Genomic DNA, 144,179 nt, shown 5'->3' with positions numbered 1-144,179 from the left:
GATGCAGTAAGGTTCAAGAATTCTTGTTTCTTTTTTTTCTTCTTTTTTTTAGTCTCGGCCATGCACGGAAAATCGGTTGTGCAACACTGCCACTGCTGGTCATTCAGTATATTCTGCAAATGGAAAAGTCCACCGTTAGGGCATATATACCATATACAGTACAACAAAAACTGATTTTTATAAAGCATTAACAGATCAGTAGTATGGGGTCTATAATATTGTGAAAATACACAACCCATTACAAATTCAAATCTCAATTTGTGTTTTCAACCTAGCATACTTGTCTAAATCCCACGCCTCATTTACTACCACTCTCTAAGCAACTGTAGCACCAATAACAGGACATAGATAAAAAGCTCCTATTGCCAGCCAAATGGCAGCGTACCCTCCTCCCTGCGTTTGCATTAGGTTATGGTACATCAGTAGCAATACAGTCAGCTGATAAATTGACAGAGGAAGAGCGATGCTACAGCTAGTGAGAATAATTCAGATTATAAATAATACCACATTTAAACATCTTCGTTTTAGCCAATTTCTACCAGTTAAGCAATAGGGACGGCAAGACTATTATGTTCAACCACCACACGTTCATACAAACGTATAAATTTAAAACATAAATTTCGTCTTTTCATCCTAGTTTTCAGGTGGTCCTCCTGTCTACCATGCTACCTAGTTCAATACTCAGGCTAAATGTATCTTATGTCTTGCTAGGCAATTGATTGGCCCTCATGTCAGATGACATCCTGCTGTAGCTTTATGATGTCAGGGCACCAATGGACCAATGGTCCTGGTGAAGATGACACACAGAGGGGTGAGATATCAGCAATTATGCACTCGGTTACTATCTAACTTTGACTACGAGGCAAGTAGGAAGTGGATAAGTAAAGCACTATGAACTATTCAAAGCATTGGGGCTTTTTGAAAGAGGGATGGAGTTACAAAAACACAGTTTATCCTCAACAACAATCAATCTTGAGTATCCGAGTCTCACATACAGAGTGCAGAAGGACAGGTTAAATGCAACTCCTTTCGTGAGAATGAAAGACTATCGCTCTAACGTAGGATAATACATTCTAGCCTCGAAAGGCAGTAAAGTATTCCAATGGAATGTTGCTAGCACCGGTATCTAAGGCAGGCTTCTGTACCCTTGGAGGCAGTCAAGCTCTGTCATTAACTATCATGACCACCACAATGTGATCCTAATTACTTCCACCTTGAGAGAATGTATCTTCACGTGGAGGACCCCAATATAAGGTAGTGAGGACCGTCAGATGATGTGAATGTCTTAATGCCAAATTAAATGATTGTGAGTTTTACTTACCATAGAAATTGGTAAAATGATGCAGTAAGGTTCAAGAATTCTTGTTTCTTTTTTTTCTTCTTTTTTTTAGTCTCGGCCATGCACGGAAAATCGGTTGTGCAACACTGCCACTGCTGGTCATTCAGTATATTCTGCAAATGGAAAAGTCCACCGTTAGGGCATATATACCATATACAGTACAACAAAAACTGATTTTTATAAAGCATTAACAGATCAGTAGTATGGGGTCTATAATATTGTGAAAATACACAACCCATTACAAATTCAAATCTCAATTTGTGTTTTCAACCTAGCATACTTGTCTAAATCCCACGCCTCATTTACTACCACTCTCTAAGCAACTGTAGCACCAATAACAGGACATAGATAAAAAGCTCCTATTGCCAGCCAAATGGCAGCGTACCCTCCTCCCTGCGTTTGCATTAGGTTATGGTACATCAGTAGCAATACAGTCAGCTGATAAATTGACAGAGGAAGAGCGATGCTACAGCTAGTGAGAATAATTCAGATTATAAATAATACCACATTTAAACATCTTCGTTTTAGCCAATTTCTACCAGTTAAGCAATAGGGACGGCAAGACTATTATGTTCAACCACCACACGTTCATACAAACGTATAAATTTAAAACATAAATTTCGTCTTTTCATCCTAGTTTTCAGGTGGTCCTCCTGTCTACCATGCTACCTAGTTCAATACTCAGGCTAAATGTATCTTATGTCTTGCTAGGCAATTGATTGGCCCTCATGTCAGATGACATCCTGCTGTAGCTTTATGATGTCAGGGCACCAATGGACCAATGGTCCTGGTGAAGATGACACACAGAGGGGTGAGATATCAGCAATTATGCACTCGGTTACTATCTAACTTTGACTACGAGGCAAGTAGGAAGTGGATAAGTAAAGCACTATGAACTATTCAAAGCATTGGGGCTTTTTGAAAGAGGGATGGAGTTACAAAAACACAGTTTATCCTCAACAACAATCAATCTTGAGTATCCGAGTCTCACATACAGAGTGCAGAAGGACAGGTTAAATGCAACTCCTTTCGTGAGAATGAAAGACTATCGCTCTAACGTAGGATAATACATTCTAGCCTCGAAAGGCAGTAAAGTATTCCAATGGAATGTTGCTAGCACCGGTATCTAAGGCAGGCTTCTGTACCCTTGGAGGCAGTCAAGCTCTGTCATTAACTATCATGACCACCACAATGTGATCCTAATTACTTCCACCTTGAGAGAATGTATCTTCACGTGGAGGACCCCAATATAAGGTAGTGAGGACCGTCAGATGATGTGAATGTCTTAATGCCAAATTAAATGATTGTGAGTTTTACTTACCATAGAAATTGGTAAAATGATGCAGTAAGGTTCAAGAATTCTTGTTTCTTTTTTTTCTTCTTTTTTTTAGTCTCGGCCATGCACGGAAAATCGGTTGTGCAACACTGCCACTGCTGGTCATTCAGTATATTCTGCAAATGGAAAAGTCCACCGTTAGGGCATATATACCATATACAGTACAACAAAAACTGATTTTTATAAAGCATTAACAGATCAGTAGTATGGGGTCTATAATATTGTGAAAATACACAACCCATTACAAATTCAAATCTCAATTTGTGTTTTCAACCTAGCATACTTGTCTAAATCCCACGCCTCATTTACTACCACTCTCTAAGCAACTGTAGCACCAATAACAGGACATAGATAAAAAGCTCCTATTGCCAGCCAAATGGCAGCGTACCCTCCTCCCTGCGTTTGCATTAGGTTATGGTACATCAGTAGCAATACAGTCAGCTGATAAATTGACAGAGGAAGAGCGATGCTACAGCTAGTGAGAATAATTCAGATTATAAATAATACCACATTTAAACATCTTCGTTTTAGCCAATTTCTACCAGTTAAGCAATAGGGACGGCAAGACTATTATGTTCAACCACCACACGTTCATACAAACGTATAAATTTAAAACATAAATTTCGTCTTTTCATCCTAGTTTTCAGGTGGTCCTCCTGTCTACCATGCTACCTAGTTCAATACTCAGGCTAAATGTATCTTATGTCTTGCTAGGCAATTGATTGGCCCTCATGTCAGATGACATCCTGCTGTAGCTTTATGATGTCAGGGCACCAATGGACCAATGGTCCTGGTGAAGATGACACACAGAGGGGTGAGATATCAGCAATTATGCACTCGGTTACTATCTAACTTTGACTACGAGGCAAGTAGGAAGTGGATAAGTAAAGCACTATGAACTATTCAAAGCATTGGGGCTTTTTGAAAGAGGGATGGAGTTACAAAAACACAGTTTATCCTCAACAACAATCAATCTTGAGTATCCGAGTCTCACATACAGAGTGCAGAAGGACAGGTTAAATGCAACTCCTTTCGTGAGAATGAAAGACTATCGCTCTAACGTAGGATAATACATTCTAGCCTCGAAAGGCAGTAAAGTATTCCAATGGAATGTTGCTAGCACCGGTATCTAAGGCAGGCTTCTGTACCCTTGGAGGCAGTCAAGCTCTGTCATTAACTATCATGACCACCACAATGTGATCCTAATTACTTCCACCTTGAGAGAATGTATCTTCACGTGGAGGACCCCAATATAAGGTAGTGAGGACCGTCAGATGATGTGAATGTCTTAATGCCAAATTAAATGATTGTGAGTTTTACTTACCATAGAAATTGGTAAAATGATGCAGTAAGGTTCAAGAATTCTTGTTTCTTTTTTTTCTTCTTTTTTTTAGTCTCGGCCATGCACGGAAAATCGGTTGTGCAACAATGCCACTGCTGGTCATTCAGTATATTCTGCAAATGGAAAAGTCCACCGTTAGGGCATATATACCATATACAGTACAACAAAAACTGATTTTTATAAAGCATTAACAGATCAGTAGTATGGGGTCTATAATATTGTGAAAATACACAACCCATTACAAATTCAAATCTCAATTTGTGTTTTCAACCTAGCATACTTGTCTAAATCCCACGCCTCATTTACTACCACTCTCTAAGCAACTGTAGCACCAATAACAGGACATAGATAAAAAGCTCCTATTGCCAGCCAAATGGCAGCGTACCCTCCTCCCTGCGTTTGCATTAGGTTATGGTACATCAGTAGCAATACAGTCAGCTGATAAATTGACAGAGGAAGGGCGATGCTACAGCTAGTGAGAATAATTCAGATTATAAATACCACATTTAAACATCTTCGTTTTAGCCAATTTCTACCAGTTAAGCAATAGGGACGGCAAGACTATTATGTTCAACCACCACACGTTCATACAAACGTATAAATTTAAAACATAAATTTCGTCTTTTCATCCTAGTTTTCAGGTGGTCCTCCTGTCTACCACGCTACCTAGTTCAATACTCAGGCTAAATGTATCTTATGTCTTGCTAGGCAATTGATTGGCCCTCATGTCAGATGACATCCTGCTGTAGCTTTATGATGTCAGGGCACCAATGGACCAATGGTCCTGGTGAAGATGACACACAGAGGGGTGAGATATCAGCAATTATGCACTCGGTTACTATCTGTAACTTTGACTACGAGGCAAGTAGGAAGTGGATAAGTAAAGCACTATGAACTATTCAAAGCATTGGGGCTTTTTGAAAGAGGGATGGAGTTACAAAAACACAGTTTATCCTCAACAACAATCAATCTTGAGTATCCGAGTCTCACATACAGAGTGCAGAAGGACAGGTTAAATGCAACTCCTTTCGTGAGAATGAAAGACTATCGCTCTAACGTAGGATAATACATTCTAGCCTCGAAAGGCAGTAAAGTATTCCAATGGAATGTTGCTAGCACCGGTATCTAAGGCAGGCTTCTGTACCCTTGGAGGCAGTCAAGCTCTGTCATTAACTATCATGACCACCACAATGTGATCCTAATTACTTCCACCTTGAGAGAATGTATCTTCACGTGGAGGACCCCAATATAAGGTAGTGAGGACCGTCAGATGATGTGAATGTCTTAATGCCAAATTAAATGATTGTGAGTTTTACTTACCATAGAAATTGGTAAAATGATGCAGTAAGGTTCAAGAATTCTTGTTTCTTTTTTTTCTTCTTTTTTTTAGTCTCGGCCATGCACGGAAAATCGGTTGTGCAACACTGCCACTGCTGGTCATTCAGTATATTCTGCAAATGGAAAAGTCCACCGTTAGGGCATATATACCATATACAGTACAACAAAAACTGATTTTTATAAAGCATTAACAGATCAGTAGTATGGGGTCTATAATATTGTGAAAATACACAACCCATTACAAATTCAAATCTCAATTTGTGTTTTCAACCTAGCATACTTGTCTAAATCCCACGCCTCATTTACTACCACTCTCTAAGCAACTGTAGCACCAATAACAGGACATAGATAAAAAGCTCCTATTGCCAGCCAAATGGCAGCGTACCCTCCTCCCTGCGTTTGCATTAGGTTATGGTACATCAGTAGCAATACAGTCAGCTGATAAATTGACAGAGGAAGAGCGATGCTACAGCTAGTGAGAATAATTCAGATTATAAATAATACCACATTTAAACATCTTCGTTTTAGCCAATTTCTACCAGTTAAGCAATAGGGACGGCAAGACTATTATGTTCAACCACCACACGTTCATACAAACGTATAAATTTAAAACATAAATTTCGTCTTTTCATCCTAGTTTTCAGGTGGTCCTCCTGTCTACCATGCTACCTAGTTCAATACTCAGGCTAAATGTATCTTATGTCTTGCTAGGCAATTGATTGGCCCTCATGTCAGATGACATCCTGCTGTAGCTTTATGATGTCAGGGCACCAATGGACCAATGGTCCTGGTGAAGATGACACACAGAGGGGTGAGATATCAGCAATTATGCACTCGGTTACTATCTAACTTTGACTACGAGGCAAGTAGGAAGTGGATAAGTAAAGCACTATGAACTATTCAAAGCATTGAGGCTTTTTGAAAGAGGGATGGAGTTACAAAAACACAGTTTATCCTCAACAACAATCAATCTTGAGTATCCGAGTCTCACATACAGAGTGCAGAAGGACAGGTTAAATGCAACTCCTTTCGTGAGAATGAAAGACTATCGCTCTAACGTAGGATAATACATTCTAGCCTCGAAAGGCAGTAAAGTATTCCAATGGAATGTTGCTAGCACCGGTATCTAAGGCAGGCTTCTGTACCCTTGGAGGCAGTCAAGCTCTGTCATTAACTATCATGACCACCACAATGTGATCCTAATTACTTCCACCTTGAGAGAATGTATCTTCACGTGGAGGACCCCAATATAAGGTAGTGAGGACCGTCAGATGATGTGAATGTCTTAATGCCAAATTAAATGATTGTGAGTTTTACTTACCATAGAAATTGGTAAAATGATGCAGTAAGGTTCAAGAATTCTTGTTTCTTTTTTTTCTTCTTTTTTTTAGTCTCGGCCATGCACGGAAAATCGGTTGTGCAACACTGCCACTGCTGGTCATTCAGTATATTCTGCAAATGGAAAAGTCCACCGTTAGGGCATATATACCATATACAGTACAACAAAAACTGATTTTTATAAAGCATTAACAGATCAGTAGTATGGGGTCTATAATATTGTGAAAATACAGAACCAATTACAAATTCAAATCTCAATTTGTGTTTTCAACCTAGCATACTTGTCTAAATCCCACGCCTCATTTACTACCACTCTCTAAGCAACTGTAGCACCAATAACAGGACATAGATAAAAAGCTCCTATTGCCAGCCAAATGGCAGCGTACCCTCCTCCCTGCGTTTGCATTAGGTTATGGTACATCAGTAGCAATACAGTCAGCTGATAAATTGACAGAGGAAGGGCGATGCTACAGCTAGTGAGAATAATTCAGATTATAAATACCACATTTAAACATCTTCGTTTTAGCCAATTTCTACCAGTTAAGCAATAGGGACGGCAAGACTATTATGTTCAACCACCACACGTTCATACAAACGTATAAATTTAAAACATAAATTTGGTCTTTTCATCCTAGTTTTCAGGTGGTCCTCCTGTCTACCACGCTACCTAGTTCAATACTCAGGCTAAATGTATCTTATGTCTTGCTAGGCAATTGATTGGCCCTCATGTCAGATGACATCCTGCTGTAGCTTTATGATGTCAGGGCACCAATGGACCAATGGTCCTGGTGAAGATGACACACAGAGGGGTGAGATATCAGCAATTATGCACTCGGTTACTATCTGTAACTTTGACTACGAGGCAAGTAGGAAGTGGATAAGTAAAGCACTATGAACTATTCAAAGCATTGGGGCTTTTTGAAAGAGGGATGGAGTTACAAAAACACAGTTTATCCTCAACAACAATCAATCTTGAGTATCCGAGTCTCACATACAGAGTGCAGAAGGACAGGTTAAATGCAACTCCTTTCGTGAGAATGAAAGACTATCGCTCTAACGTAGGATAATACATTCTAGCCTCGAAAGGCAGTAAAGTATTCCAATGGAATGTTGCTAGCACCGGTATCTAAGGCAGGCTTCTGTACCCTTGGAGGCAGTCAAGCTCTGTCATTAACTATCATGACCACCACAATGTGATCCTAATTCCTTCCACCTTGAGAGAATGTATCTTCACGTGGAGGACCCCAATATAAGGTAGTGAGGACCGTCAGATGATGTGAATGTCTTAATGCCAAATTAAATGATTGTGAGTTTTACTTACCATAGAAATTGGTAAAATGATGCAGTAAGGTTCAAGAATTCTTGTTTCTTTTTTTTCTTCTTTTTTTTTAGTCTCGGCCATGCACGGAAAATCGGTTGTGCAACACTGCCACTGCTGGTCATTCAGTATATTCTGCAAATGGAAAAGTCCACCGTTAGGGCATATATACCATATACAGTACAACAAAAACTGATTTTTATAAAGCATTAACAGATCAGTAGTATGGGGTCTATAATATTGTGAAAATACAGAACCAATTACAAATTCAAATCTCAATTTGTGTTTTCAACCTAGCATACTTGTCTAAATCCCACGCCTCATTTACTACCACTCTCTAAGCAACTGTAGCACCAATAACAGGACATAGATAAAAAGCTCCTATTGCCAGCCAAATGGCAGCGTACCCTCCTCCCTGCGTTTGCATTAGGTTATGGTACATCAGTAGCAATACAGTCAGCTGATAAATTGACAGAGGAAGGGCGATGCTACAGCTAGTGAGAATAATTCAGATTATAAATAATACCACATTTAAACATCTTCGTTTTAGCCAATTTCTACCAGTTAAGCAATAGGGACGGCAAGACTATTATGTTCAACCACCACACGTTCATACAAACGTATAAATTTAAAACATAAATTTCGTCTTTTCATCCTAGTTTTCAGGTGGTCCTCCTGTCTACCACGCTACCTAGTTCAATACTCAGGCTAAATGTATCTTATGTCTTGCTAGGCAATTGATTGGCCCTCATGTCAGATGACATCCTGCTGTAGCTTTATGATGTCAGGGCACCAATGGACCAATGGTCCTGGTGAAGATGACACACAGAGGGGTGAGATATCAGCAATTATGCACTCGGTTACTATCTGTAACTTTGACTACGAGGCAAGTAGGAAGTGGATAAGTAAAGCACTATGAACTATTCAAAGCATTGGGGCTTTTTGAAAGAGGGATGGAGTTACAAAAACACAGTTTATCCTCAACAACAATCAATCTTGAGTATCCGAGTCTCACATACAGAGTGCAGAAGGACAGGTTAAATGCAACTCCTTTCGTGAGAATGAAAGACTATCGCTCTAACGTAGGATAATACATTCTAGCCTCGAAAGGCAGTAAAGTATTCCAATGGAATGTTGCTAGCACCGGTATCTAAGGCAGGCTTCTGTACCCTTGGAGGCAGTCAAGCTCTGTCATTAACTATCATGACCACCACAATGTAATCCTAATTACTTCCACCTTGAGAGAATGTATCTTCACGTGGAGGACCCCAATATAAGGTAGTGAGGACCGTCAGATGATGTGAATGTCTTAATGCCAAATTAAATGATTGTGAGTTTTACTTACCATAGAAATTGGTAAAATGATGCAGTAAGGTTCAAGAATTCTTGTTTCTTTTTTTTCTTCTTTTTTTTTAGTCTCGGCCATGCACGGAAAATCGGTTGTGCAACACTGCCACTGCTGGTCATTCAGTATATTCTGCAAATGGAAAAGTCCACCGTTAGGGCATATATACCATATACAGTACAACAAAAACTGATTTTTATAAAGCATTAACAGATCAGTAGTATGGGGTCTATAATATTGTGAAAATACACAACCCATTACAAATTCAAATCTCAATTTGTGTTTTCAACCTAGCATACTTGTCTAAATCCCACGCCTCATTTACTACCACTCTCTAAGCAACTGTAGCACCAATAACAGGACATAGATAAAAAGCTCCTATTGCCAGCCAAATGGCAGCGTACCCTCCTCCCTGCGTTTGCATTAGGTTATGGTACATCAGTAGCAATACAGTCAGCTGATAAATTGACAGAGGAAGGGCGATGCTACAGCTAGTGAGAATAATTCAGATTATAAATAATACCACATTTAAACATCTTCGTTTTAGCCAATTTCTACCAGTTAAGCAATAGGGACGGCAAGACTATTATGTTCAACCACCACACGTTCATACAAACGTATAAATTTAAAACATAAATTTCGTCTTTTCATCCTAGTTTTCAGGTGGTCCTCCTGTCTACCACGCTACCTAGTTCAATACTCAGGCTAAATGTATCTTATGTCTTGCTAGGCAATTGATTGGCCCTCATGTCAGATGACATCCTGCTGTAGCTTTATGATGTCAGGGCACCAATGGACCAATGGTCCTGGTGAAGATGACACACAGAGGGGTGAGATATCAGCAATTATGCACTCGGTTACTATCTGTAACTTTGACTACGAGGCAAGTAGGAAGTGGATAAGTAAAGCACTATGAACTATTCAAAGCATTGGGGCTTTTTGAAAGAGGGATGGAGTTACAAAAACACAGTTTATCCTCAACAACAATCAATCTTGAGTATCCGAGTCTCACATACAGAGTGCAGAAGGACAGGTTAAATGCAACTCCTTTCGTGAGAATGAAAGACTATCGCTCTAACGTAGGATAATACATTCTAGCCTCGAAAGGCAGTAAAGTATTCCAATGGAATGTTGCTAGCACCGGTATCTAAGGCAGGCTTCTGTACCCTTGGAGGCAGACAAGCTCTGTCATTAACTATCATGACCACCACAATGTAATCCTAATTACTTCCACTTTGAGAGAATGTATCTTCACGTGGAGGACCCCAATATAAGGTAGTGAGGACCGTCAGATGATGTGAATGTCTTAATGCCAAATTAAATGATTGTGAGTTTTACTTACCATAGAAATTGGTAAAATGATGCAGTAAGGTTCAAGAATTCTTGTTTCTTTTTTTTCTTCTTTTTTTTTGTCTCGGCCATGCACGGAAAATCGGTTGTGCAACACTGCCACTGCTGGTCATTCAGTATATTCTGCAAATGGAAAAGTCCACCGTTAGGGCATATATACCATATACAGTACAACAAAAACTGATTTTTATAAAGCATTAACAGATCAGTAGTATGGGGTCTATAATATTGTGAAAATACAGAACCAATTACAAATTCAAATCTCAATTTGTGTTTTCAACCTAGCATACTTGTCTAAATCCCACGCCTCATTTACTACCACTCTCTAAGCAACTGTAGCACCAATAACAGGACATAGATAAAAAGCTCCTATTGCCAGCCAAATGGCAGCGTACCCTCCTCCCTGCGTTTGCATTAGGTTATGGTACATCAGTAGCAATACAGTCAGCTGATAAATTGACAGAGGAAGGGCGATGCTACAGCTAGTGAGAATAATTCAGATTATAAATAATACCACATTTAAACATCTTCGTTTTAGCCAATTTCTACCAGTTAAGCAATAGGGACGGCAAGACTATTATGTTCAACCACCACACGTTCATACAAACGTATAAATTTAAAACATAAATTTCGTCTTTTCATCCTAGTTTTCAGGTGGTCCTCCTGTCTACCACGCTACCTAGTTCAATACTCAGGCTAAATGTATCTTATGTCTTGCTAGGCAATTGATTGGCCCTCATGTCAGATGACATCCTGCTGTAGCTTTATGATGTCAGGGCACCAATGGACCAATGGTCCTGGTGAAGATGACACACAGAGGGGTGAGATATCAGCAATTATGCACTCGGTTACTATCTGTAACTTTGACTACGAGGCAAGTAGGAAGTGGATAAGTAAAGCACTATGAACTATTCAAAGCATTGGGGCTTTTTGAAAGAGGGATGGAGTTACAAAAACACAGTTTATCCTCAACAACAATCAATCTTGAGTATCCGAGTCTCACATACAGAGTGCAGAAGGACAGGTTAAATGCAACTCCTTTCGTGAGAATGAAAGACTATCGCTCTAACGTAGGATAATACATTCTAGCCTCGAAAGGCAGTAAAGTATTCCAATGGAATGTTGCTAGCACCGGTATCTAAGGCAGGCTTCTGTACCCTTGGAGGCAGTCAAGCTCTGTCATTAACTATCATGACCACCACAATGTAATCCTAATTACTTCCACCTTGAGAGAATGTATCTTCACGTGGAGGACCCCAATATAAGGTAGTGAGGACCGTCAGATGATGTGAATGTCTTAATGCCAAATTAAATGATTGTGAGTTTTACTTACCATAGAAATTGGTAAAATGATGCAGTAAGGTTCAAGAATTCTTGTTTCTTTTTTTTCTTCTTTTTTTTAGTCTCGGCCATGCACGGAAAATCGGTTGTGCAACACTGCCACTGCTGGTCATTCAGTATATTCTGCAAATGGAAAAGTCCACCGTTAGGGCATATATACCATATACAGTACAACAAAAACTGATTTTTATAAAGCATTAACAGATCAGTAGTATGGGGTCTATAATATTGTGAAAATACACAACCCATTACAAATTCAAATCTCAATTTGTGTTTTCAACCTAGCATACTTGTCTAAATCCCACGCCTCATTTACTACCACTCTCTAAGCAACTGTAGCACCAATAACAGGACATAGATAAAAAGCTCCTATTGCCAGCCAAATGGCAGCGTACCCTCCTCCCTGCGTTTGCATTAGGTTATGGTACATCAGTAGCAATACAGTCAGCTGATAAATTGACAGAGGAAGAGCGATGCTACAGCTAGTGAGAATAATTCAGATTATAAATAATACCACATTTAAACATCTTCGTTTTAGCCAATTTCTACCAGTTAAGCAATAGGGACGGCAAGACTATTATGTTCAACCACCACACGTTCATACAAACGTATAAATTTAAAACATAAATTTCGTCTTTTCATCCTAGTTTTCAGGTGGTCCTCCTGTCTACCATGCTACCTAGTTCAATACTCAGGCTAAATGTATCTTATGTCTTGCTAGGCAATTGATTGGCCCTCATGTCAGATGACATCCTGCTGTAGCTTTATGATGTCAGGGCACCAATGGACCAATGGTCCTGGTGAAGATGACACACAGAGGGGTGAGATATCAGCAATTATGCACTCGGTTACTATCTAACTTTGACTACGAGGCAAGTAGGAAGTGGATAAGTAAAGCACTATGAACTATTCAAAGCATTGGGGCTTTTTGAAAGAGGGATGGAGTTACAAAAACACAGTTTATCCTCAACAACAATCAATCTTGAGTATCCGAGTCTCACATACAGAGTGCAGAAGGACAGGTTAAATGCAACTCCTTTCGTGAGAATGAAAGACTATCGCTCTAACGTAGGATAATACATTCTAGCCTCGAAAGGCAGTAAAGTATTCCAATGGAATGTTGCTAGCACCGGTATCTAAGGCAGGCTTCTGTACCCTTGGAGGCAGTCAAGCTCTGTCATTAACTATCATGACCACCACAATGTGATCCTAATTACTTCCACCTTGAGAGAATGTATCTTCACGTGGAGGACCCCAATATAAGGTAGTGAGGACCGTCAGATGATGTGAATGTCTTAATGCCAAATTAAATGATTGTGAGTTTTACTTACCATAGAAATTGGTAAAATGATGCAGTAAGGTTCAAGAATTCTTGTTTCTTTTTTTTCTTCTTTTTTTTAGTCTCGGCCATGCACGGAAAATCGGTTGTGCAACACTGCCACTGCTGGTCATTCAGTATATTCTGCAAATGGAAAAGTCCACCGTTAGGGCATATATACCATATACAGTACAACAAAAACTGATTTTTATAAAGCATTAACAGATCAGTAGTATGGGGTCTATAATATTGTGAAAATACAGAACCAATTACAAATTCAAATCTCAATTTGTGTTTTCAACCTAGCATACTTGTCTAAATCCCACGCCTCATTTACTACCACTCTCTAAGCAACTGTAGCACCAATAACAGGACATAGATAAAAAGCTCCTATTGCCAGCCAAATGGCAGCGTACCCTCCTCCCTGCGTTTGCATTAGGTTATGGTACATCAGTAGCAATACAGTCAGCTGATAAATTGACAGAGGAAGGGCGATGCTACAGCTAGTGAGAATAATTCAGATTATAAATACCACATTTAAACATCTTCGTTTTAGCCAATTTCTACCAGTTAAGCAATAGGGACGGCAAGACTATTATGTTCAACCACCACACGTTCATACAAACGTATAAATTTAAAACATAAATTTGGTCTTTTCATCCTAGTTTTCAGGTGGTCCTCCTGTCTACCACGCTACCTAGTTCAATACTCAGGCTAAATGTATCTTATGTCTTGCTAGGCAATTGATTGGCCCTCATGTCAGATGACATCCTGCTGTAGCTTTATGATGTCAGGGCACCAATGGACCAATGGTCCTGGTGAAGATGACACACAGAGGGGTGAGATATCAGCAATTATGCACTCGGTTACTATCTGTAACTTTGACTACGAGGCAAGTAGGAAGTGGATAAGTAAAGCACTATGAACTATTCAAAGCATTGGGGCTTTTTGAAAGAGGGATGGAGTTACAAAAACACAGTTTATCCTCAACAACAATCAATCTTGAGTATCCGAGTCTCACATACAGAGTGCAGAAGGACAGGTTAAATGCAACTCCTTTCGTGAGAATGAAAGACTATCGCTCTAACGTAGGATAATACATTCTAGCCTCGAAAGGCAGTAAAGTATTCCAATGGAATGTTGCTAGCACCGGTATCTAAGGCAGGCTTCTGTACCCTTGGAGGCAGTCAAGCTCTGTCATTAACTATCATGACCACCACAAAGTGATCCTAATTCCTTCCACCTTGAGAGAATGTATCTTCACGTGGAGGACCCCAATATAAGGTAGTGAGGACCGTCAGATGATGTGAATGTCTTAATGCCAAATTAAATGATTGTGAGTTTTACTTACCATAGAAATTGGTAAAATGATGCAGTAAGGTTCAAGAATTCTTGTTTCTTTTTTTTCTTCTTTTTTTTTGTCTCGGCCATGCACGGAAAATCGGTTGTGCAACACTGCCACTGCTGGTCATTCAGTATATTCTGCAAATGGAAAAGTCCACCGTTAGGGCATATATACCATATACAGTACAACAAAAACTGATTTTTATAAAGCATTAACAGATCAGTAGTATGGGGTCTATAATATTGTGAAAATACAGAACCAATTACAAATTCAAATCTCAATTTGTGTTTTCAACCTAGCATACTTGTCTAAATCCCACGCCTCATTTACTACCACTCTCTAAGCAACTGTAGCACCAATAACAGGACATAGATAAAAAGCTCCTATTGCCAGCCAAATGGCAGCGTACCCTCCTCCCTGCGTTTGCATTAGGTTATGGTACATCAGTAGCAATACAGTCAGCTGATAAATTGACAGAGGAAGGGCGATGCTACAGCTAGTGAGAATAATTCAGATTATAAATAATACCACATTTAAACATCTTCGTTTTAGCCAATTTCTACCAGTTAAGCAATAGGGACGGCAAGACTATTATGTTCAACCACCACACGTTCATACAAACGTATAAATTTAAAACATAAATTTCGTCTTTTCATCCTAGTTTTCAGGTGGTCCTCCTGTCTACCACGCTACCTAGTTCAATACTCAGGCTAAATGTATCTTATGTCTTGCTAGGCAATTGATTGGCCCTCATGTCAGATGACATCCTGCTGTAGCTTTATGATGTCAGGGCACCAATGGACCAATGGTCCTGGTGAAGATGACACACAGAGGGGTGAGATATCAGCAATTATGCACTCGGTTACTATCTGTAACTTTGACTACGAGGCAAGTAGGAAGTGGATAAGTAAAGCACTATGAACTATTCAAAGCATTGGGGCTTTTTGAAAGAGGGATGGAGTTACAAAAACACAGTTTATCCTCAACAACAATCAATCTTGAGTATCCGAGTCTCACATACAGAGTGCAGAAGGACAGGTTAAATGCAACTCCTTTCGTGAGAATGAAAGACTATCGCTCTAACGTAGGATAATACATTCTAGCCTCGAAAGGCAGTAAAGTATTCCAATGGAATGTTGCTAGCACCGGTATCTAAGGCAGGCTTCTGTACCCTTGGAGGCAGTCAAGCTCTGTCATTAACTATCATGACCACCACAATGTGATCCTAATTACTTCCACCTTGAGAGAATGTATCTTCACGTGGAGGACCCCAATATAAGGTAGTGAGGACCGTCAGATGATGTGAATGTCTTAATGCCAAATTAAATGATTGTGAGTTTTACTTACCATAGAAATTGGTAAAATGATGCAGTAAGGTTCAAGAATTCTTGTTTCTTTTTTTTCTTCTTTTTTTTAGTCTCGGCCATGCACGGAAAATCGGTTGTGCAACACTGCCACTGCTGGTCATTCAGTATATTCTGCAAATGGAAAAGTCCACCGTTAGGGCATATATACCATATACAGTACAACAAAAACTGATTTTTATAAAGCATTAACAGATCAGTAGTATGGGGTCTATAATATTGTGAAAATACACAACCCATTACAAATTCAAATCTCAATTTGTGTTTTCAACCTAGCATACTTGTCTAAATCCCACGCCTCATTTACTACCACTCTCTAAGCAACTGTAGCACCAATAACAGGACATAGATAAAAAGCTCCTATTGCCAGCCAAATGGCAGCGTACCCTCCTCCCTGCGTTTGCATTAGGTTATGGTACATCAGTAGCAATACAGTCAGCTGATAAATTGACAGAGGAAGAGCGATGCTACAGCTAGTGAGAATAATTCAGATTATAAATAATACCACATTTAAACATCTTCGTTTTAGCCAATTTCTACCAGTTAAGCAATAGGGACGGCAAGACTATTATGTTCAACCACCACACGTTCATACAAACGTATAAATTTAAAACATAAATTTCGTCTTTTCATCCTAGTTTTCAGGTGGTCCTCCTGTCTACCATGCTACCTAGTTCAATACTCAGGCTAAATGTATCTTATGTCTTGCTAGGCAATTGATTGGCCCTCATGTCAGATGACATCCTGCTGTAGCTTTATGATGTCAGGGCACCAATGGACCAATGGTCCTGGTGAAGATGACACACAGAGGGGTGAGATATCAGCAATTATGCACTCGGTTACTATCTAACTTTGACTACGAGGCAAGTAGGAAGTGGATAAGTAAAGCACTATGAACTATTCAAAGCATTGGGGCTTTTTGAAAGAGGGATGGAGTTACAAAAACACAGTTTATCCTCAACAACAATCAATCTTGAGTATCCGAGTCTCACATACAGAGTGCAGAAGGACAGGTTAAATGCAACTCCTTTCGTGAGAATGAAAGACTATCGCTCTAACGTAGGATAATACATTCTAGCCTCGAAAGGCAGTAAAGTATTCCAATGGAATGTTGCTAGCACCGGTATCTAAGGCAGGCTTCTGTACCCTTGGAGGCAGTCAAGCTCTGTCATTAACTATCATGACCACCACAATGTGATCCTAATTACTTCCACCTTGAGAGAATGTATCTTCACGTGGAGGACCCCAATATAAGGTAGTGAGGACCGTCAGATGATGTGAATGTCTTAATGCCAAATTAAATGATTGTGAGTTTTACTTACCATAGAAATTGGTAAAATGATGCAGTAAGGTTCAAGAATTCTTGTTTCTTTTTTTTCTTCTTTTTTTTAGTCTCGGCCATGCACGGAAAATCGGTTGTGCAACACTGCCACTGCTGGTCATTCAGTATATTCTGCAAATGGAAAAGTCCACCGTTAGGGCATATATACCATATACAGTACAACAAAAACTGATTTTTATAAAGCATTAACAGATCAGTAGTATGGGGTCTATAATATTGTGAAAATACACAACCCATTACAAATTCAAATCTCAATTTGTGTTTTCAACCTAGCATACTTGTCTAAATCCCACGCCTCATTTACTACCACTCTCTAAGCAACTGTAGCACCAATAACAGGACATAGATAAAAAGCTCCTATTGCCAGCCAAATGGCAGCGTACCCTCCTCCCTGCGTTTGCATTAGGTTATGGTACATCAGTAGCAATACAGTCAGCTGATAAATTGACAGAGGAAGGGCGATGCTACAGCTAGTGAGAATAATTCAGATTATAAATACCACATTTAAACATCTTCGTTTTAGCCAATTTCTACCAGTTAAGCAATAGGGACGGCAAGACTATTATGTTCAACCACCACACGTTCATACAAACGTATAAATTTAAAACATAAATTTGGTCTTTTCATCCTAGTTTTCAGGTGGTCCTCCTGTCTACCACGCTACCTAGTTCAATACTCAGGCTAAATGTATCTTATGTCTTGCTAGGCAATTGATTGGCCCTCATGTCAGATGACATCCTGCTGTAGCTTTATGATGTCAGGGCACCAATGGACCAATGGTCCTGGTGAAGATGACACACAGAGGGGTGAGATATCAGCAATTATGCACTCGGTTACTATCTGTAACTTTGACTACGAGGCAAGTAGGAAGTGGATAAGTAAAGCACTATGAACTATTCAAAGCATTGGGGCTTTTTGAAAGAGGGATGGAGTTACAAAAACACAGTTTATCCTCAACAACAATCAATCTTGAGTATCCGAGTCTCACATACAGAGTGCAGAAGGACAGGTTAAATGCAACTCCTTTCGTGAGAATGAAAGACTATCGCTCTAACGTAGGATAATACATTCTAGCCTCGAAAGGCAGTAAAGTATTCCAATGGAATGTTGCTAGCACCGGTATCTAAGGCAGGCTTCTGTACCCTTGGAGGCAGTCAAGCTCTGTCATTAACTATCATGACCACCACAATGTGATCCTAATTCCTTCCACCTTGAGAGAATGTATCTTCACGTGGAGGACCCCAATATAAGGTAGTGAGGACCGTCAGATGATGTGAATGTCTTAATGCCAAATTAAATGATTGTGAGTTTTACTTACCATAGAAATTGGTAAAATGATGCAGTAAGGTTCAAGAATTCTTGTTTCTTTTTTTTCTTCTTTTTTTTTGTCTCGGCCATGCACGGAAAATCGGTTGTGCAACACTGCCACTGCTGGTCATTCAGTATATTCTGCAAATGGAAAAGTCCACCGTTAGGGCATATATACCATATACAGTACAACAAAAACTGATTTTTATAAAGCATTAACAGATCAGTAGTATGGGGTCTATAATATTGTGAAAATACAGAACCAATTACAAATTCAAATCTCAATTTGTGTTTTCAACCTAGCATACTTGTCTAAATCCCACGCCTCATTTACTACCACTCTCTAAGCAACTGTAGCACCAATAACAGGACATAGATAAAAAGCTCCTATTGCCAGCCAAATGGCAGCGTACCCTCCTCCCTGCGTTTGCATTAGGTTATGGTACATCAGTAGCAATACAGTCAGCTGATAAATTGACAGAGGAAGGGCGATGCTACAGCTAGTGAGAATAATTCAGATTATAAATAATACCACATTTAAACATCTTCGTTTTAGCCAATTTCTACCAGTTAAGCAATAGGGACGGCAAGACTATTATGTTCAACCACCACACGTTCATACAAACGTATAAATTTAAAACATAAATTTCGTCTTTTCATCCTAGTTTTCAGGTGGTCCTCCTGTCTACCACGCTACCTAGTTCAATACTCAGGCTAAATGTATCTTATGTCTTGCTAGGCAATTGATTGGCCCTCATGTCAGATGACATCCTGCTGTAGCTTTATGATGTCAGGGCACCAATGGACCAATGGTCCTGGTGAAGAGGACACACAGAGGGGTGAGATATCAGCAATTATGCACTCGGTTACTATCTGTAACTTTGACTACGAGGCAAGTAGGAAGTGGATAAGTAAAGCACTATGAACTATTCAAAGCATTGGGGCTTTTTGAAAGAGGGATGGAGTTACAAAAACACAGTTTATCCTCAACAACAATCAATCTTGAGTATCCGAGTCTCACATACAGAGTGCAGAAGGACAGGTTAAATGCAACTCCTTTCGTGAGAATGAAAGACTATCGCTCTAACGTAGGATAATACATTCTAGCCTCGAAAGGCAGTAAAGTATTCCAATGGAATGTTGCTAGCACCGGTATCTAAGGCAGGCTTCTGTACCCTTGGAGGCAGTCAAGCTCTGTCATTAACTATCATGACCACCACAATGTGATCCTAATTACTTCCACCTTGAGAGAATGTATCTTCACGTGGAGGACCCCAATATAAGGTAGTGAGGACCGTCAGATGATGTGAATGTCTTAATGCCAAATTAAATGATTGTGAGTTTTACTTACCATAGAAATTGGTAAAATGATGCAGTAAGGTTCAAGAATTCTTGTTTCTTTTTTTTCTTCTTTTTTTTTGTCTCGGCCATGCACGGAAAATCGGTTGTGCAACACTGCCACTGCTGGTCATTCAGTATATTCTGCAAATGGAAAAGTCCACCGTTAGGGCATATATACCATATACAGTACAACAAAAACTGATTTTTATAAAGCATTAACAGATCAGTAGTATGGGGTCTATAATATTGTGAAAATACAGAACCAATTACAAATTCAAATCTCAATTTGTGTTTTCAACCTAGCATACTTGTCTAAATCCCACGCCTCATTTACTACCACTCTCTAAGCAACTGTAGCACCAATAACAGGACATAGATAAAAAGCTCCTATTGCCAGCCAAATGGCAGCGTACCCTCCTCCCTGCGTTTGCATTAGGTTATGGTACATCAGTAGCAATACAGTCAGCTGATAAATTGACAGAGGAAGGGCGATGCTACAGCTAGTGAGAATAATTCAGATTATAAATAATACCACATTTAAACATCTTCGTTTTAGCCAATTTCTACCAGTTAAGCAATAGGGACGGCAAGACTATTATGTTCAACCACCACACGTTCATACAAACGTATAAATTTAAAACATAAATTTCGTCTTTTCATCCTAGTTTTCAGGTGGTCCTCCTGTCTACCACGCTACCTAGTTCAATACTCAGGCTAAATGTATCTTATGTCTTGCTAGGCAATTGATTGGCCCTCATGTCAGATGACATCCTGCTGTAGCTTTATGATGTCAGGGCACCAATGGACCAATGGTCCTGGTGAAGAGGACACACAGAGGGGTGAGATATCAGCAATTATGCACTCGGTTACTATCTGTAACTTTGACTACGAGGCAAGTAGGAAGTGGATAAGTAAAGCACTATGAACTATTCAAAGCATTGGGGCTTTTTGAAAGAGGGATGGAGTTACAAAAACACAGTTTATCCTCAACAACAATCAATCTTGAGTATCCGAGTCTCACATACAGAGTGCAGAAGGACAGGTTAAATGCAACTCCTTTCGTGAGAATGAAAGACTATCGCTCTAACGTAGGATAATACATTCTAGCCTCGAAAGGCAGTAAAGTATTCCAATGGAATGTTGCTAGCACCGGTATCTAAGGCAGGCTTCTGTACCCTTGGAGGCAGTCAAGCTCTGTCATTAACTATCATGACCACCACAATGTGATCCTAATTACTTCCACCTTGAGAGAATGTATCTTCACGTGGAGGACCCCAATATAAGGTAGTGAGGACCGTCAGATGATGTGAATGTCTTAATGCCAAATTAAATGATTGTGAGTTTTACTTACCATAGAAATTGGTAAAATGATGCAGTAAGGTTCAAGAATTCTTGTTTCTTTTTTTTCTTCTTTTTTTTAGTCTCGGCCATGCACGGAAAATCGGTTGTGCAACACTGCCACTGCTGGTCATTCAGTATATTCTGCAAATGGAAAAGTCCACCGTTAGGGCATATATACCATATACAGTACAACAAAAACTGATTTTTATAAAGCATTAACAGATCAGTAGTATGGGGTCTATAATATTGTGAAAATACACAACCCATTACAAATTCAAATCTCAATTTGTGTTTTCAACCTAGCATACTTGTCTAAATCCCACGCCTCATTTACTACCACTCTCTAAGCAACTGTAGCACCAATAACAGGACATAGATAAAAAGCTCCTATTGCCAGCCAAATGGCAGCGTACCCTCCTCCCTGCGTTTGCATTAGGTTATGGTACATCAGTAGCAATACAGTCAGCTGATAAATTGACAGAGGAAGGGCGATGCTACAGCTAGTGAGAATAATTCAGATTATAAATACCACATTTAAACATCTTCGTTTTAGCCAATTTCTACCAGTTAAGCAATAGGGACGGCAAGACTATTATGTTCAACCACCACACGTTCATACAAACGTATAAATTTAAAACATAAATTTGGTCTTTTCATCCTAGTTTTCAGGTGGTCCTCCTGTCTACCACGCTACCTAGTTCAATACTCAGGCTAAATGTATCTTATGTCTTGCTAGGCAATTGATTGGCCCTCATGTCAGATGACATCCTGCTGTAGCTTTATGATGTCAGGGCACCAATGGACCAATGGTCCTGGTGAAGATGACACACAGAGGGGTGAGATATCAGCAATTATGCACTCGGTTACTATCTGTAACTTTGACTACGAGGCAAGTAGGAAGTGGATAAGTAAAGCACTATGAACTATTCAAAGCATTGGGGCTTTTTGAAAGAGGGATGGAGTTACAAAAACACAGTTTATCCTCAACAACAATCAATCTTGAGTATCCGAGTCTCACATACAGAGTGCAGAAGGACAGGTTAAATGCAACTCCTTTCGTGAGAATGAAAGACTATCGCTCTAACGTAGGATAATACATTCTAGCCTCGAAAGGCAGTAAAGTATTCCAATGGAATGTTGCTAGCACCGGTATCTAAGGCAGGCTTCTGTACCCTTGGAGGCAGTCAAGCTCTGTCATTAACTATCATGACCACCACAATGTGATCCTAATTACTTCCACCTTGAGAGAATGTATCTTCACGTGGAGGACCCCAATATAAGGTAGTGAGGACCGTCAGATGATGTGAATGTCTTAATGCCAAATTAAATGATTGTGAGTTTTACTTACCATAGAAATTGGTAAAATGATGCAGTAAGGTTCAAGAATTCTTGTTTCTTTTTTTTCTTCTTTTTTTTTGTCTCGGCCATGCACGGAAAATCGGTTGTGCAACACTGCCACTGCTGGTCATTCAGTATATTCTGCAAATGGAAAAGTCCACCGTTAGGGCATATATACCATATACAGTACAACAAAAACTGATTTTTATAAAGCATTAACAGATCAGTAGTATGGGGTCTATAATATTGTGAAAATACAGAACCAATTACAAATTCAAATCTCAATTTGTGTTTTCAACCTAGCATACTTGTCTAAATCCCACGCCTCATTTACTACCACTCTCTAAGCAACTGTAACACCAATAACAGGACATAGATAAAAAGCTCCTATTGCCAGCCAAATGGCAGCATACCCTCCTCCCTGCGTTTGCATTAGGTTATGGTACATCAGTAGCAATACAGTCAGCTGATAAATTGACAGAGGAAGGGCGATGCTACAGCTAGTGAGAATAATTCAGATTATAAATAATACCACATTTAAACATCTTCGTTTTAGCCAATTTCTACCAGTTAAGCAATAGGGACGGCAAGACTATTATGTTCAACCACCACACGTTCATACAAACGTATAAATTTAAAACATAAATTTCGTCTTTTCATCCTAGTTTTCAGGTGGTCCTCCTGTCTACCACGCTACCTAGTTCAATACTCAGGCTAAATGTATCTTATGTCTTGCTAGGCAATTGATTGGCCCTCATGTCAGATGACATCCTGCTGTAGCTTTATGATGTCAGGGCACCAATGGACCAATGGTCCTGGTGAAGAGGACACACAGAGGGGTGAGATATCAGCAATTATGCACTCGGTTACTATCTGTAACTTTGACTACGAGGCAAGTAGGAAGTGGATAAGTAAAGCACTATGAACTATTCAAAGCATTGGGGCTTTTTGAAAGAGGGATGGAGTTACAAAAACACAGTTTATCCTCAACAACAATCAATCTTGAGTATCCGAGTCTCACATACAGAGTGCAGAAGGACAGGTTAAATGCAACTCCTTTCGTGAGAATGAAAGACTATCGCTCTAACGTAGGATAATACATTCTAGCCTCGAAAGGCAGTAAAGTATTCCAATGGAATGTTGCTAGCACCGGTATCTAAGGCAGGCTTCTGTACCCTTGGAGGCAGTCAAGCTCTGTCATTAACTATCATGACCACCACAATGTGATCCTAATTACTTCCACCTTGAGAGAATGTATCTTCACGTGGAGGACCCCAATATAAGGTAGTGAGGACCGTCAGATGATGTGAATGTCTTAATGCCAAATTAAATGATTGTGAGTTTTACTTACCATAGAAATTGGTAAAATGATGCAGTAAGGTTCAAGAATTCTTGTTTCTTTTTTTTCTTCTTTTTTTTAGTCTCGGCCATGCACGGAAAATCGGTTGTGCAACACTGCCACTGCTGGTCATTCAGTATATTCTGCAAATGGAAAAGTCCACCGTTAGGGCATATATACCATATACAGTACAACAAAAACTGATTTTTATAAAGCATTAACAGATCAGTAGTATGGGGTCTATAATATTGTGAAAATACACAACCCATTACAAATTCAAATCTCAATTTGTGTTTTCAACCTAGCATACTTGTCTAAATCCCACGCCTCATTTACTACCACTCTCTAAGCAACTGTAGCACCAATAACAGGACATAGATAAAAAGCTCCTATTGCCAGCCAAATGGCAGCGTACCCTCCTCCCTGCGTTTGCATTAGGTTATGGTACATCAGTAGCAATACAGTCAGCTGATAAATTGACAGAGGAAGGGCGATGCTACAGCTAGTGAGAATAATTCAGATTATAAATACCACATTTAAACATCTTCGTTTTAGCCAATTTCTACCAGTTAAGCAATAGGGACGGCAAGACTATTATGTTCAACCACCACACGTTCATACAAACGTATAAATTTAAAACATAAATTTGGTCTTTTCATCCTAGTTTTCAGGTGGTCCTCCTGTCTACCACGCTACCTAGTTCAATACTCAGGCTAAATGTATCTTATGTCTTGCTAGGCAATTGATTGGCCCTCATGTCAGATGACATCCTGCTGTAGCTTTATGATGTCAGGGCACCAATGGACCAATGGTCCTGGTGAAGATGACACACAGAGGGGTGAGATATCAGCAATTATGCACTCGGTTACTATCTGTAACTTTGACTACGAGGCAAGTAGGAAGTGGATAAGTAAAGCACTATGAACTATTCAAAGCATTGGGGCTTTTTGAAAGAGGGATGGAGTTACAAAAACACAGTTTATCCTCAACAACAATCAATCTTGAGTATCCGAGTCTCACATACAGAGTGCAGAAGGACAGGTTAAATGCAACTCCTTTCGTGAGAATGAAAGACTTTCGCTCTAACGTAGGATAATACATTCTAGCCTCGAAAGGCAGTAAAGTATTCCAATGGAATGTTGCTAGCACCGGTATCTAAGGCAGGCTTCTGTACCCTTGGAGGCAGTCAAGCTCTGTCATTAACTATCATGACCACCACAATGTGATCCTAATTACTTCCACCTTGAGAGAATGTATCTTCACGTGGAGGACCCCAACATAAGGTAGTGAGGACCGTCAGATGATGTGAATGTCTTAATGCCAAATTAAATGATTGTGAGTTTTACTTACCATAGAAATTGGTAAAATGATGCAGTAAGGTTCAAGAATTCTTGTTTCTTTTTTTTCTTCTTTTTTTTTGTCTCGGCCATGCACGGAAAATCGGTTGTGCAACACTGCCACTGCTGGTCATTCAGTATATTCTGCAAATGGAAAAGTCCACCGTTAGGGCATATATACCATATACAGTACAACAAAAACTGATTTTTATAAAGCATTAACAGATCAGTAGTATGGGGTCTATAATATTGTGAAAATACAGAACCAATTACAAATTCAAATCTCAATTTGTGTTTTCAACCTAGCATACTTGTCTAAATCCCACGCCTCATTTACTACCACTCTCTAAGCAACTGTAGCACCAATAACAGGACATAGATAAAAAGCTCCTATTGCCAGCCAAATGGCAGCGTACCCTCCTCCCTGCGTTTGCATTAGGTTATGGTACATCAGTAGCAATACAGTCAGCTGATAAATTGACAGAGGAAGGGCGATGCTACAGCTAGTGAGAATAATTCAGATTATAAATAATACCACATTTAAACATCTTCGTTTTAGCCAATTTCTACCAGTTAAGCAATAGGGACGGCAAGACTATTATGTTCAACCACCACACGTTCATACAAACGTATAAATTTAAAACATAAATTTCGTCTTTTCATCCTAGTTTTCAGGTGGTCCTCCTGTCTACCACGCTACCTAGTTCAATACTCAGGCTAAATGTATCTTATGTCTTGCTAGGCAATTGATTGGCCCTCATGTCAGATGACATCCTGCTGTAGCTTTATGATGTCAGGGCACCAATGGACCAATGGTCCTGGTGAAGATGACACACAGAGGGGTGAGATATCAGCAATTATGCACTCGGTTACTATCTGTAACTTTGACTACGAGGCAAGTAGGAAGTGGATAAGTAAAGCACTATGAACTATTCAAAGCATTGGGGCTTTTTGAAAGAGGGATGGAGTTACAAAAACACAGTTTATCCTCAACAACAATCAATCTTGAGTATCCGAGTCTCACATACAGAGTGCAGAAGGACAGGTTAAATGCAACTCCTTTCGTGAGAATGAAAGACTATCGCTCTAACGTAGGATAATACATTCTAGCCTCGAAAGGCAGTAAAGTATTCCAATGGAATGTTGCTAGCACCGGTATCTAAGGCAGGCTTCTGTACCCTTGGAGGCAGTCAAGCTCTGTCATTAACTATCATGACCACCACAATGTGATCCTAATTACTTCCACCTTGAGAGAATGTATCTTCACGTGGAGGACCCCAATATAAGGTAGTGAGGACCGTCAGATGATGTGAATGTCTTAATGCCAAATTAAATGATTGTGAGTTTTACTTACCATAGAAATTGGTAAAATGATGCAGTAAGGTTCAAGAATTCTTGTTTCTTTTTTTTCTTCTTTTTTTTAGTCTCGGCCATGCACGGAAAATCGGTTGTGCAACACTGCCACTGCTGGTCATTCAGTATATTCTGCAAATGGAAAAGTCCACCGTTAGGGCATATATACCATATACAGTACAACAAAAACTGATTTTTATAAAGCATTAACAGATCAGTAGTATGGGGTCTATAATATTGTGAAAATACACAACCCATTACAAATTCAAATCTCAATTTGTGTTTTCAACCTAGCATACTTGTCTAAATCCCACGCCTCATTTACTACCACTCTCTAAGCAACTGTAGCACCAATAACAGGACATAGATAAAAAGCTCCTATTGCCAGCCAAATGGCAGCGTACCCTCCTCCCTGCGTTTGCATTAGGTTATGGTACATCAGTAGCAATACAGTCAGCTGATAAATTGACAGAGGAAGGGCGATGCTACAGCTAGTGAGAATAATTCAGATTATAAATAATACCACATTTAAACATCTTCGTTTTAGCCAATTTCTACCAGTTAAGCAATAGGGACGGCAAGACTATTATGTTCAACCACCACACGTTCATACAAACGTATAAATTTAAAACATACATTTCGTCTTTTCATCCTAGTTTTCAGGTGGTCCTCCTGTCTACCACGCTACCTAGTTCAATACTCAGGCTAAATGTATCTTATGTCTTGCTAGGCAATTGATTGGCCCTCATGTCAGATGACATCCTGCTGTAGCTTTATGATGTCAGGGCACCAATGGACCAATGGTCCTGGTGAAGATGACACACAGAGGGGTGAGATATCAGCAATTATGCACTCGGTTACTATCTGTAACTTTGACTACGAGGCAAGTAGGAAGTGGATAAGTAAAGCACTATGAACTATTCAAAGCATTGGGGCTTTTTGAAAGAGGGATGGAGTTACAAAAACACAGTTTATCCTCAACAACAATCAATCTTGAGTATCCGAGTCTCACATACAGAGTGCAGAAGGACAGGTTAAATGCAACTCCTTTCGTGAGAATGAAAGACTATCGCTCTAACGTAGGATAATACATTCTAGCCTCGAAAGGCAGTAAAGTATTCCAATGGAATGTTGCTAGCACCGGTATCTAAGGCAGGCTTCTGTACCCTTGGAGGCAGTCAAGCTCTGTCATTAACTATCATGACCACCACAATGTGATCCTAATTACTTCCACCTTGAGAGAATGTATCTTCACGTGGAGGACCCCAATATAAGGTAGTGAGGACCGTCAGATGATGTGAATGTCTTAATGCCAAATTAAATGATTGTGAGTTTTACTTACCATAGAAATTGGTAAAACGATGCAGTAAAGTTCAAGAATTCTTGTTTCTTTTTTTTCTTCTTTTTTTTAGTCTCGGCCATGCACGGAAAATCGGTTGTGCAACACTGCCACTGCTGGTCATTCAGTATATTCTGCAAATGGAAAAGTCCACCGTTAGGGCATATATACCATATACAGTACAACAAAAACTGATTTTTATAAAGCATTAACAGATCAGTAGTATGGGGTCTATAATATTGTGAAAATACACAACCCATTACAAATTCAAATCTCAATTTGTGTTTTCAACCTAGCATACTTGTCTAAATCCCACGCCTCATTTACTACCACTCTCTAAGCAACTGTAGCACCAATAACAGGACATAGATAAAAAGCTCCTATTGCCAGCCAAATGGCAGCGTACCCTCCTCCCTGCGTTTGCATTAGGTTATGGTACATCAGTAGCAATACAGTCAGCTGATAAATTGACAGAGGAAGGGCGATGCTACAGCTAGTGAGAATAATTCAGATTATAAATAATACCACATTTAAACATCTTCGTTTTAGCCAATTTCTACCAGTTAAGCAATAGGGACGGCAAGACTATTATGTTCAACCACCACACGTTCATACAAACGTATACATTTAAAACATAAATTTCTTCTTTTCATCCTAGTTTTCAGGTGGTCCTCCTGTCTACCACGCTACCTAGTTCAATACTCAGGCTAAATGTATCTTATGTCTTGCTAGGCAATTGATTGGCCCTCATGTCAGATGACATCCTACTGTAGCTTTATGATGTCAGGGCACCAATGGACCAATGGTCCTGGTGAAGATGACACACAGAGGGGTGAGATATCAGCAATTATGCACTCGGTTACTATCTGTAACTTTGACTACGAGGCAAGTAGGAAGTGGATAAGTAAAGCACTATGAACTATTCAAAGCATTGGGGCTTTTTGAAAGAGGGATGGAGTTACAAAAACACAGTTTATTCTCAACAACAATCAATCTGGAGTATCCGAGTCTCACATACAAAGTGCAGGGGGACAGTTTAAATGCAACTCCTTTCGTGAGAATGAAAGACTATCGCTCTAACGTAGGATAATACATTCTAGCCTCGAAAGGCAGTAAAGTATTCCAATGGAATGTTGCTAGCACCGGTATCTAAGGCAGGCTTCTGTACCCTTGGAGGCAGACAAGCTCTGTCATTAACTATCATGACCACCACAATGTAATCCTAATTACTTCCACCTTGAGAGAATGTATCTTCACGTGGAGGACCCCAATATAAGGTAGTGAGGACCGTCAGATGATGTGAATGTCTTAATGCCAAATTAAATGATTGTGAGTTTTACTTACCATAGAAATTGGTAAAATGATGCAGTAAGGTTCAAGAATTCTTGTTTCTTTTTTTTCTTCTTTTTTTTTGTCTCGGCCATGCACGGAAAATCGGTTGTGCAACACTGCCACTGCTGGTCATTCAGTATATTCTGCAAATGGAAAAGTCCACCGTTAGGGCATATATACCATATACAGTACAACAAAAACTGATTTTTATAAAGCATTAACAGATCAGTAGTATGGGGTCTATAATATTGTGAAAATACAGAACCAATTACAAATTCAAATCTCAATTTGTGTTTTCAACCTAGCATACTTGTCTAAATCCCACGCCTCATTTACTACCACTCTCTAAGCAACTGTAGCACCAATAACAGGACATAGATAAAAAGCTCCTATTGCCAGCCAAATGGCAGCGTACCCTCCTCCCTGCGTTTGCATTAGGTTATGGTACATCAGTAGCAATACAGTCAGCTGATAAATTGACAGAGGAAGGGCGATGCTACAGCTAGTGAGAATAATTCAGATTATAAATACCACATTTAAACATCTTCGTTTTAGCCAATTTCTACCAGTTAAGCAATAGGGACGGCAAGACTTATGTTCAACCACCACACGTTCATACAAACGTATAAATTTAAAACATAAATTTGGTCTTTTCATCCTAGTTTTCAGGTGGTCCTCCTGTCTACCACGCTACCTAGTTCAATACTCAGGCTAAATGTATCTTATGTCTTGCTAGGCAATTGATTGGCCCTCATGTCAGATGACATCCTGCTGTAGCTTTATGATGTCAGGGCACCAATGGACCTGGTGAAGATGACACACAGAGGGGTGAGATATCAGCAATTATGCACTCGGTTACTATCTGTAACTTTGACTACGAGGCAAGTAGGAAGTGGATAAGTAAAGCACTATGAACTATTCAAAGCATTGGGGCTTTTTGAAAGAGGGATGGAGTTACAAAAACACAGTTTATCCTCAACAACAATCAATCTTGAGTATCCGAGTCTCACATACAGAGTGCAGAAGGACAGGTTAAATGCAACTCCTTTCGTGAGAATGAAAGACTATCGCTCTAACGTAGGATAATACATTCTAGCCTCGAAAGGCAGTAAAGTATTCCAATGGAATGTTGCTAGCACCGGTATCTAAGGCAGGCTTCTGTACCCTTGGAGGCAGTCAAGCTCTGTCATTAACTATCATGACCACCACAATGTGATCCTAATTCCTTCCACCTTGAGAGAATGTATCTTCACGTGGAGGACCCCAATATAAGGTAGTGAGGACCGTCAGATGATGTGAATGTCTTAATGCCAAATTAAATGATTGTGAGTTTTACTTACCATAGAAATTGGTAAAATGATGCAGTAAGGTTCAAGAATTCTTGTTTCTTTTTTTTCTTCTTTTTTTTTGTCTCGGCCATGCACGGAAAATCGGTTGTGCAACACTGCCACTGCTGGTCATTCAGTATATTCTGCAAATGGAAAAGTCCACCGTTAGGGCATATATACCATATACAGTACAACAAAAACTGATTTTTATAAAGCATTAACAGATCAGTAGTATGGGGTCTATAATATTGTGAAAATACAGAACCAATTACAAATTCAAATCTCAATTTGTGTTTTCAACCTAGCATACTTGTCTAAATCCCACGCCTCATTTACTACCACTCTCTAAGCAACTGTAGCACCAATAACAGGACATAGATAAAAAGCTCCTATTGCCAGCCAAATGGCAGCGTACCCTCCTCCCTGCGTTTGCATTAGGTTATGGTACATCAGTAGCAATACAGTCAGCTGATAAATTGACAGAGGAAGGGCGATGCTACAGCTAGTGAGAATAATTCAGATTATAAATAATACCACATTTAAACATCTTCGTTTTAGCCAATTTCTACCAGTTAAGCAATAGGGACGGCAAGACTATTATGTTCAACCACCACACGTTCATACAAACGTATAAATTTAAAACATAAATTTCGTCTTTTCATCCTAGTTTTCAGGTGGTCCTCCTGTCTACCACGCTACCTAGTTCAATACTCAGGCTAAATGTATCTTATGTCTTGCTAGGCAATTGATTGGCCCTCATGTCAGATGACATCCTGCTGTAGCTTTATGATGTCAGGGCACCAATGGACCAATGGTCCTGGTGAAGATGACACACAGAGGGGTGAGATATCAGCAATTATGCACTCGGTTACTATCTGTAACTTTGACTACGAGGCAAGTAGGAAGTGGATAAGTAAAGCACTATGAACTATTCAAAGCATTGGGGCTTTTTGAAAGAGGGATGGAGTTACAAAAACACAGTTTATCCTCAACAACAATCAATCTTGAGTATCCGAGTCTCACATACAGAGTGCAGAAGGACAGGTTAAATGCAACTCCTTTCGTGAGAATGAAAGACTATCGCTCTAACGTAGGATAATACATTCTAGCCTCGAAAGGCAGTAAAGTATTCCAATGGAATGTTGCTAGCACCGGTATCTAAGGCAGGCTTCTGTACCCTTGGAGGCAGTCAAGCTCTGTCATTAACTATCATGACCACCACAATGTGATCCTAATTACTTCCACCTTGAGAGAATGTATCTTCACGTGGAGGACCCCAATATAAGGTAGTGAGGACCGTCAGATGATGTGAATGTCTTAATGCCAAATTAAATGATTGTGAGTTTTACTTACCATAGAAATTGGTAAAATGATGCAGTAAGGTTCAAGAATTCTTGTTTCTTTTTTTTCTTCTTTTTTTTAGTCTCGGCCATGCACGGAAAATCGGTTGTGCAACACTGCCACTGCTGGTCATTCAGTATATTCTGCAAATGGAAAAGTCCACCGTTAGGGCATATATACCATATACAGTACAACAAAAACTGATTTTTATAAAGCATTAACAGATCAGTAGTATGGGGTCTATAATATTGTGAAAATACACAACCCATTACAAATTCAAATCTCAATTTGTGTTTTCAACCTAGCATACTTGTCTAAATCCCACGCCTCATTTACTACCACTCTCTAAGCAACTGTAGCACCAATAACAGGACATAGATAAAAAGCTCCTATTGCCAGCCAAATGGCAGCGTACCCTCCTCCCTGCGTTTGCATTAGGTTATGGTACATCAGTAGCAATACAGTCAGCTGATAAATTGACAGAGGAAGGGCGATGCTACAGCTAGTGAGAATAATTCAGATTATAAATAATACCACATTTAAACATCTTCGTTTTAGCCAATTTCTACCAGTTAAGCAATAGGGACGGCAAGACTATTATGTTCAACCACCACACGTTCATACAAACGTATAAATTTAAAACATAAATTTCGTCTTTTCATCCTAGTTTTCAGGTGGTCCTCCTGTCTACCACGCTACCTAGTTCAATACTCAGGCTAAATGTATCTTATGTCTTGCTAGGCAATTGATTGGCCCTCATGTCAGATGACATCCTGCTGTAGCTTTATGATGTCAGGGCACCAATGGACCAATGGTCCTGGTGAAGATGACACACAGAGGGGTGAGATATCAGCAATTATGCACTCGGTTACTATCTGTAACTTTGACTACGAGGCAAGTAGGAAGTGGATAAGTAAAGCACTATGAACTATTCAAAGCATTGGGGCTTTTTGAAAGAGGGATGGAGTTACAAAAACACAGTTTATCCTCAACAACAATCAATCTTGAGTATCCGAGTCTCACATACAGAGTGCAGAAGGACAGGTTAAATGCAACTCCTTTCGTGAGAATGAAAGACTATCGCTCTAACGTAGGATAATACATTCTAGCCTCGAAAGGCAGTAAAGTATTCCAATGGATTGTTGCTAGCACCGGTATCTAAGGCAGGCTTCTGTACCCTTGGAGGCAGTCAAGCTCTGTCATTAACTATCATGACCACCACAATGTGATCCTAATTACTTCCACCTTGAGAGAATGTATCTTCACGTGGAGGACCCCAATATAAGGTAGTGAGGACCGTCAGATGATGTGAATGTCTTAATGCCAAATTAAATGATTGTGAGTTTTACTTACCATAGAAATTGGTAAAATGATGCAGTAAGGTTCAAGAATTCTTGTTTCTTTTTTTTCTTCTTTTTTTTTGTCTCGGCCATGCACGGAAAATCGGTTGTGCAACACTGCCACTGCTGGTCATTCAGTATATTCTGCAAATGGAAAAGTCCACCGTTAGGGCATATATACCATATACAGTACAACAAAAACTGATTTTTATAAAGCATTAACAGATCAGTAGTATGGGGTCTATAATATTGTGAAAATACAGAACCAATTACAAATTCAAATCTCAATTTGTGTTTTCAACCTAGCATACTTGTCTAAATCCCACGCCTCATTTACTACCACTCTCTAAGCAACTGTAGCACCAATAACAGGACATAGATAAAAAGCTCCTATTGCCAGCCAAATGGCAGCGTACCCTCCTCCCTGCGTTTGCATTAGGTTATGGTACATCAGTAGCAATACAGTCAGCTGATAAATTGACAGAGGAAGGGCGATGCTACAGCTAGTGAGAATAATTCAGATTATAAATACCACATTTAAACATCTTCGTTTTAGCCAATTTCTACCAGTTAAGCAATAGGGACGGCAAGACTTATGTTCAACCACCACACGTTCATACAAACGTATAAATTTAAAACATAAATTTGGTCTTTTCATCCTAGTTTTCAGGTGGTCCTCCTGTCTACCACGCTACCTAGTTCAATACTCAGGCTAAATGTATCTTATGTCTTGCTAGGCAATTGATTGGCCCTCATGTCAGATGACATCCTGCTGTAGCTTTATGATGTCAGGGCACCAATGGACCAATGGTCCTGGTGAAGATGACACACAGAGGGGTGAGATATCAGCAATTATGCACTCGGTTACTATCTGTAACTTTGACTACGAGGCAAGTAGGAAGTGGATAAGTAAAGCACTATGAACTATTCAAAGCATTGGGGCTTTTTGAAAGAGGGATGGAGTTACAAAAACACAGTTTATCCTCAACAACAATCAATCTTGAGTATCCGAGTCTCACATACAGAGTGCAGAAGGACAGGTTAAATGCAACTCCTTTCGTGAGAATGAAAGACTATCGCTCTAACGTAGGATAATACATTCTAGCCTCGAAAGGCAGTAAAGTATTCCAATGGAATGTTGCTAGCACCGGTATCTAAGGCAGGCTTCTGTACCCTTGGAGGCAGTCAAGCTCTGTCATTAACTATCATGACCACCACAATGTGATCCTAATTCCTTCCACCTTGAGAGAATGTATCTTCACGTGGAGGACCCCAATATAAGGTAGTGAGGACCGTCAGATGATGTGAATGTCTTAATGCCAAATTAAATGATTGTGAGTTTTACTTACCATAGAAATTGGTAAAATGATGCAGTAAGGTTCAAGAATTCTTGTTTCTTTTTTTTCTTCTTTTTTTTTGTCTCGGCCATGCACGGAAAATCGGTTGTGCAACACTGCCACTGCTGGTCATTCAGTATATTCTGCAAATGGAAAAGTCCACCGTTAGGGCATATATACCATATACAGTACAACAAAAACTGATTTTTATAAAGCATTAACAGATCAGTAGTATGGGGTCTATAATATTGTGAAAATACAGAACCAATTACAAATTCAAATCTCAATTTGTGTTTTCAACCTAGCATACTTGTCTAAATCCCACGCCTCATTTACTACCACTCTCTAAGCAACTGTAGCACCAATAACAGGACATAGATAAAAAGCTCCTATTGCCAGCCAAATGGCAGCGTACCCTCCTCCCTGCGTTTGCATTAGGTTATGGTACATCAGTAGCAATACAGTCAGCTGATAAATTGACAGAGGAAGGGCGATGCTACAGCTAGTGAGAATAATTCAGATTATAAATAATACCACATTTAAACATCTTCGTTTTAGCCAATTTCTACCAGTTAAGCAATAGGGACGGCAAGACTATTATGTTCAACCACCACACGTTCATACAAACGTATAAATTTAAAACATAAATTTGGTCTTTTCATCCTAGTTTTCAGGTGGTCCTCCTGTCTACCACGCTACCTAGTTCAATACTCAGGCTAAATGTATCTTATGTCTTGCTAGGCAATTGATTGGCCCTCATGTCAGATGACATCCTGCTGTAGCTTTATGATGTCAGGGCACCAATGGACCAATGGTCCTGGTGAAGATGACACACAGAGGGGTGAGATATCAGCAATTATGCACTCGGTTACTATCTGTAACTTTGACTACGAGGCAAGTAGGAAGTGGATAAGTAAAGCACTATGAACTATTCAAAGCATTGGGGCTTTTTGAAAGAGGGATGGAGTTACAAAAACACAGTTTATCCTCAACAACAATCAATCTTGAGTATCCGAGTCTCACATACAGAGTGCAGAAGGACAGGTTAAATGCAACTCCTTTCGTGAGAATGAAAGACTATCGCTCTAACGTAGGATAATACATTCTAGCCTCGAAAGGCAGTAAAGTATTCCAATGGAATGTTGCTAGCACCGGTATCTAAGGCAGGCTTCTGTACCCTTGGAGGCAGTCAAGCTCTGTCATTAACTATCATGACCACCACAATGTGATCCTAATTACTTCCACCTTGAGAGAATGTATCTTCACGTGGAGGACCCCAATATAAGGTAGTGAGGACCGTCAGATGATGTGAATGTCTTAATGCCAAATTAAATGATTGTGAGTTTTACTTACCATAGAAATTGGTAAAATGATGCAGTAAGGTTCAAGAATTCTTGTTTCTTTTTTTTCTTCTTTTTTTTAGTCTCGGCCATGCACGGAAAATCGGTTGTGCAACACTGCCACTGCTGGTCATTCAGTATATTCTGCAAATGGAAAAGTCCACCGTTAGGGCATATATACCATATACAGTACAACAAAAACTGATTTTTATAAAGCATTAACAGATCAGTAGTATGGGGTCTATAATATTGTGAAAATACACAACCCATTACAAATTCAAATCTCAATTTGTGTTTTCAACCTAGCATACTTGTCTAAATCCCACGCCTCATTTACTACCACTCTCTAAGCAACTGTAGCACCAATAACAGGACATAGATAAAAAGCTCCTATTGCCAGCCAAATGGCAGCGTACCCTCCTCCCTGCGTTTGCATTAGGTTATGGTACATCAGTAGCAATACAGTCAGCTGATAAATTGACAGAGGAAGGGCGATGCTACAGCTAGTGAGAATAATTCAGATTATAAATACCACATTTAAACATCTTCGTTTTAGCCAATTTCTACCAGTTAAGCAATAGGGACGGCAAGACTATTATGTTCAACCACCACACGTTCATACAAACGTATAAATTTAAAACATAAATTTGGTCTTTTCATCCTAGTTTTCAGGTGGTCCTCCTGTCTACCACGCTACCTAGTTCAATACTCAGGCTAAATGTATCTTATGTCTTGCTAGGCAATTGATTGGCCCTCATGTCAGATGACATCCTGCTGTAGCTTTATGATGTCAGGGCACCAATGGACCAATGGTCCTGGTGAAGATGACACACAGAGGGGTGAGATATCAGCAATTATGCACTCGGTTACTATCTGTAACTTTGACTACGAGGCAAGTAGGAAGTGGATAAGTAAAGCACTATGAACTATTCAAAGCATTGGGGCTTTTTGAAAGAGGGATGGAGTTACAAAAACACAGTTTATCCTCAACAACAATCAATCTTGAGTATCCGAGTCTCACATACAGAGTGCAGAAGGACAGGTTAAATGCAACTCCTTTCGTGAGAATGAAAGACTTTCGCTCTAACGTAGGATAATACATTCTAGCCTCGAAAGGCAGTAAAGTATTCCAATGGAATGTTGCTAGCACCGGTATCTAAGGCAGGCTTCTGTACCCTTGGAGGCAGTCAAGCTCTGTCATTAACTATCATGACCACCACAATGTGATCCTAATTACTTCCACCTTGAGAGAATGTATCTTCACGTGGAGGACCCCAACATAAGGTAGTGAGGACCGTCAGATGATGTGAATGTCTTAATGCCAAATTAAATGATTGTGAGTTTTACTTACCATAGAAATTGGTAAAATGATGCAGTAAGGTTCAAGAATTCTTGTTTCTTTTTTTTCTTCTTTTTTTTTGTCTCGGCCATGCACGGAAAATCGGTTGTGCAACACTGCCACTGCTGGTCATTCAGTATATTCTGCAAATGGAAAAGTCCACCGTTAGGGCATATATACCATATACAGTACAACAAAAACTGATTTTTATAAAGCATTAACAGATCAGTAGTATGGGGTCTATAATATTGTGAAAATACAGAACCAATTACAAATTCAAATCTCAATTTGTGTTTTCAACCTAGCATACTTGTCTAAATCCCACGCCTCATTTACTACCACTCTCTAAGCAACTGTAGCACCAATAACAGGACATAGATAAAAAGCTCCTATTGCCAGCCAAATGGCAGCGTACCCTCCTCCCTGCGTTTGCATTAGGTTATGGTACATCAGTAGCAATACAGTCAGCTGATAAATTGACAGAGGAAGGGCGATGCTACAGCTAGTGAGAATAATTCAGATTATAAATAATACCACATTTAAACATCTTCGTTTTAGCCAATTTCTACCAGTTAAGCAATAGGGACGGCAAGACTATTATGTTCAACCACCACACGTTCATACAAACGTATAAATTTAAAACATAAATTTGGTCTTTTCATCCTAGTTTTCAGGTGGTCCTCCTGTCTACCACGCTACCTAGTTCAATACTCAGGCTAAATGTATCTTATGTCTTGCTAGGCAATTGATTGGCCCTCATGTCAGATGACATCCTGCTGTAGCTTTATGATGTCAGGGCACCAATGGACCAATGGTCCTGGTGAAGATGACACACAGAGGGGTGAGATATCAGCAATTATGCACTCGGTTACTATCTGTAACTTTGACTACGAGGCAAGTAGGAAGTGGATAAGTAAAGCACTATGAACTATTCAAAGCATTGGGGCTTTTTGAAAGAGGGATGGAGTTACAAAAACACAGTTTATCCTCAACAACAATCAATCTTGAGTATCCGAGTCTCACATACAGAGTGCAGAAGGACAGGTTAAATGCAACTCCTTTCGTGAGAATGAAAGACTATCGCTCTAACGTAGGATAATACATTCTAGCCTCGAAAGGCAGTAAAGTATTCCAATGGAATGTTGCTAGCACCGGTATCTAAGGCAGGCTTCTGTACCCTTGGAGGCAGTCAAGCTCTGTCATTAACTATCATGACCACCACAATGTGATCCTAATTACTTCCACCTTGAGAGAATGTATCTTCACGTGGAGGACCCCAATATAAGGTAGTGAGGACCGTCAGATGATGTGAATGTCTTAATGCCAAATTAAATGATTGTGAGTTTTACTTACCATAGAAATTGGTAAAACGATGCAGTAAAGTTCAAGAATTCTTGTTTCTTTTTTTTCTTCTTTTTTTTAGTCTCGGCCATGCACGGAAAATCGGTTGTGCAACACTGCCACTGCTGGTCATTCAGTATATTCTGCAAATGGAAAAGTCCACCGTTAGGGCATATATACCATATACAGTACAACAAAAACTGATTTTTATAAAGCATTAACAGATCAGTAGTATGGGGTCTATAATATTGTGAAAATACACAACCCATTACAAATTCAAATCTCAATTTGTGTTTTCAACCTAGCATACTTGTCTAAATCCCACGCCTCATTTACTACCACTCTCTAAGCAACTGTAGCACCAATAACAGGACATAGATAAAAAGCTCCTATTGCCAGCCAAATGGCAGCGTACCCTCCTCCCTGCGTTTGCATTAGGTTATGGTACATCAGTAGCAATACAGTCAGCTGATAAATTGACAGAGGAAGGGCGATGCTACAGCTAGTGAGAATAATTCAGATTATAAATAATACCACATTTAAACATCTTCGTTTTAGCCAATTTCTACCAGTTAAGCAATAGGGACGGCAAGACTATTATGTTCAACCACCACACGTTCATACAAACGTATAAATTTAAAACATAAATTTCTTCTTTTCATCCTAGTTTTCAGGTGGTCCTCCTGTCTACCACGCTACCTAGTTCAATACTCAGGCTAAATGTATCTTATGTCTTGCTAGGCAATTGATTGGCCCTCATGTCAGATGACATCCTACTGTAGCTTTATGATGTCAGGGCACCAATGGACCAATGGTCCTGGTGAAGATGACACACAGAGGGGTGAGATATCAGCAATTATGCACTCGGTTACTATCTGTAACTTTGACTACGAGGCAAGTAGGAAGTGGATAAGTAAAGCACTATGAACTATTCAAAGCATTGGGGCTTTTTGAAAGAGGGATGGAGTTACAAAAACACAGTTTATTCTCAACAACAATCAATCTGGAGTATCCGAGTCTCACATACAAAGTGCAGGGGGACAGTTTAAATGCAACTCCTTTCGTGAGAATGAAAGACTATCGCTCTAACGTAGGATAATACATTCTAGCCTCGAAAGGCAGTAAAGTATTCCAATGGAATGTTGCTAGCACCGGTATCTAAGGCAGGCTTCTGTACCCTTGGAGGCAGACAAGCTCTGTCATTAACTATCATGACCACCACAATGTAATCCTAATTACTTCCACCTTGAGAGAATGTATCTTCACGTGGAGGACCCCAATATAAGGTAGTGAGGACCGTCAGATGATGTGAATGTCTTAATGCCAAATTAAATGATTGTGAGTTTTACTTACCATAGAAATTGGTAAAATGATGCAGTAAGGTTCAAGAATTCTTGTTTCTTTTTTTTCTTCTTTTTTTTTGTCTCGGCCATGCACGGAAAATCGGTTGTGCAACACTGCCACTGCTGGTCATTCAGTATATTCTGCAAATGGAAAAGTCCACCGTTAGGGCATATATACCATATACAGTACAACAAAAACTGATTTTTATAAAGCATTAACAGATCAGTAGTATGGGGTCTATAATATTGTGAAAATACAGAACCAATTACAAATTCAAATCTCAATTTGTGTTTTCAACCTAGCATACTTGTCTAAATCCCACGCCTCATTTACTACCACTCTCTAAGCAACTGTAGCACCAATAACAGGACATAGATAAAAAGCTCCTATTGCCAGCCAAATGGCAGCGTACCCTCCTCCCTGCGTTTGCATTAGGTTATGGTACATCAGTAGCAATACAGTCAGCTGATAAATTGACAGAGGAAGGGCGATGCTACAGCTAGTGAGAATAATTCAGATTATAAATACCACATTTAAACATCTTCGTTTTAGCCAATTTCTACCAGTTAAGCAATAGGGACGGCAAGACTTATGTTCAACCACCACACGTTCATACAAACGTATAAATTTAAAACATAAATTTGGTCTTTTCATCCTAGTTTTCAGGTGGTCCTCCTGTCTACCACGCTACCTAGTTCAATACTCAGGCTAAATGTATCTTATGTCTTGCTAGGCAATTGATTGGCCCTCATGTCAGATGACATCCTGCTGTAGCTTTATGATGTCAGGGCACCAATGGACCAATGGTCCTGGTGAAGATGACACACAGAGGGGTGAGATATCAGCAATTATGCACTCGGTTACTATCTGTAACTTTGACTACGAGGCAAGTAGGAAGTGGATAAGTAAAGCACTATGAACTATTCAAAGCATTGGGGCTTTTTGAAAGAGGGATGGAGTTACAAAAACACAGTTTATCCTCAACAACAATCAATCTTGAGTATCCGAGTCTCACATACAGAGTGCAGAAGGACAGGTTAAATGCAACTCCTTTCGTGAGAATGAAAGACTATCGCTCTAACGTAGGATAATACATTCTAGCCTCGAAAGGCAGTAAAGTATTCCAATGGAATGTTGCTAGCACCGGTATCTAAGGCAGGCTTCTGTACCCTTGGAGGCAGTCAAGCTCTGTCATTAACTATCATGACCACCACAATGTGATCCTAATTCCTTCCACCTTGAGAGAATGTATCTTCACGTGGAGGACCCCAATATAAGGTAGTGAGGACCGTCAGATGATGTGAATGTCTTAATGCCAAATTAAATGATTGTGAGTTTTACTTACCATAGAAATTGGTAAAATGATGCAGTAAGGTTCAAGAATTCTTGTTTCTTTTTTTTCTTCTTTTTTTTTGTCTCGGCCATGCACGGAAAATCGGTTGTGCAACACTGCCACTGCTGGTCATTCAGTATATTCTGCAAATGGAAAAGTCCACCGTTAGGGCATATATACCATATACAGTACAACAAAAACTGATTTTTATAAAGCATTAACAGATCAGTAGTATGGGGTCTATAATATTGTGAAAATACAGAACCAATTACAAATTCAAATCTCAATTTGTGTTTTCAACCTAGCATACTTGTCTAAATCCCACGCCTCATTTACTACCACTCTCTAAGCAACTGTAGCACCAATAACAGGACATAGATAAAAAGCTCCTATTGCCAGCCAAATGGCAGCGTACCCTCCTCCCTGCGTTTGCATTAGGTTATGGTACATCAGTAGCAATACAGTCAGCTGATAAATTGACAGAGGAAGGGCGATGCTACAGCTAGTGAGAATAATTCAGATTATAAATAATACCACATTTAAACATCTTCGTTTTAGCCAATTTCTACCAGTTAAGCAATAGGGACGGCAAGACTATTATGTTCAACCACCACACGTTCATACAAACGTATAAATTTAAAACATAAATTTCGTCTTTTCATCCTAGTTTTCAGGTGGTCCTCCTGTCTACCACGCTACCTAGTTCAATACTCAGGCTAAATGTATCTTATGTCTTGCTAGGCAATTGATTGGCCCTCATGTCAGATGACATCCTGCTGTAGCTTTATGATGTCAGGGCACCAATGGACCAATGGTCCTGGTGAAGATGACACACAGAGGGGTGAGATATCAGCAATTATGCACTCGGTTACTATCTGTAACTTTGACTACGAGGCAAGTAGGAAGTGGATAAGTAAAGCACTATGAACTATTCAAAGCATTGGGGCTTTTTGAAAGAGGGATGGAGTTACAAAAACACAGTTTATCCTCAACAACAATCAATCTTGAGTATCCGAGTCTCACATACAGAGTGCAGAAGGACAGGTTAAATGCAACTCCTTTCGTGAGAATGAAAGACTATCGCTCTAACGTAGGATAATACATTCTAGCCTCGAAAGGCAGTAAAGTATTCCAATGGAATGTTGCTAGCACCGGTATCTAAGGCAGGCTTCTGTACCCTTGGAGGCAGTCAAGCTCTGTCATTAACTATCATGACCACCACAATGTGATCCTAATTACTTCCACCTTGAGAGAATGTATCTTCACGTGGAGGACCCCAATATAAGGTAGTGAGGACCGTCAGATGATGTGAATGTCTTAATGCCAAATTAAATGATTGTGAGTTTTACTTACCATAGAAATTGGTAAAACGATGCAGTAAAGTTCAAGAATTCTTGTTTCTTTTTTTTCTTCTTTTTTTTAGTCTCGGCCATGCACGGAAAATCGGTTGTGCAACACTGCCACTGCTGGTCATTCAGTATATTCTGCAAATGGAAAAGTCCACCGTTAGGGCATATATACCATATACAGTACAACAAAAACTGATTTTTATAAAGCATTAACAGATCAGTAGTATGGGGTCTATAATATTGTGAAAATACACAACCCATTACAAATTCAAATCTCAATTTGTGTTTTCAACCTAGCATACTTGTCTAAATCCCACGCCTCATTTACTACCACTCTCTAAGCAACTGTAGCACCAATAACAGGACATAGATAAAAAGCTCCTATTGCCAGCCAAATGGCAGCGTACCCTCCTCCCTGCGTTTGCATTAGGTTATGGTACATCAGTAGCAATACAGTCAGCTGATAAATTGACAGAGGAAGGGCGATGCTACAGCTAGTGAGAATAATTCAGATTATAAATAATACCACATTTAAACATCTTCGTTTTAGCCAATTTCTACCAGTTAAGCAATAGGGACGGCAAGACTATTATGTTCAACCACCACACGTTCATACAAACGTATAAATTTAAAACATAAATTTGGTCTTTTCATCCTAGTTTTCAGGTGGTCCTCCTGTCTACCACGCTACCTAGTTCAATACTCAGGCTAAATGTATCTTATGTCTTGCTAGGCAATTGATTGGCCCTCATGTCAGATGACATCCTGCTGTAGCTTTATGATGTCAGGGCACCAATGGACCAATGGTCCTGGTGAAGATGACACACAGAGGGGTGAGATATCAGCAATTATGCACTCGGTTACTATCTGTAACTTTGACTACGAGGCAAGTAGGAAGTGGATAAGTAAAGCACTATGAACTATTCAAAGCATTGGGGCTTTTTGAAAGAGGGATGGAGTTACAAAAACACAGTTTATCCTCAACAACAATCAATCTTGAGTATCCGAGTCTCACATACAGAGTGCAGAAGGACAGGTTAAATGCAACTCCTTTCGTGAGAATGAAAGACTATCGCTCTAACGTAGGATAATACATTCTAGCCTCGAAAGGCAGTAAAGTATTCCAATGGAATGTTGCTAGCACCGGTATCTAAGGCAGGCTTCTGTACCCTTGGAGGCAGTCAAGCTCTGTCATTAACTATCATGACCACCACAATGTGATCCTAATTACTTCCACCTTGAGAGAATGTATCTTCACGTGGAGGACCCCAATATAAGGTAGTGAGGACCGTCAGATGATGTGAATGTCTTAATGCCAAATTAAATGATTGTGAGTTTTACTTACCATAGAAATTGGTAAAATGATGCAGTAAGGTTCAAGAATTCTTGTTTCTTTTTTTTCTTCTTTTTTTTAGTCTCGGCCATGCACGGAAAATCGGTTGTGCAACACTGCCACTGCTGGTCATTCAGTATATTCTGCAAATGGAAAAGTCCACCGTTAGGGCATATATACCATATACAGTACAACAAAAACTGATTTTTATAAAGCATTAACAGATCAGTAGTATGGGGTCTATAATATTGTGAAAATACACAACCCATTACAAATTCAAATCTCAATTTGTGTTTTCAACCTAGCATACTTGTCTAAATCCCACGCCTCATTTACTACCACTCTCTAAGCAACTGTAGCACCAATAACAGGACATAGATAAAAAGCTCCTATTGCCAGCCAAATGGCAGCGTACCCTCCTCCCTGCGTTTGCATTAGGTTATGGTACATCAGTAGCAATACAGTCAGCTGATAAATTGACAGAGGAAGGGCGATGCTACAGCTAGTGAGAATAATTCAGATTATAAATACCACATTTAAACATCTTCGTTTTAGCCAATTTCTACCAGTTAAGCAATAGGGACGGCAAGACTATTATGTTCAACCACCACACGTTCATACAAACGTATAAATTTAAAACATAAATTTGGTCTTTTCATCCTAGTTTTCAGGTGGTCCTCCTGTCTACCACGCTACCTAGTTCAATACTCAGGCTAAATGTATCTTATGTCTTGCTAGGCAATTGATTGGCCCTCATGTCAGATGACATCCTGCTGTAGCTTTATGATGTCAGGGCACCAATGGACCAATGGTCCTGGTGAAGATGACACACAGAGGGGTGAGATATCAGCAATTATGCACTCGGTTACTATCTGTAACTTTGACTACGAGGCAAGTAGGAAGTGGATAAGTAAAGCACTATGAACTATTCAAAGCATTGGGGCTTTTTGAAAGAGGGATGGAGTTACAAAAACACAGTTTATCCTCAACAACAATCAATCTTGAGTATCCGAGTCTCACATACAGAGTGCAGAAGGACAGGTTAAATGCAACTCCTTTCGTGAGAATGAAAGACTTTCGCTCTAACGTAGGATAATACATTCTAGCCTCGAAAGGCAGTAAAGTATTCCAATGGAATGTTGCTAGCACCGGTATCTAAGGCAGGCTTCTGTACCCTTGGAGGCAGTCAAGCTCTGTCATTAACTATCATGACCACCACAATGTGATCCTAATTACTTCCACCTTGAGAGAATGTATCTTCACGTGGAGGACCCCAACATAAGGTAGTGAGGACCGTCAGATGATGTGAATGTCTTAATGCCAAATTAAATGATTGTGAGTTTTACTTACCATAGAAATTGGTAAAATGATGCAGTAAGGTTCAAGAATTCTTGTTTCTTTTTTTTCTTCTTTTTTTTTGTCTCGGCCATGCACGGAAAATCGGTTGTGCAACACTGCCACTGCTGGTCATTCAGTATATTCTGCAAATGGAAAAGTCCACCGTTAGGGCATATATACCATATACAGTACAACAAAAACTGATTTTTATAAAGCATTAACAGATCAGTAGTATGGGGTCTATAATATTGTGAAAATACAGAACCAATTACAAATTCAAATCTCAATTTGTGTTTTCAACCTAGCATACTTGTCTAAATCCCACGCCTCATTTACTACCACTCTCTAAGCAACTGTAGCACCAATAACAGGACATAGATAAAAAGCTCCTATTGCCAGCCAAATGGCAGCGTACCCTCCTCCCTGCGTTTGCATTAGGTTATGGTACATCAGTAGCAATACAGTCAGCTGATAAATTGACAGAGGAAGGGCGATGCTACAGCTAGTGAGAATAATTCAGATTATAAATAATACCACATTTAAACATCTTCGTTTTAGCCAATTTCTACCAGTTAAGCAATAGGGACGGCAAGACTATTATGTTCAACCACCACACGTTCATACAAACGTATAAATTTAAAACATAAATTTCGTCTTTTCATCCTAGTTTTCAGGTGGTCCTCCTGTCTTCCACGCTACCTAGTTCAATACTCAGGCTAAATGTATCTTATGTCTTGCTAGGCAATTGATTGGCCCTCATGTCAGATGACATCCTGCTGTAGCTTTATGATGTCAGGGCACCAATGGACCAATGGTCCTGGTGAAGATGACACACAGAGGGGTGAGATATCAGCAATTATGCACTCGGTTACTATCTGTAACTTTGACTACGAGGCAAGTAGGAAGTGGATAAGTAAAGCACTATGAACTATTCAAAGCATTGGGGCTTTTTGAAAGAGGGATGGAGTTACAAAAACACAGTTTATCCTCAACAACAATCAATCTTGAGTATCCGAGTCTCACATACAGAGTGCAGAAGGACAGGTTAAATGCAACTCCTTTCGTGAGAATGAAAGACTATCGCTCTAACGTAGGATAATACATTCTAGCCTCGAAAGGCAGTAAAGTATTCCAATGGAATGTTGCTAGCACCGGTATCTAAGGCAGGCTTCTGTACCCTTGGAGGCAGTCAAGCTCTGTCATTAACTATCATGACCACCACAATGTGATCCTAATTACTTCCACCTTGAGAGAATGTATCTTCACGTGGAGGACCCCAATATAAGGTAGTGAGGACCGTCAGATGATGTGAATGTCTTAATGCCAAATTAAATGATTGTGAGTTTTACTTACCATAGAAATTGGTAAAACGATGCAGTAAAGTTCAAGAATTCTTGTTTCTTTTTTTTCTTCTTTTTTTTAGTCTCGGCCATGCACGGAAAATCGGTTGTGCAACACTGCCACTGCTGGTCATTCAGTATATTCTGCAAATGGAAAAGTCCACCGTTAGGGCATATATACCATATACAGTACAACAAAAACTGATTTTTATAAAGCATTAACAGATCAGTAGTATGGGGTCTATAATATTGTGAAAATACACAACCCATTACAAATTCAAATCTCAATTTGTGTTTTCAACCTAGCATACTTGTCTAAATCCCACGCCTCATTTACTACCACTCTCTAAGCAACTGTAGCACCAATAACAGGACATAGATAAAAAGCTCCTATTGCCAGCCAAATGGCAGCGTACCCTCCTCCCTGCGTTTGCATTAGGTTATGGTACATCAGTAGCAATACAGTCAGCTGATAAATTGACAGAGGAAGGGCGATGCTACAGCTAGTGAGAATAATTCAGATTATAAATAATACCACATTTAAACATCTTCGTTTTAGCCAATTTCTACCAGTTAAGCAATAGGGACGGCAAGACTATTATGTTCAACCACCACACGTTCATACAAACGTATAAATTTAAAACATAAATTTCTTCTTTTCATCCTAGTTTTCAGGTGGTCCTCCTGTCTACCACGCTACCTAGTTCAATACTCAGGCTAAATGTATCTTATGTCTTGCTAGGCAATTGATTGGCCCTCATGTCAGATGACATCCTACTGTAGCTTTATGATGTCAGGGCACCAATGGACCAATGGTCCTGGTGAAGATGACACACAGAGGGGTGAGATATCAGCAATTATGCACTCGGTTACTATCTGTAACTTTGACTACGAGGCAAGTAGGAAGTGGATAAGTAAAGCACTATGAACTATTCAAAGCATTGGGGCTTTTTGAAAGAGGGATGGAGTTACAAAAACACAGTTTATTCTCAACAACAATCAATCTGGAGTATCCGAGTCTCACATACAAAGTGCAGGGGGACAGTTTAAATGCAACTCCTTTCGTGAGAATGAAAGACTATCGCTCTAACGTAGGATAATACATTCTAGCCTCGAAAGGCAGTAAAGTATTCCAATGGAATGTTGCTAGCACCGGTATCTAAGGCAGGCTTCTGTACCCTTGGAGGCAGACAAGCTCTGTCATTAACTATCATGACCACCACAATGTAATCCTAATTACTTCCACCTTGAGAGAATGTATCTTCACGTGGAGGACCCCAATATAAGGTAGTGAGGACCGTCAGATGATGTGAATGTCTTAATGCCAAATTAAATGATTGTGAGTTTTACTTACCATAGAAATTGGTAAAATGATGCAGTAAGGTTCAAGAATTCTTGTTTCTTTTTTTTCTTCTTTTTTTTTGTCTCGGCCATGCACGGAAAATCGGTTGTGCAACACTGCCACTGCTGGTCATTCAGTATATTCTGCAAATGGAAAAGTCCACCGTTAGGGCATATATACCATATACAGTACAACAAAAACTGATTTTTATAAAGCATTAACAGATCAGTAGTATGGGGTCTATAATATTGTGAAAATACAGAACCAATTACAAATTCAAATCTCAATTTGTGTTTTCAACCTAGCATACTTGTCTAAATCCCACGCCTCATTTACTACCACTCTCTAAGCAACTGTAGCACCAATAACAGGACATAGATAAAAAGCTCCTATTGCCAGCCAAATGGCAGCGTACCCTCCTCCCTGCGTTTGCATTAGGTTATGGTACATCAGTAGCAATACAGTCAGCTGATAAATTGACAGAGGAAGGGCGATGCTACAGCTAGTGAGAATAATTCAGATTATAAATACCACATTTAAACATCTTCGTTTTAGCCAATTTCTACCAGTTAAGCAATAGGGACGGCAAGACTTATGTTCAACCACCACACGTTCATACAAACGTATAAATTTAAAACATAAATTTGGTCTTTTCATCCTAGTTTTCAGGTGGTCCTCCTGTCTACCACGCTACCTAGTTCAATACTCAGGCTAAATGTATCTTATGTCTTGCTAGGCAATTGATTGGCCCTCATGTCAGATGACATCCTGCTGTAGCTTTATGATGTCAGGGCACCAATGGACCAATGGTCCTGGTGAAGATGACACACAGAGGGGTGAGATATCAGCAATTATGCACTCGGTTACTATCTGTAACTTTGACTACGAGGCAAGTAGGAAGTGGATAAGTAAAGCACTATGAACTATTCAAAGCATTGGGGCTTTTTGAAAGAGGGATGGAGTTACAAAAACACAGTTTATCCTCAACAACAATCAATCTTGAGTATCCGAGTCTCACATACAGAGTGCAGAAGGACAGGTTAAATGCAACTCCTTTCGTGAGAATGAAAGACTATCGCTCTAACGTAGGATAATACATTCTAGCCTCGAAAGGCAGTAAAGTATTCCAATGGAATGTTGCTAGCACCGGTATCTAAGGCAGGCTTCTGTACCCTTGGAGGCAGTCAAGCTCTGTCATTAACTATCATGACCACCACAATGTGATCCTAATTCCTTCCACCTTGAGAGAATGTATCTTCACGTGGAGGACCCCAATATAAGGTAGTGAGGACCGTCAGATGATGTGAATGTCTTAATGCCAAATTAAATGATTGTGAGTTTTACTTACCATAGAAATTGGTAAAATGATGCAGTAAGGTTCAAGAATTCTTGTTTCTTTTTTTTCTTCTTTTTTTTTGTCTCGGCCATGCACGGAAAATCGGTTGTGCAACACTGCCACTGCTGGTCATTCAGTATATTCTGCAAATGGAAAAGTCCACCGTTAGGGCATATATACCATATACAGTACAACAAAAACTGATTTTTATAAAGCATTAACAGATCAGTAGTATGGGGTCTATAATATTGTGAAAATACAGAACCAATTACAAATTCAAATCTCAATTTGTGTTTTCAACCTAGCATACTTGTCTAAATCCCACGCCTCATTTACTACCACTCTCTAAGCAACTGTAGCACCAATAACAGGACATAGATAAAAAGCTCCTATTGCCAGCCAAATGGCAGCGTACCCTCCTCCCTGCGTTTGCATTAGGTTATGGTACATCAGTAGCAATACAGTCAGCTGATAAATTGACAGAGGAAGGGCGATGCTACAGCTAGTGAGAATAATTCAGATTATAAATAATACCACATTTAAACATCTTCGTTTTAGCCAATTTCTACCAGTTAAGCAATAGGGACGGCAAGACTATTATGTTCAACCACCACACGTTCATACAAACGTATAAATTTAAAACATAAATTTCGTCTTTTCATCCTAGTTTTCAGGTGGTCCTCCTGTCTACCACGCTACCTAGTTCAATACTCAGGCTAAATGTATCTTATGTCTTGCTAGGCAATTGATTGGCCCTCATGTCAGATGACATCCTGCTGTAGCTTTATGATGTCAGGGCACCAATGGACCAATGGTCCTGGTGAAGATGACACACAGAGGGGTGAGATATCAGCAATTATGCACTCGGTTACTATCTGTAACTTTGACTACGAGGCAAGTAGGAAGTGGATAAGTAAAGCACTATGAACTATTCAAAGCATTGGGGCTTTTTGAAAGAGGGATGGAGTTACAAAAACACAGTTTATCCTCAACAACAATCAATCTTGAGTATCCGAGTCTCACATACAGAGTGCAGAAGGACAGGTTAAATGCAACTCCTTTCGTGAGAATGAAAGACTATCGCTCTAACGTAGGATAATACATTCTAGCCTCGAAAGGCAGTAAAGTATTCCAATGGAATGTTGCTAGCACCGGTATCTAAGGCAGGCTTCTGTACCCTTGGAGGCAGTCAAGCTCTGTCATTAACTATCATGACCACCACAATGTGATCCTAATTACTTCCACCTTGAGAGAATGTATCTTCACGTGGAGGACCCCAATATAAGGTAGTGAGGACCGTCAGATGATGTGAATGTCTTAATGCCAAATTAAATGATTGTGAGTTTTACTTACCATAGAAATTGGTAAAACGATGCAGTAAAGTTCAAGAATTCTTGTTTCTTTTTTTTCTTCTTTTTTTTAGTCTCGGCCATGCACGGAAAATCGGTTGTGCAACACTGCCACTGCTGGTCATTCAGTATATTCTGCAAATGGAAAAGTCCACCGTTAGGGCATATATACCATATACAGTACAACAAAAACTGATTTTTATAAAGCATTAACAGATCAGTAGTATGGGGTCTATAATATTGTGAAAATACACAACCCATTACAAATTCAAATCTCAATTTGTGTTTTCAACCTAGCATACTTGTCTAAATCCCACGCCTCATTTACTACCACTCTCTAAGCAACTGTAGCACCAATAACAGGACATAGATAAAAAGCTCCTATTGCCAGCCAAATGGCAGCGTACCCTCCTCCCTGCGTTTGCATTAGGTTATGGTACATCAGTAGCAATACAGTCAGCTGATAAATTGACAGAGGAAGGGCGATGCTACAGCTAGTGAGAATAATTCAGATTATAAATAATACCACATTTAAACATCTTCGTTTTAGCCAATTTCTACCAGTTAAGCAATAGGGACGGCAAGACTATTATGTTCAACCACCACACGTTCATACAAACGTATAAATTTAAAACATAAATTTCTTCTTTTCATCCTAGTTTTCAGGTGGTCCTCCTGTCTACCACGCTACCTAGTTCAATACTCAGGCTAAATGTATCTTATGTCTTGCTAGGCAATTGATTGGCCCTCATGTCAGATGACATCCTACTGTAGCTTTATGATGTCAGGGCACCAATGGACCAATGGTCCTGGTGAAGATGACACACAGAGGGGTGAGATATCAGCAATTATGCACTCGGTTACTATCTGTAACTTTGACTACGAGGCAAGTAGGAAGTGGATAAGTAAAGCACTATGAACTATTCAAAGCATTGGGGCTTTTTGAAAGAGGGATGGAGTTACAAAAACACAGTTTATTCTCAACAACAATCAATCTGGAGTATCCGAGTCTCACATACAAAGTGCAGGGGGACAGTTTAAATGCAACTCCTTTCGTGAGAATGAAAGACTATCGCTCTAACGTAGGATAATACATTCTAGCCTCGAAAGGCAGTAAAGTATTCCAATGGAATGTTGCTAGCACCGGTATCTAAGGCAGGCTTCTGTACCCTTGGAGGCAGACAAGCTCTGTCATTAACTATCATGACCACCACAATGTAATCCTAATTACTTCCACCTTGAGAGAATGTATCTTCACGTGGAGGACCCCAATATAAGGTAGTGAGGACCGTCAGATGATGTGAATGTCTTAATGCCAAATTAAATGATTGTGAGTTTTACTTACCATAGAAATTGGTAAAATGATGCAGTAAGGTTCAAGAATTCTTGTTTCTTTTTTTTCTTCTTTTTTTTTGTCTCGGCCATGCACGGAAAATCGGTTGTGCAACACTGCCACTGCTGGTCATTCAGTATATTCTGCAAATGGAAAAGTCCACCGTTAGGGCATATATACCATATACAGTACAACAAAAACTGATTTTTATAAAGCATTAACAGATCAGTAGTATGGGGTCTATAATATTGTGAAAATACAGAACCAATTACAAATTCAAATCTCAATTTGTGTTTTCAACCTAGCATACTTGTCTAAATCCCACGCCTCATTTACTACCACTCTCTAAGCAACTGTAGCACCAATAACAGGACATAGATAAAAAGCTCCTATTGCCAGCCAAATGGCAGCGTACCCTCCTCCCTGCGTTTGCATTAGGTTATGGTACATCAGTAGCAATACAGTCAGCTGATAAATTGACAGAGGAAGGGCGATGCTACAGCTAGTGAGAATAATTCAGATTATAAATACCACATTTAAACATCTTCGTTTTAGCCAATTTCTACCAGTTAAGCAATAGGGACGGCAAGACTTATGTTCAACCACCACACGTTCATACAAACGTATAAATTTAAAACATAAATTTGGTCTTTTCATCCTAGTTTTCAGGTGGTCCTCCTGTCTACCACGCTACCTAGTTCAATACTCAGGCTAAATGTATCTTATGTCTTGCTAGGCAATTGATTGGCCCTCATGTCAGATGACATCCTGCTGTAGCTTTATGATGTCAGGGCACCAATGGACCAATGGTCCTGGTGAAGATGACACACAGAGGGGTGAGATATCAGCAATTATGCACTCGGTTACTATCTGTAACTTTGACTACGAGGCAAGTAGGAAGTGGATAAGTAAAGCACTATGAACTATTCAAAGCATTGGGGCTTTTTGAAAGAGGGATGGAGTTACAAAAACACAGTTTATCCTCAACAACAATCAATCTTGAGTATCCGAGTCTCACATACAGAGTGCAGAAGGACAGGTTAAATGCAACTCCTTTCGTGAGAATGAAAGACTATCGCTCTAACGTAGGATAATACATTCTAGCCTCGAAAGGCAGTAAAGTATTCCAATGGAATGTTGCTAGCACCGGTATCTAAGGCAGGCTTCTGTACCCTTGGAGGCAGTCAAGCTCTGTCATTAACTATCATGACCACCACAATGTGATCCTAATTCCTTCCACCTTGAGAGAATGTATCTTCACGTGGAGGACCCCAATATAAGGTAGTGAGGACCGTCAGATGATGTGAATGTCTTAATGCCAAATTAAATGATTGTGAGTTTTACTTACCATAGAAATTGGTAAAATGATGCAGTAAGGTTCAAGAATTCTTGTTTCTTTTTTTTCTTCTTTTTTTTTGTCTCGGCCATGCACGGAAAATCGGTTGTGCAACACTGCCACTGCTGGTCATTCAGTATATTCTGCAAATGGAAAAGTCCACCGTTAGGGCATATATACCATATACAGTACAACAAAAACTGATTTTTATAAAGCATTAACAGATCAGTAGTATGGGGTCTATAATATTGTGAAAATACAGAACCAATTACAAATTCAAATCTCAATTTGTGTTTTCAACCTAGCATACTTGTCTAAATCCCACGCCTCATTTACTACCACTCTCTAAGCAACTGTAGCACCAATAACAGGACATAGATAAAAAGCTCCTATTGCCAGCCAAATGGCAGCGTACCCTCCTCCCTGCGTTTGCATTAGGTTATGGTACATCAGTAGCAATACAGTCAGCTGATAAATTGACAGAGGAAGGGCGATGCTACAGCTAGTGAGAATAATTCAGATTATAAATAATACCACATTTAAACATCTTCGTTTTAGCCAATTTCTACCAGTTAAGCAATAGGGACGGCAAGACTATTATGTTCAACCACCACACGTTCATACAAACGTATAAATTTAAAACATAAATTTCGTCTTTTCATCCTAGTTTTCAGGTGGTCCTCCTGTCTACCACGCTACCTAGTTCAATACTCAGGCTAAATGTATCTTATGTCTTGCTAGGCAATTGATTGGCCCTCATGTCAGATGACATCCTGCTGTAGCTTTATGATGTCAGGGCACCAATGGACCAATGGTCCTGGTGAAGATGACACACAGAGGGGTGAGATATCAGCAATTATGCACTCGGTTACTATCTGTAACTTTGACTACGAGGCAAGTAGGAAGTGGATAAGTAAAGCACTATGAACTATTCAAAGCATTGGGGCTTTTTGAAAGAGGGATGGAGTTACAAAAACACAGTTTATCCTCAACAACAATCAATCTTGAGTATCCGAGTCTCACATACAGAGTGCAGAAGGACAGGTTAAATGCAACTCCTTTCGTGAGAATGAAAGACTATCGCTCTAACGTAGGATAATACATTCTAGCCTCGAAAGGCAGTAAAGTATTCCAATGGAATGTTGCTAGCACCGGTATCTAAGGCAGGCTTCTGTACCCTTGGAGGCAGTCAAGCTCTGTCATTAACTATCATGACCACCACAATGTGATCCTAATTACTTCCACCTTGAGAGAATGTATCTTCACGTGGAGGACCCCAATATAAGGTAGTGAGGACCGTCAGATGATGTGAATGTCTTAATGCCAAATTAAATGATTGTGAGTTTTACTTACCATAGAAATTGGTAAAATGATGCAGTAAGGTTCAAGAATTCTTGTTTCTTTTTTTTCTTCTTTTTTTTAGTCTCGGCCATGCACGGAAAATCGGTTGTGCAACACTGCCACTGCTGGTCATTCAGTATATTCTGCAAATGGAAAAGTCCACCGTTAGGGCATATATACCATATACAGTACAACAAAAACTGATTTTTATAAAGCATTAACAGATCAGTAGTATGGGGTCTATAATATTGTGAAAATACACAACCCATTACAAATTCAAATCTCAATTTGTGTTTTCAACCTAGCATACTTGTCTAAATCCCACGCCTCATTTACTACCACTCTCTAAGCAACTGTAGCACCAATAACAGGACATAGATAAAAAGCTCCTATTGCCAGCCAAATGGCAGCGTACCCTCCTCCCTGCGTTTGCATTAGGTTATGGTACATCAGTAGCAATACAGTCAGCTGATAAATTGACAGAGGAAGGGCGATGCTACAGCTAGTGAGAATAATTCAGATTATAAATAATACCACATTTAAACATCTTCGTTTTAGCCAATTTCTACCAGTTAAGCAATAGGGACGGCAAGACTATTATGTTCAACCACCACACGTTCATACAAACGTATAAATTTAAAACATAAATTTCGTCTTTTCATCCTAGTTTTCAGGTGGTCCTCCTGTCTACCACGCTACCTAGTTCAATACTCAGGCTAAATGTATCTTATGTCTTGCTAGGCAATTGATTGGCCCTCATGTCAGATGACATCCTGCTGTAGCTTTATGATGTCAGGGCACCAATGGACCAATGGTCCTGGTGAAGATGACACACAGAGGGGTGAGATATCAGCAATTATGCACTCGGTTACTATCTGTAACTTTGACTACGAGGCAAGTAGGAAGTGGATAAGTAAAGCACTATGAACTATTCAAAGCATTGGGGCTTTTTGAAAGAGGGATGGAGTTACAAAAACACAGTTTATCCTCAACAACAATCAATCTTGAGTATCCGAGTCTCACATACAGAGTGCAGAAGGACAGGTTAAATGCAACTCCTTTCGTGAGAATGAAAGACTATCGCTCTAACGTAGGATAATACATTCTAGCCTCGAAAGGCAGTAAAGTATTCCAATGGAATGTTGCTAGCACCGGTATCTAAGGCAGGCTTCTGTACCCTTGGAGGCAGTCAAGCTCTGTCATTAACTATCATGACCACCACAATGTGATCCTAATTACTTCCACCTTGAGAGAATGTATCTTCACGTGGAGGACCCCAATATAAGGTAGTGAGGACCGTCAGATGATGTGAATGTCTTAATGCCAAATTAAATGATTGTGAGTTTTACTTACCATAGAAATTGGTAAAACGATGCAGTAAAGTTCAAGAATTCTTGTTTCTTTTTTTTCTTCTTTTTTTTAGTCTCGGCCATGCACGGAAAATCGGTTGTGCAACACTGCCACTGCTGGTCATTCAGTATATTCTGCAAATGGAAAAGTCCACCGTTAGGGCATATATACCATATACAGTACAACAAAAACTGATTTTTATAAAGCATTAACAGATCAGTAGTATGGGGTCTATAATATTGTGAAAATACACAACCCATTACAAATTCAAATCTCAATTTGTGTTTTCAACCTAGCATACTTGTCTAAATCCCACGCCTCATTTACTACCACTCTCTAAGCAACTGTAGCACCAATAACAGGACATAGATAAAAAGCTCCTATTGCCAGCCAAATGGCAGCGTACCCTCCTCCCTGCGTTTGCATTAGGTTATGGTACATCAGTAGCAATACAGTCAGCTGATAAATTGACAGAGGAAGGGCGATGCTACAGCTAGTGAGAATAATTCAGATTATAAATAATACCACATTTAAACATCTTCGTTTTAGCCAATTTCTACCAGTTAAGCAATAGGGACGGCAAGACTATTATGTTCAACCACCACACGTTCATACAAACGTATAAATTTAAAACATAAATTTCTTCTTTTCATCCTAGTTTTCAGGTGGTCCTCCTGTCTACCACGCTACCTAGTTCAATACTCAGGCTAAATGTATCTTATGTCTTGCTAGGCAATTGATTGGCCCTCATGTCAGATGACATCCTACTGTAGCTTTATGATGTCAGGGCACCAATGGACCAATGGTCCTGGTGAAGATGACACACAGAGGGGTGAGATATCAGCAATTATGCACTCGGTTACTATCTGTAACTTTGACTACGAGGCAAGTAGGAAGTGGATAAGTAAAGCACTATGAACTATTCAAAGCATTGGGGCTTTTTGAAAGAGGGATGGAGTTACAAAAACACAGTTTATTCTCAACAACAATCAATCTGGAGTATCCGAGTCTCACATACAAAGTGCAGGGGGACAGTTTAAATGCAACTCCTTTCGTGAGAATGAAAGACTATCGCTCTAACGTAGGATAATACATTCTAGCCTCGAAAGGCAGTAAAGTATTCCAATGGAATGTTGCTAGCACCGGTATCTAAGGCAGGCTTCTGTACCCTTGGAGGCAGACAAGCTCTGTCATTAACTATCATGACCACCACAATGTAATCCTAATTACTTCCACCTTGAGAGAATGTATCTTCACGTGGAGGACCCCAATATAAGGTAGTGAGGACCGTCAGATGATGTGAATGTCTTAATGCCAAATTAAATGATTGTGAGTTTTACTTACCATAGAAATTGGTAAAATGATGCAGTAAGGTTCAAGAATTCTTGTTTCTTTTTTTTCTTCTTTTTTTTTGTCTCGGCCATGCACGGAAAATCGGTTGTGCAACACTGCCACTGCTGGTCATTCAGTATATTCTGCAAATGGAAAAGTCCACCGTTAGGGCATATATACCATATACAGTACAACAAAAACTGATTTTTATAAAGCATTAACAGATCAGTAGTATGGGGTCTATAATATTGTGAAAATACAGAACCAATTACAAATTCAAATCTCAATTTGTGTTTTCAACCTAGCATACTTGTCTAAATCCCACGCCTCATTTACTACCACTCTCTAAGCAACTGTAGCACCAATAACAGGACATAGATAAAAAGCTCCTATTGCCAGCCAAATGGCAGCGTACCCTCCTCCCTGCGTTTGCATTAGGTTATGGTACATCAGTAGCAATACAGTCAGCTGATAAATTGACAGAGGAAGGGCGATGCTACAGCTAGTGAGAATAATTCAGATTATAAATACCACATTTAAACATCTTCGTTTTAGCCAATTTCTACCAGTTAAGCAATAGGGACGGCAAGACTTATGTTCAACCACCACACGTTCATACAAACGTATAAATTTAAAACATAAATTTGGTCTTTTCATCCTAGTTTTCAGGTGGTCCTCCTGTCTACCACGCTACCTAGTTCAATACTCAGGCTAAATGTATCTTATGTCTTGCTAGGCAATTGATTGGCCCTCATGTCAGATGACATCCTGCTGTAGCTTTATGATGTCAGGGCACCAATGGACCAATGGTCCTGGTGAAGATGACACACAGAGGGGTGAGATATCAGCAATTATGCACTCGGTTACTATCTGTAACTTTGACTACGAGGCAAGTAGGAAGTGGATAAGTAAAGCACTATGAACTATTCAAAGCATTGGGGCTTTTTGAAAGAGGGATGGAGTTACAAAAACACAGTTTATCCTCAACAACAATCAATCTTGAGTATCCGAGTCTCACATACAGAGTGCAGAAGGACAGGTTAAATGCAACTCCTTTCGTGAGAATGAAAGACTATCGCTCTAACGTAGGATAATACATTCTAGCCTCGAAAGGCAGTAAAGTATTCCAATGGAATGTTGCTAGCACCGGTATCTAAGGCAGGCTTCTGTACCCTTGGAGGCAGTCAAGCTCTGTCATTAACTATCATGACCACCACAATGTGATCCTAATTCCTTCCACCTTGAGAGAATGTATCTTCACGTGGAGGACCCCAATATAAGGTAGTGAGGACCGTCAGATGATGTGAATGTCTTAATGCCAAATTAAATGATTGTGAGTTTTACTTACCATAGAAATTGGTAAAATGATGCAGTAAGGTTCAAGAATTCTTGTTTCTTTTTTTTCTTCTTTTTTTTTGTCTCGGCCATGCACGGAAAATCGGTTGTGCAACACTGCCACTGCTGGTCATTCAGTATATTCTGCAAATGGAAAAGTCCACCGTTAGGGCATATATACCATATACAGTACAACAAAAACTGATTTTTATAAAGCATTAACAGATCAGTAGTATGGGGTCTATAATATTGTGAAAATACAGAACCAATTACAAATTCAAATCTCAATTTGTGTTTTCAACCTAGCATACTTGTCTAAATCCCACGCCTCATTTACTACCACTCTCTAAGCAACTGTAGCACCAATAACAGGACATAGATAAAAAGCTCCTATTGCCAGCCAAATGGCAGCGTACCCTCCTCCCTGCGTTTGCATTAGGTTATGGTACATCAGTAGCAATACAGTCAGCTGATAAATTGACAGAGGAAGGGCGATGCTACAGCTAGTGAGAATAATTCAGATTATAAATAATACCACATTTAAACATCTTCGTTTTAGCCAATTTCTACCAGTTAAGCAATAGGGACGGCAAGACTATTATGTTCAACCACCACACGTTCATACAAACGTATAAATTTAAAACATAAATTTCGTCTTTTCATCCTAGTTTTCAGGTGGTCCTCCTGTCTACCACGCTACCTAGTTCAATACTCAGGCTAAATGTATCTTATGTCTTGCTAGGCAATTGATTGGCCCTCATGTCAGATGACATCCTGCTGTAGCTTTATGATGTCAGGGCACCAATGGACCAATGGTCCTGGTGAAGATGACACACAGAGGGGTGAGATATCAGCAATTATGCACTCGGTTACTATCTGTAACTTTGACTACGAGGCAAGTAGGAAGTGGATAAGTAAAGCACTATGAACTATTCAAAGCATTGGGGCTTTTTGAAAGAGGGATGGAGTTACAAAAACACAGTTTATCCTCAACAACAATCAATCTTGAGTATCCGAGTCTCACATACAGAGTGCAGAAGGACAGGTTAAATGCAACTCCTTTCGTGAGAATGAAAGACTATCGCTCTAACGTAGGATAATACATTCTAGCCTCGAAAGGCAGTAAAGTATTCCAATGGAATGTTGCTAGCACCGGTATCTAAGGCAGGCTTCTGTACCCTTGGAGGCAGTCAAGCTCTGTCATTAACTATCATGACCACCACAATGTGATCCTAATTACTTCCACCTTGAGAGAATGTATCTTCACGTGGAGGACCCCAATATAAGGTAGTGAGGACCGTCAGATGATGTGAATGTCTTAATGCCAAATTAAATGATTGTGAGTTTTACTTACCATAGAAATTGGTAAAACGATGCAGTAAAGTTCAAGAATTCTTGTTTCTTTTTTTTCTTCTTTTTTTTAGTCTCGGCCATGCACGGAAAATCGGTTGTGCAACACTGCCACTGCTGGTCATTCAGTATATTCTGCAAATGGAAAAGTCCACCGTTAGGGCATATATACCATATACAGTACAACAAAAACTGATTTTTATAAAGCATTAACAGATCAGTAGTATGGGGTCTATAATATTGTGAAAATACACAACCCATTACAAATTCAAATCTCAATTTGTGTTTTCAACCTAGCATACTTGTCTAAATCCCACGCCTCATTTACTACCACTCTCTAAGCAACTGTAGCACCAATAACAGGACATAGATAAAAAGCTCCTATTGCCAGCCAAATGGCAGCGTACCCTCCTCCCTGCGTTTGCATTAGGTTATGGTACATCAGTAGCAATACAGTCAGCTGATAAATTGACAGAGGAAGGGCGATGCTACAGCTAGTGAGAATAATTCAGATTATAAATAATACCACATTTAAACATCTTCGTTTTAGCCAATTTCTACCAGTTAAGCAATAGGGACGGCAAGACTATTATGTTCAACCACCACACGTTCATACAAACGTATAAATTTAAAACATAAATTTCTTCTTTTCATCCTAGTTTTCAGGTGGTCCTCCTGTCTACCACGCTACCTAGTTCAATACTCAGGCTAAATGTATCTTATGTCTTGCTAGGCAATTGATTGGCCCTCATGTCAGATGACATCCTACTGTAGCTTTATGATGTCAGGGCACCAATGGACCAATGGTCCTGGTGAAGATGACACACAGAGGGGTGAGATATCAGCAATTATGCACTCGGTTACTATCTGTAACTTTGACTACGAGGCAAGTAGGAAGTGGATAAGTAAAGCACTATGAACTATTCAAAGCATTGGGGCTTTTTGAAAGAGGGATGGAGTTACAAAAACACAGTTTATTCTCAACAACAATCAATCTGGAGTATCCGAGTCTCACATACAAAGTGCAGGGGGACAGTTTAAATGCAACTCCTTTCGTGAGAATGAAAGACTATCGCTCTAACGTAGGATAATACATTCTAGCCTCGAAAGGCAGTAAAGTATTCCAATGGAATGTTGCTAGCACCGGTATCTAAGGCAGGCTTCTGTACCCTTGGAGGCAGACAAGCTCTGTCATTAACTATCATGACCACCACAATGTAATCCTAATTACTTCCACCTTGAGAGAATGTATCTTCACGTGGAGGACCCCAATATAAGGTAGTGAGGACCGTCAGATGATGTGAATGTCTTAATGCCAAATTAAATGATTGTGAGTTTTACTTACCATAGAAATTGGTAAAATGATGCAGTAAGGTTCAAGAATTCTTGTTTCTTTTTTTTCTTCTTTTTTTTTGTCTCGGCCATGCACGGAAAATCGGTTGTGCAACACTGCCACTGCTGGTCATTCAGTATATTCTGCAAATGGAAAAGTCCACCGTTAGGGCATATATACCATATACAGTACAACAAAAACTGATTTTTATAAAGCATTAACAGATCAGTAGTATGGGGTCTATAATATTGTGAAAATACAGAACCAATTACAAATTCAAATCTCAATTTGTGTTTTCAACCTAGCATACTTGTCTAAATCCCACGCCTCATTTACTACCACTCTCTAAGCAACTGTAGCACCAATAACAGGACATAGATAAAAAGCTCCTATTGCCAGCCAAATGGCAGCGTACCCTCCTCCCTGCGTTTGCATTAGGTTATGGTACATCAGTAGCAATACAGTCAGCTGATAAATTGACAGAGGAAGGGCGATGCTACAGCTAGTGAGAATAATTCAGATTATAAATACCACATTTAAACATCTTCGTTTTAGCCAATTTCTACCAGTTAAGCAATAGGGACGGCAAGACTTATGTTCAACCACCACACGTTCATACAAACGTATAAATTTAAAACATAAATTTGGTCTTTTCATCCTAGTTTTCAGGTGGTCCTCCTGTCTACCACGCTACCTAGTTCAATACTCAGGCTAAATGTATCTTATGTCTTGCTAGGCAATTGATTGGCCCTCATGTCAGATGACATCCTGCTGTAGCTTTATGATGTCAGGGCACCAATGGACCAATGGTCCTGGTGAAGATGACACACAGAGGGGTGAGATATCAGCAATTATGCACTCGGTTACTATCTGTAACTTTGACTACGAGGCAAGTAGGAAGTGGATAAGTAAAGCACTATGAACTATTCAAAGCATTGGGGCTTTTTGAAAGAGGGATGGAGTTACAAAAACACAGTTTATCCTCAACAACAATCAATCTTGAGTATCCGAGTCTCACATACAGAGTGCAGAAGGACAGGTTAAATGCAACTCCTTTCGTGAGAATGAAAGACTATCGCTCTAACGTAGGATAATACATTCTAGCCTCGAAAGGCAGTAAAGTATTCCAATGGAATGTTGCTAGCACCGGTATCTAAGGCAGGCTTCTGTACCCTTGGAGGCAGTCAAGCTCTGTCATTAACTATCATGACCACCACAATGTGATCCTAATTCCTTCCACCTTGAGAGAATGTATCTTCACGTGGAGGACCCCAATATAAGGTAGTGAGGACCGTCAGATGATGTGAATGTCTTAATGCCAAATTAAATGATTGTGAGTTTTACTTACCATAGAAATTGGTAAAATGATGCAGTAAGGTTCAAGAATTCTTGTTTCTTTTTTTTCTTCTTTTTTTTTGTCTCGGCCATGCACGGAAAATCGGTTGTGCAACACTGCCACTGCTGGTCATTCAGTATATTCTGCAAATGGAAAAGTCCACCGTTAGGGCATATATACCATATACAGTACAACAAAAACTGATTTTTATAAAGCATTAACAGATCAGTAGTATGGGGTCTATAATATTGTGAAAATACAGAACCAATTACAAATTCAAATCTCAATTTGTGTTTTCAACCTAGCATACTTGTCTAAATCCCACGCCTCATTTACTACCACTCTCTAAGCAACTGTAGCACCAATAACAGGACATAGATAAAAAGCTCCTATTGCCAGCCAAATGGCAGCGTACCCTCCTCCCTGCGTTTGCATTAGGTTATGGTACATCAGTAGCAATACAGTCAGCTGATAAATTGACAGAGGAAGGGCGATGCTACAGCTAGTGAGAATAATTCAGATTATAAATAATACCACATTTAAACATCTTCGTTTTAGCCAATTTCTACCAGTTAAGCAATAGGGACGGCAAGACTATTATGTTCAACCACCACACGTTCATACAAACGTATAAATTTAAAACATAAATTTCGTCTTTTCATCCTAGTTTTCAGGTGGTCCTCCTGTCTACCACGCTACCTAGTTCAATACTCAGGCTAAATGTATCTTATGTCTTGCTAGGCAATTGATTGGCCCTCATGTCAGATGACATCCTGCTGTAGCTTTATGATGTCAGGGCACCAATGGACCAATGGTCCTGGTGAAGATGACACACAGAGGGGTGAGATATCAGCAATTATGCACTCGGTTACTATCTGTAACTTTGACTACGAGGCAAGTAGGAAGTGGATAAGTAAAGCACTATGAACTATTCAAAGCATTGGGGCTTTTTGAAAGAGGGATGGAGTTACAAAAACACAGTTTATCCTCAACAACAATCAATCTTGAGTATCCGAGTCTCACATACAGAGTGCAGAAGGACAGGTTAAATGCAACTCCTTTCGTGAGAATGAAAGACTATCGCTCTAACGTAGGATAATACATTCTAGCCTCGAAAGGCAGTAAAGTATTCCAATGGAATGTTGCTAGCACCGGTATCTAAGGCAGGCTTCTGTACCCTTGGAGGCAGTCAAGCTCTGTCATTAACTATCATGACCACCACAATGTGATCCTAATTACTTCCACCTTGAGAGAATGTATCTTCACGTGGAGGACCCCAATATAAGGTAGTGAGGACCGTCAGATGATGTGAATGTCTTAATGCCAAATTAAATGATTGTGAGTTTTACTTACCATAGAAATTGGTAAAATGATGCAGTAAGGTTCAAGAATTCTTGTTTCTTTTTTTTCTTCTTTTTTTTAGTCTCGGCCATGCACGGAAAATCGGTTGTGCAACACTGCCACTGCTGGTCATTCAGTATATTCTGCAAATGGAAAAGTCCACCGTTAGGGCATATATACCATATACAGTACAACAAAAACTGATTTTTATAAAGCATTAACAGATCAGTAGTATGGGGTCTATAATATTGTGAAAATACACAACCCATTACAAATTCAAATCTCAATTTGTGTTTTCAACCTAGCATACTTGTCTAAATCCCACGCCTCATTTACTACCACTCTCTAAGCAACTGTAGCACCAATAACAGGACATAGATAAAAAGCTCCTATTGCCAGCCAAATGGCAGCGTACCCTCCTCCCTGCGTTTGCATTAGGTTATGGTACATCAGTAGCAATACAGTCAGCTGATAAATTGACAGAGGAAGGGCGATGCTACAGCTAGTGAGAATAATTCAGATTATAAATAATACCACATTTAAACATCTTCGTTTTAGCCAATTTCTACCAGTTAAGCAATAGGGACGGCAAGACTATTATGTTCAACCACCACACGTTCATACAAACGTATAAATTTAAAACATAAATTTCGTCTTTTCATCCTAGTTTTCAGGTGGTCCTCCTGTCTACCACGCTACCTAGTTCAATACTCAGGCTAAATGTATCTTATGTCTTGCTAGGCAATTGATTGGCCCTCATGTCAGATGACATCCTGCTGTAGCTTTATGATGTCAGGGCACCAATGGACCAATGGTCCTGGTGAAGATGACACACAGAGGGGTGAGATATCAGCAATTATGCACTCGGTTACTATCTGTAACTTTGACTACGAGGCAAGTAGGAAGTGGATAAGTAAAGCACTATGAACTATTCAAAGCATTGGGGCTTTTTGAAAGAGGGATGGAGTTACAAAAACACAGTTTATCCTCAACAACAATCAATCTTGAGTATCCGAGTCTCACATACAGAGTGCAGAAGGACAGGTTAAATGCAACTCCTTTCGTGAGAATGAAAGACTATCGCTCTAACGTAGGATAATACATTCTAGCCTCGAAAGGCAGTAAAGTATTCCAATGGAATGTTGCTAGCACCGGTATCTAAGGCAGGCTTCTGTACCCTTGGAGGCAGTCAAGCTCTGTCATTAACTATCATGACCACCACAATGTGATCCTAATTACTTCCACCTTGAGAGAATGTATCTTCACGTGGAGGACCCCAATATAAGGTAGTGAGGACCGTCAGATGATGTGAATGTCTTAATGCCAAATTAAATGATTGTGAGTTTTACTTACCATAGAAATTGGTAAAACGATGCAGTAAAGTTCAAGAATTCTTGTTTCTTTTTTTTCTTCTTTTTTTTAGTCTCGGCCATGCACGGAAAATCGGTTGTGCAACACTGCCACTGCTGGTCATTCAGTATATTCTGCAAATGGAAAAGTCCACCGTTAGGGCATATATACCATATACAGTACAACAAAAACTGATTTTTATAAAGCATTAACAGATCAGTAGTATGGGGTCTATAATATTGTGAAAATACACAACCCATTACAAATTCAAATCTCAATTTGTGTTTTCAACCTAGCATACTTGTCTAAATCCCACGCCTCATTTACTACCACTCTCTAAGCAACTGTAGCACCAATAACAGGACATAGATAAAAAGCTCCTATTGCCAGCCAAATGGCAGCGTACCCTCCTCCCTGCGTTTGCATTAGGTTATGGTACATCAGTAGCAATACAGTCAGCTGATAAATTGACAGAGGAAGGGCGATGCTACAGCTAGTGAGAATAATTCAGATTATAAATAATACCACATTTAAACATCTTCGTTTTAGCCAATTTCTACCAGTTAAGCAATAGGGACGGCAAGACTATTATGTTCAACCACCACACGTTCATACAAACGTATAAATTTAAAACATAAATTTCTTCTTTTCATCCTAGTTTTCAGGTGGTCCTCCTGTCTACCACGCTACCTAGTTCAATACTCAGGCTAAATGTATCTTATGTCTTGCTAGGCAATTGATTGGCCCTCATGTCAGATGACATCCTACTGTAGCTTTATGATGTCAGGGCACCAATGGACCAATGGTCCTGGTGAAGATGACACACAGAGGGGTGAGATATCAGCAATTATGCACTCGGTTACTATCTGTAACTTTGACTACGAGGCAAGTAGGAAGTGGATAAGTAAAGCACTATGAACTATTCAAAGCATTGGGGCTTTTTGAAAGAGGGATGGAGTTACAAAAACACAGTTTATTCTCAACAACAATCAATCTGGAGTATCCGAGTCTCACATACAAAGTGCAGGGGGACAGTTTAAATGCAACTCCTTTCGTGAGAATGAAAGACTATCGCTCTAACGTAGGATAATACATTCTAGCCTCGAAAGGCAGTAAAGTATTCCAATGGAATGTTGCTAGCACCGGTATCTAAGGCAGGCTTCTGTACCCTTGGAGGCAGACAAGCTCTGTCATTAACTATCATGACCACCACAATGTAATCCTAATTACTTCCACCTTGAGAGAATGTATCTTCACGTGGAGGACCCCAATATAAGGTAGTGAGGACCGTCAGATGATGTGAATGTCTTAATGCCAAATTAAATGATTGTGAGTTTTACTTACCATAGAAATTGGTAAAATGATGCAGTAAGGTTCAAGAATTCTTGTTTCTTTTTTTTCTTCTTTTTTTTTGTCTCGGCCATGCACGGAAAATCGGTTGTGCAACACTGCCACTGCTGGTCATTCAGTATATTCTGCAAATGGAAAAGTCCACCGTTAGGGCATATATACCATATACAGTACAACAAAAACTGATTTTTATAAAGCATTAACAGATCAGTAGTATGGGGTCTATAATATTGTGAAAATACAGAACCAATTACAAATTCAAATCTCAATTTGTGTTTTCAACCTAGCATACTTGTCTAAATCCCACGCCTCATTTACTACCACTCTCTAAGCAACTGTAGCACCAATAACAGGACATAGATAAAAAGCTCCTATTGCCAGCCAAATGGCAGCGTACCCTCCTCCCTGCGTTTGCATTAGGTTATGGTACATCAGTAGCAATACAGTCAGCTGATAAATTGACAGAGGAAGGGCGATGCTACAGCTAGTGAGAATAATTCAGATTATAAATAATACCACATTTAAACATCTTCGTTTTAGCCAATTTCTACCAGTTAAGCAATAGGGACGGCAAGACTATTATGTTCAACCACCACACGTTCATACAAACGTATAAATTTAAAACATAAATTTCGTCTTTTCATCCTAGTTTTCAGGTGGTCCTCCTGTCTACCACGCTACCTAGTTCAATACTCAGGCTAAATGTATCTTATGTCTTGCTAGGCAATTGATTGGCCCTCATGTCAGATGACATCCTGCTGTAGCTTTATGATGTCAGGGCACCAATGGACCAATGGTCCTGGTGAAGATGACACACAGAGGGGTGAGATATCAGCAATTATGCACTCGGTTACTATCTGTAACTTTGACTACGAGGCAAGTAGGAAGTGGATAAGTAAAGCACTATGAACTATTCAAAGCATTGGGGCTTTTTGAAAGAGGGATGGAGTTACAAAAACACAGTTTATCCTCAACAACAATCAATCTTGAGTATCCGAGTCTCACATACAGAGTGCAGAAGGACAGGTTAAATGCAACTCCTTTCGTGAGAATGAAAGACTATCGCTCTAACGTAGGATAATACATTCTAGCCTCGAAAGGCAGTAAAGTATTCCAATGGAATGTTGCTAGCACCGGTATCTAAGGCAGGCTTCTGTACCCTTGGAGGCAGTCAAGCTCTGTCATTAACTATCATGACCACCACAATGTGATCCTAATTACTTCCACCTTGAGAGAATGTATCTTCACGTGGAGGACCCCAATATAAGGTAGTGAGGACCGTCAGATGATGTGAATGTCTTAATGCCAAATTAAATGATTGTGAGTTTTACTTACCATAGAAATTGGTAAAATGATGCAGTAAGGTTCAAGAATTCTTGTTTCTTTTTTTTCTTCTTTTTTTTAGTCTCGGCCATGCACGGAAAATCGGTTGTGCAACACTGCCACTGCTGGTCATTCAGTATATTCTGCAAATGGAAAAGTCCACCGTTAGGGCATATATACCATATACAGTACAACAAAAACTGATTTTTATAAAGCATTAACAGATCAGTAGTATGGGGTCTATAATATTGTGAAAATACAGAACCAATTACAAATTCAAATCTCAATTTGTGTTTTCAACCTAGCATACTTGTCTAAATCCCACGCCTCATTTACTACCACTCTCTAAGCAACTGTAGCACCAATAACAGGACATAGATAAAAAGCTCCTATTGCCAGCCAAATGGCAGCGTACCCTCCTCCCTGCGTTTGCATTAGGTTATGGTACATCAGTAGCAATACAGTCAGCTGATAAATTGACAGAGGAAGGGCGATGCTACAGCTAGTGAGAATAATTCAGATTATAAATAATACCACATTTAAACATCTTCGTTTTAGCCAATTTCTACCAGTTAAGCAATAGGGACGGCAAGACTATTATGTTCAACCACCACACGTTCATACAAACGTATAAATTTAAAACATAAATTTCGTCTTTTCATCCTAGTTTTCAGGTGGTCCTCCTGTCTACCACGCTACCTAGTTCAATACTCAGGCTAAATGTATCTTATGTCTTGCTAGGCAATTGATTGGCCCTCATGTCAGATGACATCCTGCTGTAGCTTTATGATGTCAGGGCACCAATGGACCAATGGTCCTGGTGAAGATGACACACAGAGGGGTGAGATATCAGCAATTATGCACTCGGTTACTATCTGTAACTTTGACTACGAGGCAAGTAGGAAGTGGATAAGTAAAGCACTATGAACTATTCAAAGCATTGGGGCTTTTTGAAAGAGGGATGGAGTTACAAAAACACAGTTTATCCTCAACAACAATCAATCTTGAGTATCCGAGTCTCACATACAGAGTGCAGAAGGACAGGTTAAATGCAACTCCTTTCGTGAGAATGAAAGACTATCGCTCTAACGTAGGATAATACATTCTAGCCTCGAAAGGCAGTAAAGTATTCCAATGGAATGTTGCTAGCACCGGTATCTAAGGCAGGCTTCTGTACCCTTGGAGGCAGTCAAGCTCTGTCATTAACTATCATGACCACCACAATGTGATCCTAATTCCTTCCACCTTGAGAGAATGTATCTTCACGTGGAGGACCCCAATATAAGGTAGTGAGGACCGTCAGATGATGTGAATGTCTTAATGCCAAATTAAATGATTGTGAGTTTTACTTACCATAGAAATTGGTAAAATGATGCAGTAAGGTTCAAGAATTCTTGTTTCTTTTTTTTCTTCTTTTTTTTAGTCTCGGCCATGCACGGAAAATCGGTTGTGCAACACTGCCACTGCTGGTCATTCAGTATATTCTGCAAATGGAAAAGTCCACCGTTAGGGCATATATACCATATACAGTACAACAAAAACTGATTTTTATAAAGCATTAACAGATCAGTAGTATGGGGTCTATAATATTGTGAAAATACAGAACCAATTACAAATTCAAATCTCAATTTGTGTTTTCAACCTAGCATACTTGTCTAAATCCCACGCCTCATTTACTACCACTCTCTAAGCAACTGTAGCACCAATAACAGGACATAGATAAAAAGCTCCTATTGCCAGCCAAATGGCAGCGTACCCTCCTCCCTGCGTTTGCATTAGGTTATGGTACATCAGTAGCAATACAGTCAGCTGATAAATTGACAGAGGAAGGGCGATGCTACAGCTAGTGAGAATAATTCAGATTATAAATAATACCACATTTAAACATCTTCGTTTTAGCCAATTTCTACCAGTTAAGCAATAGGGACGGCAAGACTATTATGTTCAACCACCACACGTTCATACAAACGTATAAATTTAAAACATAAATTTCGTCTTTTCATCCTAGTTTTCAGGTGGTCCTCCTGTCTACCACGCTACCTAGTTCAATACTCAGGCTAAATGTATCTTATGTCTTGCTAGGCAATTGATTGGCCCTCATGTCAGATGACATCCTGCTGTAGCTTTATGATGTCAGGGCACCAATGGACCAATGGTCCTGGTGAAGATGACACACAGAGGGGTGAGATATCAGCAATTATGCACTCGGTTACTATCTGTAACTTTGACTACGAGGCAAGTAGGAAGTGGATAAGTAAAGCACTATGAACTATTCAAAGCATTGGGGCTTTTTGAAAGAGGGATGGAGTTACAAAAACACAGTTTATCCTCAACAACAATCAATCTTGAGTATCCGAGTCTCACATACAGAGTGCAGAAGGACAGGTTAAATGCAACTCCTTTCGTGAGAATGAAAGACTATCGCTCTAACGTAGGATAATACATTCTAGCCTCGAAAGGCAGTAAAGTATTCCAATGGAATGTTGCTAGCACCGGTATCTAAGGCAGGCTTCTGTACCCTTGGAGGCAGTCAAGCTCTGTCATTAACTATCATGACCACCACAATGTGATCCTAATTACTTCCACCTTGAGAGAATGTATCTTCACGTGGAGGACCCCAATATAAGGTAGTGAGGACCGTCAGATGATGTGAATGTCTTAATGCCAAATTAAATGATTGTGAGTTTTACTTACCATAGAAATTGGTAAAATGATGCAGTAAGGTTCAAGAATTCTTGTTTCTTTTTTTTCTTCTTTTTTTTAGTCTCGGCCATGCACGGAAAATCGGTTGTGCAACACTGCCACTGCTGGTCATTCAGTATATTCTGCAAATGGAAAAGTCCACCGTTAGGGCATATATACCATATACAGTACAACAAAAACTGATTTTTATAAAGCATTAACAGATCAGTAGTATGGGGTCTATAATATTGTGAAAATACAGAACCAATTACAAATTCAAATCTCAATTTGTGTTTTCAACCTAGCATACTTGTCTAAATCCCACGCCTCATTTACTACCACTCTCTAAGCAACTGTAGCACCAATAACAGGACATAGATAAAAAGCTCCTATTGCCAGCCAAATGGCAGCGTACCCTCCTCCCTGCGTTTGCATTAGGTTATGGTACATCAGTAGCAATACAGTCAGCTGATAAATTGACAGAGGAAGGGCGATGCTACAGCTAGTGAGAATAATTCAGATTATAAATAATACCACATTTAAACATCTTCGTTTTAGCCAATTTCTACCAGTTAAGCAATAGGGACGGCAAGACTATTATGTTCAACCACCACACGTTCATACAAACGTATAAATTTAAAACATAAATTTCGTCTTTTCATCCTAGTTTTCAGGTGGTCCTCCTGTCTACCACGCTACCTAGTTCAATACTCAGGCTAAATGTATCTTATGTCTTGCTAGGCAATTGATTGGCCCTCATGTCAGATGACATCCTGCTGTAGCTTTATGATGTCAGGGCACCAATGGACCAATGGTCCTGGTGAAGATGACACACAGAGGGGTGAGATATCAGCAATTATGCACTCGGTTACTATCTGTAACTTTGACTACGAGGCAAGTAGGAAGTGGATAAGTAAAGCACTATGAACTATTCAAAGCATTGGGGCTTTTTGAAAGAGGGATGGAGTTACAAAAACACAGTTTATCCTCAACAACAATCAATCTTGAGTATCCGAGTCTCACATACAGAGTGCAGAAGGACAGGTTAAATGCAACTCCTTTCGTGAGAATGAAAGACTATCGCTCTAACGTAGGATAATACATTCTAGCCTCGAAAGGCAGTAAAGTATTCCAATGGAATGTTGCTAGCACCGGTATCTAAGGCAGGCTTCTGTACCCTTGGAGGCAGTCAAGCTCTGTCATTAACTATCATGACCACCACAATGTGATCCTAATTACTTCCACCTTGAGAGAATGTATCTTCACGTGGAGGACCCCAATATAAGGTAGTGAGGACCGTCAGATGATGTGAATGTCTTAATGCCAAATTAAATGATTGTGAGTTTTACTTACCATAGAAATTGGTAAAATGATGCAGTAAGGTTCAAGAATTCTTGTTTCTTTTTTTTCTTCTTTTTTTTAGTCTCGGCCATGCACGGAAAATCGGTTGTGCAACACTGCCACTGCTGGTCATTCAGTATATTCTGCAAATGGAAAAGTCCACCGTTAGGGCATATATACCATATACAGTACAACAAAAACTGATTTTTATAAAGCATTAACAGATCAGTAGTATGGGGTCTATAATATTGTGAAAATACACAACCCATTACAAATTCAAATCTCAATTTGTGTTTTCAACCTAGCATACTTGTCTAAATCCCACGCCTCATTTACTACCACTCTCTAAGCAACTGTAGCACCAATAACAGGACATAGATAAAAAGCTCCTATTGCCAGCCAAATGGCAGCGTACCCTCCTCCCTGCGTTTGCATTAGGTTATGGTACATCAGTAGCAATACAGTCAGCTGATAAATTGACAGAGGAAGGGCGATGCTACAGCTAGTGAGAATAATTCAGATTATAAATAATACCACATTTAAACATCTTCGTTTTAGCCAATTTCTACCAGTTAAGCAATAGGGACGGCAAGACTATTATGTTCAACCACCACACGTTCATACAAACGTATAAATTTAAAACATAAATTTCGTCTTTTCATCCTAGTTTTCAGGTGGTCCTCCTGTCTACCACGCTACCTAGTTCAATACTCAGGCTAAATGTATCTTATGTCTTGCTAGGCAATTGATTGGCCCTCATGTCAGATGACATCCTGCTGTAGCTTTATGATGTCAGGGCACCAATGGACCAATGGTCCTGGTGAAGATGACACACAGAGGGGTGAGATATCAGCAATTATGCACTCGGTTACTATCTGTAACTTTGACTACGAGGCAAGTAGGAAGTGGATAAGTAAAGCACTATGAACTATTCAAAGCATTGGGGCTTTTTGAAAGAGGGATGGAGTTACAAAAACACAGTTTATCCTCAACAACAATCAATCTTGAGTATCCGAGTCTCACATACAGAGTGCAGAAGGACAGGTTAAATGCAACTCCTTTCGTGAGAATGAAAGACTATCGCTCTAACGTAGGATAATACATTCTAGCCTCGAAAGGCAGTAAAGTATTCCAATGGAATGTTGCTAGCACCGGTATCTAAGGCAGGCTTCTGTACCCTTGGAGGCAGTCAAGCTCTGTCATTAACTATCATGACCACCACAATGTGATCCTAATTACTTCCACCTTGAGAGAATGTATCTTCACGTGGAGGACCCCAATATAAGGTAGTGAGGACCGTCAGATGATGTGAATGTCTTAATGCCAAATTAAATGATTGTGAGTTTTACTTACCATAGAAATTGGTAAAACGATGCAGTAAAGTTCAAGAATTCTTGTTTCTTTTTTTTCTTCTTTTTTTTAGTCTCGGCCATGCACGGAAAATCGGTTGTGCAACACTGCCACTGCTGGTCATTCAGTATATTCTGCAAATGGAAAAGTCCACCGTTAGGGCATATATACCATATACAGTACAACAAAAACTGATTTTTATAAAGCATTAACAGATCAGTAGTATGGGGTCTATAATATTGTGAAAATACAGAACCCATTACAAATTCAAATCTCAATTTGTGTTTTCAACCTAGCATACTTGTCTAAATCCCACGCCTCATTTACTACCACTCTCTAAGCAACTGTAGCACCAATAACAGGACATAGATAAAAAGCTCCTATTGCCAGCCAAATGGCAGCGTACCCTCCTCCCTGCGTTTGCATTAGGTTATGGTACATCAGTAGCAATACAGTCAGCTGATAAATTGACAGAGGAAGGGCGATGCTACAGCTAGTGAGAATAATTCAGATTATAAATACCACATTTAAACATCTTCGTTTTAGCCAATTTCTACCAGTTAAGCAATAGGGACGGCAAGACTTATGTTCAACCACCACACGTTCATACAAACGTATAAATTTAAAACATAAATTTGGTCTTTTCATCCTAGTTTTCAGGTGGTCCTCCTGTCTACCACGCTACCTAGTTCAATACTCAGGCTAAATGTATCTTATGTCTTGCTAGGCAATTGATTGGCCCTCATGTCAGATGACATCCTGCTGTAGCTTTATGATGTCAGGGCACCAATGGACCAATGGTCCTGGTGAAGATGACACACAGAGGGGTGAGATATCAGCAATTATGCACTCGGTTACTATCTGTAACTTTGACTACGAGGCAAGTAGGAAGTGGATAAGTAAAGCACTATGAACTATTCAAAGCATTGGGGCTTTTTGAAAGAGGGATGGAGTTACAAAAACACAGTTTATCCTCAACAACAATCAATCTTGAGTATCCGAGTCTCACATACAGAGTGCAGAAGGACAGGTTAAATGCAACTCCTTTCGTGAGAATGAAAGACTATCGCTCTAACGTAGGATAATACATTCTAGCCTCGAAAGGCAGTAAAGTATTCCAATGGAATGTTGCTAGCACCGGTATCTAAGGCAGGCTTCTGTACCCTTGGAGGCAGTCAAGCTCTGTCATTAACTATCATGACCACCACAATGTGATCCTAATTCCTTCCACCTTGAGAGAATGTATCTTCACGTGGAGGACCCCAATATAAGGTAGTGAGGACCGTCAGATGATGTGAATGTCTTAATGCCAAATTAAATGATTGTGAGTTTTACTTACCATAGAAATTGGTAAAATGATGCAGTAAGGTTCAAGAATTCTTGTTTCTTTTTTTTCTTCTTTTTTTTTGTCTCGGCCATGCACGGAAAATCGGTTGTGCAACACTGCCACTGCTGGTCATTCAGTATATTCTGCAAATGGAAAAGTCCACCGTTAGGGCATATATACCATATACAGTACAACAAAAACTGATTTTTATAAAGCATTAACAGATCAGTAGTATGGGGTCTATAATATTGTGAAAATACAGAACCAATTACAAATTCAAATCTCAATTTGTGTTTTCAACCTAGCATACTTGTCTAAATCCCACGCCTCATTTACTACCACTCTCTAAGCAACTGTAGCACCAATAACAGGACATAGATAAAAAGCTCCTATTGCCAGCCAAATGGCAGCGTACCCTCCTCCCTGCGTTTGCATTAGGTTATGGTACATCAGTAGCAATACAGTCAGCTGATAAATTGACAGAGGAAGGGCGATGCTACAGCTAGTGAGAATAATTCAGATTATAAATAATACCACATTTAAACATCTTCGTTTTAGCCAATTTCTACCAGTTAAGCAATAGGGACGGCAAGACTATTATGTTCAACCACCACACGTTCATACAAACGTATAAATTTAAAACATAAATTTCGTCTTTTCATCCTAGTTTTCAGGTGGTCCTCCTGTCTACCACGCTACCTAGTTCAATACTCAGGCTAAATGTATCTTATGTCTTGCTAGGCAATTGATTGGCCCTCATGTCAGATGACATCCTGCTGTAGCTTTATGATGTCAGGGCACCAATGGACCAATGGTCCTGGTGAAGATGACACACAGAGGGGTGAGATATCAGCAATTATGCACTCGGTTACTATCTGTAACTTTGACTACGAGGCAAGTAGGAAGTGGATAAGTAAAGCACTATGAACTATTCAAAGCATTGGGGCTTTTTGAAAGAGGGATGGAGTTACAAAAACACAGTTTATCCTCAACAACAATCAATCTTGAGTATCCGAGTCTCACATACAGAGTGCAGAAGGACAGGTTAAATGCAACTCCTTTCGTGAGAATGAAAGACTATCGCTCTAACGTAGGATAATACATTCTAGCCTCGAAAGGCAGTAAAGTATTCCAATGGAATGTTGCTAGCACCGGTATCTAAGGCAGGCTTCTGTACCCTTGGAGGCAGTCAAGCTCTGTCATTAACTATCATGACCACCACAATGTGATCCTAATTACTTCCACCTTGAGAGAATGTATCTTCACGTGGAGGACCCCAATATAAGGTAGTGAGGACCGTCAGATGATGTGAATGTCTTAATGCCAAATTAAATGATTGTGAGTTTTACTTACCATAGAAATTGGTAAAATGATGCAGTAAGGTTCAAGAATTCTTGTTTCTTTTTTTTCTTCTTTTTTTTAGTCTCGGCCATGCACGGAAAATCGGTTGTGCAACACTGCCACTGCTGGTCATTCAGTATATTCTGCAAATGGAAAAGTCCACCGTTAGGGCATATATACCATATACAGTACAACAAAAACTGATTTTTATAAAGCATTAACAGATCAGTAGTATGGGGTCTATAATATTGTGAAAATACACAACCCATTACAAATTCAAATCTCAATTTGTGTTTTCAACCTAGCATACTTGTCTAAATCCCACGCCTCATTTACTACCACTCTCTAAGCAACTGTAGCACCAATAACAGGACATAGATAAAAAGCTCCTATTGCCAGCCAAATGGCAGCGTACCCTCCTCCCTGCGTTTGCATTAGGTTATGGTACATCAGTAGCAATACAGTCAGCTGATAAATTGACAGAGGAAGGGCGATGCTACAGCTAGTGAGAATAATTCAGATTATAAATAATACCACATTTAAACATCTTCGTTTTAGCCAATTTCTACCAGTTAAGCAATAGGGACGGCAAGACTATTATGTTCAACCACCACACGTTCATACAAACGTATAAATTTAAAACATAAATTTCGTCTTTTCATCCTAGTTTTCAGGTGGTCCTCCTGTCTACCACGCTACCTAGTTCAATACTCAGGCTAAATGTATCTTATGTCTTGCTAGGCAATTGATTGGCCCTCATGTCAGATGACATCCTGCTGTAGCTTTATGATGTCAGGGCACCAATGGACCAATGGTCCTGGTGAAGATGACACACAGAGGGGTGAGATATCAGCAATTATGCACTCGGTTACTATCTGTAACTTTGACTACGAGGCAAGTAGGAAGTGGATAAGTAAAGCACTATGAACTATTCAAAGCATTGGGGCTTTTTGAAAGAGGGATGGAGTTACAAAAACACAGTTTATCCTCAACAACAATCAATCTTGAGTATCCGAGTCTCACATACAGAGTGCAGAAGGACAGGTTAAATGCAACTCCTTTCGTGAGAATGAAAGACTATCGCTCTAACGTAGGATAATACATTCTAGCCTCGAAAGGCAGTAAAGTATTCCAATGGAATGTTGCTAGCACCGGTATCTAAGGCAGGCTTCTGTACCCTTGGAGGCAGTCAAGCTCTGTCATTAACTATCATGACCACCACAATGTGATCCTAATTACTTCCACCTTGAGAGAATGTATCTTCACGTGGAGGACCCCAATATAAGGTAGTGAGGACCGTCAGATGATGTGAATGTCTTAATGCCAAATTAAATGATTGTGAGTTTTACTTACCATAGAAATTGGTAAAACGATGCAGTAAAGTTCAAGAATTCTTGTTTCTTTTTTTTCTTCTTTTTTTTAGTCTCGGCCATGCACGGAAAATCGGTTGTGCAACACTGCCACTGCTGGTCATTCAGTATATTCTGCAAATGGAAAAGTCCACCGTTAGGGCATATATACCATATACAGTACAACAAAAACTGATTTTTATAAAGCATTAACAGATCAGTAGTATGGGGTCTATAATATTGTGAAAATACACAACCCATTACAAATTCAAATCTCAATTTGTGTTTTCAACCTAGCATACTTGTCTAAATCCCACGCCTCATTTACTACCACTCTCTAAGCAACTGTAGCACCAATAACAGGACATAGATAAAAAGCTCCTATTGCCAGCCAAATGGCAGCGTACCCTCCTCCCTGCGTTTGCATTAGGTTATGGTACATCAGTAGCAATACAGTCAGCTGATAAATTGACAGAGGAAGGGCGATGCTACAGCTAGTGAGAATAATTCAGATTATAAATAATACCACATTTAAACATCTTCGTTTTAGCCAATTTCTACCAGTTAAGCAATAGGGACGGCAAGACTATTATGTTCAACCACCACACGTTCATACAAACGTATAAATTTAAAACATAAATTTCTTCTTTTCATCCTAGTTTTCAGGTGGTCCTCCTGTCTACCACGCTACCTAGTTCAATACTCAGGCTAAATGTATCTTATGTCTTGCTAGGCAATTGATTGGCCCTCATGTCAGATGACATCCTACTGTAGCTTTATGATGTCAGGGCACCAATGGACCAATGGTCCTGGTGAAGATGACACACAGAGGGGTGAGATATCAGCAATTATGCACTCGGTTACTATCTGTAACTTTGACTACGAGGCAAGTAGGAAGTGGATAAGTAAAGCACTATGAACTATTCAAAGCATTGGGGCTTTTTGAAAGAGGGATGGAGTTACAAAAACACAGTTTATTCTCAACAACAATCAATCTGGAGTATCCGAGTCTCACATACAAAGTGCAGGGGGACAGTTTAAATGCAACTCCTTTCGTGAGAATGAAAGACTATCGCTCTAACGTAGGATAATACATTCTAGCCTCGAAAGGCAGTAAAGTATTCCAATGGAATGTTGCTAGCACCGGTATCTAAGGCAGGCTTCTGTACCCTTGGAGGCAGACAAGCTCTGTCATTAACTATCATGACCACCACAATGTAATCCTAATTACTTCCACCTTGAGAGAATGTATCTTCACGTGGAGGACCCCAATATAAGGTAGTGAGGACCGTCAGATGATGTGAATGTCTTAATGCCAAATTAAATGATTGTGAGTTTTACTTACCATAGAAATTGGTAAAATGATGCAGTAAGGTTCAAGAATTCTTGTTTCTTTTTTTTCTTCTTTTTTTTTGTCTCGGCCATGCACGGAAAATCGGTTGTGCAACACTGCCACTGCTGGTCATTCAGTATATTCTGCAAATGGAAAAGTCCACCGTTAGGGCATATATACCATATACAGTACAACAAAAACTGATTTTTATAAAGCATTAACAGATCAGTAGTATGGGGTCTATAATATTGTGAAAATACAGAACCAATTACAAATTCAAATCTCAATTTGTGTTTTCAACCTAGCATACTTGTCTAAATCCCACGCCTCATTTACTACCACTCTCTAAGCAACTGTAGCACCAATAACAGGACATAGATAAAAAGCTCCTATTGCCAGCCAAATGGCAGCGTACCCTCCTCCCTGCGTTTGCATTAGGTTATGGTACATCAGTAGCAATACAGTCAGCTGATAAATTGACAGAGGAAGGGCGATGCTACAGCTAGTGAGAATAATTCAGATTATAAATAATACCACATTTAAACATCTTCGTTTTAGCCAATTTCTACCAGTTAAGCAATAGGGACGGCAAGACTATTATGTTCAACCACCACACGTTCATACAAACGTATAAATTTAAAACATAAATTTCGTCTTTTCATCCTAGTTTTCAGGTGGTCCTCCTGTCTACCACGCTACCTAGTTCAATACTCAGGCTAAATGTATCTTATGTCTTGCTAGGCAATTGATTGGCCCTCATGTCAGATGACATCCTGCTGTAGCTTTATGATGTCAGGGCACCAATGGACCAATGGTCCTGGTGAAGATGACACACAGAGGGGTGAGATATCAGCAATTATGCACTCGGTTACTATCTGTAACTTTGACTACGAGGCAAGTAGGAAGTGGATAAGTAAAGCACTATGAACTATTCAAAGCATTGGGGCTTTTTGAAAGAGGGATGGAGTTACAAAAACACAGTTTATCCTCAACAACAATCAATCTTGAGTATCCGAGTCTCACATACAGAGTGCAGAAGGACAGGTTAAATGCAACTCCTTTCGTGAGAATGAAAGACTATCGCTCTAACGTAGGATAATACATTCTAGCCTCGAAAGGCAGTAAAGTATTCCAATGGAATGTTGCTAGCACCGGTATCTAAGGCAGGCTTCTGTACCCTTGGAGGCAGTCAAGCTCTGTCATTAACTATCATGACCACCACAATGTGATCCTAATTACTTCCACCTTGAGAGAATGTATCTTCACGTGGAGGACCCCAATATAAGGTAGTGAGGACCGTCAGATGATGTGAATGTCTTAATGCCAAATTAAATGATTGTGAGTTTTACTTACCATAGAAATTGGTAAAATGATGCAGTAAGGTTCAAGAATTCTTGTTTCTTTTTTTTCTTCTTTTTTTTAGTCTCGGCCATGCACGGAAAATCGGTTGTGCAACACTGCCACTGCTGGTCATTCAGTATATTCTGCAAATGGAAAAGTCCACCGTTAGGGCATATATACCATAGACAGTACAACAAAAACTGATTTTTATAAAGCATTAACAGATCAGTAGTATGGGGTCTATAATATTGTGAAAATACAGAACCAATTACAAATTCAAATCTCAATTTGTGTTTTCAACCTAGCATACTTGTCTAAATCCCACGCCTCATTTACTACCACTCTCTAAGCAACTGTAGCACCAATAACAGGACATAGATAAAAAGCTCCTATTGCCAGCCAAATGGCAGCGTACCCTCCTCCCTGCGTTTGCATTAGGTTATGGTACATCAGTAGCAATACAGTCAGCTGATAAATTGACAGAGGAAGGGCGATGCTACAGCTAGTGAGAATAATTCAGATTATAAATAATACCACATTTAAACATCTTCGTTTTAGCCAATTTCTACCAGTTAAGCAATAGGGACGGCAAGACTATTATGTTCAACCACCACACGTTCATACAAACGTATAAATTTAAAACATAAATTTCGTCTTTTCATCCTAGTTTTCAGGTGGTCCTCCTGTCTACCACGCTACCTAGTTCAATACTCAGGCTAAATGTATCTTATGTCTTGCTAGGCAATTGATTGGCCCTCATGTCAGATGACATCCTGCTGTAGCTTTATGATGTCAGGGCACCAATGGACCAATGGTCCTGGTGAAGATGACACACAGAGGGGTGAGATATCAGCAATTATGCACTCGGTTACTATCTGTAACTTTGACTACGAGGCAAGTAGGAAGTGGATAAGTAAAGCACTATGAACTATTCAAAGCATTGGGGCTTTTTGAAAGAGGGATGGAGTTACAAAAACACAGTTTATCCTCAACAACAATCAATCTTGAGTATCCGAGTCTCACATACAGAGTGCAGAAGGACAGGTTAAATGCAACTCCTTTCGTGAGAATGAAAGACTATCGCTCTAACGTAGGATAATACATTCTAGCCTCGAAAGGCAGTAAAGTATTCCAATGGAATGTTGCTAGCACCGGTATCTAAGGCAGGCTTCTGTACCCTTGGAGGCAGTCAAGCTCTGTCATTAACTATCATGACCACCACAATGTGATCCTAATTACTTCCACCTTGAGAGAATGTATCTTCACGTGGAGGACCCCAATATAAGGTAGTGAGGACCGTCAGATGATGTGAATGTCTTAATGCCAAATTAAATGATTGTGAGTTTTACTTACCATAGAAATTGGTAAAATGATGCAGTAAGGTTCAAGAATTCTTGTTTCTTTTTTTTCTTCTTTTTTTTAGTCTCGGCCATGCACGGAAAATCGGTTGTGCAACACTGCCACTGCTGGTCATTCAGTATATTCTGCAAATGGAAAAGTCCACCGTTAGGGCATATATACCATATACAGTACAACAAAAACTGATTTTTATAAAGCATTAACAGATCAGTAGTATGGGGTCTATAATATTGTGAAAATACACAACCCATTACAAATTCAAATCTCAATTTGTGTTTTCAACCTAGCATACTTGTCTAAATCCCACGCCTCATTTACTACCACTCTCTAAGCAACTGTAGCACCAATAACAGGACATAGATAAAAAGCTCCTATTGCCAGCCAAATGGCAGCGTACCCTCCTCCCTGCGTTTGCATTAGGTTATGGTACATCAGTAGCAATACAGTCAGCTGATAAATTGACAGAGGAAGGGCGATGCTACAGCTAGTGAGAATAATTCAGATTATAAATAATACCACATTTAAACATCTTCGTTTTAGCCAATTTCTACCAGTTAAGCAATAGGGACGGCAAGACTATTATGTTCAACCACCACACGTTCATACAAACGTATAAATTTAAAACATAAATTTCGTCTTTTCATCCTAGTTTTCAGGTGGTCCTCCTGTCTACCACGCTACCTAGTTCAATACTCAGGCTAAATGTATCTTATGTCTTGCTAGGCAATTGATTGGCCCTCATGTCAGATGACATCCTGCTGTAGCTTTATGATGTCAGGGCACCAATGGACCAATGGTCCTGGTGAAGATGACACACAGAGGGGTGAGATATCAGCAATTATGCACTCGGTTACTATCTGTAACTTTGACTACGAGGCAAGTAGGAAGTGGATAAGTAAAGCACTATGAACTATTCAAAGCATTGGGGCTTTTTGAAAGAGGGATGGAGTTACAAAAACACAGTTTATCCTCAACAACAATCAATCTTGAGTATCCGAGTCTCACATACAGAGTGCAGAAGGACAGGTTAAATGCAACTCCTTTCGTGAGAATGAAAGACTATCGCTCTAACGTAGGATAATACATTCTAGCCTCGAAAGGCAGTAAAGTATTCCAATGGAATGTTGCTAGCACCGGTATCTAAGGCAGGCTTCTGTACCCTTGGAGGCAGTCAAGCTCTGTCATTAACTATCATGACCACCACAATGTGATCCTAATTACTTCCACCTTGAGAGAATGTATCTTCACGTGGAGGACCCCAATATAAGGTAGTGAGGACCGTCAGATGATGTGAATGTCTTAATGCCAAATTAAATGATTGTGAGTTTTACTTACCATAGAAATTGGTAAAACGATGCAGTAAAGTTCAAGAATTCTTGTTTCTTTTTTTTCTTCTTTTTTTTAGTCTCGGCCATGCACGGAAAATCGGTTGTGCAACACTGCCACTGCTGGTCATTCAGTATATTCTGCAAATGGAAAAGTCCACCGTTAGGGCATATATACCATATACAGTACAACAAAAACTGATTTTTATAAAGCATTAACAGATCAGTAGTATGGGGTCTATAATATTGTGAAAATACACAACCCATTACAAATTCAAATCTCAATTTGTGTTTTCAACCTAGCATACTTGTCTAAATCCCACGCCTCATTTACTACCACTCTCTAAGCAACTGTAGCACCAATAACAGGACATAGATAAAAAGCTCCTATTGCCAGCCAAATGGCAGCGTACCCTCCTCCCTGCGTTTGCATTAGGTTATGGTACATCAGTAGCAATACAGTCAGCTGATAAATTGACAGAGGAAGGGCGATGCTACAGCTAGTGAGAATAATTCAGATTATAAATAATACCACATTTAAACATCTTCGTTTTAGCCAATTTCTACCAGTTAAGCAATAGGGACGGCAAGACTATTATGTTCAACCACCACACGTTCATACAAACGTATAAATTTAAAACATAAATTTCTTCTTTTCATCCTAGTTTTCAGGTGGTCCTCCTGTCTACCACGCTACCTAGTTCAATACTCAGGCTAAATGTATCTTATGTCTTGCTAGGCAATTGATTGGCCCTCATGTCAGATGACATCCTACTGTAGCTTTATGATGTCAGGGCACCAATGGACCAATGGTCCTGGTGAAGATGACACACAGAGGGGTGAGATATCAGCAATTATGCACTCGGTTACTATCTGTAACTTTGACTACGAGGCAAGTAGGAAGTGGATAAGTAAAGCACTATGAACTATTCAAAGCATTGGGGCTTTTTGAAAGAGGGATGGAGTTACAAAAACACAGTTTATCCTCAACAACAATCAATCTTGAGTATCCGAGTCTCACATACAGAGTGCAGAAGGACAGGTTAAATGCAACTCCTTTCGTGAGAATGAAAGACTATCGCTCTAACGTAGGATAATACATTCTAGCCTCGAAAGGCAGTAAAGTATTCCAATGGAATGTTGCTAGCACCGGTATCTAAGGCAGGCTTCTGTACCCTTGGAGGCAGTCAAGCTCTGTCATTAACTATCATGACCACCACAATGTGATCCTAATTACTTCCACCTTGAGAGAATGTATCTTCACGTGGAGGACCCCAATATAAGGTAGTGAGGACCGTCAGATGATGTGAATGTCTTAATGCCAAATTAAATGATTGTGAGTTTTACTTACCATAGAAATTGGTAAAACGATGCAGTAAAGTTCAAGAATTCTTGTTTCTTTTTTTTCTTCTTTTTTTTAGTCTCGGCCATGCACGGAAAATCGGTTGTGCAACACTGCCACTGCTGGTCATTCAGTATATTCTGCAAATGGAAAAGTCCACCGTTAGGGCATATATACCATATACAGTACAACAAAAACTGATTTTTATAAAGCATTAACAAATCAGTAGTATGGGGTCTATAATATTGTGAAAATACACAACCCATTACAAATTCAAATCTCAATTTGTGTTTTCAACCTAGCATACTTGTCTAAATCCCACGCCTCATTTACTACCACTCTCTAAGCAACTGTAGCACCAATAACAGGACATAGATAAAAAGCTCCTATTGCCAGCCAAATGGCAGCGTACCCTCCTCCCTGCGTTTGCATTAGGTTATGGTACATCAGTAGCAATACAGTCAGCTGATAAATTGACAGAGGAAGGGCGATGCTACAGCTAGTGAGAATAATTCAGATTATAAATAATACCACATTTAAACATCTTCGTTTTAGCCAATTTCTACCAGTTAAGCAATAGGGACGGCAAGACTATTATGTTCAACCACCACACGTTCATACAAACGTATAAATTTAAAACATAAATTTCTTCTTTTCATCCTAGTTTTCAGGTGGTCCTCCTGTCTACCACGCTACCTAGTTCAATACTCAGGCTAAATGTATCTTATGTCTTGCTAGGCAATTGATTGGCCCTCATGTCAGATGACATCCTACTGTAGCTTTATGATGTCAGGGCACCAATGGACCAATGGTCCTGGTGAAGATGACACACAGAGGGGTGAGATATCAGCAATTATGCACTCGGTTACTATCTGTAACTTTGACTACGAGGCAAGTAGGAAGTGGATAAGTAAAGCACTATGAACTATTCAAAGCATTGGGGCTTTTTGAAAGAGGGATGGAGTTACAAAAACACAGTTTATCCTCAACAACAATCAATCTTGAGTATCCGAGTCTCACATACAGAGTGCAGAAGGACAGGTTAAATGCAACTCCTTTCGTGAGAATGAAAGACTATCGCTCTAACGTAGGATAATACATTCTAGCCTCGAAAGGCAGTAAAGTATTCCAATGGAATGTTGCTAGCACCGGTATCTAAGGCAGGCTTCTGTACCCTTGGAGGCAGTCAAGCTCTGTCATTAACTATCATGACCACCACAATGTGATCCTAATTACTTCCACCTTGAGAGAATGTATCTTCACGTGGAGGACCCCAATATAAGGTAGTGAGGACCGTCAGATGATGTGAATGTCTTAATGCCAAATTAAATGATTGTGAGTTTTACTTACCATAGAAATTGGTAAAATGATGCAGTAAGGTTCAAGAATTCTTGTTTCTTTTTTTTCTTCTTTTTTTTAGTCTCGGCCATGCACGGAAAATCGGTTGTGCAACACTGCCACTGCTGGTCATTCAGTATATTCTGCAAATGGAAAAGTCCACCGTTAGGGCATATATACCATATACAGTACAACAAAAACTGATTTTTATAAAGCATTAACAGATCAGTAGTATGGGGTCTATAATATTGTGAAAATACACAACCCATTACAAATTCAAATCTCAATTTGTGTTTTCAACCTAGCATACTTGTCTAAATCCCACGCCTCATTTACTACCACTCTCTAAGCAACTGTAGCACCAATAACAGGACATAGATAAAAAGCTCCTATTGCCAGCCAAATGGCAGCGTACCCTCCTCCCTGCGTTTGCATTAGGTTATGGTACATCAGTAGCAATACAGTCAGCTGATAAATTGACAGAGGAAGGGCGATGCTACAGCTAGTGAGAATAATTCAGATTATAAATACCACATTTAAACATCTTCGTTTTAGCCAATTTCTACCAGTTAAGCAATAGGGACGGCAAGACTTATGTTCAACCACCACACGTTCATACAAACGTATAAATTTAAAACATAAATTTGGTCTTTTCATCCTAGTTTTCAGGTGGTCCTCCTGTCTACCACGCTACCTAGTTCAATACTCAGGCTAAATGTATCTTATGTCTTGCTAGGCAATTGATTGGCCCTCATGTCAGATGACATCCTGCTGTAGCTTTATGATGTCAGGGCACCAATGGACCAATGGTCCTGGTGAAGATGACACACAGAGGGGTGAGATATCAGCAATTATGCACTCGGTTACTATCTGTAACTTTGACTACGAGGCAAGTAGGAAGTGGATAAGTAAAGCACTATGAACTATTCAAAGCATTGGGGCTTTTTGAAAGAGGGATGGAGTTACAAAAACACAGTTTATCCTCAACAACAATCAATCTTGAGTATCCGAGTCTCACATACAGAGTGCAGAAGGACAGGTTAAATGCAACTCCTTTCGTGAGAATGAAAGACTATCGCTCTAACGTAGGATAATACATTCTAGCCTCGAAAGGCAGTAAAGTATTCCAATGGAATGTTGCTAGCACCGGTATCTAAGGCAGGCTTCTGTACCCTTGGAGGCAGTCAAGCTCTGTCATTAACTATCATGACCACCACAATGTGATCCTAATTCCTTCCACCTTGAGAGAATGTATCTTCACGTGGAGGACCCCAATATAAGGTAGTGAGGACCGTCAGATGATGTGAATGTCTTAATGCCAAATTAAATGATTGTGAGTTTTACTTACCATAGAAATTGGTAAAATGATGCAGTAAGGTTCAAGAATTCTTGTTTCTTTTTTTTCTTCTTTTTTTTTGTCTCGGCCATGCACGGAAAATCGGTTGTGCAACACTGCCACTGCTGGTCATTCAGTATATTCTGCAAATGGAAAAGTCCACCGTTAGGGCATATATACCATATACAGTACAACAAAAACTGATTTTTATAAAGCATTAACAGATCAGTAGTATGGGGTCTATAATATTGTGAAAATACAGAACCAATTACAAATTCAAATCTCAATTTGTGTTTTCAACCTAGCATACTTGTCTAAATCCCACGCCTCATTTACTACCACTCTCTAAGCAACTGTAGCACCAATAACAGGACATAGATAAAAAGCTCCTATTGCCAGCCAAATGGCAGCGTACCCTCCTCCCTGCGTTTGCATTAGGTTATGGTACATCAGTAGCAATACAGTCAGCTGATAAATTGACAGAGGAAGGGCGATGCTACAGCTAGTGAGAATAATTCAGATTATAAATAATACCACATTTAAACATCTTCGTTTTAGCCAATTTCTACCAGTTAAGCAATAGGGACGGCAAGACTATTATGTTCAACCACCACACGTTCATACAAACGTATAAATTTAAAACATAAATTTGGTCTTTTCATCCTAGTTTTCAGGTGGTCCTCCTGTCTACCACGCTACCTAGTTCAATACTCAGGCTAAATGTATCTTATGTCTTGCTAGGCAATTGATTGGCCCTCATGTCAGATGACATCCTGCTGTAGCTTTATGATGTCAGGGCACCAATGGACCAATGGTCCTGGTGAAGATGACACACAGAGGGGTGAGATATCAGCAATTATGCACTCGGTTACTATCTGTAACTTTGACTACGAGGCAAGTAGGAAGTGGATAAGTAAAGCACTATGAACTATTCAAAGCATTGGGGCTTTTTGAAAGAGGGATGGAGTTACAAAAACACAGTTTATCCTCAACAACAATCAATCTTGAGTATCCGAGTCTCACATACAGAGTGCAGAAGGACAGGTTAAATGCAACTCCTTTCGTGAGAATGAAAGACTATCGCTCTAACGTAGGATAATACATTCTAGCCTCGAAAGGCAGTAAAGTATTCCAATGGAATGTTGCTAGCACCGGTATCTAAGGCAGGCTTCTGTACCCTTGGAGGCAGTCAAGCTCTGTCATTAACTATCATGACCACCACAATGTGATCCTAATTCCTTCCACCTTGAGAGAATGTATCTTCACGTGGAGGACCCCAATATAAGGTAGTGAGGACCGTCAGATGATGTGAATGTCTTAATGCCAAATTAAATGATTGTGAGTTTTACTTACCATAGAAATTGGTAAAATGATGCAGTAAGGTTCAAGAATTCTTGTTTCTTTTTTTTCTTCTTTTTTTTTGTCTCGGCCATGCACGGAAAATCGGTTGTGCAACACTGCCACTGCTGGTCATTCAGTATATTCTGCAAATGGAAAAGTCCACCGTTAGGGCATATATACCATATACAGTACAACAAAAACTGATTTTTATAAAGCATTAACAGATCAGTAGTATGGGGTCTATAATATTGTGAAAATACAGAACCAATTACAAATTCAAATCTCAATTTGTGTTTTCAACCTAGCATACTTGTCTAAATCCCACGCCTCATTTACTACCACTCTCTAAGCAACTGTAGCACCAATAACAGGACATAGATAAAAAGCTCCTATTGCCAGCCAAATGGCAGCGTACCCTCCTCCCTGCGTTTGCATTAGGTTATGGTACATCAGTAGCAATACAGTCAGCTGATAAATTGACAGAGGAAGGGCGATGCTACAGCTAGTGAGAATAATTCAGATTATAAATAATACCACATTTAAACATCTTCGTTTTAGCCAATTTCTACCAGTTAAGCAATAGGGACGGCAAGACTATTATGTTCAACCACCACACGTTCATACAAACGTATAAATTTAAAACATAAATTTCGTCTTTTCATCCTAGTTTTCAGGTGGTCCTCCTGTCTACCACGCTACCTAGTTCAATACTCAGGCTAAATGTATCTTATGTCTTGCTAGGCAATTGATTGGCCCTCATGTCAGATGACATCCTGCTGTAGCTTTATGATGTCAGGGCACCAATGGACCAATGGTCCTGGTGAAGATGACACACAGAGGGGTGAGATATCAGCAATTATGCACTCGGTTACTATCTGTAACTTTGACTACGAGGCAAGTAGGAAGTGGATAAGTAAAGCACTATGAACTATTCAAAGCATTGGGGCTTTTTGAAAGAGGGATGGAGTTACAAAAACACAGTTTATCCTCAACAACAATCAATCTTGAGTATCCGAGTCTCACATACAGAGTGCAGAAGGACAGGTTAAATGCAACTCCTTTCGTGAGAATGAAAGACTATCGCTCTAACGTAGGATAATACATTCTAGCCTCGAAAGGCAGTAAAGTATTCCAATGGAATGTTGCTAGCACCGGTATCTAAGGCAGGCTTCTGTACCCTTGGAGGCAGTCAAGCTCTGTCATTAACTATCATGACCACCACAATGTGATCCTAATTACTTCCACCTTGAGAGAATGTATCTTCACGTGGAGGACCCCAATATAAGGTAGTGAGGACCGTCAGATGATGTGAATGTCTTAATGCCAAATTAAATGATTGTGAGTTTTACTTACCATAGAAATTGGTAAAATGATGCAGTAAGGTTCAAGAATTCTTGTTTCTTTTTTTTCTTCTTTTTTTTAGTCTCGGCCATGCACGGAAAATCGGTTGTGCAACACTGCCACTGCTGGTCATTCAGTATATTCTGCAAATGGAAAAGTCCACCGTTAGGGCATATATACCATATACAGTACAACAAAAACTGATTTTTATAAAGCATTAACAGATCAGTAGTATGGGGTCTATAATATTGTGAAAATACAGAACCAATTACAAATTCAAATCTCAATTTGTGTTTTCAACCTAGCATACTTGTCTAAATCCCACGCCTCATTTACTACCACTCTCTAAGCAACTGTAGCACCAATAACAGGACATAGATAAAAAGCTCCTATTGCCAGCCAAATGGCAGCGTACCCTCCTCCCTGCGTTTGCATTAGGTTATGGTACATCAGTAGCAATACAGTCAGCTGATAAATTGACAGAGGAAGGGCGATGCTACAGCTAGTGAGAATAATTCAGATTATAAATAATACCACATTTAAACATCTTCGTTTTAGCCAATTTCTACCAGTTAAGCAATAGGGACGGCAAGACTATTATGTTCAACCACCACACGTTCATACAAACGTATAAATTTAAAACATAAATTTCGTCTTTTCATCCTAGTTTTCAGGTGGTCCTCCTGTCTACCACGCTACCTAGTTCAATACTCAGGCTAAATGTATCTTATGTCTTGCTAGGCAATTGATTGGCCCTCATGTCAGATGACATCCTGCTGTAGCTTTATGATGTCAGGGCACCAATGGACCAATGGTCCTGGTGAAGATGACACACAGAGGGGTGAGATATCAGCAATTATGCACTCGGTTACTATCTGTAACTTTGACTACGAGGCAAGTAGGAAGTGGATAAGTAAAGCACTATGAACTATTCAAAGCATTGGGGCTTTTTGAAAGAGGGATGGAGTTACAAAAACACAGTTTATCCTCAACAACAATCAATCTTGAGTATCCGAGTCTCACATACAGAGTGCAGAAGGACAGGTTAAATGCAACTCCTTTCGTGAGAATGAAAGACTATCGCTCTAACGTAGGATAATACATTCTAGCCTCGAAAGGCAGTAAAGTATTCCAATGGAATGTTGCTAGCACCGGTATCTAAGGCAGGCTTCTGTACCCTTGGAGGCAGTCAAGCTCTGTCATTAACTATCATGACCACCACAATGTGATCCTAATTACTTCCACCTTGAGAGAATGTATCTTCACGTGGAGGACCCCAATATAAGGTAGTGAGGACCGTCAGATGATGTGAATGTCTTAATGCCAAATTAAATGATTGTGAGTTTTACTTACCATAGAAATTGGTAAAATGATGCAGTAAGGTTCAAGAATTCTTGTTTCTTTTTTTTCTTCTTTTTTTTAGTCTCGGCCATGCACGGAAAATCGGTTGTGCAACACTGCCACTGCTGGTCATTCAGTATATTCTGCAAATGGAAAAGTCCACCGTTAGGGCATATATACCATATACAGTACAACAAAAACTGATTTTTATAAAGCATTAACAGATCAGTAGTATGGGGTCTATAATATTGTGAAAATACAGAACCAATTACAAATTCAAATCTCAATTTGTGTTTTCAACCTAGCATACTTGTCTAAATCCCACGCCTCATTTACTACCACTCTCTAAGCAACTGTAGCACCAATAACAGGACATAGATAAAAAGCTCCTATTGCCAGCCAAATGGCAGCGTACCCTCCTCCCTGCGTTTGCATTAGGTTATGGTACATCAGTAGCAATACAGTCAGCTGATAAATTGACAGAGGAAGGGCGATGCTACAGCTAGTGAGAATAATTCAGATTATAAATAATACCACATTTAAACATCTTCGTTTTAGCCAATTTCTACCAGTTAAGCAATAGGGACGGCAAGACTATTATGTTCAACCACCACACGTTCATACAAACGTATAAATTTAAAACATAAATTTCGTCTTTTCATCCTAGTTTTCAGGTGGTCCTCCTGTCTACCACGCTACCTAGTTCAATACTCAGGCTAAATGTATCTTATGTCTTGCTAGGCAATTGATTGGCCCTCATGTCAGATGACATCCTGCTGTAGCTTTATGATGTCAGGGCACCAATGGACCAATGGTCCTGGTGAAGATGACACACAGAGGGGTGAGATATCAGCAATTATGCACTCGGTTACTATCTGTAACTTTGACTACGAGGCAAGTAGGAAGTGGATAAGTAAAGCACTATGAACTATTCAAAGCATTGGGGCTTTTTGAAAGAGGGATGGAGTTACAAAAACACAGTTTATCCTCAACAACAATCAATCTTGAGTATCCGAGTCTCACATACAGAGTGCAGAAGGACAGGTTAAATGCAACTCCTTTCGTGAGAATGAAAGACTATCGCTCTAACGTAGGATAATACATTCTAGCCTCGAAAGGCAGTAAAGTATTCCAATGGAATGTTGCTAGCACCGGTATCTAAGGCAGGCTTCTGTACCCTTGGAGGCAGTCAAGCTCTGTCATTAACTATCATGACCACCACAATGTGATCCTAATTACTTCCACCTTGAGAGAATGTATCTTCACGTGGAGGACCCCAATATAAGGTAGTGAGGACCGTCAGATGATGTGAATGTCTTAATGCCAAATTAAATGATTGTGAGTTTTACTTACCATAGAAATTGGTAAAATGATGCAGTAAGGTTCAAGAATTCTTGTTTCTTTTTTTTCTTCTTTTTTTTAGTCTCGGCCATGCACGGAAAATCGGTTGTGCAACACTGCCACTGCTGGTCATTCAGTATATTCTGCAAATGGAAAAGTCCACCGTTAGGGCATATATACCATATACAGTACAACAAAAACTGATTTTTATAAAGCATTAACAGATCAGTAGTATGGGGTCTATAATATTGTGAAAATACAGAACCAATTACAAATTCAAATCTCAATTTGTGTTTTCAACCTAGCATACTTGTCTAAATCCCACGCCTCATTTACTACCACTCTCTAAGCAACTGTAGCACCAATAACAGGACATAGATAAAAAGCTCCTATTGCCAGCCAAATGGCAGCGTACCCTCCTCCCTGCGTTTGCATTAGGTTATGGTACATCAGTAGCAATACAGTCAGCTGATAAATTGACAGAGGAAGGGCGATGCTACAGCTAGTGAGAATAATTCAGATTATAAATAATACCACATTTAAACATCTTCGTTTTAGCCAATTTCTACCAGTTAAGCAATAGGGACGGCAAGACTATTATGTTCAACCACCACACGTTCATACAAACGTATAAATTTAAAACATAAATTTCGTCTTTTCATCCTAGTTTTCAGGTGGTCCTCCTGTCTACCACGCTACCTAGTTCAATACTCAGGCTAAATGTATCTTATGTCTTGCTAGGCAATTGATTGGCCCTCATGTCAGATGACATCCTGCTGTAGCTTTATGATGTCAGGGCACCAATGGACCAATGGTCCTGGTGAAGATGACACACAGAGGGGTGAGATATCAGCAATTATGCACTCGGTTACTATCTGTAACTTTGACTACGAGGCAAGTAGGAAGTGGATAAGTAAAGCACTATGAACTATTCAAAGCATTGGGGCTTTTTGAAAGAGGGATGGAGTTACAAAAACACAGTTTATCCTCAACAACAATCAATCTTGAGTATCCGAGTCTCACATACAGAGTGCAGAAGGACAGGTTAAATGCAACTCCTTTCGTGAGAATGAAAGACTATCGCTCTAACGTAGGATAATACATTCTAGCCTCGAAAGGCAGTAAAGTATTCCAATGGAATGTTGCTAGCACCGGTATCTAAGGCAGGCTTCTGTACCCTTGGAGGCAGTCAAGCTCTGTCATTAACTATCATGACCACCACAATGTGATCCTAATTACTTCCACCTTGAGAGAATGTATCTTCACGTGGAGGACCCCAATATAAGGTAGTGAGGACCGTCAGATGATGTGAATGTCTTAATGCCAAATTAAATGATTGTGAGTTTTACTTACCATAGAAATTGGTAAAATGATGCAGTAAGGTTCAAGAATTCTTGTTTCTTTTTTTTCTTCTTTTTTTTAGTCTCGGCCATGCACGGAAAATCGGTTGTGCAACACTGCCACTGCTGGTCATTCAGTATATTCTGCAAATGGAAAAGTCCACCGTTAGGGCATATATACCATATACAGTACAACAAAAACTGATTTTTATAAAGCATTAACAGATCAGTAGTATGGGGTCTATAATATTGTGAAAATACAGAACCAATTACAAATTCAAATCTCAATTTGTGTTTTCAACCTAGCATACTTGTCTAAATCCCACGCCTCATTTACTACCACTCTCTAAGCAACTGTAGCACCAATAACAGGACATAGATAAAAAGCTCCTATTGCCAGCCAAATGGCAGCGTACCCTCCTCCCTGCGTTTGCATTAGGTTATGGTACATCAGTAGCAATACAGTCAGCTGATAAATTGACAGAGGAAGGGCGATGCTACAGCTAGTGAGAATAATTCAGATTATAAATAATACCACATTTAAACATCTTCGTTTTAGCCAATTTCTACCAGTTAAGCAATAGGGACGGCAAGACTATTATGTTCAACCACCACACGTTCATACAAACGTATAAATTTAAAACATAAATTTCGTCTTTTCATCCTAGTTTTCAGGTGGTCCTCCTGTCTACCACGCTACCTAGTTCAATACTCAGGCTAAATGTATCTTATGTCTTGCTAGGCAATTGATTGGCCCTCATGTCAGATGACATCCTGCTGTAGCTTTATGATGTCAGGGCACCAATGGACCAATGGTCCTGGTGAAGATGACACACAGAGGGGTGAGATATCAGCAATTATGCACTCGGTTACTATCTGTAACTTTGACTACGAGGCAAGTAGGAAGTGGATAAGTAAAGCACTATGAACTATTCAAAGCATTGGGGCTTTTTGAAAGAGGGATGGAGTTACAAAAACACAGTTTATCCTCAACAACAATCAATCTTGAGTATCCGAGTCTCACATACAGAGTGCAGAAGGACAGGTTAAATGCAACTCCTTTCGTGAGAATGAAAGACTATCGCTCTAACGTAGGATAATACATTCTAGCCTCGAAAGGCAGTAAAGTATTCCAATGGAATGTTGCTAGCACCGGTATCTAAGGCAGGCTTCTGTACCCTTGGAGGCAGTCAAGCTCTGTCATTAACTATCATGACCACCACAATGTGATCCTAATTACTTCCACCTTGAGAGAATGTATCTTCACGTGGAGGACCCCAATATAAGGTAGTGAGGACCGTCAGATGATGTGAATGTCTTAATGCCAAATTAAATGATTGTGAGTTTTACTTACCATAGAAATTGGTAAAATGATGCAGTAAGGTTCAAGAATTCTTGTTTCTTTTTTTTCTTCTTTTTTTTAGTCTCGGCCATGCACGGAAAATCGGTTGTGCAACACTGCCACTGCTGGTCATTCAGTATATTCTGCAAATGGAAAAGTCCACCGTTAGGGCATATATACCATATACAGTACAACAAAAACTGATTTTTATAAAGCATTAACAGATCAGTAGTATGGGGTCTATAATATTGTGAAAATACAGAACCAATTACAAATTCAAATCTCAATTTGTGTTTTCAACCTAGCATACTTGTCTAAATCCCACGCCTCATTTACTACCACTCTCTAAGCAACTGTAGCACCAATAACAGGACATAGATAAAAAGCTCCTATTGCCAGCCAAATGGCAGCGTACCCTCCTCCCTGCGTTTGCATTAGGTTATGGTACATCAGTAGCAATACAGTCAGCTGATAAATTGACAGAGGAAGGGCGATGCTACAGCTAGTGAGAATAATTCAGATTATAAATAATACCACATTTAAACATCTTCGTTTTAGCCAATTTCTACCAGTTAAGCAATAGGGACGGCAAGACTATTATGTTCAACCACCACACGTTCATACAAACGTATAAATTTAAAACATAAATTTCGTCTTTTCATCCTAGTTTTCAGGTGGTCCTCCTGTCTACCACGCTACCTAGTTCAATACTCAGGCTAAATGTATCTTATGTCTTGCTAGGCAATTGATTGGCCCTCATGTCAGATGACATCCTGCTGTAGCTTTATGATGTCAGGGCACCAATGGACCAATGGTCCTGGTGAAGATGACACACAGAGGGGTGAGATATCAGCAATTATGCACTCGGTTACTATCTGTAACTTTGACTACGAGGCAAGTAGGAAGTGGATAAGTAAAGCACTATGAACTATTCAAAGCATTGGGGCTTTTTGAAAGAGGGATGGAGTTACAAAAACACAGTTTATCCTCAACAACAATCAATCTTGAGTATCCGAGTCTCACATACAGAGTGCAGAAGGACAGGTTAAATGCAACTCCTTTCGTGAGAATGAAAGACTATCGCTCTAACGTAGGATAATACATTCTAGCCTCGAAAGGCAGTAAAGTATTCCAATGGAATGTTGCTAGCACCGGTATCTAAGGCAGGCTTCTGTACCCTTGGAGGCAGTCAAGCTCTGTCATTAACTATCATGACCACCACAATGTGATCCTAATTACTTCCACCTTGAGAGAATGTATCTTCACGTGGAGGACCCCAATATAAGGTAGTGAGGACCGTCAGATGATGTGAATGTCTTAATGCCAAATTAAATGATTGTGAGTTTTACTTACCATAGAAATTGGTAAAATGATGCAGTAAGGTTCAAGAATTCTTGTTTCTTTTTTTTCTTCTTCTTTTTTTTAGTCTCGGCCATGCACGGAAAATCGGTTGTGCAACACTGCCACTGCTGGTCATTCAGTATATTCTGCAAATGGAAAAGTCCACCGTTAGGGCATATACAGTACAACAAAAACTGATTTTTATAAAGCATTAACAGATCAGTAGTATGGGGTCTATAATATTGTGAAAATACACAACCCATTACAAATTCAAATCTCAATTTGTGTTTTCAACCTAGCATACTTGTCTAAATCCCACGCCTCATTTACTACCACTCTCTAAGCAACTGTAGCACCAATAACAGGACATAGATAAAAAGCTCCTATTGCCAGCCAAATGGCAGCGTACCCTCCTCCCTGCGTTTGCATTAGGTTATGGTACATCAGTAGCAATACAGTCAGCTGATAAATTGACAGAGGAAGGGCGATGCTACAGCTAGTGAGAATAATTCAGATTATAAATAATACCACATTTAAACATCTTCGTTTTAGCCAATTTCTACCAGTTAAGCAATAGGGACGGCAAGACTATTATGTTCAACCACCACACGTTCATACAAACGTATAAATTTAAAACATAAATTTCGTCTTTTCATCCTAGTTTTCAGGTGGTCCTCCTGTCTACCACGCTACCTAGTTCAATACTCAGGCTAAATGTATCTTATGTCTTGCTAGGCAATTGATTGGCCCTCATGTCAGATGACATCCTGCTGTAGCTTTATGATGTCAGGGCACCAATGGACCAATGGTCCTGGTGAAGATGACACACAGAGGGGTGAGATATCAGCAATTATGCACTCGGTTACTATCTGTAACTTTGACTACGAGGCAAGTAGGAAGTGGATAAGTAAAGCACTATGAACTATTCAAAGCATTGGGGCTTTTTGAAAGAGGGATGGAGTTACAAAAACACAGTTTATCCTCAACAACAATCAATCTTGAGTATCCGAGTCTCACATACAGAGTGCAGAAGGACAGGTTAAATGCAACTCCTTTCGTGAGAATGAAAGACTATCGCTCTAACGTAGGATAATACATTCTAGCCTCGAAAGGCAGTAAAGTATTCCAATGGAATGTTGCTAGCACCGGTATCTAAGGCAGGCTTCTGTACCCTTGGAGGCAGTCAAGCTCTGTCATTAACTATCATGACCACCACAATGTGATCCTAATTACTTCCACCTTGAGAGAATGTATCTTCACGTGGAGGACCCCAATATAAGGTAGTGAGGACCGTCAGATGATGTGAATGTCTTAATGCCAAATTAAATGATTGTGAGTTTTACTTACCATAGAAATTGGTAAAATGATGCAGTAAGGTTCAAGAATTCTTGTTTCTTTTTTTTCTTCTTTTTTTTAGTCTCGGCCATGCACGGAAAATCGGTTGTGCAACACTGCCACTGCTGGTCATTCAGTATATTCTGCAAATGGAAAAGTCCACCGTTAGGGCATATATACCATATACAGTACAACAAAAACTGATTTTTATAAAGCATTAACAGATCAGTAGTATGGGGTCTATAATATTGTGAAAATACACAACCCATTACAAATTCAAATCTCAATTTGTGTTTTCAACCTAGCATACTTGTCTAAATCCCACGCCTCATTTACTACCACTCTCTAAGCAACTGTAGCACCAATAACAGGACATAGATAAAAAGCTCCTATTGCCAGCCAAATGGCAGCGTACCCTCCTCCCTGCGTTTGCATTAGGTTATGGTACATCAGTAGCAATACAGTCAGCTGATAAATTGACAGAGGAAGGGCGATGCTACAGCTAGTGAGAATAATTCAGATTATAAATAATACCACATTTAAACATCTTCGTTTTAGCCAATTTCTACCAGTTAAGCAATAGGGACGGCAAGACTATTATGTTCAACCACCACACGTTCATACAAACGTATAAATTTAAAACATAAATTTCGTCTTTTCATCCTAGTTTTCAGGTGGTTCTCCTGTCTACCACGCTACCTAGTTCAATACTCAGGCTAAATGTATCTTATGTCTTGCTAGGCAATTGATTGGCCCTCATGTCAGATGACATCCTGCTGTAGCTTTATGATGTCAGGGCACCAATGGACCAATGGTCCTGGTGAAGATGACACAGAGGGGTGAGATATCAGCAATTATGCACTCGGTTACTATCTGTAATTTTGACTACGAGGCAAGTAGGAAGTGGATAAGTAAAGCACTATGAACTATTCAAAGCATTGGGGCTTTTTGAAAGAGGGATGGAGTTACAAAAACACAGTTTATCCTCAACAACAATCAATCTTGAGTATCCGAGTCTCACATACAGAGTGCAGAAGGACAGGTTAAATGCAACTCCTTTCGTGAGAATGAAAGACTATCGCTCTAACGTAGGATAATACATTCTAGCCTCGAAAGGCAGTAAAGTATTCCAATGGAATGTTGCTAGCACCGGTATCTAAGGCAGGCTTCTGTACCCTTGGAGGCAGTCAAGCTCTGTCATTAACTATCATGACCACCACAATGTAATCCTAATTACTTCCACCTTGAGAGAATGTATCTTCACGTGGAGGACAACAATATAAGGTAGTGAGGACCGTCAGATGATGTGAATGTCTTAATGCCAAATTAAATGATTGTGAGTTTTACTTACCATAGAAATTGGTAAAATGATGCAGTAAGGTTCAAGAATTCTTGTTTCTTTTTTTTCTTCTTTTTTTTGTCTCGGCCATGCACGGAAAATCGGTTGTGCAACACTGCCACTGCTGGTCATTCCGTATATTCTGCAAATGGAAAAGTCCACCGTTAGGGCATATATACCATATACAGTACAACAAAAACTGATTTTTATAAAGCATTAATAGATCAGTAGTATGGGGTCTATAATATTGTGAAAATACAGAACCAATTACAAATTCAAATCTCAATTTGTGTTTTCAACCTAGCATACTTGTCTAAATCCCACGCCTCATTTACTACCACTCTCTAAGCAACTGTAGCACCAATAACAGGACATAGATAAAAAGCTCCTATTGCCAGCCAAATGGCAGCGTACCCTCCTCCCTGCGTTTGCATTAGGTTATGGTACATCAGTAGCAATACAGTCAGCTGATAAATTGACAGAGGAAGGGCGATGCTACAGCTAGTGAGAATAATTCAGATTATAAATAATACCACATTTAAACATCTTCGTTTTAGCCAATTTCTACCAGTTAAGCAATAGGGACGGCAAGACTATTATGTTCAACCACCACACGTTCATACAAACGTATAAATTTAAAACATAAATTTCGTCTTTTCATCCTAGTTTTCAGGTGGTCCTCCTGTCTACCACGCTACCTAGTTCAATACTCAGGCTAAATGTATCTTATGTCTTGCTAGGCAATTGATTGGCCCTCATGTCAGATGACATCCTGCTGTAGCTTTATGATGTCAGGGCACCAATGGACCAATGGTCCTGGTGAAGATGACACACAGAGGGGTGAGATATCAGCAATTATGCACTCGGTTACTATCTGTAACTTTGACTACGAGGCAAGTAGGAAGTGGATAAGTAAAGCACTATGAACTATTCAAAGCATTGGGGCTTTTTGAAAGAGGGATGGAGTTACAAAAACACAGTTTATCCTCAACAACAATCAATCTTGAGTATCCGAGTCTCACATACAGAGTGCAGAAGGACAGGTTAAATGCAACTCCTTTCGTGAGAATGAAAGACTATCGCTCTAACGTAGGATAATACATTCTAGCCTCGAAAGGCAGTAAAGTATTCCAAAGGAATGTTGCTAGCACCGGTATCTAAGGCAGGCTTCTGTACCCTTGGAGGCAGTCAAGCTCTGTCATTAACTATCATGACCACCACAATGTGATCCTAATTACTTCCACCTTGAGAGAATGTATCTTCACGTGGAGGACCCCAATATAAGGTAGTGAGGACCGTCAGATGATGTGAATGTCTTAATGCCAAATTAAATGATTGTGAGTTTTACTTACCATAGAAATTGGTAAAATGATGCAGTAAGGTTCAAGAATTCTTGTTTCTTTTTTTTCTTCTTTTTTTTTGTCTCGGCCATGCACGGAAAATCGGTTGTGCAACACTGCCACTGCTGGTCATTCAGTATATTCTGCAAATGGAAAAGTCCACCGTTAGGGCATATATACCATATACAGTACAACAAAAACTGATTTTTATAAAGCATTAACAGATCAGTAGTATGGGGTCTATAATATTGTGAAAATACAGAACCAATTACAAATTCAAATCTCAATTTGTGTTTTCAACCTAGCATACTTGTCTAAATCCCACGCCTCATTTACTACCACTCTCTAAGCAACTGTAGCACCAATAACAGGACATAGATAAAAAGCTCCTATTGCCAGCCAAATGGCAGCGTACCCTCCTCCCTGCGTTTGCATTAGGTTATGGTACATCAGTAGCAATACAGTCAGCTGATAAATTGACAGAGGAAGGGCGATGCTACAGCTAGTGAGAATAATTCAGATTATAAATAATACCACATTTAAACATCTTCGTTTTAGCCAATTTCTACCAGTTAAGCAATAGGGACGGCAAGACTATTATGTTCAACCACCACACGTTCATACAAACGTATAAATTTAAAACATAAATTTCGTCTTTTCATCCTAGTTTTCAGGTGGTCCTCCTGTCTACCACGCTACCTAGTTCAATACTCAGGCTAAATGTATCTTATGTCTTGCTAGGCAATTGATTGGCCCTCATGTCAGATGACATCCTGCTGTAGCTTTATGATGTCAGGGCACCAATGGACCAATGGTCCTGGTGAAGATGACACACAGAGGGGTGAGATATCAGCAATTATGCACTCGGTTACTATCTGTAACTTTGACTACGAGGCAAGTAGGAAGTGGATAAGTAAAGCACTATGAACTATTCAAAGCATTGGGGCTTTTTGAAAGAGGGATGGAGTTACAAAAACACAGTTTATCCTCAACAACAATCAATCTTGAGTATCCGAGTCTCACATACAGAGTGCAGAAGGACAGGTTAAATGCAACTCCTTTCGTGAGAATGAAAGACTATCGCTCTAACGTAGGATAATACATTCTAGCCTCGAAAGGCAGTAAAGTATTCCAATGGAATGTTGCTAGCACCGGTATCTAAGGCAGGCTTCTGTACCCTTGGAGGCAGTCAAGCTCTGTCATTAACTATCATGACCACCACAATGTGATCCTAATTACTTCCACCTTGAGAGAATGTATCTTCACGTGGAGGACCCCAATATAAGGTAGTGAGGACCGTCAGATGATGTGAATGTCTTAATGCCAAATTAAATGATTGTGAGTTTTACTTACCATAGAAATTGGTAAAATGATGCAGTAAGGTTCAAGAATTCTTGTTTCTTTTTTTTCTTCTTTTTTTTAGTCTCGGCCATGCACGGAAAATCGGTTGTGCAACACTGCCACTGCTGGTCATTCAGTATATTCTGCAAATGGAAAAGTCCACCGTTAGGGCATATATACCATATACAGTACAACAAAAACTGATTTTTATAAAGCATTAACAGATCAGTAGTATGGGGTCTATAATATTGTGAAAATACAGAACCAATTACAAATTCAAATCTCAATTTGTGTTTTCAACCTAGCATACTTGTCTAAATCCCACGCCTCATTTACTACCACTCTCTAAGCAACTGTAGCACCAATAACAGGACATAGATAAAAAGCTCCTATTGCCAGCCAAATGGCAGCGTACCCTCCTCCCTGCGTTTGCATTAGGTTATGGTACATCAGTAGCAATACAGTCAGCTGATAAATTGACAGAGGAAGGGCGATGCTACAGCTAGTGAGAATAATTCAGATTATAAATAATACCACATTTAAACATCTTCGTTTTAGCCAATTTCTACCAGTTAAGCAATAGGGACGGCAAGACTATTATGTTCAACCACCACACGTTCATACAAACGTATAAATTTAAAACATAAATTTCGTCTTTTCATCCTAGTTTTCAGGTGGTCCTCCTGTCTACCACGCTACCTAGTTCAATACTCAGGCTAAATGTATCTTATGTCTTGCTAGGCAATTGATTGGCCCTCATGTCAGATGACATCCTGCTGTAGCTTTATGATGTCAGGGCACCAATGGACCAATGGTCCTGGTGAAGATGACACACAGAGGGGTGAGATATCAGCAATTATGCACTCGGTTACTATCTGTAACTTTGACTACGAGGCAAGTAGGAAGTGGATAAGTAAAGCACTATGAACTATTCAAAGCATTGGGGCTTTTTGAAAGAGGGATGGAGTTACAAAAACACAGTTTATCCTCAACAACAATCAATCTTGAGTATCCGAGTCTCACATACAGAGTGCAGAAGGACAGGTTAAATGCAACTCCTTTCGTGAGAATGAAAGACTATCGCTCTAACGTAGGATAATACATTCTAGCCTCGAAAGGCAGTAAAGTATTCCAATGGAATGTTGCTAGCACCGGTATCTAAGGCAGGCTTCTGTACCCTTGGAGGCAGTCAAGCTCTGTCATTAACTATCATGACCACCACAATGTGATCCTAATTACTTCCACCTTGAGAGAATGTATCTTCACGTGGAGGACCCCAATATAAGGTAGTGAGGACCGTCAGATGATGTGAATGTCTTAATGCCAAATTAAATGATTGTGAGTTTTACTTACCATAGAAATTGGTAAAATGATGCAGTAAGGTTCAAGAATTCTTGTTTCTTTTTTTTCTTCTTTTTTTTAGTCTCGGCCATGCACGGAAAATCGGTTGTGCAACACTGCCACTGCTGGTCATTCAGTATATTCTGCAAATGGAAAAGTCCACCGTTAGGGCATATATACCATATACAGTACAACAAAAACTGATTTTTATAAAGCATTAACAGATCAGTAGTATGGGGTCTATAATATTGTGAAAATACAGAACCAATTACAAATTCAAATCTCAATTTGTGTTTTCAACCTAGCATACTTGTCTAAATCCCACGCCTCATTTACTACCACTCTCTAAGCAACTGTAGCACCAATAACAGGACATAGATAAAAAGCTCCTATTGCCAGCCAAATGGCAGCGTACCCTCCTCCCTGCGTTTGCATTAGGTTATGGTACATCAGTAGCAATACAGTCAGCTGATAAATTGACAGAGGAAGGGCGATGCTACAGCTAGTGAGAATAATTCAGATTATAAATAATACCACATTTAAACATCTTCGTTTTAGCCAATTTCTACCAGTTAAGCAATAGGGACGGCAAGACTATTATGTTCAACCACCACACGTTCATACAAACGTATAAATTTAAAACATAAATTTCGTCTTTTCATCCTAGTTTTCAGGTGGTCCTCCTGTCTACCACGCTACCTAGTTCAATACTCAGGCTAAATGTATCTTATGTCTTGCTAGGCAATTGATTGGCCCTCATGTCAGATGACATCCTGCTGTAGCTTTATGATGTCAGGGCACCAATGGACCAATGGTCCTGGTGAAGATGACACACAGAGGGGTGAGATATCAGCAATTATGCACTCGGTTACTATCTGTAACTTTGACTACGAGGCAAGTAGGAAGTGGATAAGTAAAGCACTATGAACTATTCAAAGCATTGGGGCTTTTTGAAAGAGGGATGGAGTTACAAAAACACAGTTTATCCTCAACAACAATCAATCTTGAGTATCCGAGTCTCACATACAGAGTGCAGAAGGACAGGTTAAATGCAACTCCTTTCGTGAGAATGAAAGACTATCGCTCTAACGTAGGATAATACATTCTAGCCTCGAAAGGCAGTAAAGTATTCCAATGGAATGTTGCTAGCACCGGTATCTAAGGCAGGCTTCTGTACCCTTGGAGGCAGTCAAGCTCTGTCATTAACTATCATGACCACCACAATGTGATCCTAATTACTTCCACCTTGAGAGAATGTATCTTCACGTGGAGGACCCCAATATAAGGTAGTGAGGACCGTCAGATGATGTGAATGTCTTAATGCCAAATTAAATGATTGTGAGTTTTACTTACCATAGAAATTGGTAAAATGATGCAGTAAGGTTCAAGAATTCTTGTTTCTTTTTTTTCTTCTTTTTTTTAGTCTCGGCCATGCACGGAAAATCGGTTGTGCAACACTGCCACTGCTGGTCATTCAGTATATTCTGCAAATGGAAAAGTCCACCGTTAGGGCATATATACCATATACAGTACAACAAAAACTGATTTTTATAAAGCATTAACAGATCAGTAGTATGGGGTCTATAATATTGTGAAAATACAGAACCAATTACAAATTCAAATCTCAATTTGTGTTTTCAACCTAGCATACTTGTCTAAATCCCACGCCTCATTTACTACCACTCTCTAAGCAACTGTAGCACCAATAACAGGACATAGATAAAAAGCTCCTATTGCCAGCCAAATGGCAGCGTACCCTCCTCCCTGCGTTTGCATTAGGTTATGGTACATCAGTAGCAATACAGTCAGCTGATAAATTGACAGAGGAAGGGCGATGCTACAGCTAGTGAGAATAATTCAGATTATAAATAATACCACATTTAAACATCTTCGTTTTAGCCAATTTCTACCAGTTAAGCAATAGGGACGGCAAGACTATTATGTTCAACCACCACACGTTCATACAAACGTATAAATTTAAAACATAAATTTGGTCTTTTCATCCTAGTTTTCAGGTGGTCCTCCTGTCTACCACGCTACCTAGTTCAATACTCAGGCTAAATGTATCTTATGTCTTGCTAGGCAATTGATTGGCCCTCATGTCAGATGACATCCTGCTGTAGCTTTATGATGTCAGGGCACCAATGGACCAATGGTCCTGGTGAAGATGACACACAGAGGGGTGAGATATCAGCAATTATGCACTCGGTTACTATCTGTAACTTTGACTACGAGGCAAGTAGGAAGTGGATAAGTAAAGCACTATGAACTATTCAAAGCATTGGGGCTTTTTGAAAGAGGGATGGAGTTACAAAAACACAGTTTATCCTCAACAACAATCAATCTTGAGTATCCGAGTCTCACATACAGAGTGCAGAAGGACAGGTTAAATGCAACTCCTTTCGTGAGAATGAAAGACTATCGCTCTAACGTAGGATAATACATTCTAGCCTCGAAAGGCAGTAAAGTATTCCAATGGAATGTTGCTAGCACCGGTATCTAAGGCAGGCTTCTGTACCCTTGGAGGCAGTCAAGCTCTGTCATTAACTATCATGACCACCACAATGTGATCCTAATTACTTCCACCTTGAGAGAATGTATCTTCACGTGGAGGACCCCAATATAAGGTAGTGAGGACCGTCAGATGATGTGAATGTCTTAATGCCAAATTAAATGATTGTGAGTTTTACTTACCATAGAAATTGGTAAAATGATGCAGTAAGGTTCAAGAATTCTTGTTTCTTTTTTTTCTTCTTTTTTTTAGTCTCGGCCATGCACGGAAAATCGGTTGTGCAACACTGCCACTGCTGGTCATTCAGTATATTCTGCAAATGGAAAAGTCCACCGTTAGGGCATATATACCATATACAGTACAACAAAAACTGATTTTTATAAAGCATTAACAGATCAGTAGTATGGGGTCTATAATATTGTGAAAATACAGAACCAATTACAAATTCAAATCTCAATTTGTGTTTTCAACCTAGCATACTTGTCTAAATCCCACGCCTCATTTACTACCACTCTCTAAGCAACTGTAGCACCAATAACAGGACATAGATAAAAAGCTCCTATTGCCAGCCAAATGGCAGCGTACCCTCCTCCCTGCGTTTGCATTAGGTTATGGTACATCAGTAGCAATACAGTCAGCTGATAAATTGACAGAGGAAGGGCGATGCTACAGCTAGTGAGAATAATTCAGATTATAAATAATACCACATTTAAACATCTTCGTTTTAGCCAATTTCTACCAGTTAAGCAATAGGGACGGCAAGACTATTATGTTCAACCACCACACGTTCATACAAACGTATAAATTTAAAACATAAATTTCGTCTTTTCATCCTAGTTTTCAGGTGGTCCTCCTGTCTACCACGCTACCTAGTTCAATACTCAGGCTAAATGTATCTTATGTCTTGCTAGGCAATTGATTGGCCCTCATGTCAGATGACATCCTGCTGTAGCTTTATGATGTCAGGGCACCAATGGACCAATGGTCCTGGTGAAGATGACACAGAGGGGTGAGATATCAGCAATTATGCACTCGGTTACTATCTGTAATTTTGACTACGAGGCAAGTAGGAAGTGGATAAGTAAAGCACTATGAACTATTCAAAGCATTGGGGCTTTTTGAAAGAGGGATGGAGTTACAAAAACACAGTTTATCCTCAACAACAATCAATCTTGAGTATCCGAGTCTCACATACAGAGTGCAGAAGGACAGGTTAAATGCAACTCCTTTCGTGAGAATGAAAGACTATCGCTCTAACGTAGGATAATACATTCTAGCCTCGAAAGGCAGTAAAGTATTCCAATGGAATGTTGCTAGCACCGGTATCTAAGGCAGGCTTCTGTACCCTTGGAGGCAGTCAAGCTCTGTCATTAACTATCATGACCACCACAATGTAATCCTAATTACTTCCACCTTGAGAGAATGTATCTTCACGTGGAGGACAACAATATAAGGTAGTGAGGACCGTCAGATGATGTGAATGTCTTAATGCCAAATTAAATGATTGTGAGTTTTACTTACCATAGAAATTGGTAAAATGATGCAGTAAGGTTCAAGAATTCTTGTTTCTTTTTTTTCTTCTTTTTTTTGTCTCGGCCATGCACGGAAAATCGGTTGTGCAACACTGCCACTGCTGGTCATTCAGTATATTCTGCAAATGGAAAAGTCCACCGTTAGGGCATATATACCATATACAGTACAACAAAAACTGATTTTTATAAAGCATTAATAGATCAGTAGTATGGGGTCTATAATATTGTGAAAATACAGAACCAATTACAAATTCAAATCTCAATTTGTGTTTTCAACCTAGCATACTTGTCTAAATCCCACGCCTCATTTACTACCACTCTCTAAGCAACTGTAGCACCAATAACAGGACATAGATAAAAAGCTCCTATTGCCAGCCAAATGGCAGCGTACCCTCCTCCCTGCGTTTGCATTAGGTTATGGTACATCAGTAGCAATACAGTCAGCTGATAAATTGACAGAGGAAGGGCGATGCTACAGCTAGTGAGAATAATTCAGATTATAAATAATACCACATTTAAACATCTTCGTTTTAGCCAATTTCTACCAGTTAAGCAATAGGGACGGCAAGACTATTATGTTCAACCACCACACGTTCATACAAACGTATAAATTTAAAACATAAATTTCGTCTTTTCATCCTAGTTTTCAGGTGGTCCTCCTGTCTACCACGCTACCTAGTTCAATACTCAGGCTAAATGTATCTTATGTCTTGCTAGGCAATTGATTGGCCCTCATGTCAGATGACATCCTGCTGTAGCTTTATGATGTCAGGGCACCAATGGACCAATGGTCCTGGTGAAGATGACACACAGAGGGGTGAGATATCAGCAATTATGCACTCGGTTACTATCTGTAACTTTGACTACGAGGCAAGTAGGAAGTGGATAAGTAAAGCACTATGAACTATTCAAAGCATTGGGGCTTTTTGAAAGAGGGATGGAGTTACAAAAACACAGTTTATCCTCAACAACAATCAATCTTGAGTATCCGAGTCTCACATACAGAGTGCAGAAGGACAGGTTAAATGCAACTCCTTTCGTGAGAATGAAAGACTATCGCTCTAACGTAGGATAATACATTCTAGCCTCGAAAGGCAGTAAAGTATTCCAAAGGAATGTTGCTAGCACCGGTATCTAAGGCAGGCTTCTGTACCCTTGGAGGCAGTCAAGCTCTGTCATTAACTATCATGACCACCACAATGTGATCCTAATTACTTCCACCTTGAAAGAATGTATCTTCACGTGGAGGACCCCAATATAAGGTAGTGAGGACCGTCAGATGATGTGAATGTCTTAATGCCAAATTAAATGATTGTGAGTTTTACTTACCATAGAAATTGGTAAAATGATGCAGTAAAGTTCAAGAATTCTTGTTTCTTTTTTTTCTTCTTTTTTTTAGTCTCGGCCATGCACGGAAAATCGGTTGTGCAACACTGCCACTGCTGGTCATTCAGTATATTCTGCAAATGGAAAAGTCCACCGTTAGGGCATATATACCATATACAGTACAACAAAAACTGATTTTTATAAAGCATTAACAGATCAGTAGTATGGGGTCTATAATATTGTGAAAATACACAACCCATTACAAATTCAAATCTCAATTTGTGTTTTCAACCTAGCATACTTGTCTAAATCCCACGCCTCATTTACTACCACTCTCTAAGCAACTGTAGCACCAATAACAGGACATAGATAAAAAGCTCCTATTGCCAGCCAAATGGCAGCGTACCCTCCTCCCTGCGTTTGCATTAGGTTATGGTACATCAGTAGCAATACAGTCAGCTGATAAATTGACAGAGGAAGGGCGATGCTACAGCTAGTGAGAATAATTCAGATTATAAATAATACCACATTTAAACATCTTCGTTTTAGCCAATTTCTACCAGTTAAGCAATAGGGACGGCAAGACTATTATGTTCAACCACCACACGTTCATACAAACGTATAAATTTAAAACATAAATTTCTTCTTTTCATCCTAGTTTTCAGGTGGTCCTCCTGTCTACCACGCTACCTAGTTCAATACTCAGGCTAAATGTATCTTATGTCTTGCTAGGCAATTGATTGGCCCTCATGTCAGATGACATCCTACTGTAGCTTTATGATGTCAGGGCACCAATGGACCAATGGTCCTGGTGAAGATGACACACAGAGGGGTGAGATATCAGCAATTATGCACTCGGTTACTATCTGTAACTTTGACTACGAGGCAAGTAGGAAGTGGATAAGTAAAGCACTATGAACTATTCAAAGCATTGGGGCTTTTTGAAAGAGGGATGGAGTTACAAAAACACAGTTTATCCTCAACAACAATCAATCTTGAGTATCCGAGTCTCACATACAGAGTGCAGAAGGACAGGTTAAATGCAACTCCTTTCGTGAGAATGAAAGACTATCGCTCTAACGTAGGATAATACATTCTAGCCTCGAAAGGCAGTAAAGTATTCCAATGGAATGTTGCTAGCACCGGTATCTAAGGCAGGCTTCTGTACCCTTGGAGGCAGACAAGCTCTGTCATTAACTATCATGACCACCACAATGTAATCCTAATTACTTCCACCTTGAGAGAATGTATCTTCACGTGGAGGACCCCAATATAAGGTAGTGAGGACCGTCAGATGATGTGAATGTCTTAATGCCAAATTAAATGATTGTGAGTTTTACTTACCATAGAAATTGGTAAAATGATGCAGTAAGGTTCAAGAATTCTTGTTTCTTTTTTTTCTTCTTTTTTTTGTCTCGGCCATGCACGGAAAATCGGTTGTGCAACACTGCCACTGCTGGTCATTCAGTATATTCTGCAAATGGAAAAGTCCACCGTTAGGGCATATATACCATATACAGTACAACAAAAACTGATTTTTATAAAGCATTAACAGATCAGTAGTATGGGGTCTATAATATTGTGAAAATACAGAACCAATTACAAATTCAAATCTCAATTTGTGTTTTCAACCTAGCATACTTGTCTAAATCCCACGCCTCATTTACTACCACTCTCTAAGCAACTGTAGCACCAATAACAGGACATAGATAAAAAGCTCCTATTGCCAGCCAAATGGCAGCGTACCCTCCTCCCTGCGTTTGCATTAGGTTATGGTACATCAGTAGCAATACAGTCAGCTGATAAATTGACAGAGGAAGGGCGATGCTACAGCTAGTGAGAATAATTCAGATTATAAATACCACATTTAAACATCTTCGTTTTAGCCAATTTCTACCAGTTAAGCAATAGGGACGGCAAGACTATTATGTTCAACCACCACACGTTCATACAAACGTATAAATTTAAAACATAAATTTGGTCTTTTCATCCTAGTTTTCAGGTGGTCCTCCTGTCTACCACGCTACCTAGTTCAATACTCAGGCTAAATGTATCTTATGTCTTGCTAGGCAATTGATTGGCCCTCATGTCAGATGACATCCTGCTGTAGCTTTATGATGTCAGGGCACCAATGGACCAATGGTCCTGGTGAAGATGACACACAGAGGGGTGAGATATCAGCAATTATGCACTCGGTTACTATCTGTAACTTTGACTACGAGGCAAGTAGGAAGTGGATAAGTAAAGCACTATGAACTATTCAAAGCATTGGGGCTTTTTGAAAGAGGGATGGAGTTACAAAAACACAGTTTATCCTCAACAACAATCAATCTTGAGTATCCGAGTCTCACATACAGAGTGCAGAAGGACAGGTTAAATGCAACTCCTTTCGTGAGAATGAAAGACTATCGCTCTAACGTAGGATAATACATTCTAGCCTCGAAAGGCAGTAAAGTATTCCAAAGGAATGTTGCTAGCACCGGTATCTAAGGCAGGCTTCTGTACCCTTGGAGGCAGTCAAGCTCTGTCATTAACTATCATGACCACCACAATGTGATCCTAATTACTTCCACCTTGAGAGAATGTATCTTCACGTGGAGGACCCCAATATAAGGTAGTGAGGACCGTCAGATGATGTGAATGTCTTAATGCCAAATTAAATGATTGTGAGTTTTACTTACCATAGAAATTGGTAAAATGATGCAGTAAAGTTCAAGAATTCTTGTTTCTTTTTTTTCTTCTTTTTTTTAGTCTCGGCCATGCACGGAAAATCGGTTGTGCAACACTGCCACTGCTGGTCATTCAGTATATTCTGCAAATGGAAAAGTCCACCGTTAGGGCATATATACCATATACAGTACAACAAAAACTGATTTTTATAAAGCATTAACAGATCAGTAGTATGGGGTCTATAATATTGTGAAAATACACAACCCATTACAAATTCAAATCTCAATTTGTGTTTTCAACCTAGCATACTTGTCTAAATCCCACGCCTCATTTACTACCACTCTCTAAGCAACTGTAGCACCAATAACAGGACATAGATAAAAAGCTCCTATTGCCAGCCAAATGGCAGCGTACCCTCCTCCCTGCGTTTGCATTAGGTTATGGTACATCAGTAGCAATACAGTCAGCTGATAAATTGACAGAGGAAGGGCGATGCTACAGCTTGTGAGAATAATTCAGATTATAAATAATACCACATTTAAACATCTTCGTTTTAGCCAATTTCTACCAGTTAAGCAATAGGGACGGCAAGACTATTATGTTCAACCACCACACGTTCATACAAACGTATAAATTTAAAACATAAATTTCTTCTTTTCATCCTAGTTTTCAGGTGGTCCTCCTGTCTACCACGCTACCTAGTTCAATACTCAGGCTAAATGTATCTTATGTCTTGCTAGGCAATTGATTGGCCCTCATGTCAGATGACATCCTGCTGTAGCTTTATGATGTCAGGGCACCAATGGACCAATGGTCCTGGTGAAGATGACACACAGAGGGGTGAGATATCAGCAATTATGCACTCGGTTACTATCTGTAACTTTGACTACGAGGCAAGTAGGAAGTGGATAAGTAAAGCACTATGAACTATTCAAAGCATTGGGGCTTTTTGAAAGAGGGATGGAGTTACAAAAACACAGTTTATCCTCAACAACAATCAATCTTGAGTATCCGAGTCTCACATACAGAGTGCAGAAGGACAGGTTAAATGCAACTCCTTTCGTGAGAATGAAAGACTATCGCTCTAACGTAGGATAATACATTCTAGCCTCGAAAGGCAGTAAAGTATTCCAATGGAATGTTGCTAGCACCGGTATCTAAGGCAGGCTTCTGTACCCTTGGAGGCAGTCAAGCTCTGTCATTAACTATCATGACCACCACAATGTGATCCTAATTACTTCCACCTTGAGAGAATGTATCTTCACGTGGAGGACCCCAATATAAGGTAGTGAGGACCGTCAGATGATGTGAATGTCTTAATGCCAAATTAAATGATTGTGAGTTTTACTTACCATAGAAATTGGTAAAATGATGCAGTAAGGTTCAAGAATTCTTGTTTCTTTTTTTTCTTCTTTTTTTTAGTCTCGGCCATGCACGGAAAATCGGTTGTGCAACACTGCCACTGCTGGTCATTCAGTATATTCTGCAAATGGAAAAGTCCACCGTTAGGGCATATACAGTACAACAAAAACTGATTTTTATAAAGCATTAACAGATCAGTAGTATGGGGTCTATAATATTGTGAAAATACACAACCCATTACAAATTCAAATCTCTTTTGTGTTTTCAACCTAGCATACTTGTCTAAATCCCACGCCTCATTTACTACCACTCTCTAAGCAACTGTAGCACCAATAACAGGACATAGATAAAAAGCTCCTATTGCCAGCCAAATGGCAGCGTACCCTCCTCCCTGCGTTTGCATTAGGTTATGGTACATCAGTAGCAATACAGTCAGCTGATAAATTGACAGAGGAAGGGCGATGCTACAGCTAGTGAGAATAATTCAGATTATAAATAATACCACATTTAAACATCTTCGTTTTAGCCAATTTCTACCAGTTAAGCAATAGGGACGGCAAGACTATTATGTTCAACCACCACACGTTCATACAAACGTATAAATTTAAAACATAAATTTCGTCTTTTCATCCTAGTTTTCAGGTGGTCCTCCTGTCTACCACGCTACCTAGTTCAATACTCAGGCTAAATGTATCTTATGTCTTGCTAGGCAATTGATTGGCCCTCATGTCAGATGACATCCTGCTGTAGCTTTATGATGTCAGGGCACCAATGGACCAATGGTCCTGGTGAAGATGACACACAGAGGGGTGAGATATCAGCAATTATGCACTCGGTTACTATCTGTAACTTTGACTACGAGGCAAGTAGGAAGTGGATAAGTAAAGCACTATGAACTATTCAAAGCATTGGGGCTTTTTGAAAGAGGGATGGAGTTACAAAAACACAGTTTATCCTCAACAACAATCAATCTTGAGTATCCGAGTCTCACATACAGAGTGCAGAAGGACAGGTTAAATGCAACTCCTTTCGTGAGAATGAAAGACTATCGCTCTAACGTAGGATAATACATTCTAGCCTCGAAAGGCAGTAAAGTATTCCAATGGAATGTTGCTAGCACCGGTATCTAAGGCAGGCTTCTGTACCCTTGGAGGCAGTCAAGCTCTGTCATTAACTATCATGACCACCACAATGTGATCCTAATTACTTCCACCTTGAGAGAATGTATCTTCACGTGGAGGACCCCAATATAAGGTAGTGAGGACCGTCAGATGATGTGAATGTCTTAATGCCAAATTAAATGATTGTGAGTTTTACTTACCATAGAAATTGGTAAAATGATGCAGTAAGGTTCAAGAATTCTTGTTTCTTTTTTTTCTTCTTTTTTTTAGTCTCGGCCATGCACGGAAAATCGGTTGTGCAACACTGCCACTGCTGGTCATTCAGTATATTCTGCAAATGGAAAAGTCCACCGTTAGGGCATATATACCATATACAGTACAACAAAAACTGATTTTTATAAAGCATTAACAGATCAGTAGTATGGGGTCTATAATATTGTGAAAATACAGAACCAATTACAAATTCAAATCTCAATTTGTGTTTTCAACCTAGCATACTTGTCTAAATCCCACGCCTCATTTACTACCACTCTCTAAGCAACTGTAGCACCAATAACAGGACATAGATAAAAAGCTCCTATTGCCAGCCAAATGGCAGCGTACCCTCCTCCCTGCGTTTGCATTAGGTTATGGTACATCAGTAGCAATACAGTCAGCTGATAAATTGACAGAGGAAGGGCGATGCTACAGCTAGTGAGAATAATTCAGATTATAAATACCACATTTAAACATCTTCGTTTTAGCCAATTTCTACCAGTTAAGCAATAGGGACGGCAAGACTATTATGTTCAACCACCACACGTTCATACAAACGTATAAATTTAAAACATAAATTTGGTCTTTTCATCCTAGTTTTCAGGTGGTCCTCCTGTCTACCACGCTACCTAGTTCAATACTCAGGCTAAATGTATCTTATGTCTTGCTAGGCAATTGATTGGCCCTCATGTCAGATGACATCCTGCTGTAGCTTTATGATGTCAGGGCACCAATGGACCAATGGTCCTGGTGAAGATGACACACAGAGGGGTGAGATATCAGCAATTATGCACTCGGTTACTATCTGTAACTTTGACTACGAGGCAAGTAGGAAGTGGATAAGTAAAGCACTATGAACTATTCAAAGCATTGGGGCTTTTTGAAAGAGGGATGGAGTTACAAAAACACAGTTTATCCTCAACAACAATCAATCTTGAGTATCCGAGTCTCACATACAGAGTGCAGAAGGACAGGTTAAATGCAACTCCTTTCGTGAGAATGAAAGACTATCGCTCTAACGTAGGATAATACATTCTAGCCTCGAAAGGCAGTAAAGTATTCCAATGGAATGTTGCTAGCACCGGTATCTAAGGCAGGCTTCTGTACCCTTGGAGGCAGTCAAGCTCTGTCATTAACTATCATGACCACCACAATGTGATCCTAATTACTTCCACCTTGAGAGAATGTATCTTCACGTGGAGGACCCCAATATAAGGTAGTGAGGACCGTCAGATGATGTGAATGTCTTAATGCCAAATTAAATGATTGTGAGTTTTACTTACCATAGAAATTGGTAAAATGATGCAGTAAGGTTCAAGAATTCTTGTTTCTTTTTTTTCTTCTTTTTTTTTGTCTCGGCCATGCACGGAAAATCGGTTGTGCAACACTGCCACTGCTGGTCATTCAGTATATTCTGCAAATGGAAAAGTCCACCGTTAGGGCATATATACCATATACAGTACAACAAAAACTGATTTTTATAAAGCATTAACAGATCAGTAGTATGGGGTCTATAATATTGTGAAAATACAGAACCAATTACAAATTCAAATCTCAATTTGTGTTTTCAACCTAGCATACTTGTCTAAATCCCACGCCTCATTTACTACCACTCTCTAAGCAACTGTAGCACCAATAACAGGACATAGATAAAAAGCTCCTATTGCCAGCCAAATGGCAGCGTACCCTCCTCCCTGCGTTTGCATTAGGTTATGGTACATCAGTAGCAATACAGTCAGCTGATAAATTGACAGAGGAAGGGCGATGCTACAGCTAGTGAGAATAATTCAGATTATAAATAATACCACATTTAAACATCTTCGTTTTAGCCAATTTCTACCAGTTAAGCAATAGGGACGGCAAGACTATTATGTTCAACCACCACACGTTCATACAAACGTATAAATTTAAAACATAAATTTCGTCTTTTCATCCTAGTTTTCAGGTGGTCCTCCTGTCTACCACGCTACCTAGTTCAATACTCAGGCTAAATGTATCTTATGTCTTGCTAGGCAATTGATTGGCCCTCATGTCAGATGACATCCTGCTGTAGCTTTATGATGTCAGGGCACCAATGGACCAATGGTCCTGGTGAAGATGACACACAGAGGGGTGAGATATCAGCAATTATGCACTCGGTTACTATCTGTAATTTTGACTACGAGGCAAGTAGGAAGTGGATAAGTAAAGCACTATGAACTATTCAAAGCATTGGGGCTTTTTGAAAGAGGGATGGAGTTACAAAAACACAGTTTATTCTCAACAACAATCAATCTGGAGTATCCGAGTCTCACATACAAAGTGCAGGGGGACAGTTTAAATGCAACTCCTTTCGTGAGAATGAAAGACTATCGCTCTAACGTAGGATAATACATTCTAGCCTCGAAAGGCAGTAAAGTATTCCAATGGAATGTTGCTAGCACCGGTATCTAAGGCAGGCTTCTGTACCCTTGGAGGCAGACAAGCTCTGTCATTAACTATCATGACCACCACAATGTAATCCTAATTACTTCCACCTTGAGAGAATGTATCTTCACGTGGAGGACCCCAATATAAGGTAGTGAGGACCGTCAGATGATGTGAATGTCTTAATGCCAAATTAAATGATTGTGAGTTTTACTTACCATAGAAATTGGTAAAATGATGCAGTAAGGTTCAAGAATTCTTGTTTCTTTTTTTTCTTCTTTTTTTTTGTCTCGGCCATGCACGGAAAATCGGTTGTGCAACACTGCCACTGCTGGTCATTCAGTATATTCTGCAAATGGAAAAGTCCACCGTTAGGGCATATATACCATATACAGTACAACAAAAACTGATTTTTATAAAGCATTAACAGATCAGTAGTATGGGGTCTATAATATTGTGAAAATACACAACCCATTACAAATTCAAATCTCAATTTGTGTTTTCAACCTAGCATACTTGTCTAAATCCCACGCCTCATTTACTACCACTCTCTAAGCAACTGTAGCACCAATAACAGGACATAGATAAAAAGCTCCTATTGCCAGCCAAATGGCAGCGTACCCTCCTCCCTGCGTTTGCATTAGGTTATGGTACATCAGTAGCAATACAGTCAGCTGATAAATTGACAGAGGAAGGGCGATGCTACAGCTAGTGAGAATAATTCAGATTATAAATACCACATTTAAACATCTTCGTTTTAGCCAATTTCTACCAGTTAAGCAATAGGGACGGCAAGACTATTATGTTCAACCACCACACGTTCATACAAACGTATAAATTTAAAACATAAATTTGGTCTTTTCATCCTAGTTTTCAGGTGGTCCTCCTGTCTACCACGCTACCTAGTTCAATACTCAGGCTAAATGTATCTTATGTCTTGCTAGGCAATTGATTGGCCCTCATGTCAGATGACATCCTGCTGTAGCTTTATGATGTCAGGGCACCAATGGACCAATGGTCCTGGTGAAGATGACACACAGAGGGGTGAGATATCAGCAATTATGCACTCGGTTACTATCTGTAACTTTGACTACGAGGCAAGTAGGAAGTGGATAAGTAAAGCACTATGAACTATTCAAAGCATTGGGGCTTTTTGAAAGAGGGATGGAGTTACAAAAACACAGTTTATCCTCAACAACAATCAATCTTGAGTATCCGAGTCTCACATACAGAGTGCAGAAGGACAGGTTAAATGCAACTCCTTTCGTGAGAATGAAAGACTATCGCTCTAACGTAGGATAATACATTCTAGCCTCGAAAGGCAGTAAAGTATTCCAAAGGAATGTTGCTAGCACCGGTATCTAAGGCAGGCTTCTGTACCCTTGGAGGCAGTCAAGCTCTGTCATTAACTATCATGACCACCACAATGTGATCCTAATTACTTCCACCTTGAGAGAATGTATCTTCACGTGGAGGACCCCAATATAAGGTAGTGAGGACCGTCAGATGATGTGAATGTCTTAATGCCAAATTAAATGATTGTGAGTTTTACTTACCATAGAAATTGGTAAAATGATGCAGTAAAGTTCAAGAATTCTTGTTTCTTTTTTTTCTTCTTTTTTTTAGTCTCGGCCATGCACGGAAAATCGGTTGTGCAACACTGCCACTGCTGGTCATTCAGTATATTCTGCAAATGGAAAAGTCCACCGTTAGGGCATATATACCATATACAGTACAACAAAAACTGATTTTTATAAAGCATTAACAGATCAGTAGTATGGGGTCTATAATATTGTGAAAATACACAACCCATTACAAATTCAAATCTCAATTTGTGTTTTCAACCTAGCATACTTGTCTAAATCCCACGCCTCATTTACTACCACTCTCTAAGCAACTGTAGCACCAATAACAGGACATAGATAAAAAGCTCCTATTGCCAGCCAAATGGCAGCGTACCCTCCTCCCTGCGTTTGCATTAGGTTATGGTACATCAGTAGCAATACAGTCAGCTGATAAATTGACAGAGGAAGGGCGATGCTACAGCTTGTGAGAATAATTCAGATTATAAATAATACCACATTTAAACATCTTCGTTTTAGCCAATTTCTACCAGTTAAGCAATAGGGACGGCAAGACTATTATGTTCAACCACCACACGTTCATACAAACGTATAAATTTAAAACATAAATTTCTTCTTTTCATCCTAGTTTTCAGGTGGTCCTCCTGTCTACCACGCTACCTAGTTCAATACTCAGGCTAAATGTATCTTATGTCTTGCTAGGCAATTGATTGGCCCTCATGTCAGATGACATCCTGCTGTAGCTTTATGATGTCAGGGCACCAATGGACCAATGGTCCTGGTGAAGATGACACACAGAGGGGTGAGATATCAGCAATTATGCACTCGGTTACTATCTGTAACTTTGACTACGAGGCAAGTAGGAAGTGGATAAGTAAAGCACTATGAACTATTCAAAGCATTGGGGCTTTTTGAAAGAGGGATGGAGTTACAAAAACACAGTTTATCCTCAACAACAATCAATCTTGAGTATCCGAGTCTCACATACAGAGTGCAGAAGGACAGGTTAAATGCAACTCCTTTCGTGAGAATGAAAGACTATCGCTCTAACGTAGGATAATACATTCTAGCCTCGAAAGGCAGTAAAGTATTCCAATGGAATGTTGCTAGCACCGGTATCTAAGGCAGGCTTCTGTACCCTTGGAGGCAGTCAAGCTCTGTCATTAACTATCATGACCACCACAATGTGATCCTAATTACTTCCACCTTGAGAGAATGTATCTTCACGTGGAGGACCCCAATATAAGGTAGTGAGGACCGTCAGATGATGTGAATGTCTTAATGCCAAATTAAATGATTGTGAGTTTTACTTACCATAGAAATTGGTAAAATGATGCAGTAAGGTTCAAGAATTCTTGTTTCTTTTTTTTCTTCTTTTTTTTTGTCTCGGCCATGCACGGAAAATCGGTTGTGCAACACTGCCACTGCTGGTCATTCAGTATATTCTGCAAATGGAAAAGTCCACCGTTAGGGCATATATACCATATACAGTACAACAAAAACTGATTTTTATAAAGCATTAACAGATCAGTAGTATGGGGTCTATAATATTGTGAAAATACACAACCCATTACAAATTCAAATCTCAATTTGTGTTTTCAACCTAGCATACTTGTCTAAATCCCACGCCTCATTTACTACCACTCTCTAAGCAACTGTAGCACCAATAACAGGACATAGATAAAAAGCTCCTATTGCCAGCCAAATGGCAGCGTACCCTCCTCCCTGCGTTTGCATTAGGTTATGTAACATCAGTAGCAATACAGTCAGCTGATAAATTGACAGAGGAAGGGCGATGCTACAGCTAGTGAGAATAATTCAGATTATAAATAATACCACATTTAAACATCTTCGTTTTAGCCAATTTCTACCAGTTAAGCAATAGGGACGGCAAGACTATTATGTTCAACCACCACACGTTCATACAAACGTATAAATTTAAAACATAAATTTCGTCTTTTCATCCTAGTTTTCAGGTGGTTCTCCTGTCTACCACGCTACCTAGTTCAATACTCAGGCTAAATGTATCTTATGTCTTGCTAGGCAATTGATTGGCCCTCATGTCAGATGACATCCTGCTGTAGCTTTATGATGTCAGGGCACCAATGGACCAATGGTCCTGGTGAAGATGACACAGAGGGGTGAGATATCAGCAATTATGCACTCGGTTACTATCTGTAATTTTGACTACGAGGCAAGTAGGAAGTGGATAAGTAAAGCACTATGAACTATTCAAAGCATTGGGGCTTTTTGAAAGAGGGATGGAGTTACAAAAACACAGTTTATCCTCAACAACAATCAATCTTGAGTATCCGAGTCTCACATACAGAGTGCAGAAGGACAGGTTAAATGCAACTCCTTTCGTGAGAATGAAAGACTATCGCTCTAACGTAGGATAATACATTCTAGCCTCGAAAGGCAGTAAAGTATTCCAATGGAATGTTGCTAGCACCGGTATCTAAGGCAGGCTTCTGTACCCTTGGAGGCAGTCAAGCTCTGTCATTAACTATCATGACCACCACAATGTAATCCTAATTACTTCCACCTTGAGAGAATGTATCTTCACGTGGAGGACAACAATATAAGGTAGTGAGGACCGTCAGATGATGTGAATGTCTTAATGCCAAATTAAATGATTGTGAGTTTTACTTACCATAGAAATTGGTAAAATGATGCAGTAAGGTTCAAGAATTCTTGTTTCTTTTTTTTCTTCTTTTTTTTGTCTCGGCCATGCACGGAAAATCGGTTGTGCAACACTGCCACTGCTGGTCATTCAGTATATTCTGCAAATGGAAAAGTCCACCGTTAGGGCATATATACCATATACAGTACAACAAAAACTGATTTTTATAAAGCATTAATAGATCAGTAGTATGGGGTCTATAATATTGTGAAAATACAGAACCAATTACAAATTCAAATCTCAATTTGTGTTTTCAACCTAGCATACTTGTCTAAATCCCACGCCTCATTTACTACCACTCTCTAAGCAACTGTAGCACCAATAACAGGACATAGATAAAAAGCTCCTATTGCCAGCCAAATGGCAGCGTACCCTCCTCCCTGCGTTTGCATTAGGTTATGGTACATCAGTAGCAATACAGTCAGCTGATAAATTGACAGAGGAAGGGCGATGCTACAGCTAGTGAGAATAATTCAGATTATAAATAATACCACATTTAAACATCTTCGTTTTAGCCAATTTCTACCAGTTAAGCAATAGGGACGGCAAGACTATTATGTTCAACCACCACACGTTCATACAAACGTATAAATTTAAAACATAAATTTGGTCTTTTCATCCTAGTTTTCAGGTGGTCCTCCTGTCTACCACGCTACCTAGTTCAATACTCAGGCTAAATGTATCTTATGTCTTGCTAGGCAATTGATTGGCCCTCATGTCAGATGACATCCTGCTGTAGCTTTATGATGTCAGGGCACCAATGGACCAATGGTCCTGGTGAAGATGACACACAGAGGGGTGAGATATCAGCAATTATGCACTCGGTTACTATCTGTAACTTTGACTACGAGGCAAGTAGGAAGTGGATAAGTAAAGCACTATGAACTATTCAAAGCATTGGGGCTTTTTGAAAGAGGGATGGAGTTACAAAAACACAGTTTATCCTCAACAACAATCAATCTTGAGTATCCGAGTCTCACATACAGAGTGCAGAAGGACAGGTTAAATGCAACTCCTTTCGTGAGAATGAAAGACTATCGCTCTAACGTAGGATAATACATTCTAGCCTCGAAAGGCAGTAAAGTATTCCAATGGAATGTTGCTAGCACCGGTATCTAAGGCAGGCTTCTGTACCCTTGGAGGCAGTCAAGCTCTGTCATTAACTATCATGACCACCACAATGTGATCCTAATTACTTCCACCTTGAGAGAATGTATCTTCACGTGGAGGACCCCAATATAAGGTAGTGAGGACCGTCAGATGATGTGAATGTCTTAATGCCAAATTAAATGATTGTGAGTTTTACTTACCATAGAAATTGGTAAAATGATGCAGTAAGGTTCAAGAATTCTTGTTTCTTTTTTTTCTTCTTTTTTTTTGTCTCGGCCATGCACGGAAAATCGGTTGTGCAACACTGCCACTGCTGGTCATTCAGTATATTCTGCAAATGGAAAAGTCCACCGTTAGGGCATATATACCATATACAGTACAACAAAAACTGATTTTTATAAAGCATTAACAGATCAGTAGTATGGGGTCTATAATATTGTGAAAATACAGAACCAATTACAAATTCAAATCTCAATTTGTGTTTTCAACCTAGCATACTTGTCTAAATCCCACGCCTCATTTACTACCACTCTCTAAGCAACTGTAGCACCAATAACAGGACATAGATAAAAAGCTCCTATTGCCAGCCAAATGGCAGCGTACCCTCCTCCCTGCGTTTGCATTAGGTTATGGTACATCAGTAGCAATACAGTCAGCTGATAAATTGACAGAGGAAGGGCGATGCTACAGCTAGTGAGAATAATTCAGATTATAAATAATACCACATTTAAACATCTTCGTTTTAGCCAATTTCTACCAGTTAAGCAATAGGGACGGCAAGACTATTATGTTCAACCACCACACGTTCATACAAACGTATAAATTTAAAACATAAATTTCGTCTTTTCATCCTAGTTTTCAGGTGGTCCTCCTGTCTACCACGCTACCTAGTTCAATACTCAGGCTAAATGTATCTTATGTCTTGCTAGGCAATTGATTGGCCCTCATGTCAGATGACATCCTGCTGTAGCTTTATGATGTCAGGGCACCAATGGACCAATGGTCCTGGTGAAGATGACACACAGAGGGGTGAGATATCAGCAATTATGCACTCGGTTACTATCTGTAACTTTGACTACGAGGCAAGTAGGAAGTGGATAAGTAAAGCACTATGAACTATTCAAAGCATTGGGGCTTTTTGAAAGAGGGATGGAGTTACAAAAACACAGTTTATCCTCAACAACAATCAATCTTGAGTATCCGAGTCTCACATACAGAGTGCAGAAGGACAGGTTAAATGCAACTCCTTTCGTGAGAATGAAAGACTATCGCTCTAACGTAGGATAATACATTCTAGCCTCGAAAGGCAGTAAAGTATTCCAATGGAATGTTGCTAGCACCGGTATCTAAGGCAGGCTTCTGTACCCTTGGAGGCAGTCAAGCTCTGTCATTAACTATCATGACCACCACAATGTGATCCTAATTACTTCCACCTTGAGAGAATGTATCTTCACGTGGAGGACCCCAATATAAGGTAGTGAGGACCGTCAGATGATGTGAATGTCTTAATGCCAAATTAAATGATTGTGAGTTTTACTTACCATAGAAATTGGTAAAATGATGCAGTAAGGTTCAAGAATTCTTGTTTCTTTTTTTTCTTCTTTTTTTTAGTCTCGGCCATGCACGGAAAATCGGTTGTGCAACACTGCCACTGCTGGTCATTCAGTATATTCTGCAAATGGAAAAGTCCACCGTTAGGGCATATATACCATATACAGTACAACAAAAACTGATTTTTATAAAGCATTAACAGATCAGTAGTATGGGGTCTATAATATTGTGAAAATACAGAACCAATTACAAATTCAAATCTCAATTTGTGTTTTCAACCTAGCATACTTGTCTAAATCCCACGCCTCATTTACTACCACTCTCTAAGCAACTGTAGCACCAATAACAGGACATAGATAAAAAGCTCCTATTGCCAGCCAAATGGCAGCGTACCCTCCTCCCTGCGTTTGCATTAGGTTATGGTACATCAGTAGCAATACAGTCAGCTGATAAATTGACAGAGGAAGGGCGATGCTACAGCTAGTGAGAATAATTCAGATTATAAATAATACCACATTTAAACATCTTCGTTTTAGCCAATTTCTACCAGTTAAGCAATAGGGACGGCAAGACTATTATGTTCAACCACCACACGTTCATACAAACGTATAAATTTAAAACATAAATTTCGTCTTTTCATCCTAGTTTTCAGGTGGTCCTCCTGTCTACCACGCTACCTAGTTCAATACTCAGGCTAAATGTATCTTATGTCTTGCTAGGCAATTGATTGGCCCTCATGTCAGATGACATCCTGCTGTAGCTTTATGATGTCAGGGCACCAATGGACCAATGGTCCTGGTGAAGATGACACACAGAGGGGTGAGATATCAGCAATTATGCACTCGGTTACTATCTGTAACTTTGACTACGAGGCAAGTAGGAAGTGGATAAGTAAAGCACTATGAACTATTCAAAGCATTGGGGCTTTTTGAAAGAGGGATGGAGTTACAAAAACACAGTTTATCCTCAACAACAATCAATCTTGAGTATCCGAGTCTCACATACAGAGTGCAGAAGGACAGGTTAAATGCAACTCCTTTCGTGAGAATGAAAGACTATCGCTCTAACGTAGGATAATACATTCTAGCCTCGAAAGGCAGTAAAGTATTCCAATGGAATGTTGCTAGCACCGGTATCTAAGGCAGGCTTCTGTACCCTTGGAGGCAGTCAAGCTCTGTCATTAACTATCATGACCACCACAATGTGATCCTAATTACTTCCACCTTGAGAGAATGTATCTTCACGTGGAGGACCCCAATATAAGGTAGTGAGGACCGTCAGATGATGTGAATGTCTTAATGCCAAATTAAATGATTGTGAGTTTTACTTACCATAGAAATTGGTAAAATGATGCAGTAAGGTTCAAGAATTCTTGTTTCTTTTTTTTCTTCTTTTTTTTAGTCTCGGCCATGCACGGAAAATCGGTTGTGCAACACTGCCACTGCTGGTCATTCAGTATATTCTGCAAATGGAAAAGTCCACCGTTAGGGCATATATACCATATACAGTACAACAAAAACTGATTTTTATAAAGCATTAACAGATCAGTAGTATGGGGTCTATAATATTGTGAAAATACAGAACCAATTACAAATTCAAATCTCAATTTGTGTTTTCAACCTAGCATACTTGTCTAAATCCCACGCCTCATTTACTACCACTCTCTAAGCAACTGTAGCACCAATAACAGGACATAGATAAAAAGCTCCTATTGCCAGCCAAATGGCAGCGTACCCTCCTCCCTGCGTTTGCATTAGGTTATGGTACATCAGTAGCAATACAGTCAGCTGATAAATTGACAGAGGAAGGGCGATGCTACAGCTAGTGAGAATAATTCAGATTATAAATAATACCACATTTAAACATCTTCGTTTTAGCCAATTTCTACCAGTTAAGCAATAGGGACGGCAAGACTATTATGTTCAACCACCACACGTTCATACAAACGTATAAATTTAAAACATAAATTTCGTCTTTTCATCCTAGTTTTCAGGTGGTCCTCCTGTCTACCACGCTACCTAGTTCAATACTCAGGCTAAATGTATCTTATGTCTTGCTAGGCAATTGATTGGCCCTCATGTCAGATGACATCCTGCTGTAGCTTTATGATGTCAGGGCACCAATGGACCAATGGTCCTGGTGAAGATGACACACAGAGGGGTGAGATATCAGCAATTATGCACTCGGTTACTATCTGTAACTTTGACTACGAGGCAAGTAGGAAGTGGATAAGTAAAGCACTATGAACTATTCAAAGCATTGGGGCTTTTTGAAAGAGGGATGGAGTTACAAAAACACAGTTTATCCTCAACAACAATCAATCTTGAGTATCCGAGTCTCACATACAGAGTGCAGAAGGACAGGTTAAATGCAACTCCTTTCGTGAGAATGAAAGACTATCGCTCTAACGTAGGATAATACATTCTAGCCTCGAAAGGCAGTAAAGTATTCCAATGGAATGTTGCTAGCACCGGTATCTAAGGCAGGCTTCTGTACCCTTGGAGGCAGTCAAGCTCTGTCATTAACTATCATGACCACCACAATGTGATCCTAATTACTTCCACCTTGAGAGAATGTATCTTCACGTGGAGGACCCCAATATAAGGTAGTGAGGACCGTCAGATGATGTGAATGTCTTAATGCCAAATTAAATGATTGTGAGTTTTACTTACCATAGAAATTGGTAAAATGATGCAGTAAGGTTCAAGAATTCTTGTTTCTTTTTTTTCTTCTTTTTTTTAGTCTCGGCCATGCACGGAAAATCGGTTGTGCAACACTGCCACTGCTGGTCATTCAGTATATTCTGCAAATGGAAAAGTCCACCGTTAGGGCATATATACCATATACAGTACAACAAAAACTGATTTTTATAAAGCATTAACAGATCAGTAGTATGGGGTCTATAATATTGTGAAAATACAGAACCAATTACAAATTCAAATCTCAATTTGTGTTTTCAACCTAGCATACTTGTCTAAATCCCACGCCTCATTTACTACCACTCTCTAAGCAACTGTAGCACCAATAACAGGACATAGATAAAAAGCTCCTATTGCCAGCCAAATGGCAGCGTACCCTCCTCCCTGCGTTTGCATTAGGTTATGGTACATCAGTAGCAATACAGTCAGCTGATAAATTGACAGAGGAAGGGCGATGCTACAGCTAGTGAGAATAATTCAGATTATAAATAATACCACATTTAAACATCTTCGTTTTAGCCAATTTCTACCAGTTAAGCAATAGGGACGGCAAGACTATTATGTTCAACCACCACACGTTCATACAAACGTATAAATTTAAAACATAAATTTCGTCTTTTCATCCTAGTTTTCAGGTGGTCCTCCTGTCTACCACGCTACCTAGTTCAATACTCAGGCTAAATGTATCTTATGTCTTGCTAGGCAATTGATTGGCCCTCATGTCAGATGACATCCTGCTGTAGCTTTATGATGTCAGGGCACCAATGGACCAATGGTCCTGGTGAAGATGACACACAGAGGGGTGAGATATCAGCAATTATGCACTCGGTTACTATCTGTAACTTTGACTACGAGGCAAGTAGGAAGTGGATAAGTAAAGCACTATGAACTATTCAAAGCATTGGGGCTTTTTGAAAGAGGGATGGAGTTACAAAAACACAGTTTATCCTCAACAACAATCAATCTTGAGTATCCGAGTCTCACATACAGAGTGCAGAAGGACAGGTTAAATGCAACTCCTTTCGTGAGAATGAAAGACTATCGCTCTAACGTAGGATAATACATTCTAGCCTCGAAAGGCAGTAAAGTATTCCAATGGAATGTTGCTAGCACCGGTATCTAAGGCAGGCTTCTGTACCCTTGGAGGCAGTCAAGCTCTGTCATTAACTATCATGACCACCACAATGTGATCCTAATTACTTCCACCTTGAGAGAATGTATCTTCACGTGGAGGACCCCAATATAAGGTAGTGAGGACCGTCAGATGATGTGAATGTCTTAATGCCAAATTAAATGATTGTGAGTTTTACTTACCATAGAAATTGGTAAAATGATGCAGTAAGGTTCAAGAATTCTTGTTTCTTTTTTTTCTTCTTTTTTTTAGTCTCGGCCATGCACGGAAAATCGGTTGTGCAACACTGCCACTGCTGGTCATTCAGTATATTCTGCAAATGGAAAAGTCCACCGTTAGGGCATATATACCATATACAGTACAACAAAAACTGATTTTTATAAAGCATTAACAGATCAGTAGTATGGGGTCTATAATATTGTGAAAATACAGAACCAATTACAAATTCAAATCTCAATTTGTGTTTTCAACCTAGCATACTTGTCTAAATCCCACGCCTCATTTACTACCACTCTCTAAGCAACTGTAGCACCAATAACAGGACATAGATAAAAAGCTCCTATTGCCAGCCAAATGGCAGCGTACCCTCCTCCCTGCGTTTGCATTAGGTTATGGTACATCAGTAGCAATACAGTCAGCTGATAAATTGACAGAGGAAGGGCGATGCTACAGCTAGTGAGAATAATTCAGATTATAAATAATACCACATTTAAACATCTTCGTTTTAGCCAATTTCTACCAGTTAAGCAATAGGGACGGCAAGACTATTATGTTCAACCACCACACGTTCATACAAACGTATAAATTTAAAACATAAATTTCGTCTTTTCATCCTAGTTTTCAGGTGGTCCTCCTGTCTACCACGCTACCTAGTTCAATACTCAGGCTAAATGTATCTTATGTCTTGCTAGGCAATTGATTGGCCCTCATGTCAGATGACATCCTGCTGTAGCTTTATGATGTCAGGGCACCAATGGACCAATGGTCCTGGTGAAGATGACACACAGAGGGGTGAGATATCAGCAATTATGCACTCGGTTACTATCTGTAACTTTGACTACGAGGCAAGTAGGAAGTGGATAAGTAAAGCACTATGAACTATTCAAAGCATTGGGGCTTTTTGAAAGAGGGATGGAGTTACAAAAACACAGTTTATCCTCAACAACAATCAATCTTGAGTATCCGAGTCTCACATACAGAGTGCAGAAGGACAGGTTAAATGCAACTCCTTTCGTGAGAATGAAAGACTATCGCTCTAACGTAGGATAATACATTCTAGCCTCGAAAGGCAGTAAAGTATTCCAATGGAATGTTGCTAGCACCGGTATCTAAGGCAGGCTTCTGTACCCTTGGAGGCAGTCAAGCTCTGTCATTAACTATCATGACCACCACAATGTGATCCTAATTACTTCCACCTTGAGAGAATGTATCTTCACGTGGAGGACCCCAATATAAGGTAGTGAGGACCGTCAGATGATGTGAATGTCTTAATGCCAAATTAAATGATTGTGAGTTTTACTTACCATAGAAATTGGTAAAATGATGCAGTAAGGTTCAAGAATTCTTGTTTCTTTTTTTTCTTCTTTTTTTTAGTCTCGGCCATGCACGGAAAATCGGTTGTGCAACACTGCCACTGCTGGTCATTCAGTATATTCTGCAAATGGAAAAGTCCACCGTTAGGGCATATATACCATATACAGTACAACAAAAACTGATTTTTATAAAGCATTAACAGATCAGTAGTATGGGGTCTATAATATTGTGAAAATACAGAACCAATTACAAATTCAAATCTCAATTTGTGTTTTCAACCTAGCATACTTGTCTAAATCCCACGCCTCATTTACTACCACTCTCTAAGCAACTGTAGCACCAATAACAGGACATAGATAAAAAGCTCCTATTGCCAGCCAAATGGCAGCGTACCCTCCTCCCTGCGTTTGCATTAGGTTATGGTACATCAGTAGCAATACAGTCAGCTGATAAATTGACAGAGGAAGGGCGATGCTACAGCTAGTGAGAATAATTCAGATTATAAATAATACCACATTTAAACATCTTCGTTTTAGCCAATTTCTACCAGTTAAGCAATAGGGACGGCAAGACTATTATGTTCAACCACCACACGTTCATACAAACGTATAAATTTAAAACATAAATTTCGTCTTTTCATCCTAGTTTTCAGGTGGTCCTCCTGTCTACCACGCTACCTAGTTCAATACTCAGGCTAAATGTATCTTATGTCTTGCTAGGCAATTGATTGGCCCTCATGTCAGATGACATCCTGCTGTAGCTTTATGATGTCAGGGCACCAATGGACCAATGGTCCTGGTGAAGATGACACACAGAGGGGTGAGATATCAGCAATTATGCACTCGGTTACTATCTGTAACTTTGACTACGAGGCAAGTAGGAAGTGGATAAGTAAAGCACTATGAACTATTCAAAGCATTGGGGCTTTTTGAAAGAGGGATGGAGTTACAAAAACACAGTTTATCCTCAACAACAATCAATCTTGAGTATCCGAGTCTCACATACAGAGTGCAGAAGGACAGGTTAAATGCAACTCCTTTCGTGAGAATGAAAGACTATCGCTCTAACGTAGGATAATACATTCTAGCCTCGAAAGGCAGTAAAGTATTCCAATGGAATGTTGCTAGCACCGGTATCTAAGGCAGGCTTCTGTACCCTTGGAGGCAGTCAAGCTCTGTCATTAACTATCATGACCACCACAATGTGATCCTAATTACTTCCACCTTGAGAGAATGTATCTTCACGTGGAGGACCCCAATATAAGGTAGTGAGGACCGTCAGATGATGTGAATGTCTTAATGCCAAATTAAATGATTGTGAGTTTTACTTACCATAGAAATTGGTAAAATGATGCAGTAAGGTTCAAGAATTCTTGTTTCTTTTTTTTCTTCTTTTTTTTAGTCTCGGCCATGCACGGAAAATCGGTTGTGCAACACTGCCACTGCTGGTCATTCAGTATATTCTGCAAATGGAAAAGTCCACCGTTAGGGCATATATACCATATACAGTACAACAAAAACTGATTTTTATAAAGCATTAACAGATCAGTAGTATGGGGTCTATAATATTGTGAAAATACAGAACCAATTACAAATTCAAATCTCAATTTGTGTTTTCAACCTAGCATACTTGTCTAAATCCCACGCCTCATTTACTACCACTCTCTAAGCAACTGTAGCACCAATAACAGGACATAGATAAAAAGCTCCTATTGCCAGCCAAATGGCAGCGTACCCTCCTCCCTGCGTTTGCATTAGGTTATGGTACATCAGTAGCAATACAGTCAGCTGATAAATTGACAGAGGAAGGGCGATGCTACAGCTAGTGAGAATAATTCAGATTATAAATAATACCACATTTAAACATCTTCGTTTTAGCCAATTTCTACCAGTTAAGCAATAGGGACGGCAAGACTATTATGTTCAACCACCACACGTTCATACAAACGTATAAATTTAAAACATAAATTTGGTCTTTTCATCCTAGTTTTCAGGTGGTCCTCCTGTCTACCACGCTACCTAGTTCAATACTCAGGCTAAATGTATCTTATGTCTTGCTAGGCAATTGATTGGCCCTCATGTCAGATGACATCCTGCTGTAGCTTTATGATGTCAGGGCACCAATGGACCAATGGTCCTGGTGAAGATGACACACAGAGGGGTGAGATATCAGCAATTATGCACTCGGTTACTATCTGTAACTTTGACTACGAGGCAAGTAGGAAGTGGATAAGTAAAGCACTATGAACTATTCAAAGCATTGGGGCTTTTTGAAAGAGGGATGGAGTTACAAAAACACAGTTTATCCTCAACAACAATCAATCTTGAGTATCCGAGTCTCACATACAGAGTGCAGAAGGACAGGTTAAATGCAACTCCTTTCGTGAGAATGAAAGACTATCGCTCTAACGTAGGATAATACATTCTAGCCTCGAAAGGCAGTAAAGTATTCCAATGGAATGTTGCTAGCACCGGTATCTAAGGCAGGCTTCTGTACCCTTGGAGGCAGTCAAGCTCTGTCATTAACTATCATGACCACCACAATGTGATCCTAATTACTTCCACCTTGAGAGAATGTATCTTCACGTGGAGGACCCCAATATAAGGTAGTGAGGACCGTCAGATGATGTGAATGTCTTAATGCCAAATTAAATGATTGTGAGTTTTACTTACCATAGAAATTGGTAAAATGATGCAGTAAGGTTCAAGAATTCTTGTTTCTTTTTTTTCTTCTTTTTTTTAGTCTCGGCCATGCACGGAAAATCGGTTGTGCAACACTGCCACTGCTGGTCATTCAGTATATTCTGCAAATGGAAAAGTCCACCGTTAGGGCATATATACCATATACAGTACAACAAAAACTGATTTTTATAAAGCATTAACAGATCAGTAGTATGGGGTCTATAATATTGTGAAAATACAGAACCAATTACAAATTCAAATCTCAATTTGTGTTTTCAACCTAGCATACTTGTCTAAATCCCACGCCTCATTTACTACCACTCTCTAAGCAACTGTAGCACCAATAACAGGACATAGATAAAAAGCTCCTATTGCCAGCCAAATGGCAGCGTACCCTCCTCCCTGCGTTTGCATTAGGTTATGGTACATCAGTAGCAATACAGTCAGCTGATAAATTGACAGAGGAAGGGCGATGCTACAGCTAGTGAGAATAATTCAGATTATAAATAATACCACATTTAAACATCTTCGTTTTAGCCAATTTCTACCAGTTAAGCAATAGGGACGGCAAGACTATTATGTTCAACCACCACACGTTCATACAAACGTATAAATTTAAAACATAAATTTCGTCTTTTCATCCTAGTTTTCAGGTGGTCCTCCTGTCTACCACGCTACCTAGTTCAATACTCAGGCTAAATGTATCTTATGTCTTGCTAGGCAATTGATTGGCCCTCATGTCAGATGACATCCTGCTGTAGCTTTATGATGTCAGGGCACCAATGGACCAATGGTCCTGGTGAAGATGACACAGAGGGGTGAGATATCAGCAATTATGCACTCGGTTACTATCTGTAATTTTGACTACGAGGCAAGTAGGAAGTGGATAAGTAAAGCACTATGAACTATTCAAAGCATTGGGGCTTTTTGAAAGAGGGATGGAGTTACAAAAACACAGTTTATCCTCAACAACAATCAATCTTGAGTATCCGAGTCTCACATACAGAGTGCAGAAGGACAGGTTAAATGCAACTCCTTTCGTGAGAATGAAAGACTATCGCTCTAACGTAGGATAATACATTCTAGCCTCGAAAGGCAGTAAAGTATTCCAATGGAATGTTGCTAGCACCGGTATCTAAGGCAGGCTTCTGTACCCTTGGAGGCAGTCAAGCTCTGTCATTAACTATCATGACCACCACAATGTAATCCTAATTACTTCCACCTTGAGAGAATGTATCTTCACGTGGAGGACAACAATATAAGGTAGTGAGGACCGTCAGATGATGTGAATGTCTTAATGCCAAATTAAATGATTGTGAGTTTTACTTACCATAGAAATTGGTAAAATGATGCAGTAAGGTTCAAGAATTCTTGTTTCTTTTTTTTCTTCTTTTTTTTGTCTCGGCCATGCACGGAAAATCGGTTGTGCAACACTGCCACTGCTGGTCATTCAGTATATTCTGCAAATGGAAAAGTCCACCGTTAGGGCATATATACCATATACAGTACAACAAAAACTGATTTTTATAAAGCATTAATAGATCAGTAGTATGGGGTCTATAATATTGTGAAAATACAGAACCAATTACAAATTCAAATCTCAATTTGTGTTTTCAACCTAGCATACTTGTCTAAATCCCACGCCTCATTTACTACCACTCTCTAAGCAACTGTAGCACCAATAACAGGACATAGATAAAAAGCTCCTATTGCCAGCCAAATGGCAGCGTACCCTCCTCCCTGCGTTTGCATTAGGTTATGGTACATCAGTAGCAATACAGTCAGCTGATAAATTGACAGAGGAAGGGCGATGCTACAGCTAGTGAGAATAATTCAGATTATAAATAATACCACATTTAAACATCTTCGTTTTAGCCAATTTCTACCAGTTAAGCAATAGGGACGGCAAGACTATTATGTTCAACCACCACACGTTCATACAAACGTATAAATTTAAAACATAAATTTCGTCTTTTCATCCTAGTTTTCAGGTGGTCCTCCTGTCTACCACGCTACCTAGTTCAATACTCAGGCTAAATGTATCTTATGTCTTGCTAGGCAATTGATTGGCCCTCATGTCAGATGACATCCTGCTGTAGCTTTATGATGTCAGGGCACCAATGGACCAATGGTCCTGGTGAAGATGACACACAGAGGGGTGAGATATCAGCAATTATGCACTCGGTTACTATCTGTAACTTTGACTACGAGGCAAGTAGGAAGTGGATAAGTAAAGCACTATGAACTATTCAAAGCATTGGGGCTTTTTGAAAGAGGGATGGAGTTACAAAAACACAGTTTATCCTCAACAACAATCAATCTTGAGTATCCGAGTCTCACATACAGAGTGCAGAAGGACAGGTTAAATGCAACTCCTTTCGTGAGAATGAAAGACTATCGCTCTAACGTAGGATAATACATTCTAGCCTCGAAAGGCAGTAAAGTATTCCAAAGGAATGTTGCTAGCACCGGTATCTAAGGCAGGCTTCTGTACCCTTGGAGGCAGTCAAGCTCTGTCATTAACTATCATGACCACCACAATGTGATCCTAATTACTTCCACCTTGAAAGAATGTATCTTCACGTGGAGGACCCCAATATAAGGTAGTGAGGACCGTCAGATGATGTGAATGTCTTAATGCCAAATTAAATGATTGTGAGTTTTACTTACCATAGAAATTGGTAAAATGATGCAGTAAAGTTCAAGAATTCTTGTTTCTTTTTTTTCTTCTTTTTTTTAGTCTCGGCCATGCACGGAAAATCGGTTGTGCAACACTGCCACTGCTGGTCATTCAGTATATTCTGCAAATGGAAAAGTCCACCGTTAGGGCATATATACCATATACAGTACAACAAAAACTGATTTTTATAAAGCATTAACAGATCAGTAGTATGGGGTCTATAATATTGTGAAAATACACAACCCATTACAAATTCAAATCTCAATTTGTGTTTTCAACCTAGCATACTTGTCTAAATCCCACGCCTCATTTACTACCACTCTCTAAGCAACTGTAGCACCAATAACAGGACATAGATAAAAAGCTCCTATTGCCAGCCAAATGGCAGCGTACCCTCCTCCCTGCGTTTGCATTAGGTTATGGTACATCAGTAGCAATACAGTCAGCTGATAAATTGACAGAGGAAGGGCGATGCTACAGCTAGTGAGAATAATTCAGATTATAAATAATACCACATTTAAACATCTTCGTTTTAGCCAATTTCTACCAGTTAAGCAATAGGGACGGCAAGACTATTATGTTCAACCACCACACGTTCATACAAACGTATAAATTTAAAACATAAATTTCTTCTTTTCATCCTAGTTTTCAGGTGGTCCTCCTGTCTACCACGCTACCTAGTTCAATACTCAGGCTAAATGTATCTTATGTCTTGCTAGGCAATTGATTGGCCCTCATGTCAGATGACATCCTACTGTAGCTTTATGATGTCAGGGCACCAATGGACCAATGGTCCTGGTGAAGATGACACACAGAGGGGTGAGATATCAGCAATTATGCACTCGGTTACTATCTGTAACTTTGACTACGAGGCAAGTAGGAAGTGGATAAGTAAAGCACTATGAACTATTCAAAGCATTGGGGCTTTTTGAAAGAGGGATGGAGTTACAAAAACACAGTTTATCCTCAACAACAATCAATCTTGAGTATCCGAGTCTCACATACAGAGTGCAGAAGGACAGGTTAAATGCAACTCCTTTCGTGAGAATGAAAGACTATCGCTCTAACGTAGGATAATACATTCTAGCCTCGAAAGGCAGTAAAGTATTCCAATGGAATGTTGCTAGCACCGGTATCTAAGGCAGGCTTCTGTACCCTTGGAGGCAGACAAGCTCTGTCATTAACTATCATGACCACCACAATGTAATCCTAATTACTTCCACCTTGAGAGAATGTATCTTCACGTGGAGGACCCCAATATAAGGTAGTGAGGACCGTCAGATGATGTGAATGTCTTAATGCCAAATTAAATGATTGTGAGTTTTACTTACCATAGAAATTGGTAAAATGATGCAGTAAGGTTCAAGAATTCTTGTTTCTTTTTTTTCTTCTTTTTTTTGTCTCGGCCATGCACGGAAAATCGGTTGTGCAACACTGCCACTGCTGGTCATTCAGTATATTCTGCAAATGGAAAAGTCCACCGTTAGGGCATATATACCATATACAGTACAACAAAAACTGATTTTTATAAAGCATTAACAGATCAGTAGTATGGGGTCTATAATATTGTGAAAATACAGAACCAATTACAAATTCAAATCTCAATTTGTGTTTTCAACCTAGCATACTTGTCTAAATCCCACGCCTCATTTACTACCACTCTCTAAGCAACTGTAGCACCAATAACAGGACATAGATAAAAAGCTCCTATTGCCAGCCAAATGGCAGCGTACCCTCCTCCCTGCGTTTGCATTAGGTTATGGTACATCAGTAGCAATACAGTCAGCTGATAAATTGACAGAGGAAGGGCGATGCTACAGCTAGTGAGAATAATTCAGATTATAAATACCACATTTAAACATCTTCGTTTTAGCCAATTTCTACCAGTTAAGCAATAGGGACGGCAAGACTATTATGTTCAACCACCACACGTTCATACAAACGTATAAATTTAAAACATAAATTTGGTCTTTTCATCCTAGTTTTCAGGTGGTCCTCCTGTCTACCACGCTACCTAGTTCAATACTCAGGCTAAATGTATCTTATGTCTTGCTAGGCAATTGATTGGCCCTCATGTCAGATGACATCCTGCTGTAGCTTTATGATGTCAGGGCACCAATGGACCAATGGTCCTGGTGAAGATGACACACAGAGGGGTGAGATATCAGCAATTATGCACTCGGTTACTATCTGTAACTTTGACTACGAGGCAAGTAGGAAGTGGATAAGTAAAGCACTATGAACTATTCAAAGCATTGGGGCTTTTTGAAAGAGGGATGGAGTTACAAAAACACAGTTTATCCTCAACAACAATCAATCTTGAGTATCCGAGTCTCACATACAGAGTGCAGAAGGACAGGTTAAATGCAACTCCTTTCGTGAGAATGAAAGACTATCGCTCTAACGTAGGATAATACATTCTAGCCTCGAAAGGCAGTAAAGTATTCCAAAGGAATGTTGCTAGCACCGGTATCTAAGGCAGGCTTCTGTACCCTTGGAGGCAGTCAAGCTCTGTCATTAACTATCATGACCACCACAATGTGATCCTAATTACTTCCACCTTGAGAGAATGTATCTTCACGTGGAGGACCCCAATATAAGGTAGTGAGGACCGTCAGATGATGTGAATGTCTTAATGCCAAATTAAATGATTGTGAGTTTTACTTACCATAGAAATTGGTAAAATGATGCAGTAAAGTTCAAGAATTCTTGTTTCTTTTTTTTCTTCTTTTTTTTAGTCTCGGCCATGCACGGAAAATCGGTTGTGCAACACTGCCACTGCTGGTCATTCAGTATATTCTGCAAATGGAAAAGTCCACCGTTAGGGCATATATACCATATACAGTACAACAAAAACTGATTTTTATAAAGCATTAACAGATCAGTAGTATGGGGTCTATAATATTGTGAAAATACACAACCCATTACAAATTCAAATCTCAATTTGTGTTTTCAACCTAGCATACTTGTCTAAATCCCACGCCTCATTTACTACCACTCTCTAAGCAACTGTAGCACCAATAACAGGACATAGATAAAAAGCTCCTATTGCCAGCCAAATGGCAGCGTACCCTCCTCCCTGCGTTTGCATTAGGTTATGGTACATCAGTAGCAATACAGTCAGCTGATAAATTGACAGAGGAAGGGCGATGCTACAGCTTGTGAGAATAATTCAGATTATAAATAATACCACATTTAAACATCTTCGTTTTAGCCAATTTCTACCAGTTAAGCAATAGGGACGGCAAGACTATTATGTTCAACCACCACACGTTCATACAAACGTATAAATTTAAAACATAAATTTCTTCTTTTCATCCTAGTTTTCAGGTGGTCCTCCTGTCTACCACGCTACCTAGTTCAATACTCAGGCTAAATGTATCTTATGTCTTGCTAGGCAATTGATTGGCCCTCATGTCAGATGACATCCTGCTGTAGCTTTATGATGTCAGGGCACCAATGGACCAATGGTCCTGGTGAAGATGACACACAGAGGGGTGAGATATCAGCAATTATGCACTCGGTTACTATCTGTAACTTTGACTACGAGGCAAGTAGGAAGTGGATAAGTAAAGCACTATGAACTATTCAAAGCATTGGGGCTTTTTGAAAGAGGGATGGAGTTACAAAAACACAGTTTATCCTCAACAACAATCAATCTTGAGTATCCGAGTCTCACATACAGAGTGCAGAAGGACAGGTTAAATGCAACTCCTTTCGTGAGAATGAAAGACTATCGCTCTAACGTAGGATAATACATTCTAGCCTCGAAAGGCAGTAAAGTATTCCAATGGAATGTTGCTAGCACCGGTATCTAAGGCAGGCTTCTGTACCCTTGGAGGCAGTCAAGCTCTGTCATTAACTATCATGACCACCACAATGTGATCCTAATTACTTCCACCTTGAGAGAATGTATCTTCACGTGGAGGACCCCAATATAAGGTAGTGAGGACCGTCAGATGATGTGAATGTCTTAATGCCAAATTAAATGATTGTGAGTTTTACTTACCATAGAAATTGGTAAAATGATGCAGTAAGGTTCAAGAATTCTTGTTTCTTTTTTTTCTTCTTTTTTTTAGTCTCGGCCATGCACGGAAAATCGGTTGTGCAACACTGCCACTGCTGGTCATTCAGTATATTCTGCAAATGGAAAAGTCCACCGTTAGGGCATATACAGTACAACAAAAACTGATTTTTATAAAGCATTAACAGATCAGTAGTATGGGGTCTATAATATTGTGAAAATACACAACCCATTACAAATTCAAATCTCTTTTGTGTTTTCAACCTAGCATACTTGTCTAAATCCCACGCCTCATTTACTACCACTCTCTAAGCAACTGTAGCACCAATAACAGGACATAGATAAAAAGCTCCTATTGCCAGCCAAATGGCAGCGTACCCTCCTCCCTGCGTTTGCATTAGGTTATGGTACATCAGTAGCAATACAGTCAGCTGATAAATTGACAGAGGAAGGGCGATGCTACAGCTAGTGAGAATAATTCAGATTATAAATAATACCACATTTAAACATCTTCGTTTTAGCCAATTTCTACCAGTTAAGCAATAGGGACGGCAAGACTATTATGTTCAACCACCACACGTTCATACAAACGTATAAATTTAAAACATAAATTTCGTCTTTTCATCCTAGTTTTCAGGTGGTCCTCCTGTCTACCACGCTACCTAGTTCAATACTCAGGCTAAATGTATCTTATGTCTTGCTAGGCAATTGATTGGCCCTCATGTCAGATGACATCCTGCTGTAGCTTTATGATGTCAGGGCACCAATGGACCAATGGTCCTGGTGAAGATGACACACAGAGGGGTGAGATATCAGCAATTATGCACTCGGTTACTATCTGTAACTTTGACTACGAGGCAAGTAGGAAGTGGATAAGTAAAGCACTATGAACTATTCAAAGCATTGGGGCTTTTTGAAAGAGGGATGGAGTTACAAAAACACAGTTTATCCTCAACAACAATCAATCTTGAGTATCCGAGTCTCACATACAGAGTGCAGAAGGACAGGTTAAATGCAACTCCTTTCGTGAGAATGAAAGACTATCGCTCTAACGTAGGATAATACATTCTAGCCTCGAAAGGCAGTAAAGTATTCCAATGGAATGTTGCTAGCACCGGTATCTAAGGCAGGCTTCTGTACCCTTGGAGGCAGTCAAGCTCTGTCATTAACTATCATGACCACCACAATGTGATCCTAATTACTTCCACCTTGAGAGAATGTATCTTCACGTGGAGGACCCCAATATAAGGTAGTGAGGACCGTCAGATGATGTGAATGTCTTAATGCCAAATTAAATGATTGTGAGTTTTACTTACCATAGAAATTGGTAAAATGATGCAGTAAGGTTCAAGAATTCTTGTTTCTTTTTTTTCTTCTTTTTTTTAGTCTCGGCCATGCACGGAAAATCGGTTGTGCAACACTGCCACTGCTGGTCATTCAGTATATTCTGCAAATGGAAAAGTCCACCGTTAGGGCATATATACCATATACAGTACAACAAAAACTGATTTTTATAAAGCATTAACAGATCAGTAGTATGGGGTCTATAATATTGTGAAAATACAGAACCAATTACAAATTCAAATCTCAATTTGTGTTTTCAACCTAGCATACTTGTCTAAATCCCACGCCTCATTTACTACCACTCTCTAAGCAACTGTAGCACCAATAACAGGACATAGATAAAAAGCTCCTATTGCCAGCCAAATGGCAGCGTACCCTCCTCCCTGCGTTTGCATTAGGTTATGGTACATCAGTAGCAATACAGTCAGCTGATAAATTGACAGAGGAAGGGCGATGCTACAGCTAGTGAGAATAATTCAGATTATAAATACCACATTTAAACATCTTCGTTTTAGCCAATTTCTACCAGTTAAGCAATAGGGACGGCAAGACTATTATGTTCAACCACCACACGTTCATACAAACGTATAAATTTAAAACATAAATTTGGTCTTTTCATCCTAGTTTTCAGGTGGTCCTCCTGTCTACCACGCTACCTAGTTCAATACTCAGGCTAAATGTATCTTATGTCTTGCTAGGCAATTGATTGGCCCTCATGTCAGATGACATCCTGCTGTAGCTTTATGATGTCAGGGCACCAATGGACCAATGGTCCTGGTGAAGATGACACACAGAGGGGTGAGATATCAGCAATTATGCACTCGGTTACTATCTGTAACTTTGACTACGAGGCAAGTAGGAAGTGGATAAGTAAAGCACTATGAACTATTCAAAGCATTGGGGCTTTTTGAAAGAGGGATGGAGTTACAAAAACACAGTTTATCCTCAACAACAATCAATCTTGAGTATCCGAGTCTCACATACAGAGTGCAGAAGGACAGGTTAAATGCAACTCCTTTCGTGAGAATGAAAGACTATCGCTCTAACGTAGGATAATACATTCTAGCCTCGAAAGGCAGTAAAGTATTCCAATGGAATGTTGCTAGCACCGGTATCTAAGGCAGGCTTCTGTACCCTTGGAGGCAGTCAAGCTCTGTCATTAACTATCATGACCACCACAATGTGATCCTAATTACTTCCACCTTGAGAGAATGTATCTTCACGTGGAGGACCCCAATATAAGGTAGTGAGGACCGTCAGATGATGTGAATGTCTTAATGCCAAATTAAATGATTGTGAGTTTTACTTACCATAGAAATTGGTAAAATGATGCAGTAAGGTTCAAGAATTCTTGTTTCTTTTTTTTCTTCTTTTTTTTTGTCTCGGCCATGCACGGAAAATCGGTTGTGCAACACTGCCACTGCTGGTCATTCAGTATATTCTGCAAATGGAAAAGTCCACCGTTAGGGCATATATACCATATACAGTACAACAAAAACTGATTTTTATAAAGCATTAACAGATCAGTAGTATGGGGTCTATAATATTGTGAAAATACAGAACCAATTACAAATTCAAATCTCAATTTGTGTTTTCAACCTAGCATACTTGTCTAAATCCCACGCCTCATTTACTACCACTCTCTAAGCAACTGTAGCACCAATAACAGGACATAGATAAAAAGCTCCTATTGCCAGCCAAATGGCAGCGTACCCTCCTCCCTGCGTTTGCATTAGGTTATGGTACATCAGTAGCAATACAGTCAGCTGATAAATTGACAGAGGAAGGGCGATGCTACAGCTAGTGAGAATAATTCAGATTATAAATAATACCACATTTAAACATCTTCGTTTTAGCCAATTTCTACCAGTTAAGCAATAGGGACGGCAAGACTATTATGTTCAACCACCACACGTTCATACAAACGTATAAATTTAAAACATAAATTTCGTCTTTTCATCCTAGTTTTCAGGTGGTCCTCCTGTCTACCACGCTACCTAGTTCAATACTCAGGCTAAATGTATCTTATGTCTTGCTAGGCAATTGATTGGCCCTCATGTCAGATGACATCCTGCTGTAGCTTTATGATGTCAGGGCACCAATGGACCAATGGTCCTGGTGAAGATGACACACAGAGGGGTGAGATATCAGCAATTATGCACTCGGTTACTATCTGTAATTTTGACTACGAGGCAAGTAGGAAGTGGATAAGTAAAGCACTATGAACTATTCAAAGCATTGGGGCTTTTTGAAAGAGGGATGGAGTTACAAAAACACAGTTTATTCTCAACAACAATCAATCTGGAGTATCCGAGTCTCACATACAAAGTGCAGGGGGACAGTTTAAATGCAACTCCTTTCGTGAGAATGAAAGACTATCGCTCTAACGTAGGATAATACATTCTAGCCTCGAAAGGCAGTAAAGTATTCCAATGGAATGTTGCTAGCACCGGTATCTAAGGCAGGCTTCTGTACCCTTGGAGGCAGACAAGCTCTGTCATTAACTATCATGACCACCACAATGTAATCCTAATTACTTCCACCTTGAGAGAATGTATCTTCACGTGGAGGACCCCAATATAAGGTAGTGAGGACCGTCAGATGATGTGAATGTCTTAATGCCAAATTAAATGATTGTGAGTTTTACTTACCATAGAAATTGGTAAAATGATGCAGTAAGGTTCAAGAATTCTTGTTTCTTTTTTTTCTTCTTTTTTTTTGTCTCGGCCATGCACGGAAAATCGGTTGTGCAACACTGCCACTGCTGGTCATTCAGTATATTCTGCAAATGGAAAAGTCCACCGTTAGGGCATATATACCATATACAGTACAACAAAAACTGATTTTTATAAAGCATTAACAGATCAGTAGTATGGGGTCTATAATATTGTGAAAATACACAACCCATTACAAATTCAAATCTCAATTTGTGTTTTCAACCTAGCATACTTGTCTAAATCCCACGCCTCATTTACTACCACTCTCTAAGCAACTGTAGCACCAATAACAGGACATAGATAAAAAGCTCCTATTGCCAGCCAAATGGCAGCGTACCCTCCTCCCTGCGTTTGCATTAGGTTATGTAACATCAGTAGCAATACAGTCAGCTGATAAATTGACAGAGGAAGGGCGATGCTACAGCTAGTGAGAATAATTCAGATTATAAATAATACCACATTTAAACATCTTCGTTTTAGCCAATTTCTACCAGTTAAGCAATAGGGACGGCAAGACTATTATGTTCAACCACCACACGTTCATACAAACGTATAAATTTAAAACATAAATTTCGTCTTTTCATCCTAGTTTTCAGGTGGTTCTCCTGTCTACCACGCTACCTAGTTCAATACTCAGGCTAAATGTATCTTATGTCTTGCTAGGCAATTGATTGGCCCTCATGTCAGATGACATCCTGCTGTAGCTTTATGATGTCAGGGCACCAATGGACCAATGGTCCTGGTGAAGATGACACAGAGGGGTGAGATATCAGCAATTATGCACTCGGTTACTATCTGTAATTTTGACTACGAGGCAAGTAGGAAGTGGATAAGTAAAGCACTATGAACTATTCAAAGCATTGGGGCTTTTTGAAAGAGGGATGGAGTTACAAAAACACAGTTTATCCTCAACAACAATCAATCTTGAGTATCCGAGTCTCACATACAGAGTGCAGAAGGACAGGTTAAATGCAACTCCTTTCGTGAGAATGAAAGACTATCGCTCTAACGTAGGATAATACATTCTAGCCTCGAAAGGCAGTAAAGTATTCCAATGGAATGTTGCTAGCACCGGTATCTAAGGCAGGCTTCTGTACCCTTGGAGGCAGTCAAGCTCTGTCATTAACTATCATGACCACCACAATGTAATCCTAATTACTTCCACCTTGAGAGAATGTATCTTCACGTGGAGGACAACAATATAAGGTAGTGAGGACCGTCAGATGATGTGAATGTCTTAATGCCAAATTAAATGATTGTGAGTTTTACTTACCATAGAAATTGGTAAAATGATGCAGTAAGGTTCAAGAATTCTTGTTTCTTTTTTTTCTTCTTTTTTTTGTCTCGGCCATGCACGGAAAATCGGTTGTGCAACACTGCCACTGCTGGTCATTCAGTATATTCTGCAAATGGAAAAGTCCACCGTTAGGGCATATATACCATATACAGTACAACAAAAACTGATTTTTATAAAGCATTAATAGATCAGTAGTATGGGGTCTATAATATTGTGAAAATACAGAACCAATTACAAATTCAAATCTCAATTTGTGTTTTCAACCTAGCATACTTGTCTAAATCCCACGCCTCATTTACTACCACTCTCTAAGCAACTGTAGCACCAATAACAGGACATAGATAAAAAGCTCCTATTGCCAGCCAAATGGCAGCGTACCCTCCTCCCTGCGTTTGCATTAGGTTATGGTACATCAGTAGCAATACAGTCAGCTGATAAATTGACAGAGGAAGGGCGATGCTACAGCTAGTGAGAATAATTCAGATTATAAATAATACCACATTTAAACATCTTCGTTTTAGCCAATTTCTACCAGTTAAGCAATAGGGACGGCAAGACTATTATGTTCAACCACCACACGTTCATACAAACGTATAAATTTAAAACATAAATTTGGTCTTTTCATCCTAGTTTTCAGGTGGTCCTCCTGTCTACCACGCTACCTAGTTCAATACTCAGGCTAAATGTATCTTATGTCTTGCTAGGCAATTGATTGGCCCTCATGTCAGATGACATCCTGCTGTAGCTTTATGATGTCAGGGCACCAATGGACCAATGGTCCTGGTGAAGATGACACACAGAGGGGTGAGATATCAGCAATTATGCACTCG

Source organism: Triturus cristatus, chromosome 6, assembly GCF_964204655.1.
Source record: "Triturus cristatus chromosome 6, aTriCri1.1, whole genome shotgun sequence".
In the NCBI taxonomy this organism is placed as follows: domain Eukaryota; kingdom Metazoa; phylum Chordata; class Amphibia; order Caudata; family Salamandridae; genus Triturus; species Triturus cristatus.
The sequence above is the reverse complement of the archived record's forward strand: the minus strand, read 5'-3'. Positions refer to the sequence as shown.